The sequence below is a fragment of the Salvelinus fontinalis genome, chromosome 5 (assembly GCF_029448725.1).
Source record: "Salvelinus fontinalis isolate EN_2023a chromosome 5, ASM2944872v1, whole genome shotgun sequence".
Classification (NCBI taxonomy): domain Eukaryota; kingdom Metazoa; phylum Chordata; class Actinopteri; order Salmoniformes; family Salmonidae; genus Salvelinus; species Salvelinus fontinalis.
The window spans coordinates 5687640-5831818 of record NC_074669.1 but is presented as its reverse complement, the minus strand read 5'-3'; the positions used below and the strand labels follow the sequence as shown (position 1 = coordinate 5831818).

Genomic DNA, 144179 nt, shown 5'->3' with positions numbered 1-144179 from the left:
AATGTGAAATATAGTTGAGTAGTGGAGACCAGAGTCTATCAAACCTGGGCTGTCTCTTGCAGAGGTCATCATTGAGCTTTCAAGAGGAAGAAAGTCAACAATCTGGTCAATCCACATTTTAAATGTAAGAGAAGAAGTAGATGGCCACAGTAGGAGAATACATTTCTTATCAAAGTATGTGATGTCATAAAAAATAATGATCTGTCTGGATCACAGTATGTAATGTCATAAACACATGTTCTCTGTCTGAATCACAGTATGTGATGTCATAAAGACATTTCTCTGTCTGGATCACAGTATGTGATGTCATAAACACATGTTCTCTTTCTGGATCACAGTATGTGATGTCATAAACACATGTTCTCTGTCTGGATCACAGTATGTGATGTCATAAACACATGTTCTCTGTCTGGATCACAGTATGTGATGTCATAAACACGTGTTATCTGTCTGGATCACAGTATGTGATGTCATAAACACATGTTCTCTGTCTGGATCACAGTATGTGATGTCATAAACACATGTTCTCTGTCTGGATCACAGTATGTGATGTCATAAAAACTGTATATGTTCTGTTCAGCAGTATGTATAGATTGAAGACAGAGACACTGGGTCATATCAACCTATATATGTTCTGTTCGGCAGTATGTATAGATTGAAGACAGTGACACTGGGTAATATCAAACTGTATATGTTCTGTTCAGCAGTATGTATAGATTGAAGACAGAGACACTGGGTCATATCAAATTGGATATCTAATATATTCAGTTCGGCAGTATGTATAGATTTCCAAAATCTGGTAATCTCTCTACAACTCCAAAATAGATGAATATAGATTCCACTTTCAGAGGTACATCTTTTACAGAGGTACATCTTTTACAATCAGGAGAAATGTAAAAGGACTCATTCTATGGAGTCTCACTGAGGTGCAATATAATGTGTAATAGAATGTGTAATTCGATTATTTCATTTTACAGGAGTAAAGGAGGAGTCCACATTCTCAGAAAGGAGATATAGGATATAGGAGATGTAGTCTTTGATGGACTGTTCTGTAGCAAGAAGGCTCTCAACTTCATTCAGCTGAGCTCTAAACCTCCCCTTGGAAGTCAATGAGGAAATGACCTGTCTAATCTGAAGATATGAAAACAAACTGGATCATGGCACATTGAATTCACTGCAGAGCTCTTGAAAGGATTTCAGTGTAGTTGTGTTCTGATGTAACAGGTCTGAAAAGGTTCTGAACACTAGAGGATGCCAAATATGAAAGTTGGCATCACTCAGGGCTTTTGGCAAGTTTGGGTTGCGTACAATAGGTGAGTGGTACCACTCAGGGCTTTGTGTAAGTCTGGGTTGTGTACAATAGGTGAGTGGAATCACTCAGGGCTTTTGGCAAGTCTGAGTTGTATACTATAGGTGAGTGAGAGCATATCTGGGATTAATTTTTACTTTATTTAATTTATTTAACTAGGCAAGTCAGTTAAGAACAAATTCTGATTTACAATGATGGCCAAACCCGGACGACACTGGACCAATTGTGAGCCGCACTATGGGACTCCCGATCTGGACCGGATGTGATGCAGCCTGGTTGTCAAGTTATTTCCTGTAGTCCTTCCATGCTAGTAGGGTGCTGTAAATCACAAAGGTTTTGGCGATGTTGACCACTTCACTAAAGTTATTCATGAATAGAATTGAGCTTAGGGACAGTGAACCACAGGATTGGGCCTCTGTCTGAATCTACATTGAGTCTTGTCTGTTTGTGATCCATGTTAACATGTTGTGGATTTGGGCAGACCAGTAGTACAATTGAAGGCAGGGAAGGGTAAGACCACCCTTAGATTCAGGTTTCAATAGAGTGGAGAACTTGATCCTAGGGTTTTTATTGCCCCATATACATTTGGTGATGCTTTGGTTGGTTGTTTTGAAAATAGAAACTGGGCGATATCATGGGAGCATCTGAAATAAATAGTTGAATCTAGGGAGGATGTTCATACAGAACATTGATTCTTCCCACTAAGCTGATTGGGAGGGAGATCCAGGTTCAGAGATCATTCTCAATTCGATCAAGAACTGGGAGATCATTTTCCTTGAAAAGGCAATTCAGGCCTGGTGTTACAAAGATCCCAAGGTATTGAAACCTCTGTGTCTTCCATTGGAACGGACAGAATGTTTACATAGAGCTGGTGAGTGTCTTCCATTGGAACAGACAGAATGTCTTCATAGAGCTGGTGAGTGTCTTCCATTGGAACAGACAGAATGTCTTCATAGAGCTGGTGAGTGTCTTCCATTGGAACAGACAGAATGTCTACATAGAGCTGGTGAGTGTCTTCCATTGGAACAGACAGTGTCTACATAGAGCTGGTGAGTGTCTTCCATTGGAACAGACAGAATGTCTACATAGAGCTGGTGAGTGTCTTCCATTGGAACAGACAGAATGTCTTCATAGAGCTGGTGAGTGTCTTCCATTGGAACAGACAGAATGTCTACATAGAGCTGGTGAGTGTCTTCCATTGGAACAGACAGAGTGTCTTCATAGAGCTGGTGAGTGTCTTCCATTGGAACAGACAGTGTCTACATAGAGCTGGTGAGTGTCTTCCATTGGAACAGACAGAATGTCTACATAGAGCTGGTGAGTGTCTTCCATTGGAACGGACAGAATGTCTTCATAGAGCTGGTGAGTGTCTTCCATTGGAACAGACAGAATGTCTACATAGAGCTGGTGAGTGTCTTCCATTGGAACAGACAGAATGTCTACATAGAGCTGGTGAGTGTCTTCCATTGGAACAGACAGAATGTCTTCATAGAGCTGGTGAGTGTCTTCCATTGGAACAGACAGAATGTCTACATAGAGCTGGTGAGTGTCTTCCATTGGAACAGACAGTGTCTTCATAGAGCTGGTGAGTGTCTTCCATTGGAACAGACAGAATGTCTACATAGAGCTGGTGAGTGTCTTCCATTGGAACAGACAGAATGTCTACATAGAGCTGGTGAGTGTCTTCCATTGGAACAGACAGAATGTCTACATAGAGCTGGTGAGTGTCTTCCATTGGAACAGACAGTGTGTACATAGAGCTGGTGAGTGTCTTCCATTGGAACAGACAGAATGTCTACATAGAGCTGGTGAGTGTCTTCCATTGGAACAGACACTGTCTACATAGAGCTGGTGAGTGTCTTCCATTGGAACAGACAGAATGTCTACATAGAGCTGGTGAGTGTCTTCCATTGGAACAGACAGTGTCTACATAGCCTCCTTTTGTGTCTGTACAGGCAGACGAGACCACTGACGTCTCCTGTAAATTACAGATGGTGATAGTGCTGTGCTACATGTTACCAGACAACAGTGTATGAGAGGTTGTTGTAGAGGTGAAGGACAAAACTGGTGTTGGCCTCTCCAACACTATCAAACAAGTCCTAGCACCACTGCATGTCAAGTTGTACAAACCTGTGACAGGGCACCGGTGATGAGTGGTAATGTACCTGGTGTCCAAACGCTAGGATTCCTTTCCCACCGCAAAACTCCAGTGTGCTACAAAGCTATGGCCTGAGGGCAACCAGGAGAAGTTGAACAGGGAGCTGTTCACTGTCTACCTGCATCCCGAGCTGCACACTGGAAAACAACACTTGATTGAAATCAGTCTACGAGAACAATCTGCAGGAGGCCATGTCTGAAAAGGTCTCTCTTCTCAAAATCATCATCTTCACTCCGATGACAATCGGCGAGTCAGAGAGAAACTTTTCTACCTTAAAAGGATAAAAGCCTTCATACGCAACTCCATGGGTCAGAAAAGGTTAAATGCATTGGCCACGCTGTCAATCCAGCATGACTTCATCCTGAGAATGCCCGACTTTGATAAAGTCATTGAGAAGTTTTCCCACAAGAAGGACCGCTGTGCCAACTTCCTGTTCATGTGAGCACGGCATAACAATGGTCCATAAATATGTCTAGTATGCTGCTGCATAAATGATGTAATATATCAGGGAGATGTGAATACTGTAGCTAAGAAAATAATACTAAGTGTATGTTGTGTAGTAAGCAGTTGGTAGCCCATGTGCCTCACCCGAAGAATGTGGTCCGTTTCTCCCTCATGTCTTAGCCTACTGTTCTGACTTGGTGGTGCACATCTAACCTACATAGCATGTTTCTGAGAAATCTCATCTTCCAATATTGTAACAGCTTTCATTGTCTGCTTACCTGCCCCCTTGTAAAAGCTTTCATTGTTTGCTTATGTGCCACTGTTAATTTAGCCTACTGTTCTGACTTGGTGTACAAGGAGAATATTGTAAGAACGGCCCATGTTCTGAATTATGTCGCTGTCCATTTCAAAAGTGCTGAACAAATAGGCAGCATATAGGCTAGATCCGTCTCAGCTCGCTCATGTCTTAATTTCCTCTTAAATGACGTCTTGCCTCTTAACCTCTTATCGTCATATATGCCATAGTTTGTACATCTGCATTGTTATATTGCTTATAAAGGTCCATCTCATTAGTATCTTATTAATGATTTGAGGTAATGTTAGAATGATGCTTTTCTCTGATGCTTTTCTCTGGTGCTTTTCTCCACGAGGAGAGTGATACGTTACAGACCCAACAACATTATATCATAGTATCCCCTCCTCATAACCATGGTTGCCAGTGACAGTCTATTCCAATTCAAATATTTGTGTTCAACAGACAGTTCCGTAATCGACCCATGTAAATCCAGCTCACATTGACAGGGTTATTTTGTTTGGTCAATGTGCTGTCAGTGGGTCTGTATCATTGTCACGCCCTGACCTTAGAGATCCATTTTATGTCTCTATTTTGGTCTGGTCAGGGCGTGAGTTGGTGTGGGCATTCTATGTTTTGGGTTTCTATGATTTTCTATTTCTAGGTTTTGGCCGGGTATGGTTCTCAATCAGGGACAGCTGTCTATCGTTGTCTCTGATTGGGAACCATACTTAGGTACCCTTTTCCCCACCTGTGTTTGTGGGAGGTTAACTTTGTTTGATGGCACTTAGCCTTAAGCTTCACGCTTTGTTTTGTATTGTTTATTGTTTTGTCGCCGTCATTTCGAATAAAAGACAAAATGTACGCTCACCACGCTGCACCTTGGTTCAGTTCATTCAACAGCCGTGACAATCATGTCTGTAAAAGTGGATTGTTTTGTCCTTCCTTTTTAGACCACGTAGGTCTAATAAAGTACTTCAAATGGTAAGCTAACCACTGAGTGTGGGTCTCTCTCTCTCTCTCTCTGTGGTGACTTAAAGAAGAGTAAAGTTAAGTCCTCAACATCTATCTGAATTTATCTGAACTAACATCTATGTGAATTTATCTGAACTAACATCTATGTGAATTTATGTGAACTAACATCTATGTGAATTTATGTGAACTAACATCTATGTGAATTTATGTGAACTAACATCTATGTGAATTTATGTGAACTAACATCTATGTGAATTTATGTGAACTAACATCTATGTGAATTTATGTGAACTAACATCTATGTGAATTTATGTGAACTAACATCTATGTGAATTTATGTGAACTAACATCTATGTGAATTTATGTGAACTAACATCTATGTGAATTTATCTGAACTAACATCTATGTGAATTTATCTGAACTAACATTTATCTGAACTAACATCTATCTGAATTTATCTGAACTAACATCTATGTGAATTTATCTGAACTAACATCTATGTGAATTTATCTGAACTAACATCTATGTGAATTTATCTGAACTAACATCTATGTAAATTTATCTGAACTAACATCTATGTGAATTTATCTGAACTAACATCTATGTGAATTTATCTGAACTAACATCTATCTGAATTTATGTGAACTAACATCTATGTGAATTTATCTGAACTAACATCTATCTGAATTTATCTGAACTAACATCTATGTGAATTTATCTGAACTAACATCTATGTGAATTTCTTTCGCTGTCCGTTTAGAAAGTGCTGAATGAACAGGCCGACCTCATCGCAGCTCGTTTAATTGCACTTGCTTATACTTAGAGCTAAGTGTTAATCATATAAGTGTTGCAAGTGTTAATTATATAAGAACAAACATTGTGAATTTACTGAACATCACTGTAATAATGTTTGTTTATGGTCTAAACTCATGTCGACATTCATTATCATTGAAGGAGAATGTGGTTCTTCTCCAGTTCCACAAATCCACAAGGAGTCAGTAGAAACCAAATGTATTGAATCAAGTCAGCCATAAGCTCCACTCTAAGGACAGCTGGATGTACCCTAGACGTTTGTGGTACCGTTTGTCACCGTTATAGTGCATTTCATGTATTGTTTAGAGTTTTGTAGAGGCTTCGCTGTCAAGCAGCTAATAATAATTGTTGTTTGCCCAACCAAGATTGACATGACAAAATCACCACTGAATATAGTAGACGAAGACATATCATTACATACAGCATAAAACACCATCTAGAAGACATAGACATATCATTACGTACAGTAGAGAACACCATCTAGAAGACATATCATTACATACAGTAGAGAACACCATCTAGAAGACATATCATTACATACAGTATAGAACACCATCTAGAAGACATAGACATATCATTACATACAGTATAGAACACCATCTAGAAGACAGAGACATATCATTACATACAGTATAGAACACCATCTAGAAGACATAGACATATCATTACATACAGCATAAAACACCATCTAGAAGACATAGACATATCATTACATACAGTATAGAACACCATCTAGAAGACAGAGACATATCATTACATACAGTATAGAACACCATCTAGAAGACATAGACATATCATTACATACAGTATAGAACACCATCTAGAAGACATAGACATATCATTACATACAGTATAGAACACCATCTAGAAGACAGACATATCATTACATACAGTATAGAACACCATCTAGAAGACAGAGACATATCATTACATACAGTATAGAACACCATCTAGAAGACATATCATTACATAAGGTATAGAACACCATCTGGAAGACATAGACATATCATTACATACAGTATAGAACACCATCTAGAAGACATAGACATATCATTACATACAGTATAGAACACCATCTAGAGACATATCATTACATACAGTATAGAACACCATCTAGAAGACATAGACATATCATTACATACAGTATAGAACACCATCTAGAGACATATCATTACATACAGTATAGAACACCATCTAGAGACATATCATTACATACAGTATAGAACACCATCTAGAGACATATCATTACATACAGTATAGAACACCATCTAGAAGACACATCATTACATACAGTATAAAACACCATCTAGAAGACAGAGACATATCATTACATACAGTATAGAACACCATCTAGAAGACAGAGACATATCATTACGTACAGTATAGAACACCATCTAGAGACATAGACATATCATTACATACAGTATAGAACACCATCTAGAAGACAGAGACATATCATTACATACAGTATAGAACACCATCTAGAAGACATATCATTACATACAGTATAGAACACCATCTAGAAGACATATCATTACATACAGTATAGAACACCATCTAGAAGACATAGACATATCATTACATACAGTATAGAACACCATCTAGAAGACATAGACATATCATTACATACAGTATAGAACACCATCTAGAAGACACAGACATATCATTACATACAGTATAGAACACCATCTAGAAGACATAGACATATCATTACATACAGTATAGAACACCATCTAGAAGACATAGACATATCATTACATACAGTATAGAACACCATCTAGAAGACATATCATTACATACAGTATATAACACCATCTAGAAGACATAGACATATCATTACATACAGTATAAAACACCATCTAGAAGACATAGACATATCATTACATACAGTATAGAACACCATCTAGAAGACATATCATTACATACAGTATATAACACCATCTAGAAGACATAGACATATCATTACATACATGATATCTATATATCATAGATGACATGTATAAATCCTTACTTTATATTTCCTGTAACACTTTCCATTATAGTAGCCTTATTACTGGTTAGGGTTACTGCTGCTAGTACAGTGGAAGAATGAGGCATCACAGTACTTGTTACACCACTGTACTAACAGGAACAATTACACATCAATAAACACTAATGTAAAGTGTTACATCATTCTCAATGATCAGTCAATACATACAGTATTCATTTCACCTACAGTACATTGTATCCACGTCAAGTCCCCCTCCCCCCATTGTAGCTAATTATCTACAACACATTGTACAGTTTTACAACCACGTATGAGTTATTATGGAGGCTTATAGTTAGTGTCACAGCACATCAGTTTAAGGCATTACAACATTCATTAAAATAATTATAATATGTACTTCATAGAAACTGTTACCCTTTATATATTCTAACCACTCTATTTAATGTATTCCATATTAAAGGTCCTAAACTGGGAACTAAAATATTTGTCTCTATTAACATTGAACACAGTTCTCCCTCTAACCCCTCCCTCTAACCCAGCCCCTCTGGCAGAACCAGGAAGTCCCTCCCCTCAACAAACTCACTTCTGAGGAAACGAAACTGGTCTGAGTCTCTGTGTCGTCTGTCTGTGTGAGAGTGAACAACCGTCCAAATGGCTCAACAGGGAGTTCTGCTGGACCAGGACCAGTTCTGTTGTTCTGTCTGTCTGGATCTACTGAAGGAGCCGGTGGCTATTCCCTGTGGACACAGTTACTGTAGAAGCTGTATTGAGGGCTGCTGGGATCAGGATGTTTTGAAAGGGGTCTATAGCTGTCCTCAGTGCAGAGAGACATTCACTCCAAGGCCCACTCTGAGGAAAAATAACATGTTGGCTGAGGTGGTGGAGAAACTGAAGAAGACAGAACTCCAGGCTGCTCCTCCTCCTGCTCTGTGCTATGCTGGACCTGGAGATGTGGCGTGTGATTTCTGCACTGGGACCAGAAAGCAGAAAGCCCTCAAGTCCTGTCTGGCGTGTCTGGCCTCTTACTGTGAGACTCACCTCCAACCTCACTATGAATCTCCTGCTTTCAAGAAGCACAAGCTGGTCAAAGCCACCGCACAACTACAGGAGAAGATCTGCTCTCATCATGACAAACTGCTGGAGGTTTACTGTCGTACCGATCAGCAGTGTATCTGTCTGCTGTGTGTGATGGATGAACATAAAGGCCATGATACAGTGTCAGCTGCAGCAGAGAGGACTGAGAAACAGGTAAGACCAGAACAACTTGTTGGTGACTGTCTGATAAACAAAGAATTATAGATACAGTAGGAACTAAGACTGTTTGACTATGAGATAATCCAAATTAAATTGATCAACAGCAAAACAAATATGAACACAAACCTAGATTATGTTAACCCAGATTCTCCAAATGTATCACCATTTTCTAAAGTCAAACACTATTATCATTCTGAATGCCATTTAATGACTCCAAAGTTCAGTCTAAACTCATTGATACATTTACACCGACTGTTAAAACTATAATCATTCACATAGCAACATAATAATATAATTTCACACAGATACATTTGAATCCTTACTCTCTATGGGCCCGATGTCACATTACTATACTATTGATCTACTGAACTAATAAAGCTTGATAGCTCATTGAAGAGTGATTCTCCACAGAGACAGCTGGGGATGAGTCAGCAGAAGGTCCAGCAGAGATTCCAGGAGAGAGAGAAGGAGCTGAAGGAGCTCCAACAGGCTGTGGAGTCTATCAAGGTAAGTATTGTTGACCAGAGGAGACACACCATTACACCAAGAGGACATTCCCCATTGGGCCGACACTGAATTTGTAGTCGCAGGCGGGGCTACGTCATCACAAAGCTTTAAGTAACCATGACTGATTCATGTCCCCTATACATTAACATGGAGTTCTCTCTGTCTCTCTCTCAATCCAATTAAATGGCCTTTATTGGCATGGGAAACAGATGTTTACAATGCAAGTGAAATAGATAATGAACAAAAGTGAAATGAACAATCAGAAGATAACAGTAAACCCTACACTAACATAAGTTTCAAAGGAATAGAGACATTTCAATGTTATAATTCAAGTGTAAACAGAGTGAGCTGTGAGCCAGACCGAGTTCTGCAGGTGAAATGGAAATGAATGAGGGAGAGTTAAGTGAGGTAGAAGGTGTGGTGAAGATCTCAGAACCAGAGCCTGGCATCAATGGACATGATAAAGAAGAATCTGGTGCAGTAGAAGTTACGTTTCTGGAGAAAGTGGATCCATACCTTTTAGCAGATCCATTTGTGGTTTCAGGGTGGGTGGGAAAGGAGTTGGGTGCAGTTGAATCAGTGAAGGTAACCTAGGTAACCTGTAGTGGACTTGTGATATTTGTTTGTGTTTCTGCTGACCAGAGGGAGTGGAAGCTCCGTGTCACATAACTTGGGTCAGGATCTGTTTCTTGCTTTGCTCTCAGGATCAGGGCACCATTGAAAGGAGTGATTTCTGGGGTAGTGTTAAGTGTGGAGGTGGAGAAATTGAAGTTGAAGACTCCTGGTGTTTGTGATGCCAGCCGTTTGGTACGACGCAGACCCGGTGGTGAGCGTGGTGAAACAGTGGAGTCACTGTCAGTCCTTTTGAGTTTTGAGTCTTTACCCGACAAAGTCATGTTAGGATATATCAGTTATCCTGTTAGAGTCTTTGTGTTGAATCCACTGAGCTGTTTCAGTTGCAACGTTTATGGTCAAGTTGCAGCAGTTTGTAGGAGGGAGATTCCAAGATGTGGGAAGTGTGCAGGAGGTCATGGGATAGAGGATGTGTAGATAAAGTTGTGTGTGTCAACTGTAGGGGTGTCCATGTTGCTGGGGATCAGAAGTGCCCGGTGAGAGAGAGGCAGGTTGAGGTGGGTATGAGGGAGGGTGAGGTATCCTGAGAGGATCCCTGTGAGTAGTAGATCTGTGCCAGCAGAGAGGGATAGGTCAACGACTGATATATGCTTCAGTAAGGTTAGCTTCTTAGCGTTCATAGCAATGGTTATCAACTGTACCGCAGAAATGGAACCTAAATCACAGAAAATAGATGTTGTGGTGGCAGCTGCAGAGAAGTATTTGGTCACACGAGATTTGACTTCAGAAGAGTTCCAGGGTGTGTTGAGTGGTGGTGTCCCGTCCTCCCAGGCCGTTGGCATGGTGCAGGAGCAGATAGGGTCAAAGTAGTGGAATGGGGTAGTGGGTTTTTAAAGACTGTAGGGTTAGTTAGAAGGGTGTTTTTTAGTATTGTCATAATTTCCCCTTTTCCCATTTTGTATCACAAAGTAAAATAGATTTATATTATAGTCCAGTTGGGGGCGGTAATTCAACATATTGGATGCCAACCGCCAGTAAACTCTAAAGAAGAAGACATGTTATATTAAGGGGAATACCTAGTCAATTGTACAACTGAATGTATTCAATTGAAATGTGTCTTCCCTATTTAACCCATCCCCTCCAAATCAGAGAGGTGCGGAGGGCTGCCTTAATCCACATCCACGGCACCCTGGGAACAATTTCATTCATTAATTAACAAAAGTTAATTGCCTTGCTTAGGAGCAGAATGACAGGTTTTTACCTTGTCAGCTCGGCGACTCGATCCAACAATCGTTCAGTTACTGGCCCAATGCTCTAACCGCTAGGCTATGGCTAGTGTTGTAAAGATGTAAATTCAATTCAAGGGCTTTATATAATATCTTAACATTCTCAAAGCAAGTGAAGTAGATATTAAACTAAAGTGATGAGTTGGTTGTGTGTGGGTGCTGTGGGTCGTGTGGAGGGATACTATACTTTTTCTTTACTTTTGGTTCTTGCGTATTTTCTTTGTTTTTCCAAATGTATTTTCTCATGGTGGAGGGTTTGCTTGTTGGTTTCCGCTCTTTATCGTTTAGAGTTGAGTAGGGGTAGTTTGTTAGGGTGGTGTGATGGCCATCATAGTGTCAGTCGAATGGGGAAGAAACGCTGTCGCTTCGGAATGGCTAACGGTACGTTCTGGAGAATGGTGTGGAGTAAGTTTTTGCTCATGGTCGGCGAACAGGTGGGAGCAGAACATATACACTCTGCATCCAGAATGAACAAGGCGGTGGTTGTGGTAATGAAAAGTCTTGTATCCTGGCTAGTTGCGAGTGGGGTGTAACTGTTCTGATTACGCCTCTTTCTACCCCGTCAACAAGAGTAGTGGTGGCTAATCTGCCTCAGTTTATTACGTACGAACAGATGAACATGGAGTTGGTTTTATTTTCGTAAATTTGCAATTGGTTTTCATGTGCTCTGGCTAGGTGCCAAGCCTTTTGCATTTTGGTACACCAGAAGTACATTCATTTCCAATGGAACCCTGCGTTTTCCTTGCAGCATTGTGTTGTAGAGGAAGTTGCAGTGTGTTCGTTGTGGTGCGTATGTTGGATGTATCGTATGCGTCAAACTGTATGTGTAGATGGCTTGACAGAAATGTTTGTTGCAAATATATACAGCTGCGTACTATTTTGCGCAAAACTCCATCGGAGTGATCAAGGCGTTCAAGGTTAATCAGGGGGAGATTTTGTATGTTTACTAACACAGATAGTTTATTGTGTTTTGAGGGGACATAGAGCATAATGCTAGCGCAGACAAGTGGGACCGGCCGGCAGCGGGGGCTAGGACTAGACTGGACACAATACATTACAGCCTATTAGGACTCGGGGCAGAGCTCTTGTTCCCAACCCCGCCGGTGGTCTGCTTGCGGAACTGCAAGCAGAACAAGTTAGTGATTTTTTTTCTGGTCGGGGAGTCACTGGCTGAGGGCGGCGGGGACTGTACCTGCCTGTCCAGGAGGGGGGACAAGTTCTGGTGGACCTGGAGAGCAGGGTGGCAGCGTTCTGGCTCAAAGCAGCACAGAGGCTACTGTACCGTACGGAGGTGGGCTTAGCGGGAGTGAAGGGGCATCAGTGGCAGGGGGTTGTGGGGGCTGAGAGCATGGCAGGGTATAGGTGGAGGGTGCTCTATAAGCGCCCAGTGCTGGAAAGGTCAGGGGTCATCCAGTGGAGGGTGTTACATGGAGCCCTGGACACCAATAGCTGGTTGGCTCGGGATGACCTGGGAGTTGGGGAGGGGTGTCCGTTTTCTGCAATGACAGACTGTTCATCATGTTTTTTCTGTGTTGCCAGGGTAATGCCATTACTGTTGACGCCTTAGGGTTGAGTTTGAGTTTTACAAAATGATCAACAGTGTGGAGATGTTTCAGGAGGTATGGGGGCTCAGGGGGGCTGTCTGTATGGCTGGAGAGGAGGGGTTGGATGTATGGTTGGAATGTGGTGCTGGATGGTGTATTGTACTGTGGTATGGGGTACTGTATAATGTGGTTGTGTGGAGGTTGTGGTGGCACGCAATATGTTTTAGGAGGGAAGGGTGTTAGTGTAATGAGGATGGCTCATTAAATTAAGACAAGTCAGTCTCTCTCTCTAACTCTCTCTCTCTAACTCTCAACAGCGCTCTGCACAGTCAGCAGTGGAGGACAGTGATCAGATCTTTACTGAGCTGATCCGCTCCATTGAGAGAAGGCGCTCTGAGGTGAAGGAGCTGATCAGAGCCCAAGAGAAGACTCAAGTGAGTCAAGCTGAAGGACTCCTGGAGCAACTGAAGCAGGAGATAGCTGAGCTGAGGAAGAGAAGCACTGAGCTGGAGCAGCTCTCACACACAGAGGATCACATCCATTTCCTCCAGGTAACTAAACTGCCTTGTTACATGTGATATGAAATTAACTTAATGTGAAACTATTCATCTCAATCATTATGTTGCCCTGTCCCTCCCCCTTTCCCTGTCCCTCTCTCTCTCTTTCCCTGTCCCGCCTTCTCTCTCTCTGTCCCTCTCTCTCCGTTTCTTCCCTCTCTGTGTCCCTCTCTGTCTCCATCTGTGTCTCTCCATCTCTGGCTCTCTCCATCTCTGGCTCTCTCTCTCTCTTTATCCCTCTGTTCCTCTCTCTCTCTCTTTCTCTCGATCTCTGTCTCTCTGTCTGTCTCTCTCTGTCCAGAGTTATCAGTCTCTCTCCAGTATCAGTGTATTTTCAGTCTTACCCAGCATCGTTGTCAGTCCTCTTCAGTACTTTGGAGATGTGAGTAAGACTGTGTCTGAACTTAGAGAGAAACTAGAAGACGTCCTTAAAGGAGAATGGACCAAGATCTCCACTACAGGTGTGTTGAAAACAATAAGAACATCAACTTTAGACCATTGAAAGTTTCCTACTAGTCATATACATGTGGAATATGGTATGACGATAACATTCCCTCTCTCTGTCAATGTGTTTGTGTGTCTGTAGTGAATATAGTGGATGTTGTACTGCCTCCAGAGCCCAAGACCAGAGAACAATTGTTACAATGTGAGTGTCTTTATTGTGAAGTAACTAACAGTCTCTTTTTACTGACACTCCTAACAATTCCTCTAGAAATATACAGCAATAGTAGATCTAATCAAAGACTGGGTATCTATCTGACTCTTCATATTTCTCTGATTTGATCTCTGCTGTGCTCTAATCAAACACAGGGTAGATACAGTATCTGAATTAACTTATTGTTCTAACTCTCCTCATTGGTCTCTGCTCTGCTCGTCTCCCAGATTCCTGTCAGCTCACACTGGACCCAAACACAGCACACACTCACATCTCTCTGTTTGAAGGGAACAGAAAGGTGACCTGTACAGGCCAAGTCCAACCATATCCTGATCATCCAGACAGATTCACCAACCATTGTCAGGTTCTGTGTAGAGAGGGTCTGTCTGGACGCTGTTACTGGGAGGTGGAGTGGGGTGGGTCATGGGTTGATACAGCAGTCTCATATAAAGACATCAGCAGAACATGGACAGATAATAGATTTGGAGACAATAACAAGTCCTGGAGTTTACTGTGCTCTAGTGATGGTTATTGTTTCATACACAATGATGTTGAGACTAAAGTATCAGACCCTCAGTCCTCCAGAGTAGGAGTGTACCTGGATCACAAGGCAGGCACTCTGTCCTTCTACAGTGTCTCTGACACAATGACCCTCCTCCACAGAGTCCAGACCACATTCACTCAGCCCCTCTATCCTGGGTTTAATCTCTATAATAGTACTGCTGAGCTGGTAAAACTGTAGTAGGGTCCACATAGATACTAGTCATGCTGGTGTAGTCTATAGCTGAGCTGGTAAAACTGTAGTAGGGTCCACATAGATACTAGTCATGCTGGTGTAGTCTATAGCTGAGCTGGTTAAACTGTAGCAGGGTCCACATAGATACTGGTGATGGTCCCCAGATGTGATGATTCATTCTGCTCTGTTTTATGTACAATGTTTTGATCTTAAGATGTTACGAATTAAAATTCAATGCATTCATATTTTTTATTGATAGTATTGATAGTATTGATAGTAAAGCCCAGTTTGGACTATCAATACTGGTACTGTATATAGAACCTTAGTAAAGCCCAGTATGGACTATCAATACAACGTGACCATTTAGAATGAGACCCAGTTCAATGAGAGGAAGTCTTAACAGAACTGGGGGATGACAGACATGAAGTGGGTGGAGATCTAATATTTTTTGGTGCCCATTACTACAGCATGATATTGTAATAAATCTACACCCTATTCCCTATGTAGAACACTACCTTAGACCTGGTCAGAAGCACCGTAGTGCACTATGTAGGGAATAGGGATGTGTTATGCTCACATATTCCTTTATCTCCACAACTTTATCTGATTCTCTCTCTCGCTCTCCCACTTCCCTTCATGGATTTAAAGGAAATGACTGGTATATGTAAACTCAACATAACTTCCGGCGCCGAGCGAGATGGCTGCCTCGCTTCACGTTCCTTGGAAAATATGCAGTATTTTGTTTTTCTATGTGTTATTTCTTACATTGGTACCCCGGGTGATCTTAGATTTCATTACATACAGCCGGGAGGAACTACTGAATATACGATTAACGTCAACTAACCACCGTTCCTACCAGGAATATGACTTTCCCGAAACGGATCCAGTGTCTTGCCTTCCACCCAATACAATGGACCTGATCGCCGCCGGCGAAGCTACACGACGCCGAAAAAGGGGCAAACGTAGCGGTCTCCTGGTCAGGCTTCGGAGACGAGCACATCGCGCTCCACTCCCTAGCATACTACTCGCCAATGTCCAGTCTCTTGACAATAAGGTCGATGAAATCCGAGCACGGGTAACATTCCAGAGAGACATCAGGGATTGCAACGTGCTCTGCTTCACGGAAACATGGCTAACTCAAAAGACGCTAACGGAGTCGGTGCAGCCAGCTGGTTTCTTCACGCATCGCGCAGACAGAAACAAACATCTTTCTGGTAAGAAGAGGGGCGGGGGGGTATGCCTCATGATTAACGAGACGTGGTGTGACCATCATAACAACACTCAGGAACTCAAGTCATTCTGTTCACCTGATCTAGAACTCCTCACAATCAAATGTAGACCGCATTATCTACCAAGGGAATTCTCTTCGGTCATAATCACAGCCGTATATATTCCCCCCCAAGCAGACACATCGATGGCCCTGAACGAACTCTATCTGACTCTCTGTAAACTGGAAACCACACACCCTGAGGCTGCATTCATCGTAGCTGGGGATTTTAACAAGGCTAATCTAAAAACAAAACTCCCTAAATTCTATCAGCACATCGATTGTCCGACCAGGGCTGGCAGAACTCTGGACCATTGTTATACTAACTTCCGCGACGCATATAAGGCCCTCCCCCGCCCTCCTTTCGGAAAAGCTGACCACGACTCCATTTTGTTGATTCCAGCCTACAAACAGAAATTAAAACTACAAGCTCCCGCGCTCAGGTCTGTTCAACGCTGGTCCGACCAATCTGAATCCACGCTTCAAGACTGCTTCGATCACGCGGATTGGAATATGTTCCGCATTGCGTCCAACAACAACATTGAAGAATATGCTGATTCGGTGAGCGAGTTCATTAGGAAGTGCATTGACGATGTCGTACCCAGAGCAACGATTAAAACATTCCCAAACCAGAAACCGTGGATTAACGGCAGCATTCGCGTGAAACTGAAAGCGCGAACCACTGCTTTTAACCAGGGCAAGGTGACCGGAAACATGACCGAATACACACAGTGTAGCTATTCTCTCCGCAAGGCTATCAAACAGGCTAAGTCCCAGTACAGAGACAAAATTGAATCGCAATTCAACAGCTCAGACACAAGGGGTATGTGGCAGGGTCTACAGTCTATCACGGATTACAAAAAGAAAACCAGCCCCGTCGCGGACCAGGATGTCTTGCTCCCAGACAGGCTAAATACCTTTTTTGCCCGCTTTGAGGATAATACAGTGCCACTGACACGGCCCACTACCAAAACCTGCGGGCTCTCCTTCACTGCAGCCGAGGTGAGTAAAACATTTAAACGTGTTAACCCTCGCAAGGCTGCAGGCCCAGACGGCATTCCCAGCCGCGTCCTCATAGCATGCGCAGACCAGCTGGCTGGTGTGTTTACGGACATATTCAATCAATCCTTAGCCCAGTCTGCTGTTCCCACATGCTTCAAGAGGGCCACCATTGTTCCTGTTCCCAAGAAAGCTAAGGTAACTGAGCTAAACGACTACCGCCCCGTAGCACTCACTTCCGTCATCATGAAGTGCTTTGAGAAGTCTCTCAAGGACCATATCACCTCCACCCTACCGGACACCCTAGACCCACTCCAATTTGCTTACCGACCCAACAGGTCCACAGACGACGCAATCGCAACCACACTGCACACTGCCCTAACCCATCTGGACAAGAGGAATACCTATGTGAGAATGCTGTTCATCGACTACAGCTCAGCATTTAACACCATAGTACCCTCCAAACTCGTCATCAAGCTCGAGACCCTGGGCCTCGACCCCGCCCTGTGCAACTGGGTCCTGGACTTCCTGACGGGCCGCCCCCAGGTGGTGAGGGTAGGTAACAACATCTCCACCCCGCTGATCCTCAACACTGGGGCCCCACAAGGGTGCGTTCTGAGCCCTCTCCTGTACTCCCTGTTCACCCACGACTGCGTGGCCATGCACGCCTCCAACTCAATCATCAAGTTTGCGGACGACACTACAGTGGTAGGCTTGATTACCAACAACGACGAGACGGCCTACAGGGAGGAGGTGAGGGCCTTCGGAGTGTGGTGTCAGGAAAATAACCTCACACTCAACGTCAACAAAACAAAGGAGATGATTGTGGACTTCAGGAAACAGCAGAGGGAGCACCCCCCTATCCACATCGACGGGTCAGTAGTGGAGAAGGTGGAAAGTTTTAAGTTCCTCGGTGTACACATCACGGACAAACTGAATTGGTCCACCCACACAGACAGCGTTGTGAAGAAGGCGCAGCAGCGCCTCTTCAACCTCAGGAGGCTGAAGAAATTCGGCTTGTCACCAAAAGCACTCACAAACTTCTACAGATGCACAATCGAGAGCATCCTGTCGGGCTGTATCACCGCCTGGTACGGCAACTGCTCCGCACACAACCGTAAGGCTCTCCAGAGGGTAGTGAGGTCGGCAGAACGCATCACCCGGGGCAAACTACCTGCCCTCCAGGACACCTACACCACCCGATGTCACAGGAAGGCCATAAAGATCATCAAGGACAACAACCACCCAAGCCACTGCCTGTTCACCCCGCTATCATCCAGAAGGCGAGGTCAGTACAGGTGCATCCAAGCAGGGACCGAGAGACTGAAAAACAGCTTCTATCTCAAGGCCATCAGACTGTTAAACAGCCACCACTAACATTTAGCGGCCGCTGCCAACAACTGACTCAGCTCCATCCACCTTAAAAATGGAAATTATGTAAAAATGTACCACCAGCCACTTTAAACAATGCCACCTAATATAATGTTTACATACCCTTCATTACACATCTCTTATGTATATGTATATACTGTACTCTATATCATCTACTGCATCTTGCCATCTTATGTAATACATGGACCACTAGCCACTTTAAACTATGCCACTTTATGTTTACATACCCTACAGTACTCATCTCATAGGTATATACCGTACTCTATACCATCTACTGCACCTTGCCTATGCCGTCTGTACCATCACTCATTCATATATCTTTATGTACATATTCTTTATCCCTTTACACTTGTGTGTATAAGGTAGTAGTGGAATTGTTAGGTTAGATTACTTGTTGTTATTACTGCATTGTCGGAACTAGAAGCACAAGCATTTCGCTACACTCACATTAACATCTGCTAACCATGTGTATGTGACTAATAAAAATAATAATATAATAATAAAAATTTGAACTCCCTCCACCCCATGTCAACACCAATCCAATGCTTTTACATTTGTGAGGAGTAGTGAAGGAATGCTACACTTCAGGAGGAAGGAGAGATTATTGGGACGCCCCCATGGAGTGATGATAGAGGGATGTGAAAGAGAGAGGTAATGGTTGTACTCCCCCATGGAGTGATGATAGAGGGATGTGAAAGAGGAGAGAGGTAATGGTTGTACTCCCCCATGGAGTGATGATAGAGGGATGTGAAAGAGGAGAGAGGTAATGGTTGTACTCCCCCATGGAGTGATGATAGAGGGATGTGAAAGAGGAGAGAGGTAATGGTTGTACGCCCCCATGGAGTGATGATAGAGGGATGTGAAAGAGGAGAGAGGTAATGGTTGTACTCCCCCATGGAGTGATGATAGAGGGATGTGAAAGAGGAGAGAGGTAATGGTTGTACTCCCCCATGGAGTGATGATAGAGGGATGTGAGAGAGGAGAGAGGTAATGGTTGTACTCCCCCATGGTGTGATGCTAGAGGGATGTGAAAGAGGAGAGAGGTAATGGTTGTACTCCCCCATTGAGTGATGATAGAGGGATGTGAAAGAGGAGAGGTAATGGTTTTACTGGACTTATATATTCTCTCATAACTGACATACTTTTTCACAAACATATTTGCATAACACAAAATAATTCATGTTAGATAATGCTCACTTCCATAAGAGTCATTGGAGTGTTGGATGAGGACCCTGCCTTCAACTGGGATATTTGTTGGATCCGTCACAACAGGTGATGAGGACCTCATCCTCCAGCTGCACAAAGAAAGCCAGGGACTGCAGTGTGCTCAAGTCTCCAGCAGGGGCCAGTAAAACACTATGGACCTGAAAGGGAAAGTGAGGAGAAAAATCAAAGGTGAATTTACATTATTGTTTCCACAGAGACCTGAGCCATATTCACTAGGCACCAAACTAGAAAATGAACTGAAACAGGCAGGGACTAACTGACCTTAAGAAAATAAAAGTGTTTTGCTACAGTGTGCCCTAACGAATACAACCCTGGATTCAAACATCAATAAGCCAAAAACATATTGTATGATCTTATCAGGTAAAGGTGTGTCAAATGGAAGGGCAAGTCACTCGTCCACCTCTGCATCAGGTCAGCTATGTTGATCAGTACTGTCCCAGGGATGCTGGGAGCAGAGATGAACTCCCCTGACCTGGTACCACCGATGGAGTTGTCATTTTAATATCAGTTTAACCCCATTACTGCTATAACACATAAACCATGTTAATAGAATGAAATGGATCCAGGTTCCATTTATTCTACAATAGATTTACTGCCTGTGGAACACTTCTCCAAAGTGGTCTGAAATCAAGATGACTGCAGGTCTCAATCCCAAACTAATGGGGGAAATGGCACCATCTAATAAGATGGTATTTAGAGAAATGGAGAAAAACATGTTGGACAAACTTTACTATTGGGGAGAACACATTCTATTAACATACATACAGAGCATTCAGAAAGTATTCAGACCCCTTCCCTTTTTCCACATTTTGTTATGTTACAGCCTTATTCTAAAATGGTTGAAATAAATAATTTTCCTCATCAATCTACACACAATACCCCATAATGGCAAAGCGAAAACAGGTTTTTACATATTTTTGCGAATGTATGATACTAAAAAACAGAAATACCTTATTTTCAGACTCTGCTATGAGACTCGAAATTGAGCTCAGGTGCATCCTGCTTCCATTGATTCTCCTTGAGATGTTTCTAAAATTTGATTGGAGTCCACCTGTGGTAAATTCAATTGATTGGACATGATTTTGAATGGCACGCACCTGTCTATATAAGGTCCCACAGTTGACAGTGCATGTCAGAGCTTTAGAGGATCTACAGAGAGGATCGGGAGAAACTCCCCAAATACAGGTGTGCCAAGCTTGTAGCGTCATACCCAGGAAGACTCGAGGCTGTAATCGCTGCCAAAGGTGATTCAACAAAGTATTGAGCAATGAGTCTGAATACTTACAGTTGAAGTCAGAAGTTTACATACACCTTAGCCAAATACATTTAAACTCAGTTTATCACAATTCCTGACATTCAATCCTAGTAAAAATTCCCTCGGTTAGGGCCCTTAATATTGAATACATTAAATAGAGTGGATAGAATATATAACAGGTAACAGTTTCTATGAAGTTCATATTATAATTATTTTAATGACCTTCATAATACCTTATAATACACTTATGTGTTATAACACTGATTATAAGTGTCTATAATAATTAATAAGTGGTTGTAATGAGGGGGGACTTGATATTGATACAATGTACTGTAGTTGAAATGAATAATGTATGTATTGACTGATCATTGAAAATGAGGTAATACTTTACATTACAGTGTGGTTATTACTGTTAGGTCTAGGGTCAGGGTTAGAGGTACTACATTCAGCAGTAACCCTAGACATATCTAGGACTAAACATATAAGACGTTTTACAATCAGAGTTCTTTGTATTTCTGAAACCATTATTTCTATTATAGTCATTATATTATATTCTATTTTCTAGTCATTATATTCTAGTCATTATGTTCTATTCTAGTCATTATATTCTATTATATTCTAGTCATTCTATTCTAGTCATTATGTTCTATTCTAGTCATTATATTCTATGATATTCTAGTCATTCTATTCTAGTCATTATTTTCTATTCTAGTCATTCTAGTCATTATATTCTATTATATTCTAGTCATTATATTCCATTCTATTCTAGTCATTCTACTCCATTCTAGTCATTATATTATATTATATTCTAGTCATTATATTATATTATATTCTAGTCATTCTATTCTATTCTATTATTGTCATTCTATTATATTCTAGTCATTCTATTCTATTCTATTATTGTCATTCTGGTATATTCTAGTCATTCTATTATATTCTATTCTAGTCATTATGTTCTATTCTAGTCATTATATTATATTCTAGTTGATATATTATATTCTAGTCATTCTATTCTATTCTATTATTGTCATTCTGTTATATTCTAGTCATTCTATTTTATTATATTCTAGTCATTATGTTCTATTCTAGTCATTCTATCATATTATATTCTAGTCATTCTATTCTATTCTAGTCATTCTATTATATTGTATTATATTCTATGATAATATGTTATATCGATAGGCTCCACTCAGTATAGTGTTAATGATGACTGTTTGTTGTGTACATTGATCGAATGGTTAGGACTATCTCTCTGAATTCACAGTTTAAATCCCAAGAGACCAGGAGACCTAAAGGAAGCCTTCAACACTGCATCCCTTCATCCAGTCAAACAACCTGTCTGTCTGGTTGTTGTTGCTATCACTATTAAAAAGCCTTACAACTCCTTACATCAAGGATTACTTTAAACAATCTTTTTTTGTTTTTACATTTACTTGAACAGTGCAGATGCAATGTTTAAGACTCCACTGAATCCTCTGGTCTTCAAGAACCAAGAGGGTGTCCTGCAGGTAAACGAGACACCACTGAATCCTCTGGTCTTCTAGAACCAAGAGGGTGTCCTGCAGGTAAACCAGACACCACTGAATCCTCTGCAGCTTCTATTGGGGCCAGGAGTTTTCCTGGCTACGTCTCCTGGCAGGAAAGACTTTGTCTCTAGTTATATTATTGCTCACAGAGTGAGTCCATGTAACCTATTATGTGACTTGTTAAGCACATTTTTACTGGCCTACAGAGCATTCTAGAAGTATTCAGCTCCTTTGACTTGTTCCACATGTTGTTACGTTACAGCCTGATTCTAAAATGAATTAAATTGTTTGTTTTACCTTATCAATCAATTGTAATGACAAAGCAAAAACTGTTTTTTAGAAATGTTTGCAAAAATGTAAAATAAAAAAATACTGAAATATCACATTTACATACAGTTGAAGTCGGAGGTTTATATACACTTAGGTTGGAGTCATTAAAACTAGTTTTTCAACCACTCCTCAAATGTCTTTTTAACAAACTATAGTTTTGGCAAGTCGGTTGGGTCATCTACTTTGTGCATGACACAAGTCATTTTTTCAACAATTGTTTACAGACAGATTATTTCACTTATAATTCACTGTATCACAATTCCAGTGGATCAGAAGTTTACATACATTAAGTTGACTGTGCCTTTAAACAGCTTGGAAAATTCCAGGAAATGATGTCGTGGCTTTAGAAGCTTCTGATAGGCTTATTGACAAAGTTTGAGTCAATTGGAGGTGTACCTGTGGATGTTTTTCAAGGCCTACCTTCAAACTCACTGCCTCTTTGGTTGACATCATGGGAAAACAAAAGAAATCAGCCAAGACCTAAGAAAAAAAATTGTAGATCTCCACAAGTCTTGTTCATTCTTGGGAGCAATTTCCAAAAGCCTGAAGGTACCACGTTCATCTGTACAAACAATAGTACGCAAGTATAAACACCATGGGACCACGCAGCCATCATACTGCTCAGGAAGGAGACGCGTTCTGTCTCCTAGAGATGAACGTACTTTGGTGCGAAAAATGCAAATCAATCCCAGAACAACAGCAAAGGACCTTGTGAAGATGCTGGAGGAAACAGGTACAAAAGTATCTATATCCACAGTAAAACAAGTCCTATATCGACACAACCTGAAAGGCCGCTCAGCAAAACTGCCATAAAAAAGCCAGACTACGGTTTGCAACTGCACATGGGGACAAAGATCATAATTTTTGGAGAAATGTCCTCTGGTCTGATGAAACAAAAATAAAACTGTTTGGCCATAATGACCATCTTTATGTTTGGAGGAAAAAGGGTGAGGCTAGCAAGCCGAAGAACACCATCCCAAACGTGAAGCACGGGGTGGCAGTAACATGTTGTGCGGGTGCTTTGCTGCAGGAGGGACTGGTGCACTTCACAAAATAGATCAGCATCACGAGGTAGGAAAAGTATGTGGATATATTGAAGCAACATGTCAAGACATCAGTCAGGAAGTTAAAGCTTGGTCACAAATGGGTCTTCCAATTGGACAATGACCCCAAGCATACTTCCAAAGTTGTGGCAAAATGGCTTAAAAGGACAACAAAGTCAAGGTATTGGAGTGGCCATCACAAAGCCCTGACCTCAATCCTATAGAAAATTTGTGGGCAGAACTGAAAAAGCGTGTGCGAGCAAGGAGGCCTACAAACCTGACTCGGTTACACCAGCTCTGTCAGGAGGAATGGGCCAAAATTCACCCAACTTATTGTGGGAAGCTTGTGGAAGGCTACCCGAAACGTTTGTCCCAAGTTAAACAATTTAAAGGCAATGCTACCAAATACTAATTGAGTGCATGTAAACTTCTGACCCACTGGGAATGTTATGAAAGAAATAAAAGCTGAAATAAATCATTCTCTCTACTATTATTCTGACATTTCACATTCTTCAAATAAAGTGGGCATCCTATCTGACCTAAGACAGGAAATAAACTCATTGTCTCCCTCTAGATGTTGCATGCAGTTCTCTCTCCCACCCTTCCCTCTAACTTCTACCTCACTGGCTCCCTCCCTGCATCCCTCCCTCCCTCTAACCACACCTCTCTGACAGAACCAGGAAGTCCCTCCCCCTCCCACAAACTATTTTCTGAGAAAACAAAACTGATCTGAGTCTCTGTGTCGTCTGTCTGTGTGAGAGTGAACAACCGTCCAAATGGCTCAGCAGGGAGTTCTGCTGGACCAGGACCAGTTCTGTTGTTCTGTCTGTCTGGATCTACTGAAGGAGCCGGTCACTACTGCCTGTGGACACAATTACTGTAGAATCTGTATTGAGGACTGCTGGGATCAGGATGTTCTGAAAGGGGTCTATAGCTGTCCTCTGTGCAGAGAGACCTTCACTCCGAGGCCTAATCTGAGGAAAAATAACATGTTGGCTGAGATGGTGGACAAACTGAAGAAGACAGGACTCCAGGCTGCTCCCCCTCCTGCTCTGTGCTATGCTGGACCTGGACATGTGGTGTGTGATTTCTGCACTGGGACCAGAAAGCAGAAAGCCCTCATGTCCTGTCTGGCGTGTCTGGCCTCTTACTGTGAGACTCACCTCCGACCTCACTATGAATCTCCTGCTTTCAAGAAGCACAAGCTGGTCAAAGCCACCGCACAACTACAGGAGAAGATCTGCTCTCATCATGACAAACTGCTGGAGGTTTACTGTCGTACCGATCAGCAGTGTATCTGTTATCTGTGTACAATGGATGAATATAAAGGCCATGATACAGTGTCAGCTGCAGCAGAGAGGACTGAGAAACAGGTAAGACCAGAACAACTTGTTGGTGACTGTCTGATAAACAAAGAATTAAAGATACAGTAGGAACTAAGACTGTTTGAATATGAGAATTCAAATGAAATGGATCCACAGCAGAACAAATATGAATACTAACCTTGAGTATATAGATATGTTAACCCAGATTCTCCAAATGTATCACCATTTTCTAAAGTCAAACACCATTATCATTCATTATCAAACACCCAATCAACTCCCCTGATTTGTGTTCTATTAAAACTATAATCATTCACATAACAACATAATAATACCATTTCACACAGACACGTTCTCAACATTTGAATCTCTATCTTCTATGTGCCCTATGTCACATTATTATACTATTGAGCTACTGGACAAATAAAGCTTGATAGCTCATTGAAGAGTGATTCTCCACAGAGGCAGCTGAGGATGAGTCAGCAGAAGGTCCAGCAGAAAATCCAGGAGAGAGAGAAGGAGCTGAAGGAGCTCCAACAGGCTGTGGAGTCTTTCAAGGTGAGTATTGTTGACCATAGGGGAGACACCAGTTCACTTCTCTCCTCCAGTCAGAGAGAGAGGGAGAGGGGCCCCTCTCCAATCCCACTGACCCCACTGTTGGGAACAGGCTGTCTGGACCCCTTTCAGAGAATAGACTGCTTAATGTAACCAACGGGATATGAACCCAGGTCTACCGCAGGAGAAACCAACATGTTGACCGTTACATCAAGAGGACATTCCCTATTGGGCCGACACTGATTTTGAAGTAGCAGGCGGGGCTACATCATCACATAACCATGAATAACCATGACTGACTCATGTCCCCTATACATACCTCTCTCAATTCAATTCGAAGGTCTTTATTGGCATGGGAAACATATGTTTACATTGCCGAAGCAGGTGGAATAAATACTAATCAAAAGTGAAATAAACAATCAGAAATGAACAGTAAACATTACTCACAAAATTTTCAGAGGAATAGAGACATTTCAAATGTTATAATTCAAGTGCAAACACAGTGAGCCGTGCACCAGACCGAGTGCTGGAGGTGAAATGGAAATGAATGAGGGAGAGTTAAGTGAGGTAGAAGGTGTGGTGAAGAGTTCAGAACCAGAGCCTGGCATCAATGGACATGATAAAGAAGAATCTGGTGCAGTAGGAGTTACATTGTTGGAGAAAGTAGATCCATACCTTTTGGCAGATCCATTTGTGGTTTCAGGGTGGGTGGGAAAGGAGTTGGGTGCAGTTGAATCAGTGAAGGTAACCTGTAGTGGACTTGTGATATTTGTTTGTGTTTCTTCTGACCAGAGGGAGTGGGCGCTTCGTGTCACACAACTTGATCTCAGGAACAGGGCACCATTGAAAGAAGTATTTCTGGGGTAGAGTTAAGTGTGGAGGTGGAGAAATTGAAGTTGAAGACTCCTGGTGTTTGTGATGCCCGCCGTTTGGTACGACGCAGACCCGGTGGGGAGCGTGGTGAAACAGTGGAGTCACTGTCAGTCCTTTTGAGTTTTGAGTCTTTATCCGACAAAGTCATGTTAGGATATATCAGTTATCCTGTTAGAGTCTTTGTGTTGAATCCACTGAGCTGTTTCAGGTGCAACTTTTATGGTCAAGTTGCAGCAGTTTGTAGGAGGGAGATTCCAAGATGTGGGAAGTGTGCAGGAGGTCATGGGATAGAGGATTGTGTCGTTTTGGTGGATAAAGTTGTGTGTGTCAACTGTAGGGGTGTCCATGTTGCTGGGGATCAGACCTGGGGCCAACGAGTGATATCTGCTTCAGTAAGGTTGGCTTCTTAGCGTTCATAGCAATGGTTATCAACTGTACCACAGAAATGGAACGTAAATCACAGAAAATAGATGTTGTGGTGGCAGCTGCAGAGAAGTATTTGGTCATACGAGATTTGACTTCAGAAAAGTTACAGGGTGTGTTGAGTGGTGGTGTCCCATCCTCCCAGGCCGTTGGCATGGTGCAGGAGCAGATAGGGTCAAAGTAGTGGAATGGGGTAGTGGTTTTTTAACCTGTTTGGGCTGCAAGGGGCAGTATTGAGTAGCCAGATAAAAGGTGCCCATTTCAAACGGCTTCGTACTCAATTCTTGCTCGTACAATATGCATATTATTATTACTATTGGATAGAAAACACTCTCTAGTTTCTAAAACCGTTTGAATTATTTCTCTGAGTGAAACAGAAGTCATTCTGCAGCACACTTCCTGACCAGGAAGTGGAAAGTCTGAAACCGAGGCTCTCTTCTACTTCCTGCCTATAAATGGTCATGAGATCTATTAGTATACATGCACGTCATACACCTTCCTCTGGATGTCAAAAGGCTTTGAGAGAAGAAATTAGTTGATTATCTTGGTCTGAGATGGAACATATCATCTTGGAATGACGTGTCCCCCATTTTCGGTACTCTGAAGAGCGGGACGTGGACAGTGGGATTGCCTTCTCTTTAGCTGCCGTAATAGGCGACTACTTTCTCCGGCTTTAATTTTATTTGATACATGTCACCATATCATCGTAAAGTATGTTTTTTCAATATAGTTTCATCAGATTATTGAAATTTTTTCGGGAGTTTTGCCGTGTTCCGTTCTCTTCCGTTTGTTGACATGGAGAGATTTGCGCCCCTTGGCTAGTGCGCTTGCTAAATGAAGAGGGAAAGTTGCCGTTCTAAATCCAAACAACGACTGTTCTGGACAAAGGACACCTTGTCCAACATTCTGACGGAAGATCACCAAAAGTAAGAAACATTTTATGATGCTATTTCATATATCTATCGTGTATGTGAATTAGTCGTCGGCGCCCAAGTGTTTCTGGCTATTGTGGCTACGCTAATATAACGCTACATTTTGTTTTCGCTGTAAAACACTTAATAAATCGGAAATATTGTCTGGAATCACAAGATGCCCGTCTTTCATTTGCTGTACACTATGTATTTTTCAGAAATGTTTTATGATGAGTAATTAGGTATTTGACGTTGGTGTCTGTAAGTTTTATGGCTGCTTTCGGTGCAATTTCTGATTGTAGCTGCAATGTAAACTATGATTTATACCTGAAATATGCACATTTTTCTAACAAAACATATGCTATACAATAAATATGTTATCAGACTGTCATCTGATGAAGTTGTTTCTTGGTTAGTAGCTATTTATATCTTTATTTGGTCGAATTTGTGATAGCTACTGATGGAGTAAAAAACTGGTGGAGTAAAAAAAGTGGTGTCTTTTGCTAACGTGGTTAGCTAATAGATTTACATATTGTGTCTTCCCTGTAAAAACATTATAAAAATCGGACATGTTGGCTGGATTCACAAGATGTGTACCTTTCATATACCTTTCATATATATTGGACTTGTTAATGTGTGAAAGTTAAATATTTAAAAAATATATATTTTGAATTTCGCGCCCTGCACTTGAGCTGGCTGTTGTCATAAGTGTACCGGCGTCGGGCTGCAGCCATAAGAAGTTTTAATGAGTGTAGGGTTAGCTGGAAGGTAGCTTTTCAGTATTATCATAATTTCCCCTTTTCCCATTTTTTATCACAAAATATCATGGATTTATATAATAGTTCAGTTGGGGGCGATATTTCAACATATTGGATGCCAACCGCCGTTAAACTCCAAAGAAGAAGAAACGTTATATGATGTCTATGTACAGTGTTGTAATGATGTCCCTCTCTCTCGCTCTCTCATTCCATCACTTTCGTGGTAGTTGGTTGTGTGGGTCTCTGTTAGAGGAATTTAATTCCTGTGTTCGTTAACTTCTCTGCGCTACGGATCCCTTTAGCGGGATCATTTTCCTAAACAACCGCTGAATTGCAGGGCGCAAAATATTACAAAAAATATTTATGATCATGCAATCACAAGTGAAATATACCAAAACACAGCTTAGCTTGTTGTTAATCCACCTATCGTGTCAGATTCTGAAAATATGCTTTGCAGCGAAAGCAATCCAAGCTTTTGTGAGTGTATCAATCAATGCTAGAACAGCTAGCCCCAAATTAGCATGGTCACGAAAGCCAGAAAAGCTAAAAAATTAATCGCTTACCTTTGATAATCTTCGGATGTTTGCACTCACGAGACTCCCAGTTACACAATAAATGTTATTTTCGATAAATATTACTTTTATAACAAAAAAACGCCATTTGGGTTGCGCTTTATGTTCAGAAAATTAAAGCCTCGTTCTGTTCGACGAAAATTCCAAAAAGTATCCGTAATGTTCGTAGAAACATGTCAAATGTTTTTTATAATCAATTCTCAGGTTGTTTTTAACAAACATAATCAATAATATTTCAACCGGACCGTAACCTATTCAATAAAAGAGAGAAAGAAAATGGAGAGCTACCCCTCTCGCGCGCAGGAACTAATCAAAGGACACCTGACTAGTTTTGAAAAATCTCGCTCATTTTTCTAAATAAAAGCCGGAAACTATGTCTAAAGCCTGGTCACAGCCCGAGGAAGCCATTGGAAAAGGAATCTGGTTGATACCCCTTTAAATGGAAGAAAGACGGGCACGGAAACACAGATTTAAAAAATAATAATAATAATCACGTCCGGGTTAGATTTCCTCAGGTTTTCGCCTGCAGAATCAGTTTTGTTATACCCACAGACAATATTTTGACAGTTTTGGAAACTTTGGAGTGTTTTCTATCCTAATCTGTAAATTATATGCATATTCTACGATCTGGACCTGATAAATAGTCCGTTTACCTTGGGAACGTTATTAACAAAATAAATAATGATATGACCCCTAGCGTCAAGAAGTTTTAACCTATTCAATTTAAACACTCTGTCCGTTTCTAAGGATTTGTAAGGTTCTTATTTGCATAAAATGGAGAGAGACCAGCCACCAAATGAATCAATAGCGTTTATTCTCGAGAGCTCTGCCGTGTATATACAAAAACATTCCTTTAATACCTTCTCTTAACCTATGCACATACATACACACTATATTTGGATTACCCCCTGAAGTCTCACCACAGTTTATTACCACTCAGCTGACAGTTATAGTCCCCCCGATACGGAAAACCTGGAGGGGCTCTCGCTGTCTTATTTTATCTCCACAGAGTTATAGCTGGGTCGGTTCAAACATAGGTTAAGGAGTATCTTTGCCTTCTTTCGGCACACATATACATTCCTTTCTTCCACAATGGTTATCATTTTTAATTACCCTGTGTTCATGCTACATAACCTCTAATCCTAATGGTTAAGTTTCTGGGTAGAATTATTTAATCATTTATCTTAAACCTTGATAAAATATCTTAACTGTCTCTGGTTATGAATGGGGTGCTGACAGACAATCGTTGATGGATATTTATAGAGCTCTGATCAGGACGACAATTGATTACAGGTGCATAGTTTATGAAACAGCGGCAAGGACTTGTCTTCAGAGGCTGGACAGAATCCAGTATATAGCTTTAAGGATATGTATTGGTGCATTTAAATCAACATCTGTATGTGCCTTACTAGTGGAGGCAGGTGAGATGCCTTTGGATATACGGTGTAATAAATTGTCATTAGCTTATTGGGTTGAAAGGCTGTGAGGTTGAGCATCCCACTGCTACTGTTCTAGATGACTGTTGGGAATATACTAGTAGACAAGGCAGTGGTTTTGGTTGGACAGTTGGAAAGCTTGCTGATGAGAGTGGTTTGAGGGAGTTGGAGGTTGGTCCTTCTGTGGTGATTGGGGATGTTCCTCTATGGTTACTCCCAGATCCTGTTGTTGATCTAACCTTGGTAGAGAAAATGAAAGATTGGTCAGAAGTCAGTGATAAAGGGAAACTGGTTAATTACATTGGAAGAAGTTATGCTTTTTTACTGCTTTTCACAGATGAATCCAAGGACCCAGATAGTGGAGCACAGGAGCAGGCGTTTACGATTACGTTTAAAGAGCTTTGAAACAAGATATAATTGATATTAATGTTCAACTGGGTAGAGGTGAGGTCCAATGTAAGATTAGAGCCTTTTTGATAGATGTGTGGCAGAAGAGATGGGACTCTGAGCACAAGGGACAAGGGACATTTATATTCCCTCCAAAGAAAGGTTGGTGGACCAAGATTCAAAGGTCAGACTAGGAAGGAAGAGGTGGTGTTTACTCGATTGTGTTTAGGACATTGTACATTGAACTGGTCATTCCATCTGGTTGGCAGCATGTGAATGGTTTGTGTCTGGAGGGTATGGTCAATGAAACGGTGGAGCATATGTTGTTATATTGTTGTAGGTATGTTTGAGAGGGAAAGATTGAAGTGTAGGTTCATTGAGGTTGGATGGGGTTGGGGGGGTTGGAAGGGATTTGGGGGATGGGGGAGGGTCTATTAGAAGTTAGTAGGGCACTTTTTTATTTTCTCAGAAGTACTGAGTTAGGTAGGAGGATTTAGAAATGTTGTAAACCGTGATTGAACACACTCCACCACAGTAGGTGCACCTTTTCATGCACCTTTAATCTTAGTTTGCGGACCGCCATTATATCATAGAAGAAGAAGTTGGTTGTTTTGTGGTTGGTGAGGAGGGCTACTATTAGTTTGGTTCTTTATTTTCTCATGGTGGAGGGTTTGTTTATCGGTTAGAGTTGAGGGGGGAGTAGGGTAGCTTGTTTGGGAGGCGTGATGGCCTCAACCGAGTGGAGAAGAAACGCTGTCTCTTCAGGTGCGTTCTGGAGAATGGTGTGGAGAATTTTTGATCATGTTCGGTGAACCGGTGGGAGCGTAACATGTACACTCTGTATCCAGAATGAACAAGGCGGTGGTTGTGGTAATGAAAAAGGTGAGTCTTGTTGCCCGGCTAGTTACCAGTATGATTTTTGTGAGGGGTGTGTTGGTGCCGATTTCGACAAGAGTAGTGGTTGCTAATCTGCCTCCATTTATTACGAACGAACAGATCCGTAAAGAGTTGGTTCGTTTTGGTACATTTGCAAGTGGTTTTCGTGTGTTCCCGGCTAGGTGCCGAGCGTAATCCGTTAAACATGTTATTTGAAGGAAACAGTGTTTCTTAACAAACTTCAAGGTTAAGCAGCAGGAGGGGTGGTACTCAGGGTTTGTTAACACGGAGTTGTCAGTGTTTTGATTTAGGGCATAATGCCAGTGCAGACAAGCGCGACCAGCCGGCAGCAGGGGGCTGGAGCTAGGCTGGACCTTTTCCTGATAAAACCACGTAGCCCAGTTATATAAAATTACCATATGTCCCAGCTGTTTGCCGTAGTTTTGAAGTAATCACGAAAAAACAGGCCTTATTTTAGGTCATGTTTCACCCTGCCAGCTCCTATTAGTTGTATTGAAAAAACAGTCCTTATTTTAGGTCATGTTTCACCCTGCCAGCTCCTATTAGTTGAATTGAAAAAACAGGTCTTATTTTAGGTGATGTTTCACCCTGCCAGTTCCTATTAGTTGAATTGAAAAAACAGGTCTTATTTTAGGTGATGTTTCACCCTGCCAGCTCCTATTAGTTGTATTGAAAAAACAGGTCTTATTTTAGGTCATGTTTCACCCTGCCAGCTCCTATTAGATGTATTGAACACTGTGGCACCAACTCACCTTCTGAAAGTTCTATTCCCAGTCCATTGTTCTGCGTCACAATGTCAGCTTCACTATTGTTATCACTGAGACCAGCCCGCGTTAACCTTGTAGGTTTACCTCAGGTAACTTATTATTAACTAGGTTACAGCCAGTTGGTGAGGAAGCTCACTGTTTACCTAGTTACAAGTTTTAGTGATCTACAGTGCTAGCGATGGTTGTCGCATAGCCATCAAACGTTAAATATTTTCTGGTCATGGTTAACTTCTTATGGCTGCAGCCCGAGGCCGCCCACAATATGACAACAGCCAGCTCAAGTGCAGGGCGCGAAATTCAAAAGATATATTTTTTTTATATTTAACTTTCACACATTAACAAGTCCAATACAGCAAATGAAAGGTACACATCTTGTGAATCCAGCCAACATGTCCGATTTTTAGTTTTACAGCGAAAACAGCACGTATATTCATGTTAGCTCACCACCAAATACAAAAAAGGACAGACATTTTTCACAGCACAGGTAGCATGCACAAAGCCAACCTAACTAACGAAGAACCAACCAAACTAACCAAGAAACAACTTCATCAGATGACAGTCTTATAACATGTTATTCAATAAATCTATGTTTTGTTCGAAAAATGTGCATATTTCAGGTATAAATCATAGTTTACATTGCAGCTACAATCAGAAATTGCACCGAAAGCAGCCAGAATAATTACAGACACCAACGTCAAATACCTAATTACTCATCATAAAACATTTCTGAAAAATACATGGTGTACAGCAAATGAAAGACAGGCATCTTGTGATTCCAGCCAATATTTTCCGATTTATTAAGTGTTTTACAGCGAAAACACAATATAGCGTTATATTAGCTTACCACAATAGCCAGAAACACAACCATTTCCCAGCAGCAAAAGTTAGCGATCGTAACAAACCAGTAAAAGATATATAATTTTTGACTAACCTTGATATTCTTCATCAGATGACAGTCCTATAACATCAGGTTATACATACACTTATGTTTTGTTCGAAAATGTGCATATTTAGAGCTGAAATCAATGGTTATACATTGTGCTAACTTAGCTACTTTTTCCCACAACGTCCAGATTTTTTTCTGACACACATATTCTGACCAAATAGCTATTCATAAACATAACTAAAAAATACATGTTGTATAGGAAATGATAGATCCACTAGTTCTTAATGCAATCGCAGTGTTAGAATTCTAAAAAATAACTTCATTACGACATCCAGCTTCGGTATAGCTAGAGTACCCAAAAGTTGGGCGCCGACGACTAGTTCACATGTACGACAGATATATGAAATAGCATCATAAAATGTTTCTTACTTTTGCTGATCTTTCATCAGAATGTTGGACAAGGGGTCCTTTGTTCGTGAACAATCGTTGTTTGGATTTAGAACGGCCACTTTTCCTCTTGAATTAGTAAGCACACTAGCCAAGTGGCGCGAATCTCTCCATCGTCAACAAAGTCAGAGAACAGAACACGGCAAAACTCCCGAAAAAAATTCAATAATCTGATTAACCTCTAACGCCTACCAAATCCGGATCCGGGAGCACCCCCATCACAAAAGCTGACTAGCATAGCCTAGCCTAAAGCCACAGGGATATCATATAATAAAATGTTCATGAAATCACAAGTCCAAGACACCAAATGAAAGATACACATCTTGTGAATAAAGCCATCATTTCTGATTTTTAAAATGTTTTACAGGGAAGACAAAATATGTAAATCTATTAGCTAACCACGTTAGCAAAAGACACCACTCCCATACTCCACCATTTTCTTACTGCATCAGTAGCTATCACAAATTCGACCAAATAAAGATATAAATAGCCACTAACCAAGAAACAACCTCATCAGATGACAGTCTGATAACATATGTATTGTATAGCATAGGTTTTGTTAGAAAAATGTGCATATTTCAGGTATAAATCATAGTTTACAATTGCAGCCCCCATCACAACTCTCACTAAATGACTAGAATAACTACAAAGACCATCGTGTATTAGCTAATTACTCATCATAAAACATTTCTTAAAAATACACAGCGTACAGCAATTGAAAGACACAGATCTTGTGAATCAAGACAATATTTCAGATTTTCTAAGTGTTTTACAGCGAAAACACAATATATCGTTATATTAGCTTACCACAATAGCAAACCAGACAACAGCATTGATTCCAGCCAAACATAGCGATAACGTTTTCACCACCAAAATAAATTAATTTTTCACTAACCTTCTCAGAATTCTTCAGATGACAGTCCTGTAACATCATATTACACAATCCATATAGGTTTTGTTCGAAAATGTGCATATTTAGCAGCACAAATCGTGGTTATACAATGTGATCAGTGGCAACAGGTCATGCATTCTGGCCGGCGCCATCTTGGAAAGGCACCTAATCTAATCAATAAATAATCGTAAACTTGCATTAGTTATTAATGTAACCGCTGAGTTAGATTTTTAAAATTAACGTTACTAGACATACAGTGTGCGTTACAGCCAGACTAGTGCCGCAATAATGGCGAACAAATCCGTTTACATTTTTCCACATAAATACGGAATAACATCATAAATAGCTCTTACTTTTGGACGAGCTTCCATCAGAATCTTGGCCAAGTGGTCCTTTGTCCAAAAGAATCGTTGCTTGGTTGTAAAACGTTGTCTTCAACTTCGGAATTAGCAGCTAACAATAGCTATGTGGCCACAACATGCCCAAATCCTCAAAACGCAATACTAAGGAAATTCCGAAAATAGCAATATACTCGCATAAACTGATATAACTTGGTTTAAAATAACTTCGTTATGATGTTTCTAACACCTATATCGAATTAAATTACAGACGGATATATCTAAGGTCGATAACTGAGCGTTTCAAAATGCCATCCTGAGGTCTTGCTTTGCGTAATGACGAACGTCGAAAAGAGAGCTCCCCTCGTTCCTTGGCCTTTTATAAACTCTGAGAACTACGTAGAAACTCCATTCCACTTCTCATTGGTTACTGACATCCAGGTGAAGGCGGGTGCAGTTCATGTCGACCCATAGGATACATACAGAGCTTTAAACTGATCTGAGAACAGAGCCTCGTTTTCAGACCTTCGCAGTTCCTGTCATGGATTTCGCTGCAGAAAGAGTTCTGTTTCACCCACAGACATAATTCAAACGGTTTTAGAAACTAGAGAGTGTTTTCTATCCAATAGTAATAATATGCATATTTTACGAGCAAGAATTGAGTACGAGGCAGTTTAATTTGGATACGAATTTGTGCTATGTCGAAATGGCACCCCCCTAGTGGCAAGAAGTTTTAAACTATATTGAAAAAACATACTTTACGATGATATGGTCACATGTATCAAATAAAATCAAAGCCGGAGATAGTAGTTGCCTTCAACGGCAGCTAAACAGAAGGCAAATCCAGGTACCTCCTCGCGCTCTCCAGAAAACAGGAAATGGGGGACACGTCATACAAAGAGCTTGTATTCCACTTCAGATCAAGATAAACACTCAATTTCTTCTCTCACCGCCTCTTGACATCCAGGGGAAGGTCTATGAAGTGCATGTATACTAATACGTATCATGCCCATTTATAGGCAGGAAGTAGAACAGAGCCTCGATTTCAGACTTTCCACTTCCTGGTCAGGAAGTTTGTGCCAAATGAGTTCTGTTTGACTCACAGATATAATTCAAACGGTTTTAGAAACTAGAGAGTGTTTTCTATCCAATAGTAATAATAATATGCATATTGTACGAGCAAGAATTGAGTACGAGGCCGTTTGAAATGGGCACCTTTTATCTGGCTACTCAATACTGCCCCTGCAGCCCAAACAGGTTAACCATATTTTTGGTCAGAAAAAGATTTAAAACCTTAACAAAACGCATGTCCCTGTCATTTTTAAAGATGTGGCCGATTTAAAAAGACAGAATACATTTTTTACAATTAAGAATAACCGTTTTTGGACTGCTGGGTAATTTGATAAGAGTCGAAATCTGTTCGTAGGAATCAAACTGAATGAATGCTGCGCAGGTTCACTGAGTTGTAAATCAAATGGATAGGTGGAGCTCATTGGATGCGGCTCTCATCTCATAAAAGACACGCCTTCGCCCACTTACCCTCGTTTTATGCCCTTGGGGGAATCCCCGTCACCATCTTGCTAGCTAATTTGTCCAATTTAGCAAGCTAGCTTGCTGTTGCTAGCTGATTTGTCCTGGGATATAAACATTGAGTTGTTATTTTACCTGAAATGCACAAGGTCCTCTACTCCGACAATAATCCACACATAAAACGGTCAACCGAATTGTTTCTAGTCATCTCTCCTCCTTCCAGGCTTTTTCATCTTTGAATTTATATGGTGATTGGCATCTACACTTTAATAGTATTACCACGACAACCGGCAACATAGATCGTCTTTCAATCACCCACGTGGGTATAACCAATGAAGAGATGGCACGTAGGTCCCTGCTTCTATAAACCAATGAGGACATGGAAGAGGCAGGACTTGCGCGCGATCTGCGTCAGAAATAGGGTTGACTTCTATTTTAGCCCTTGGCAACGCAGACTCTCATTGGCCGTGCGAGCAGTGTAGTCAGGGTATAAATAAACCCCTCAGCTCTGGTTTTTAGTCGAGTTTGCCAGTGTACAGTTATGTTCACTCCGGGGCCTGAAACTCTCCATAATTCAATTTTCGATGATTGTACATCCATTAAGAAAAGTCAGCCAAAACTTATAAACAACATCAATGGAGAAATCAACATACAAGTGTAAGTAAAAATTAATGCAGATAAGTTAGAAATTGTGCTACTAACGCACACGACGGCACAAGCAGGTCTCGTAAAATGTAAATATTGTAATGACCCTGGGTTTATAAGCGCGGAATCGATTCTGCCGGTTGAGCACACTTTTTCTGCAAAGTCGATAGCACGTTGGACGTCAGGCTAGAAGGTCGAGGGTTCGAGACCTGCTTCCTGCTGTTTCATTACAATATGTTTTTTTTTGGAAATTGTAGAAATAAAACATGTTCCTTCTTCAGAAGTAGCTAGGCAGGCTAACGTAAGTTAGTTAATTAATTTGATAGCTATCATACAGTAGGCGTAAATTAATAATGATATAGTTAATATAAGTAGACATGCAAACATAATTGACTGTAGTGCATATAAAGCACCCACAAGCTACCGGTGGCTGAAAACACAATCATCGCAGGATGAACGAGTGATGAATTTCCGGGCAAGGGCGGTCCATTTAAAAATCATCCCTTGCTCCCTGCCCTGCAAGTGTATACTCGTCAAACGTCATGGTAATATGGAACGCCGTTTGGGTCTTTACGTGTCAAAACGATACACGTCGAATAACACTATTTGACGCATCAAATATGCTTCTTGACCAATCAGGACCTGAATATGACTCCCGTCACATCAGATGTGTCCACCTAATTTGAGGTGCTGAGGGGATAGGGTGTGTCTTTTAAGTGTTTGCACTGCAGCCATTGATTTGTAGCTCTGACGCAGTTGCTACCTCAGATTATGAGCCTATCAAGTGTTGTGAATGAGGTATGCAGTACCCACAGAAGACCACAGGGAGGAGCAAGAGAGCTATAAACACATACAGTTTTACTCTTTAAATACCCTGAACCTAACAATCAATCAAATGTATTTATAAAGTCCTTTTTACATCAGCAGATGTCACAAAGTTCTATACAGAAACTCTAACCCTACGTATTACCTATTTTAGCCTGAACCCTACTTCTAGGGTAGGGTAGCCTAGAACACGTTTAGAAACTATTTTAGTGATAGTATTATGTTAGTTAATACCATTATAGTACTAAATAGCATTTTGTTATTTTAAGAAAATCAAAACCTATGTAAGCGTTTTGCTGTTTTTTGGTGGGGGGGGGGGGGGGTAATTGTATTTATTATTGCAAGGCAGAACACTTGATAAACATTTGTTTTATTTTTTAAATGTGGTTTTAACTGAGTGACCTAGTAAACTCTATGTGAAAGTCCAGCAATTGGTGTGGGACAGGTGGGGCAGGTTTGAGACTGATATAATTAATACGAAAAATACACTTTTTTTCTCAGCTGCCTCACCAATGTCTTTACGTGAATAAAACACTTTTAATTGCTAAATATTTCCAATAGATGGTAGCATAAGGCCACAAAATATCAGTTATAGGCTACAAACAGCAATATGATTGACATAAAATAGCATACAACCAAAGACTATGTCCCATGATTTTCTAAAGTGGTCACTCATTACTTTACATTTAGCTATATATCTCGTATTAGTCCAGTGTTGCTTTTGTGAGATCAACAAATGATTAACTAGATGACCGCTGACGGAACAAGCTTTTGCGGGGCTTGTTAAGTTGGCTACTTGTGAGAGAAGGCTCGATACTGGTTGATGAATTTGACAATGAGTGTACTAGGAAAATATGTTGTTGTCGTCCCGAGGTGACTGAATTAATGTTCAGGCTTATTGATAATCGTTTTAGTAATGAAGTATAACTTCAAAACATGAGCATAAAACAGGTCATATTAAACATGAATCATCATTATACTACTTCACAGTAATCTGTTAAATGGTTTTTCAGTTCTTCCTCTTGCGTTAGCAGTGTGGAAAGGGACAGAACAAAGCACAGGCAGGAGTTTTCCTGTGAGGGGAGAACTAAACTCATCTTCTGACATTTCATTCATGGTCTTATGCTGCCATCTATTGTAATTATTTAGCAACTGCAGTAGTACTGAATAAAGTTTATATCCTTACAGTAGTAATTACTCAGAATTTAACAAGGCAAGTAAGTTAAGAACAAATTCTTATTTTCAATGACAGCCTAGGAACAGTGGGTTAACTGCCTTGTTCAGGGGCAGAAAGATAGATTTGTACCTTGTCAGCTGGGGGATTCAAACTTGCAACCTTTCGGTTAACTAGTCCAACGCTCTACTAGGCTACCCTGCCGCCCCAAAGGGACATGTCTGTCTATTTCTCCAATTAGCTCTAATAGATGTATTTATTTTAATGGTTTGAAGTTCTACACCATTTTAATCAGGATAACCTATTATTTCTAATGATGTAAGTTTGGGCAGCGTACAATGCTGTTAACAACTGCTGGTAATTAAAACGTCAATAAAAAACATCATGGAACTCTGAGGTCATCCCATTGTTTCCTAGAGGGGAAATAAAGAAATGTCTGTGCCACTAAATATCTCGCAGTGGGTAGATTTTTTTCAAGTCGGACACCATTTTAATCAGGATAATCTACTTTTTGAAATGTAAGGCTGGGCAGTGTACTCCGTTGTCATCAAACGCCCCAAAATACTTTTTGCCCTTGGAACTCTGAGCTCCCCCCATTGTTTTCCTATGAAGAACCATGCTGGTATATTTCCCCAAATATCACAATGTGTATATTTAGATGTATTAATGTCAGACACCACTTTAATCAGGATAATCTCCTCTTTCTAATGACATAAGGTTGGACAGCGTCCTCTGCTGTCATCGATCGCTAGACCAGAAATAGTCAGAAGTTGCTGTTTTTTTCCTACTTCCTGGTAATGCAGACATAAACACACTTGGCACCATCGAGGTGCGGATGTTTACTTTCTACACCAGTAAAAAAAAAAAATCAGTTTGGTCCTAAGGACAGGTTTTACTGGGAAAATAAAAAGGCAGTGGAGAAAGCTGTGGTGAGGAGGGTTGCAGCTGGGCTACATGAGCAGAGGCAGGTTGCCGTAGTAACAGAGACTCCAGTGGGTAAAGGCTTGGAAGGCTCATCACAGGAAATATTCCCTGTCATTGGGGAGGAGGCCCTGATCAGGGATGAAGTGCAGGGGGCAGACAGGGGAGAAGGAGGATGGTAATTGTGCCAATGGAGGAAGAGTGAGGTGACCGCGGGAGCGGAGGAGGAGGCCTCGTTTTCAGACGGCTCATTGGATCCAGAGCTGACAGCCAGTCAGGCGGAGGGCACAGTATATACGGTGAGAGAACTTTCTAGGTTACTTATGGAGACTAAAGGGGAAAAGAAGGTTCTGCTGGAGTCTTATTTTATTGATACTGGAAGGTTTGTAAGGTCAGTACAACACACCATGAAGAATGAGGGGTTAAGTGGCCTCTCACCCAGGAAGCGGTATAGGCTGAGAAAATGGGTCCTGGGTTCTTAAGGACAAGTCTTCAGAATCTACTTAAATGGATAGGTTTCTTCTGGCACGGCGGCTTTATGGGCTTCTCTACTGGTTTCTGTTTGTGGTGTTTTCCCTCCCACCTCTTATTGAGTTGAGAGGTTAGACTTCCTTAACATGAACGGCGGCAAAGACTGGGGGAATATGTAAAACATTTAAATGTGATTTATTGGCAAGAGACACACAGTGATGTGATTAATGAAGTGTATTGGGGGTCTGGTGGAAGGGGGTGCAGGTGCTGAGCCATGGCCAAATATTAGTGCAGGGGTAGCAAAAGAGGTGTGTAAGGGTAAGTTGTTAGTGGTTAGAGCCAAAATCAATGACCTTGTCTTTGCGTTCATCAATGTGTCTGCACCTAGTACAGGGCTGGAGAGGGGGATCCTGTTGGGGGGGACGAGGTGCTTGTGTTGGGGGGGGGACAAGGTGCTTGTGTTGGGGGGGGGGGCGAGGTGCTTGTGTTGGGGGGGGGGACGAGGTGCTTGTGTTGGGGGGGACGAGGTGCTTGTGTTTGGGGGGGACGAGGTGCTTGTGTTGGGGGGGGTGAGGTGCTTGTGTTGGGGGGGGACGAGGTGCTTCTGTTGGGGGGGGCGAGGTGCTTGTGTTGGGGGGGGACGAGGTGCTTGTGTTGGGGGGGGGACGAGGTGCTTTTGTTGGGGGGGGGGGACGAGGTGCTTGTGTTGGGGGGGGGACGAGGTGCTTGTGTTGGGGGGGGAGACGAGGTGCTTGTGTTGGGGGGGACGAGGTGCTTGTGTTGGGGGAGATGAGGTGCTTGTGTTGGGGGGGATAGGAACTGCACCATTGACTTTACTAAAGACAGGAATAGTGAGAAACCACATTTGGGCTCAGCAGGGGTGTTGAATGATGTTCTGAATCAGTTCCATCTAGTGGACACATGGAAAATGAAGTATCCCACCTCAAAGCAGTATACATGGGTGAAGGTGATTGGGGGAAGGGTGAGTACAGCTCTCCTGGATCGTATCTATACATTCAACAATCATCAGCAGGATATTAAGGACCTCCATTCTCCCAGTTTTCAGACCATCATATTGCCATGGCTCAGTTCTCTCTTTCACCAGGGTCCAGACAGGTGTCCTGTTGGTAATTACATGTAAAGATCTTTCAATATGACATTTTTTTTCTCAAGCTTCCAAGGTGGGGACAGCAGAAGGGAGAGTTTGAGTCTCTCAGTCAGTGGTGGGATGTAGGGAAGGCCAAGAGCTAGATTTTCCATGTTGAGAGAGATAGATGCTCCCAGCTCTTTTGGGTTGAAAAAACCCAAAAGTAAGAGAAGTCAGTCTCTCTTGCTCTTTCTCTCTCTCTCTCGCTCTCTCTCTCTTTGTCTCTCTCTGTCTCTCTCTCTCTCTCTTAACAGCGCTCTGCACAGGCAGCAGTGGAGGACAGTGATCAGATCTTTACTGAGCTGATCTGCTCCATTGAGAGAAGGCGCTCTGAGGTGAAGGAGCTGATCAGAGCCCAAGAGAAGGCTCAAGTTAATCAAGCTGAAGGACTCCTGGAGCAACTGAAGCAGGAGATAGCTGAGCTGAGGAAGAGAAGCACTGAGCTGGAGCAGCTCTCACACACAAAGGATCACATCACTTTCCTCCAGGTAACTAAACTGCCTTGTTACATGTGATATGAAATTATCTTAATGTGAAACTATTCATCTCAATCATTATGTTGTCCTGTCTGTCTCCCTCTCTCTGTCTCTGTCCCTTTGTCTCTCTGTCCCTTTGTCTCTCTGTCCCTTTGTCTCTCTGTCCCTTTGTCTCTCTGTCCCTTTGTCTCTCTGTCTCTGTCCCTCTGTCTCTGTCCCTCTGTCTCTGTCCCTCTGTCTCTGTCCCTCTGTCTCTGTCCCTCTGTCTCTGTCCCTCTATCTCTGTCTGTCTGCCTGTCTGTCTCTTTGTATTTGTCTCTCTCTCTCTGTCTGTCTGTCTCTCTCACTCCCTCTCTCTCTCTCGGTATCTCTCTCTCTCTGTCTGTCTGTCTCTCTCACTCCCTCTCTCTCTCTCGGTATCTCTCTCTCTCTCGCTCTCTCTCTCTCCAGAGTTATCAGTCTCTCTCCAGTATCAGTGTATTTTCAGACTTTCCCAGCATCATTGTCCGTCCTCTTCAGTACTTTGGAGATGTGAGTAAGACTGTGTCTGAACTGAGAGAGAAACTAGAAGACTTCCTTAAAGGAGAATGGACCAAGATCTCCACTACAGGTGTGTTGAAAATAATAAGAACATCAACTTAAGACCATTGAAAGTTCCCTACTAGTCATATACATGTGGAATATGGTATGATGATAACATTCCCTCTCTCTGTCAATGTGTTTGTGTGTCTGTAGTGAATATAGTGGAGGTTGTACTGCCTCCAGAGCCCAAGACCAGAGAACAGTTGTTACAATGTGAGTCTCTTTATTGTGAAGTAACTAACAGTCTCTTTTTACTGACACTCCTAACAATCCCTCTCGAAATATATAGCAATAGTAGATCTAATCAAAGACTGGGTATCTATCTGACTCCTCATATTTCTCTGATTTGATCTCTGCTGTGCTCTAATCAAACACAGGGTAGATACAGTATCTGACTTAACTTATTGTTCCAACTCCCCTCATTGGTCTCTGCTCTGCTCTTCTCCCAGATTCCTGTCAGCTCACACTGGACCCAAACACAGCACACACACACCTCTCTCTGTCTGAAGGGAACAGAAAGGTGACCTATTCATGCAAAGTCCAACCATATCCTGATCATCCAGACAGATTCACCAACAACAACCAGGTTCTGTGTAGAGAGGGTCTGTCTGGATGCTGTTACTGGGAGGTGGAGTGGAGTGGAAGGGGTGTTATTACAGCAGTCTCATATAAAGACGTCAGCAGAATAGGGAAAGGTGGTGTATTTGGAGACAATAACAAGTCCTGGAGTTTACAGTGCTATAGTGGTAGTTATTATTTCAGACACAATAATGTTGAGACTAAAGTATCAGGCCCTCAGTCCTCCAGAGTAGGAGTGTACCTGGATCACAAGGCAGGTACTCTGTCCTTCTACAGTGTCTCTGACACAATGACACTTCTCCACAGAGTCCAGACCACATTCACTCAGTCCCTCTATCCTGGGTTTTATGTCTATGGTACTGCTGAGCTGGTTAAACTGTAGTAAGGTCCACATACATACTAGTCATGCTGGTGTAGTCTATAGCTGAGCTGGTTAAACTGTAGTAGGGTCCACATAGATACTAGTCATGCTGGCGTCGTCTATAGCTGAGCTGGTTAAACTGTAGTAGGGTCCACATAGGTACTAGTCATGCTGGTGTAGTCTATAGCTGAGCTGGTTAAACTGTAGTAGGGTCCACATAGATACTAGTCATGCTGGTGTAGTCTATAGCTGAGCTGGTTAAACTGTAGTAGGGCCCACATAGATACTAGTCATGCTGGTGTAGTCTATAGCTGAGCTGGTTAAACTGTAGTAGTGTCCACATAGATACTAGTCATGCTGGTGGTGATGGTCCCCAGATATTATGGTCTGTTTTTCTGTACAATAATTTGTCTGACTCTATAGTTGAATTAAAATGTAATATACTTATTTTTATCAAATACAATGTTTTAATCTTGTGCATTTCCATGAATCATGATGTGTGGTGTTGATGTACACTGCTCAAAAAAATAAAGGGAACACTTAAACAACACAATGTAACTCCAAGTAAATCACACTTTTGTGAAATCAAACTGTCCACTTAGGAATCAACACTGATTGACAATAAATTGCACATGCTGTTTTGCAAATGGAATAGACAAAAGGTGGAAATTATAGGCAATTAGCAACTACCACTAGAGTGAGAGCACTGCCAGCATTCAAAAGTGACCAAAACATCAGCCAGGAAGCATAGGAACTGAGAAGTCGTCTGTGGTCACCACCTGCAGAATCACTCCTTTTTTGGGGGTGTCTTGCTAATTGCCTATAATTTCCACCTTTTGTCTATTCCATTTGCACAACAGCATGTGACATTTATTGTCAATCGGTGTTGCTTCCTAAGTGGACAGTTTGATTTCACAGAAGTGTGATTGACTTGGAGTTACATTGTGTTGTTTAAGTGTTCCCTTTATTTTTTTGAGCAGTGTATATTGGTTGGCATCCAGAACCATTGACATGTTTTCTCAATTGCTTCTGTCTCTGTTATTCTCCTCAGTGGCATTGAACAGGTAGTATCACTAACTAACTAACTAAACTATATGGAACGGACACAGATTAATCCTAGTCCTGAACTAAAAAGCATGTTCAATGTAGATGTCCGGGAAACCGGCCCTAAATTTGGCATCTTTCATCCTCCCCATACTGCTCAGTCCAGCAACATTAAACCTGTCCAGCAGGTGTTGATATTGACCAGACAATAAAACCAGCAGATATCTTGACTTGCCTTCAGTATATCAGTAATGTTCAGAATAGTACTTTAATATCATTGGAGATTGATGGTCTTTTTAATCCACTATCCAGAGTCAGGAACAGATGAAGTTAGGTCTGCTACTGTTCAGTGATTAAATATGATTTATGGTGATGGGAAATAAAAAATCCAACACTAAACTTCATCTAGTAATAGTTTTCCTTTGTTATTTATTCCAAGGTGTGTCTTTAACTTGTAAATGGATTGTATGGAGGTGAGCTAGTGGTGTGGCTGATAGAATTGAATGAAAAGGGAGGAGGGGAGGAAGAGGGGAGGAGTGAAGGGCTGTTAAAGAAACCAGATGAGGAAGAGAAAGATGTTCAGGGTAATTACTGATTCTGTTCCAAATGGTTCCCTATTCCCTATGTAGTGCACTACAGTGCTTCTGACCAGGTCTAAAGTAGTGTTCTAGATAGGGAATAGGGTGTAGATTTTTACAATATCATGCTTTAGTGTTTGGAACACAGAAATTGTAGATCTCCACTCTCCCACTTCATGTCTGTCATCCCCCAGTTCTGTTAAGACTTCCTCTCATTGAACTGGGCCTCATTCTAAATGGTCACGTTGTATTGATAGTTCATACTGGACTTTACTATGGTTCTACATACAGTATCTGTATTGATAGTCCATACTGGACTTTACTATGGACTTTACTACTTTACTACTATGACTTTACTGCATATAGTATCTGTACTGATAGTCCATACTGGGCTTTACTATGGTTCTGCATACATTACCTGTATTGATAGTCCATACTGGGCTTTACTATGGTTCTACATACAGTATCTGTATTGATAGTCCATACTGGACTTTACTATGGTTCTACATACAGTATCTGTATTGATAGTCCATAGTGGACTTTAGTATGGTTCTACATACAATACCTGTATTGATAGTCCATACTGGGCTTTACTGTGGTTCTACTTACAGTATCTGTATTGACAGTCAATACTGGGCTTTACTATGGTTCTACATACAGTATCTGTATTGATAGTCCATACTGGGCTTTACTATGGTTCTATGTAAAGTACCTGTATTGCTAGTCCATACTGGACTTTACTATGGTTCTACATACAGTATCTGTATTGATAGTCCATACTGGGCTTTACTATGGTTCTACATACAGTATCTGTATTGATAGTCCATACTGGGCTTTACTATGGTTCTACATACAGTACCTATATTGATAGTCCATACTGGACTTAAACTTTATCTGATTCTCTCTCTCTCCCACTGCCCTTCATGGATTTAAAGGATATGACTGGTATATGTAAACTCCCTCTACCCCATGTCAACACCAATCCAATGCTTTTACCTTTGTGAGGAGTAGTGAAGGAATGCTACACTTCAGGAGGAAGGAGAGATAGTTGACCTTCATCAGTAGTTGATGTCGGGTTTCATCTGTCAAAAGGTTCATCACACCTGGTGACTTAGGACTTATAAAGGTCGTTACTGTGGGGTCACCGTGATCTGATTACTGTGGGGTCACCGTGATCTGATTACTGTGGGGTCACCGTGATCTGATTTACTGTGGGGTCACCGTGATCTGATTTACTGTGGGGTCACCGTGATCTGATTTACTGTGGGGTCACCGTGATCTGATTTACTGTGGGGTCACCGTGATCTGATTTACTGTGGGGTCACCGTGATCTGATTTACTGTGGGGTCACCGTGATCTGATTTACTGTGGGGTCACCGTGATCTGATTTACTGTGGGGTCACCGTGATCTGATTTACTGTGGGGTCACCGTGATCTGATTTACTGTGGGGTCACCGTGATCTGATTTACTGTGAGGTCACCGTGATCTGATTTACTGTGGGGTCACCGTGATCTGATTTACTGTGGGGTCACCGTGATCTGATTTACTGTGGGGTCACCGTGATCTGATTTACTGTGGGGTCACCGTGATCTGATTTACTGTGGGGTCACCGTGATCTGATTTACTGTGAGGTCACCGTGATCTGATTTACTGTGGGGTCACCGTGATCTGATTTACTGTGGGGTCACCGTGATCTGATTTACTGTGGGGTCACCGTGATCTGATTTACTGTGGGGTCACCGTGATCTGATTTACTGTGGGGTCACCGTGATCTGATTTACTGTTGTGTGTGTCTGTCTGTCTGTCCTTCAGTCTGTGTTCTAACTGTTGGAGCCAGGAACGCAAGCATTTCACTACACCCACAATAACATCTGCTAAATGTGTGTATGTGACCAATAACATTTGATTCTGTGTTTGTCTGCATGTCCGTCCATTTGGTTAATTAGCTGATGTTCTTGTCAGGACTCACTTATCAAAAATGTAGATTTAATCTGTACAGCAGAAGTATTGTGGAAGATCCACATTATAGCTCGATTTAACTTTAAAGGCAATGTTCCCGAGTTCTTGGAGACTGCACGTTAAATGTTACATATGTTGTAAATTACCTTTACATTTTAATGCAGTTCTTCCATCATACTTCTGCCATATAGATTAAATCCAGCCCTTGGTTTGGGTGAAGACAACATGGTCACATGTAAACGTTTTGACATCCCTTCCACAAAATATATATTGAATACTCAGATACTGCTCAACAGAGACAATAAGAGTCAACCCTTATATATGGTGACTGTATATTGATTTTGTAGTTTGTCCCTTTAGGGCACCTGTAATGCCCCCCTGCTTATGTACATTGGAATCCGTGGAATGTTTTGTCCTGTGATGAAACAATGGTTAGTTTCTACTCCCGTCTCCTTAGTTACTGTCCTTCTATTAGTTGTAGAGGTCAAACAGCTGTTATACAACACTGACCCGTTGTGGTTCCACAATGTGAATCAATGATCAATAACCACTAGTCATTATGTATGTTATCATGTATCATACATGTCATCTAGATGTTTATACTTTACACACATTTAATTACTGTAGTTCTCTACATCCTTATATAGTAGACAGACCAGTTTAACATCTATACTTTTAACAAACAGTTAAGTGATTCATCATTAAACTCAGTTGGATTAAGTCAGGTGTTTTTAAATAAGAAGAGAATTATATGAAAAGTATTGTGAATATTGCATTGTGAAAGGCAGTGACTTTATATGGAAGGTATTTCTGGATTAAACACTGATTAGGTTTGGTGAGTCAATTGAAAATGTGCTTAATAACCTGTTATGGCTGCACGCTGAATATTGAAAAAACTGGAAAATGTGTGCACATTTTCAAACGGCCTCCTAAGAAACTTTTTATTTTCCAATATGCATATATTTACTACTGTTGGATAGATAACAGTCTGTAGTTTCTAAAAAGGTTTGAATTGTTTCTCTAAGTCGAACAGAAATATTTTTACAGCCATTTTCCCAGCCGAATTGAGTTTCCCAAAATGCGATGTGTCTCTTTAAGACCTTCTCTATAAAAGGCCATTTGACTTGGGACCATAGGGACACGTCAGAGGCGTACGTCAGACTGTAATGCGGAAGTGAGAATTGAAAGGAGTCGAATATCTCGTCCCTGGACTGAATAACAGAACTTCTTGTGAGACCTGCGCAGTTAAAATAAAAATCCGGGCGCGAAGGATAATTTGATCTCGGCTTCTGGAACAAGGTAGATAACGTTGAATATGATGCCTGACTACGATATTATTTGCTACATGTCACAAAATCATCCTAAAGTATGTTTTTTCAATATACTTTAATTATATTATTGCAATTTATTCTGGACTTTAGATGTGAAACGACGGAATAATTTTTTGAAGAAACGCTTTCTGGCGCAGCAATGCTACCGTGCTAGCTAACCAAAGAGGGAAATCATTCGTTCTGGAACCCAACTAAAGACTCTACTGGACATTGGACCCCGTTACAACATTCTGATGGAGTACCAAGAAAGATAAGACCCAATTTGGGATGCTTTTTCATATATATGTCGAACTGTTGAATGCTAACTCTGCTAACTATGCTAGGCTAGCGCTTGACTAGAATCAATGCTGCCTTATGCTAGCTTATGATGTTAGCTAATATAACGATATATTGTGTTTTCGCTGTAAAACACTTCAAAAATCGGAAATGTTGTCTGTATTCACAAGATATCTGTCTTTCATTAGTTATCCACCATATGTTTTTCTGAAATGTTTTATGAGGTGTAATTAGTAGCCGACGTTGGTGTATGTATTTTCTCTGGCTACTCCCGGCTGGATTCAGACTGTAGCTATGTATTAGCATTTTTGGGTAGCATCAATGTAAAACAGATTTATAGCTAAAATATGCACTTTTTATGAACAAAACATAGATTTATTGTGTAACATGTTATATGACTGTCATCTGAGGTCGTTTTTTCTGGGCTCTTTAGGTTGGTTTTAGTTTATTTCGGTTGGTTGTGCATGCTACTTCAATCATAATTCATACTTCATAATCATAATTCATACGTGTCTGTCCACTTTTGTATTTGGTGGTGAGCTAACATAAATATATGTGGTGTTTTCTCTGTAAAACATTTAAAAAATCGGACATGTTGGCTGGATTGACAAGATGTTTATCTTTCAAATGCTGTATTGGACTTGTTAATGTGTAAAAGTTAAATATTTTAAAAAAATAGATTTTGAATTTCGCGCTCTGCAGGGGTGTCATTTTCGGTCCGAGGTCGGGCTTGCACCCCAAACAGGTTTTAAAGTACTAACAAAAGAACAAATCATTTTGGTGATCTGTGTTGAGTTTTCTACTAAGAGTTGGGACATTTGACCACAGGAGAACTGCTGAGCTGATTAGCTCCATTGAGAGAAGGAGCTCTGAGGTGAAGGAGCTGATCAGAGCCCAAGAGAAGGCTCAAGTGAGTCAAGCTGAAGGACTCCTGGAGCAACTGAAGCAGAAGATAGCTGAGCTGAGGAAGAGAAGCACTGAGCTGGAGCAGCTCTCACACACAGAGGATCACATCACTTTCCTCTAGGTGACATAATTTGGTCTATCAGCAGAAGAACATGTCTCTCAAAGCGTCATGACTGGCCTTTCTCTCCATGCTAGTGGAATGTGTTTGAGCTTTCTCTCCCTACAGGGTGTAAAGTCTCTCTATGACCCTCCTGAGCCTGTGTCCTCTCCCATCCTGTCATCTCACACCTCTCCTTTAGACAGCATGATGTTCTCTCCTCCTGAGCCTGTGTCCTCTCCCATCCTGTCATCTCACACCTCTCCTTTAGACAGCATGATGTTCTCTCCTCCTGAGCCTGTGTCCTCTCCCATCCTGTCATCTCACACCTCTCCTTTAGACAGCATGATGTTCTCTCCTCCTGAGCCTGTGTCCTCTCCCATCCTGCCTGCCAACTCACACCTCTCCTTTAGACAGCATGATGTTCTCTCCTCCTGAGCCTGTGTCCTCTCCCATCCTGCCTGCCATCTCACACCTCTCCTTTAGACAGCATGATGTTCTCTCCTCCTGAGCCTGTGTCCTCTCCCATCCTGTCATCTCACACCTCTCCTTTAGACAGCATGATGTTCTCTCCTCCTGAGCCTGTGTCCTCTCCCATCCTGTCATCTCACACCTCTCCTTTAGACAGCATGATGTTCTCTCCTCCTGAGCCTGTGTCCTCTCCCATCCTGTCATCTCACACCTCTCCTTTAGTCAGCGTGATGTTTTCTCCTCCTGAACTGAAAGATCAACTGGACAACATGAATGATGTCTACAAATGGTAGGGAGTGAACACATGATCTCAAGATATGTTTTTTATCCTCTATTAAAATATGTGGTATATTTCTCATGGAATGTAATCAACTTATTTGAGGTGTATTGCTGAGCAGTTGTCTATTTGTGCTCATTGTGTTTTAGTCTGAAAACCCCCTAACACGTTCTTCTCTTAATATTCATTTACATTGGATTTTAAACAGTGACAGAATTCCACATGTCTCCTGAGCTGAAGACCAAAGAAGAGTTGTATCTCTGTAAGAGATATTCAAGCACCCTCTCAAAGACAACATACATGTTCTTTCTTTTACTTGTGTTTTTATCTCCATCTGTCAGACGTCCTCCAGCTGACGTTGGATCTGAACACAGCTGATCCAGAACTCAGCCTGTCTGAGGGAAACAGGACGGTGACAGGCACTGATAAAGCTCAGCCCTCTCCTGACCAGAGAGATGTTCCTACTGGAGACAGGTGCTGTGTAGAGACGGCCTGTCTGGAGTCTGCTACTGGGAGGTAGAGTGGAGCAGTGGATGGATTGAAATAGCAGTGTCATATAAAGGGATCAGCAGGAAAGGAAAGGCCCCAGAGTGTACATTTCTAGGTACCAGTCAATCCTGGACTTAGGAGTGCTATCCCCCCATTGTAGGTTTTGGCACAATGATAATAAACCAGAAATATCTGTCCCCTGCTCCTCCAGAGTAGGAGTGTACCTGGACCACAAGGCAGGTACTCTGTCCTTCTACAGTGTCTCTGACACAAGACCAGAGAGCTGTGTAAGGACATCAGGGATAAAATTGTAGACCTGCACAAGGCTGGGGTGGGCTACAGGACAATAGGCAAGCAGCTTGGTGAGAAGGCAACAAATGTTGGTGCAATTATTAAAAAATGGAAGAAGTTCAAGATGACGGTCAATCACCCTCGGTCTGGGGCTCCATGCAAGATCTCACCTCGTGGGGCATCAATGATCATGAGGAAGGTGAGGGATCAGCCCAGAACTACACGGCAGGACCTGGTCAATGACCTTAAGAGAGCTGGGACCACAGTCTCAAAGAAAACCATTAGTAACACACTACGCCGTCATGGATTAAAATCCTGCAGCGCACGCAAGGTCCCCCTGCTCAAGCCAGCGCATGTTCAGGCCCGTCTGAAGTTTGCCAATGACCATCTGGATGATCCAGAGGAGGAATGGGAGAAGGTCATGTGGTCTGATGAGACAAATTTAGCTTTTTTGGTCTAAACTCCACTCGCCGTGTTTGGAGGAAGAAGAAGGATGAGTACAACCCCAAGAACATCATCCCAACCGTGAAGCATGGAGGTGGAAACATCATTCTTTGGGGATGCTTTTCTGCCTAGGGGACAGGCTGACTGCACCGTATTGAGGGGAGGATGTATGGGGCCATGTATCGCAAGATCTTGGCCAACAACCACCTTCCCTCAGTAAGAGCATTGAAGATGGGTCGTGGCTGCGTCTTCCAGCATGACAACGACCCGAAACACACAGCCAGGGCAACTAAGGAGCATCTCAAGGTCCTGGAGTGGCCTAGCCAGTCTCCAGACCTGAACCCAATAGAAAATCTTTGGAGGGAGCTGAAAGTCCGTATTGCCCAGCGACAGCCCCGAAACCTGAAGGATCTGGAGAAGGTCTGTATGGAGGAGTGGGCCAAAATCCCTGCTGCAGTGTGTGCAAACCTGGTCAAGAACTACAGGAAACGTATGATCTCTGTAATTGCAAACAAAGGTTTCTGTACCAAATATTAAGTTCTGCTATTCTGATGTATCAAATACTTATGTCATGCAATAAAATGCAAATTAATTACTTAAAAATCATACAATGTGATTTTCTGGATTTTTGTTTTTAAAAATTACAGACCTCTACATGCTTTGTAAGTAGGAAAACCTATAAAATCGTCAGTGTGTCAAATACTTGTTCTCCCCACTGTAGGTGTATTATAAGGCATTATAAAGGTCATTCAAATAATGATACATATTTACTTCATAGGAACTGTTAACTGTACTTTATATATTCTAAAAACTCACATTTTACGATTCATTATTTCATTTGTTCCATGTTAAGGGCTCTAACCTTGGAACAAAACTATTTGTCTCCCTCTTGCTGTTGCATGCAGTTCCTCTCTCTCTTCCTCCATTCCTCTTACCCCTCCCTCCCTCCTTCTAACCCCACCCCTCTGGCAGAACCAGGAAATCCCTCCCCTCCCACAAACTCACTTCTGAGGAAACGAAACTGATCTGAGTCTCTGTCTCATCTGTCTGTGTGAGAGTGAACAACCGTCCAAATGGCTCAGCAGGCAGTTCTGCTGGACCAGGACCAGTTCTGTTGTTCTGTCTGTCTGGATCTACTGAAGGAGCCGGTGGCTATTCCCTGTGGACACAGTTACTGTAGAATCTGTATTGAGGACTGCTGGGATCAGGATGTTCTGAACGGGGTCTATAGCTGTCCTCTGTGCAGAGAGACCTTCACTCCAAGGCCTAATTTGAGGAAAAATAACATGTTGGCTGAGCTGGTGGAGAAACTGAAGACAGGACTCCAGGCTGCTCCCCCTCCTGCTCTGTGCTATGCTGGACCTGGAGATGTGGCGTGTGATTTCTGCGCTGGGACCAGAAAGCCGAAAGCCCTCATGTCCTGTCTGGCGTGTCTGGCCTCTGACTGTGAGACTCACCTCCAACCTCACTATGAATTTCTTGCTTACAAGAAGCACAAGCTGGTCAAAGCCACCACACAACTACAGGAGAAGATCTGCTCTCATCATGACAAACTGCTGGAGGTTTTCTGTCGTACCGATCAGCAATGTATCTGTTATCTGTGTACAATGGATGAACATAAAGGCCATGATACAGTGTCAGCTGCAGCAGAGAGGACTGAGAAACAGGTAAGACCAGAACAACTTGTTGGTGACTGTCTGATAAACAAAGAATTAAAGATACAGTAGGAACTAAGGCTGTTTGAATATGAGATCATCATCCTCAGCAGAACAAATATGAACACAACCTTGAGTTTGTAGATATGTTAACCCAGATTCACCATTTTCTAAACACTTCTGAATGCCCTTTAATGAGTCCAAAGTTCAGTCTCTTGATGTCAACCAATATTATGATTCATTATCAAACACCCAATCAGCTCCCTGATTTGTGTACTGTTAAAACTATAATCATTCACATGGCAACATAATAATGTAATTTCACACAGATACATTTGAATCCTTCCTCTCTATGGGCCCTATGTCACATTACTATACTATATATCTACTAGACTACTACAGCTTTATAGCTCATTGAAGAGTGATTCTCCACAGAGGCAGCTGGGGAGGAGTCAGCAGAAGGTCCAGCAGAGATTCCAGGAGAGAGAGAAGGAGCTGAAGGAGCTCCAACAGGCTGTGGAGTCTTTCAAGGTGAGTATTGTTGACCAGCGGAGACACACCATTTCACTTCTCTCCTCCAGTCAGTGAGAAAGAGGTAGAGGGGCCCTTATCCAATCCCACTTACCCACTCTTAGGAACAGGCTGTCTGGATCTCTCTCTCTCTCTCTCTCTCTTCGGAGTGCATGCTGGGAGTGAGTCCTCAAGCAGGAGTGTTTGTGAGAGCGAATGGAAATTCTTTTCACTCTATTGGGTTTTGGTATGTATATATATATATAGTGATTAGTTTAGTTGTTTTTAGGGTATATTGGTTAACTATCATTAAGCACGTATAATGGTGGTGGGATCGTTTGAGGTTGTTTGTGGGTTTTTTCGCGAGGGCACAACCAGCGGGTGGGGCTGGTTTCTAATGGCCACTCGCGGATGTGTAGAGTTTGAAAAACTTAGTAGGAGGCATGGCGTGAAGATTCTAGCCGAGACCGGGTGTTCAGTAGAAGAATGTAGTCTTGCTGTCGGTGCTATCATTGGGTATGATAGCATAAAATCAGCCTCAAGGATGAATAGCGCCGTAGTGATCTTCTTAGATTCTATTGAAAAGGTGAATAAAATAGTTGAGACGGGTGTTGTGTTACGGGAGACACAGACGCAGGTGTTTCCGCTTATGAATCCGGCGAAAAAAGTGATACTTTCTAACGTGCCACCTTTTGTTAGAGATGAAGTGTTGCAGCGAGAGTTAGCGCGTCATGGTCAAATCGTATCTACAATAAAGAAGGTTCTTTTTGGATGCAAATCTCCGTTGCTGAAACATGTCGTGTCTCATAGGAGGCAAGTGCACATGATATTAAAAAAGGACGTAGATGAACTGAATTTAGCGTTCAGTTTTAAGATTGATGGATTTGATTACGTATTTTACGCTTCGACTGAATCAATGAAATGTTTTGGTTGTGGAAGAGAGGGGCATTTGGTGCGCAGTTGTCCCGAGAATGAGCGCGCTGAGACCGGTAGTAGTTATAGTGCTGGTGCAAATAACGCACCACCGCGAAGGGATGAAAATGCTAAGGGTGCAGGGGAAGGGAGAAGGTGGGCAGATGTGGTTGGAAAAGTAGGAGAAGAAGGCGTTGTGGATAAGGTGGAAATTGTGGTAGATCAGAAAAAAGAGGGAGGGGAAACAGGTGGTGAGATTGCGACTGCAGTCGCTGAGGTGGTGCTGGAGAATGAAATTGGAGGGCAAGAGGAGGTCGAAATTATGGAAAAAGAAGCAGATGTGTTCAAAATACCGAGGAGTAAAAGGAAGAATGTAAGGGGGGGTGAAGGGTCTAGTTCTAAGAGAAAGGTAGAGAGTGATAAATCAGTTGAAGATGAACAAGTGGTAGAGATGGGGGATTTTTCTTCTGGGGAGGACAGCGAGAGTGAGTCATCTGACGCGTCACAACAGTATAGCGAGATAAATGGGGTGGAAGGGAGATATGGAATTGAGAAGATACGTCAATTTCTGAAGGTGACAAAAGGGAAGAAATATATGCAGGATTACAATGTCAATGATTTTTTCCCTGAAAGTGAATTGTTTATTGAATCAGCAAAGTTTCTGATGTCAAAAATTACAGGAGGAGGGTTGAAAAGCCCTGAAATTGCTAGACTCAAGAAAGTGGTCACGAGAGTGATAAGTGATGTAAATTCGAAAGAAAATGAAAGAGTTTAGTTTCAGTTTTAACTCTGTAAAGAGATGGGGTGGCTGTATCATCTTCTGTATTTTTATTTCATCCATGAGCAGTTTTAAGATTTCTTCTTTAAACGTAAATGGGGGAAGAGATGGTAAAAAAAGAGCCATGGTGTATGAGTTAATTAGTGGAAAGGGAAGTGACATAACTTTTCTACAAGAAACGCATAGTAATTTGGAAAATGAAGTTATGTGGCAACAGGAGTGGGGGGGGACAGTGGTGTGTAGTCATAAAAACTCAAAAAGTGGGGGTGTGGCTATCTTGTTCTCAAAAGGGTTTTTGCCTTTGTCTTATGAGGTTGAGGAGATAGTTGAGGGGAGGTTATTAAAAGTCAGAGCAAGGTATGAAAACATCACTATGTGTCTGATAAATGTATATGCCCCAGTGGTGACAGTTGAGAGGGTATGTTTTTTAGAGAGATTATCAAATACCATTGAGAAATGTAATAAAGAGGATTATTTATTTATTGCTGGGGATTTCAACTGCACAGTCAGCGATTTAGATAGAAATCACCAAGAACCTCATATAGCCTCAAGGACTTTTTTAAAACGCCTCATTGTAACACATGAATTGTGTGATATTTGGCGGAGTCAGAATGGAGGCACAAGGCAGTATACATGGGCGCATGTGAGAGAGAACACCATCTCTATGGCCAGGTTAGATAGGTTTTATTGTTTTGAGCATCAATCTCAGGTTTGTAAATCAAGTGTGATAACCCCAGTGGGATTTTCTGATCATTGTTTAATAACAGAGGTGGTGTTCATTAATGATGTAAAACCCAAAAGTGCATATTGGCATTTTAATATAACTTTATTGAGTGATGCTCACTTCAGGAAATGTTTTTGTTTTTTCTGGGAGAGGTGGAGGTCTAAAAAGGCTAGTTTTGTATCAATTCAACAGTGGTGGGATATAGGGAAAATCCAGATTCAACAATTCTGTAATCAATACACAAGGAATGTCACCAAGGATATCACCAGATCAATGAAAGCCTTAGAGTTTGAAATAGTGGAACTCATGACGTTGGTTGAGACCACAGGAGATCGAGGCCATACTCAGGCCCTCAAGAGGAGAAAAGCTGCATTGGCAGACCTGCTGGGTATCAGAGCACAGGGGGCATTGGTGAGAAGTAAGTTTCAGGGAATATCTGAAATGGATGCCTCATCCAAGTTTTTCTTTGGTTTAGAGAAAAAGAATGGACAAAGAAAAATTATTCATTGTCTCAAATCAGCTGTTGGACAAGAGGCTCACTAGCCCGAGTGAAATTAGAAAGAGGGCAGGAGAGTTCTATGCTGAGCTCTATAAGTGTGAGTACAAAGAGGATAAAACAGTGACACAACAGTTCTTTGATGGGCTCCCAAAGGTGGCTGCAGAAGCGCAGGTTGAGCTGGAGCAACCATTGTCTTTGCAGGAGTTATACACTGCATTAAAAGGCATGGAAAATGGAAGGGCACCAGGCATTGATGGGCTTCCCGTTGACTTTTTTAAGTCTTTTTGGGCTATGTTGGGAGAGGATTGGCTGGCAGTGGTTAATGATAGTTTAACCGGAGGGTTACTACCAATGAGCTGCAGAAGGGCTGTCCTCACCCTACTGCCCAAAAAGGGTGACCCAAGGGAGGTGAAGAACTGGAGGCCGGTGGCTTTATTGTGCACTGATTATAAGATATTGTCAAAGGCTTTGTCCAACAGGCTGAGGGAGGTGATGGGGCAAATCATACATACGGACCAGTCCTACTGTGTTCCTGGCAGGCAGATAGGGGATAACATTTCTCTGATTCGTGATTTTTTGGACGTCTCTAAGGCTATTGGGTTGGATGCTGGTCTAATTTCAATTGATCAGGAAAAGGCATTTGACCGAGTTGAACATAAATATTTATGGCACACGCTTGAGGCGTTTGGGTTCAGCTCGGGTTTTATTGCCATGATAAAGGTGATATATGGTGACATTGAAAGTGTATTGAAAGTTAACGGTGGTTTGAGTGCTCCTTTTAAAGTGTGTAGAGGTATTAGGCAGGGATGTTCGTTGTCAGGGATGTTGTATGCCATTGCTATAGAGCCACTACTAAATAGCATTAGAAGTCGCATTGAAGGGGTGTACCTTTCAGAGGATATTCCTCCTATTCGTCTCTCAGCCTATGCTGATGATGTAGTTGTCTTAGTGAAAAATCAAGCGGAGGTGGATAGTTTGAGTATAATGGTTGATCGTTTTAGGGGAATATCCTCGGCAAAGGTAAATTGGGAAAAGAGTTGTGCTTTACAGATTGGAAAATGGGATGGTGGGATCATGGCTTTACCAGGGGGGCTAGAATGGTGTAAGGCAGGTTTTAAGTATCTTGGAGTGTACCTAGGAGATGAGTGGACTATGGAAAAAAATTGGAGTGGGGTGGTTGAAATGGTGGAAGGGAGGATGAGGAGATGGCGGTGGTTATTATCTCGTATGTCATATAGGGGGCGCACTATTATAGTTAATAATGTGATTGCTTCTGCATTGTGGCATCGGTTGTCAGTTTTAGAACCACCATCTGGCCTTCTGGCTAAGATACAGGCAATTATTGTGGATTTCTTTTGGGATAAATATCATTGGGTTCCACAAAGTGTTTTATATTTATCAAAAGAGGAGGGGGGACAAGGTCTTGTACATCTTGCTAGTAGAGCTGCTGCTTTCCGGTTTCAGTTTATTCAAAGGCTGCTTTATGGACCGGAAAAGGTGGTGTGGAGAGGGGTGGCAGGTCTTGTATTACAGAGGGTTGGAGGATTAGGATTAAAGAAGGCTTTTTTTCTGGTTGATAGTAGACAGATTTCTAGGGAGGGAGTACCTCCGTTTTACAGAGGTCTTCTCAGAGTGTGGAGCATAATGAAGGTGTCCAGACGAACTTCAGCGGAGTCAGTGCATTGGCTGTTGGAGGAACCTCTGGTGTTTGGGGCAAGACTGGATTGTACAACTGCAGCTGTTCCACATTTCTCTAAGATTTTGGTGAAGGGAAAGATAATCACCTTAAGACAGTTAATGGAAATGGCTGGGCCCGCCTTAATGGAGGGAAGACGGTTGGCTGAACATTTGGGGGTGAGGTCGGAAAGGATTGTCGAACAAATGCTGGGAAGCTGCAGGAAGGCTCTGTCAGAGGAAGAGTGGGGAATGCTTAATAGCCACGAGAAGAAGGTAAAAGATGAAGACGTCTCATTTCCAAGACTAGGGATTACACCAAATATCCCAGAGTCAGAGAGAAAGGGTTTATTGTTGGATTTGAGAGGGTTGGAGGAGGTGGGTTTGGATGAGGTGAATGGGAAGGACTTGTATAGGGGGTGTGTCAAGGTGATAAATAAAGATAAATTGAAAGATAGAAAAGACACTCCATGGAGGGTAAAATTGGGAATTGATGACAAGGTAAAGCCAGCATGGAGAGCACTGTACAAACCACCGTTACAAAAGGGTACTGGTGATATGCAATGGAGGGTTTTACATGTCATTATTGCAGTTAATGCTTTTGTATCTATCATTAACTCAGATGTTAGAGATGGATGTCTTTTTTGTAATATAAGAGAAACCATTTTTCATTGTTTTATGGAGTGTGAGAGGATAAAACCTCTATTGGAAATACTGGAATCGTTGTTTAGAGCTGTAGGTGAGATTTTCAATAACAATGTTTTTATTTTGGGGTTTCAATATAGTAAGCAACAGAAAAGAAAATGTCAACTGTTAAATTTTATTTTGGGACAAGCTAAGATGTCAATTTTTTTGAGTAGGAAACATAAGATAGACACGGGATATGAGAAGGATATAAGATGTGTTTTTAAAGGATTAGTGAAAGCAAGAATAAAAGTGGATTTTGAGTTCTTCTCAGCTGTAAAAGATCTCCCTGTGTTTGAGGAGAAGTGGACATATGAAGGAGCGCTTTGTTTTGTAGAGGAGGGGAAATTATTTTTTGTTGAGGAAATAAGTTGAATGTATATGTTCTTTTGTATTTATATTTATTTTGTGTAGGAATTACTTTTATTGTTTCATTTCTGAAAAGGCAGTGTGTCATTATTGATGTTAACAATTGAGTAGAAAATAAAGGTTTTATAAAAACTCTCTCTCTCTCTCTCTCTCTCTCTCTCTCTCTCTCTCTCTCTCTCTCTCTCCTCTCTCTCCTCTCTCTCTCTCTCTCTCTCTCTCTCTCTCTCTCTCTCTCTCTCTCTCTCTCTCTCTCTCTCTCTCTCTCTCTCTCTCTCTCTCTCTCTCTCTCTCTCTCTCTCTCCTCTCTCTCTCTCTCTCTCTCTCTCTCTCTCTCTCTCTCTCCTCTCTCTCTCTCTCTCTCTCTCTCTCTCTCTCTCTCTCAAAAAAAAATTCAAGGGGCTTTATTGGCATGGGAAACATGTGTTAACATTGCCAAAGCAGGTGAGGTAGATATTATACAAAAGGGAAATAAACAATACAAATTAAGCTTAAGCTGCATCCCTGTCTCACCCCACGACCCTGTGTGAAGAAATGTGTGTGTTTTTTGCCAATTTTAACCGCACACTTGTTGTTTGTGTACATGGATTTTATAATGTCGTATGTTTTACCCCCAACACCACTTTCCATCAATTTGTATAGCAGACCCTCATGCCAAATTGAGTCGAAGGCTTTTTTTGAAATCAACAAAGCATGAGAAGACTTTGCCTTTGTTTTGGTTTGTTTGGTTGTCAATTAGGGTGTGTAGGGTGAATACATGGTCTGTTGTACGGTAATTTGGTAAAAAGCCAATTTGACATTTGCTCAGTACATTGTTTTCATTGAGGAAATGTACGAGTCTGCTGTTAATGATAATGCAGAGGATTTTCCCAAGGTTACTGTTGACGCATATTCCACGGTAGTTATTGGGGTCAAATTTGTCGCCACTTTTGTGGATTGGGGTGATCAGTCCTTGGTTCCAAATATTGGGGAAGATGCCAGAGCTAAGGACAATGTTAAAGAGTTTTAGTATAGCCAATTGGAATTTGTTGTCTGTATATTTGATCATTTCATTAAGGATACCATCAACACCACAGGCCTTTTTGGGTTGGAGGGTTTTTATTTTGTCCTGTAACTCATTCAAGGTAATTGGAGAATCCAGTGGGTTCTGGTAGTCTTTAATAGTTGATTCTAGGATTTGTATTTGATCATGTATATGTTTTTGCTCTTTATTCTTTGTTATAGAGCCAAAAAGATTGGAGAAGTGGTTTACCCACCCATTACCCATATCTCCATTTTGGATAGATAATTCTTCGTGTTGTTGTTGTTTGTTTAGTGTTTTCCAATTTTCCCAGAATTGGTTAGAGTCTATGGAGTCTTCAATTACATTGAGCTGATTTCTGACGTGCTGTTCCTTCTTTTTCCGTAGTGTATTTCTGTATTGTTTTAGTGATTCACCATAGTGAAGGCGTAGACTCAGGTTTTCCGGGTCTCTATGTTTTTGGTTGGACAGGTTTCTCAATTTATTTCTTAGATTTTTGCATTCTTTATCAAACCATTTGTCATTGTTGTTCATTTTCTTCGGTTTTCTATTTGAGATTTTTAGATTTGATTGGGAAGCTGAGAGGTCAAATATACTGTTAAGATTTCCTACTGCCAAGTTTACACCTTCACTATTCTCTCTCTCTCTCTCAATTCAAGTTTCAAAGGAATAGAGACATTTCAAATGTTAAAATTCAAGTGCAAACAGAGTGAGCCGTGAGCCAGACCGAGTTCTGGAGGTGAAATGGAAATGAATAAGGGAGAGTTAAGTGAGGTAGAAGGTGTGGAGAAGAGTTCAGAGCCTGGCATCAATGGACATGATAAAGAAGAATCTGATGCAGGAGGAGTTACATTTTTGGAGAAAGTGGATCCATACCTTTTGGCAGATCCATTAGTGGTTTCAGGGTGGGTGGGAAAGGAGTTGGGTGCAGTTGAATCAGTGAAGGTAACCTAGGTAACCTGTAGTGGACTTGTGATATTTGTTTGTGTTTCTTCTGACCAGAGGGAGTGGGCGCTCCGTGTCACGCAACTTGGGTCAAGATCTGTTTCTTGCTTTGCTCTCAGGAACAGGACACCATTGAAAGGAGTGTTTTTGGGGGTAGAGTTAAGTGTGGAGGTGGAGCAATTGAAGTTGAAGACTCCTGGTGTTTGTGATGCCTGCTGTTTGGTGTGACGCAGACCGGGTGGTGAGTGTGGTGAAACAGAGGAGTCACTGTCAGTCCTTTTGAGTTTTGAGTCTTTACCCGACAAAGTCATGTTAGGATGTATCAGTTATCCTGTTAGAGTCTTTGTGTTGAATCCACTGAGCTGTTTCAGGTGCAACGTTTATGGTCAAGTTGCAGCAGTTTGTAGGAGGGAGATTCCAAGATGTGGGAAGTGTGCAGGAGGTCATGGGATAGAGGATTGTGTAGTTTCAGTGGATAAAGTTGTGTGTCAACTGTAGGGGTGTCCATGTTGCTGGGGATCAGAAGTGTCCGGTGAGAGAGAGGCAGGTTGAGGTGGATAGAGTCAGAGTAGTGCAGAAGATGTCGTATGCTGAGGCAGTGAAGAAAGTAGAGGAGGATGGGTCAAGGGTGATGGATCCTGAGATGATCCCTGTGAGTAGTAGATCTGTGCAGCACAGAGGGATAGGCCAACGAGTGATATATGCTTCAGTAAGGTTGGCTTCTTAGCGTTCATAGCAATGGTTATCAACTGTACCACAGAAATGGAACCTAAATCACAGAAAATAGATGTTGTGGTGGCAGCTGCAGAGAAGTATTTGGTCATATGAGATTTGACTTCAGAAGAGTTACAGGGTGTGTTGAATGGTGGTGTCCCATCCTCCCAGGTCGTTGGCATGGTGCAGGAGCAGATAGGGTCAAAGTAGTGGAATGGGGTAGTGGGTTTTCAATGAGTGTAAGGTTAGTTGGAAGGGTTTTATTTAGTATTATCATAATTTCCCCTTTTCCCATTTTGTATCACAAAGTGAATAGATTTATATTATAGTCCAGTTGGGGGCGGTAATGCAACATATTGGATTCCAACCACCGTTAAACTCCAAAGAAGAAGAAACATAATATTATGGTTTGTACAGTGTTGTAATGATGTCTCTCTCTCTCTCTCATTCCATCACTTCCGTGGTAGTTGGTTGTGTGGGTCTCTGGTTATGAATGGGGTGCTGACAGCCAATCGTTGATGGATATTTATAGAGCTCTGATCAGGACGACAATTGATTAGGGGTGTATAGTTTATGTGTCACGTCCGTCATAACGAAGAGACCAAGGCGCAGCGTGATTATAATCCTTTTAATAAAGAAGAATACTGAACAAACTATACAAAATAACAAAACGAACGTGACCGCTATATGACACGAGTGCAGACATGCAACATCACATAGACAATAACCCACAAAACCAAAATGGAAAATGGCAACCTAAATAGGATCCCCAATCAGAGGCAACAATAAACAGCTGTCTCTGATTGGGAACCAATTCAGTCCACCATAGACCTACATTTACCTAGACAATGCCAAAACCCCATATATATATATATATACAAAAAACCCTAGACAAGACAAAAATACCCATACCACCCTCGTCACACCCTGACCTAACCAAAATAATAAAGAAAACAAAGATAACTAAGGTCAGGGCGTGACATTATGGAACAGCAGCAAAGACTTGTCTTCAGAAGCTGGACAGAATCCAGTATTTAGCTTTAAGGATATGTATTGGTGCATTTAAATCAACATCTGTATGTGCCTTACTAGTGGAGGCAGGTGAGATGCCTTTGGATATACGGCGTAATAAATTGTCATTAGCTTATTGGGTTGAAAGGCTGTGAGGTTGAGCATCCCACTGCTACTGTTCTAGATGACTGTTGGGAATATACTAGTAGACAAGGCTGTGGTTTTGGTTGGACAGTTGGAAAGCTTGCTGATGAGAGTGGTTTGAGGGAGTTGGAGGTTGGCCCTTCTGTGGTGATTGGGGATGTTCCTCCATGGTTACTCCCAGATCATGTTGTACATCTAACCTTGGTAGAGAAAAGAAAAGATTGGTCAGAAGTCAGTGATAAAGAGAATCTGGTTGACAATTACATTGGTAGAAGTTTTTATGCTTTTTTACTGTTTTTCACAGATGGATCCAAGGACCCAGATAGTGGAGCACAGGAGCAGGCGTTTGCCTTCCTGAATTTGATGTGCAGATATGTAGAAGACGAACAGATGAACTGTCAGTATACTCAGTTGAACTGTTGGTGATAATAGTTGTCCTCCAGTAGGTGGAGGACGTACAACCTGTTAGAATTATAGTATGCTCAGATTCTCTGTCTGTATTGAATAGTTTATCATCTGGTAAATCTAATAGGAGTGACCTACTATTGGAGGCATTAATGTTATTATGGAGAATTGAGAGAATGGGTGTAGTAGTGAGATTCTGCTGGGTCCCAGCACATTCAGGTGTGGAAGGGAATGAAATTGTTGACCAGTTAGCTAAAAGAGCTTTAAAACAAGATATAATTGATATTAATGTTCCACTGGGTAGAGGTGAGGCCAAATGTGAGATTAGAGCCATTTTGATAGATGTGTGGCAGAAGAGATGGGACTCTGAGCACAAGGACCAGCATTTATATGCCCTCCAAAGAAAGGTTGGTGGACCAAGATTCAAAGGTCAGACTAGGAAGGAAGAGGTGGTGTTTACTCGATTGTGTTTAGGACATTGTACATTGAACTGGTCATTACATCTGGTTGGCAGCATGTGAATGGTTTGTGTCTGGAGGGTATTTGTTGATGAAACGGTGGAGCATGTGTTATATTGTTGTAAGGATTGTGGCGAAATCCTGCACGGAGCCTTCACCGTGCGCTGCCACTTTAAGAGCGCATGAGCAGTAGGAAGGAGAATATAAAAAGAGCTCGTTTAGCTCTTTGGTGGGAGGAGCTCTTTTGTGGCGCGACAGTTTTGGTTGTGTGTGTTATGCTGCAGAGTTTGTTTGTATGTGGTTGTACAGTGTTTGGAACAATCCTCGGTGTGATCGCTCGACGACGTGGTTGTTCTCATGTGGGACCGCGACGGTTATGGATCAAAGGGATTAGTAACAACATTGTTGCGAAGCTTTCATCTACAAGCCAACACACCATCGGACCGTCAGATCGTACACCTGCAACCTCAAGACCACAGCTAAGCCCTCTCTTGTTCCCTTTCTCTCTTTCTCTTCCCGCTATGGTCCAGTGCTTTACACTGCAACAGACTCTCTTTTCCTAAATGTATTGACGTTTCATTGGAGCTGGACTAGTGTGTATATGAACACCACACATTCATACCCTCTGCACTCCTTCACAACAGAGAATACAAACTCTTGCAAATCCTCTGTGTGATGACTGGGTTAATTTGTTATTGTATGAAGTTGCTGTTTATTTGCTCTGCTATTATTATTATATGAGGTATGCTTGTTGGGGTTACCAAGAATTGTGGAAGGACTGTACTGTGATGTGGGATCTATAGGGTGTGTATTCTTTTTTCTCTCTGCTGGCTATCTGGTCAACAGGCTACACTCTAGGCAGTCTCTTCTGTTGATGTGTGTGGGTCTGGTAGTGGTACTCTCGCTGTTCTATTATTTCTTTCTTTCGGCAGGGTTAATACCTGCCTGGCGCCTGAAGAACAAAATCTTCTTTACCTTTCTCTAATTAATACCGCTACAGGATGTTGAAGAGAGGGAAATATTGAAGTGTAGGGTCATTGAGGTTGAACGGGGTTGGGGGGGTGGAAGGGATTTTGGGGATGTGGGAGGGTCTATTAGAAGTTAGTAGGGCTCTTTTTATTTTCCAGAAGTACTAGGTTAGGTAGGAGGATTTAGAAATATTTAGAAATGTTTATAAATTTAGAAATGTGCACATTTAATGTTGGTTTGCGAACCGCCATTATGCCATAGAATAAGAAGTTGGTCATGTGAGGGTTTTTGTGGTTCCTGAGGAGGGTTGCTGTTCTTTTTTTCGTATTTTCCTATTTATTTTCTCATGGTGGAGGGTTTATTTATTGGTTTCCACTGTTTATCGGTTAGAGTTGAGGGGGGAGTAGGGTAGTTTGTTTGGGCGGCGTGATGGCATCAACCGAGTGGAGAAGAAACGCTGTCTCTTCGAGTCCGTTCTGGAGAATGGTGTGGAGGAGTTTTTGATCATTGTGGGAGAACAGGTGGGAGCAGAACATATACACTCTGTATCCAGAATGAACAAGGTGAGTCTTGTTGCCCGGCTAGTTACCAGTATGATTTTTGTGAGGGGTGTGTTGGTGAAGATTTCGACAAGAGTAGTGGTGTCAAATCTGCCTCCGTTTATTACGAACGAACAGATCCGTAAAGAGTTGGTTCGTTTTGGTAAATTTGCAAGGGGTTTTCATTTCGTGTGCTCTCGGATAGGTGTCTCTTTTCGTAGGAAAGTGTTTGTTTCTTAACTAAATTCAAGGTTAAACAGGGTTTGTTAGCACAGATAGTGTGGGGATTTTGGGCAGACAAGCGCTACCGTTTTTTGTTATTTTATTATATTTATTATTGCAAGGCAGAACACTTCATAAACAAGACTCATTTGTTTTATTTTTTAAATGTGGTTTAATCTGGGTGACCTAGTAACCGCTATGTGAAAGTCCAGCAATTGGCGTGGGACAGGTTTGAGACTGATCTCAGAAATTAATAATAAAAATACACTTTATTTCTCAGCTGCATCACCAATGTCTTTACATGAATTAATAACTTTTAATTGCAAAATATTTCCAATAGATGGCAGCATAAGACCACAAAGCATCAGTTATAGGCTATAAGCAGCAATATGATTCACATAAAATAGCATGCAACCAAACACTATATGTCCCATGATTTTCTAAAATGTTCACTCATTAGTTTACAGTTAGCTATATATCTCGTACTAGTCCTGTGTTGCTTTTGGGAGAACAAAACAATATTAACTATAGCAGGTATTGAACCCCAGTCAAATAATCACTAGTCAGATGTGTTAACCTCAACCCTAGTAAACATGCATTATGACATCATGTTAATATGTCATAATGGGAGTAAACAGCCCCTGAATAGAAAAGATGATGCATCTTCCAGCCCGACAATAAATGACATCATGCAACCCTCACGGTTAGTAGATTTACCTCAACATGCCCCTCTCTTGTGGGAGAAGGCAGAGTGGTCGCTGCCGCTGACGGAACAAGCTTTTGGCGGGGCTTGTTGAGTTGGTTACTTGTACTTGACCTAAACTAATCTTAACTGTCTTATGCTGCCATCTATTGGAATTATTTAGCAACTGCAGCAGTACTGAATAAAGTGTATATACTTACTAAATTAGTAATTACTCAGAATTACAAAATATAAAATGTTCTAGTTCATTTTATCACTAACAACCATTAAAATAACAATTTATAGCATAATGACACTGACATGAACCAAAAACGCCAAACATTTAGTTAATTATATACAAAGTAACACCCTCTTAACATATAAACACAGACACTGGACACAGACACTGAAAATGAGCTTTTTTAATATATATCTGGTTGCTCTCAAATGAGCCTTTGTGTTTACATGTGAGTCATTTAGCAGACACTCGTATCCAGAGCCACTAGGGTTAAGAGCCTAAATCTGCCTAAAAAAAGGTGATTTACAGATTTTTCACCTAGTCGGCTCGGGGATTCGACTAGGTGAACCTGTTACTGTTACTACCCAACACTCTTAACCACTAGGCTACCTGCTGCCCTTTCACAGAGGCCTAGTTTATTTTCCGTGAGTCATTTAGCAGACACTCTTATCCAGAGCCACTAGGGTTAAGTGACCAAAAAGGCGAATTACAGATTTTTCACCTAGTCGGCTCGGAGATTCGACTAGGTGAACCTGTTTCTGTTACTGCCTAACGCTCTTAACCGCTAGATTACAAACTACTAAATGTTAAACATAAAAGTCAAATGGTAGTAGATAAATGGTAAGCTGGTTAAATAAAAGACTGCTGTTATAACTTTCAGACTGCTGTTGTTTTGGGGAAATAGGGACATGTCTGTCTATTTCTCCAATTATCTCTAATAGATCTATTTATTTTAATGGTTTGAAGTTCTACACCATTTTAATCAGGATAACCTATTATTTCTAATGATGTAAGTTTGAGCAGCGTACAATGCTGTTACCAATTGCTGGTAGTTGAAATATATATATTTTTTGTGGTAAAATAAAAAGCTAGACATTTTTTGGTGCCATTTAGGGAAAATGGAATTGGGTTTGTGGCTGGATCAGCAGCTCCTCATCAACCGGCCGGAGAGACTCAATACAGCAGGGGTCTATGATTTCTATACTGCAGTACTGAGGGCCTGGCAGCTGCTGAGACCCACACGAGAGGGGGGTGTGGTGCCTGGGTCGTGGGTATGGGAGGAGACCATCTTCCACAACCCACTGATCACTCAGGTTTGGTGGACCTGGAGAGCAGGGTGGCAGCGTTCTGACTCAAAGCAGCACAGAGGCTACTGTACCGTACGGAGGTGGGCCTAGTGGGAGTGAAGGGGCATCAGTGGCAGGGGGTTGTGGGGTCTGAGAGCATGGCAGGGTATAGGTGGAGGGTGCTCTATAAGCTCCCAGTACTGGAAAGGTCAGGGGTCGTCCAGTGGAGGGTATTACATGGAGCCCTGGACACCAATAGCTGGTTGGCTCAGGATGACCTGGGAGTTGGGGAGGGGTGTCCGTTTTCTGCAATGACAGACTGTTCATCATGTTTTGTCTGTGTTGCCAGGGCAATGCCGTTACTGTTGACGCCTTAGGGTTGAGTTTGAGTTTTACAAAATGATCAACAGTGTGGAGATGTTTCAGGAGGTATGGGGGCTCAGGGGGCTGTCTGTACAGCTGGAGAGGAGGGGTTGGATGTACGGTTGGAATGTGATGCTGGATGGTGTATTGTACTGTGGTGTTGGGAACTGTATAATGTGATTGTGTGGAGGTTGTGGGGGCACGCAATGTGTTTTAGGAGGGGGGGGTGTTAGTGTAATGAGGATGGCTCATTAACCTCTCTAGGGTACGTGAGACGGTAGCGTCCCACCTCTTCAACAGCCAGTGAAACTGCAGGGCGCCATAACCAAACGATTATGTTAGGTGAGTGCCTATTCACAGAATAACACAGCCATCAATTTACAGGAATACTCATAATAAACATTGCTAAAAGATACAACTGTTATGCATGGAATTTTAGATGCACCTCTCCTTAATGCAAACGCTGTGTCAGATTTTAAAAAAGCTTTACGGAAAAAGCAAACCATGCAATAATCTGAGTCGTCGCTCAGAGCCCAATCAAGACACAAATATATCCGTCATATTGTGCAGTCAACAGAAGTCAGAAATAACATTATAAACATTCACTTACCTTTGATGATCTTCATCAGAATGCACTGCCAGGAATCCCAGTTCCACAATAAATGTTTGTTTTGTTCGATAATGTCCATCATTTATCTCCAAATTCCTCCTTGTTGTTCTAGCGTTCATTACACTTTCCAAACTCACGACGCGCGGGCAAGTCCAGCAGAAAGTACGGACGAAAAGTTAAAAAAGTTATAATACAGTCCGTAAAAACATGACAAACGAAGTATTGAATCAATCTTTAGGATGTTTTTAACATAATTATTCAATAAGGTAAGTGAAAGGTAAGTGAATGTTCCAACCGGAGAATTCCTTTGTCTTCAGTAGTGCGATGGAACAGAGCACGCTCTCACGTGAACGCGCATGGTCAGAGCATGTTCAGCTCATAATAGACTTTACTCAATCCCCTCTCATTCGCCCCCACTTCACAGTAGAAGCATCAGACAAGGTTCTTAAGACTGTTGACATCTAATGGAAGCCTTAGGAAGTGCAACATTATCAATATCCCACTGTATCATCAATAGGAGCTGAGTTGAAAATCGACCAACCTCAGATTTCCCACATCCTAGTTGGATTTTTTCTCAGGTTTTTGCCTGACATATGAGTTATGTTATACTCACAGACATCATTCAAACAGTTTTAGAAATTTCGGAGTGTTTTCTCTCTGTCTCTCTCTCACACTCACTCTCAACATCTCTCCTCTCTTTCTCTCTCTCTCTTAACAGCGCTCTGCACAGTCAGCAGTGGAGGATAGTGATCAGATCTTTACTGAGCTGATCCGCACCATTGAGAGAAGGAGCTCTGAGGTGAAGGAGCTGATCAGAGCCCAAGAGAAGGCTCAAGTGAGTCAAGCTGAAGGACTCCTGGAGCAACTGGAGAAGGAGATAGCTGAGCTGAGGAAGAGAAGCACTGAGCTGGAGCAGCTCTCACACACAGAGGATCACATCCATTTCCTCCAGGTAACTAAACTGCCTTGCTACATGTGATATGAAATTAGAACTCTCAATCATTTGGTTCTGTTCTCTCTTTGTCTCTCTCTCTCTCTGTCTCTCTCTCTCTCTCTCCAGAGTTATCAGTCTCTCTCCAGTATCAGTGTATCTTCAGACTTACCCAGCATCGTTGTCCATCCTCTTCAGTACTTTGGAGATGTGAGTAAGACTGTGTCTGAACTGAGAGAGAAACTAGAAGACTTCCTTAAAGGAGAATGGACCAAGATCTCCACTACAGGTATGTTGAAAATAATAACATCTACTTTAGACCATTGAAAGTTCCCTACTAGTCATATACATGTGGAATATGGTATGATGATAACATTCCCTCTCTCTGTCAATGTGTCTGTGTGTCTGTAGTGAATATAGTGGATGTTGTACTGCCTCCAGAGCCCAAGACCAGAGAACAGTTGTTACAATGTGAGTCTCTTTATTGTGAAGTAACTAACAGTCTCTTTTTACTGACACTCCTAACAATCCCTCTCGAAATATATAGCAATAGTAGATTGAATCAAAGACTGGGTATCTATCTGACTCCTCATATTTCTCTGATTTGATCTCTGCTCTAATCAAAGACAGGGTAGATACAGTATCTGACTTAACTTATTGTTCTAACTCCAATCATTGGTCTCTGCTCTGCTCTTCTCCCAGATTCCTGTCAGCTCACACTGGACTCAAACACAGTGAACACACTCCTCTCTCTGTCTGAAGGGAACAGAAAGGTGACCTATACAAGCCAAGACCAAACATATCCTGACCATCAAGACAGATTCACAAACCACTGTCAGGTTCTATGTAGAGAGGGTCTGTCTGGACGCTGTTACTGGGAGGTGGAGTGGAGTGGGGAGTATGTTTTTACAGCAGTTTCATATAAAGACATCAGCAGAACAGGGACATGTAATAGATTTGGACACAATGACAAGTCCTGGAGTTTACAGTGCTATAGTGGTGGTTATTGTGTCAGACACAATAATGTTGTGACTAAAGTATCAGGCCCTCAGTCCTCCAGAGTAGGAGTGTACCTGGATCACAAGGCAGGTACTCTGTCCTTCTACAGTGTCTCTGAGACAATGACCCTCCTCCACAGAGTCCAGACCACATTCACTCAACCCCTCTATCCTGGGTTTTGTTTCTCTGGTACTGCTGAGCTGGTTAAACTGTAGTAGGGTTCACATAGATACTAGTCATGCTGGTGTAGTCTATAGCTGAGCTGGTTAAACTGTAGTAGGGTCCACATAGATACTAGTCATGCTGGTGTAGTCTATAGCTGAGCTGGTTAAACTGTAGTAGGGTCCACATAGATACTAGTCATGCTGGTGTAGTCTATAGCTGAGCTGGTTAAACTGTAGTAGGGTTCACATAGATACTAGTCATGCTGGTGTAGTCTATAGCTGAGCTGGTTAAACTGTAGTAGGGTCCGCATAGATACTAGTCATGCTGGTGTAGTCTATAGCTGAGCTGGTTAAACTGTAGTAGGGTCCACATAGATACTAGTCATGCTGGTGTAGTCTATAGCTGAGCTGGTTAAACTGTAGTAGGGTCCACATAGATACTAGTCATGCTGGTGTAGTCTATAGCTGAGCTGGTTAAACTGTAGTAGGGTCCACATAGATACTAGTCATGCTGGTGTAGTCTATAGCTGAGCTGGTTAAACTGTAGTAGGGTTCACATAGATACTAGTCATGCTGGTGTAGTCTATAGCTGAGCTGGTTAAACTGTAGTAGGGTCCACATAGATACTAGTCATGCTGGTGTAGTCTATAGCTGAGCTGGTTAAACTGTAGTAGGGTCCACATAGATACTAGTCATGCTGGTGTAGTCTATAGCTGAGCTGGTTAAACTGTAGTAGGGTCCACATAGATACTAGTCATGCTGGTGTAGTCTATAGCTGAGCTGGTTAAACTGTAGTAGGGTCCACACAGATACTAGTCATGCTGGTGTAGTCTATAGCTGAGCTGGTTAAACTGTAGTAGGGTCCACATAGATACTAGTCATGCTGGTGTAGTCTATAGCTGAGCTGGTTAAACTGTAGTAGGGTCCACATAGATACTAGTCATGCTGGTGTCGTCTATACCTGAGCTGGTTAAACTGTAGTAGGGTCCACATAGATACTAGTCATGCTGGTGTAGTCTATAGCTGAGCTGGTTAAACTGTAGTAGGGTCCACATAGATACTAGTCATGCTGGTGTAGTCTATAGCTGAGCTGGTTAAACTGTAGTAGGGTCCACATAGATACTAGTCATGCTGGTGTAGTCTATAGCTGAGTTGTTTTAATCTTGTACATTTCCATGAATCATGATGTATGGTGTTGATGTATATTGGTTGGCTTTCAGAACCATTGATATGTTTTCTCAATTGGTTCTCTGTCTCTATGTAATTCTCCTCATTGGCATTGAACAGGTAGTATCACTTACTAACTAACTAAACTATATGGGACGGACACAGATTAATCCTAGTCCTGGACTAAAAAGCATGTTCAATATAGATGTCCAGGAAACCGGCCCTAAATTTGGCATCTTTCATTCTCCCATACTGCTCAGTCAAGCAACATTAAACCTGTCCAGCAGGTGGTGGAAATTGTAGATCTCCACTCTCCCACTTCATGTCTGTCATCCCCCAGTTCTGTTAAGACTTCCTCTCATTGAACTGGGCCTCATTCTAAATGGTCACTTTGTATTGATAGTCCATACTGGACTTTACTATGGTTCTACATACAGTATCTGTATTGATAGTCCATACTGGACTTTACTATGGACTTTACTACTTTACTACTATGACTTTACTGCATATAGTATCTGTACTGATAGTCCATACTGGGCTTTACTATGGTTCTGCATACAGTATCTGTATTGATAGTCCATACTGGGCTTTACTATGGTTCTACATACAGTACCTGTATTGATAGTCCATACTGGGCTTTACTATGGTTCTACATACAGTACCTGTATTGATAGTCCATACTGGGCTTTACTATGGTTCTACATACAGTATCTGTATTGATAGTCCATACTGGGCTTTACTATGGTTCTACATACAGTACCTGTATTGATAGTCCATACAGGTCTTTACTATGGTTCTACATACAGTATCTGTATTGATAGTCCATACTGGTCTTTACTATGGTTCTACATACAGTATCTGTATTGATAGTCCATACTGGGCTTTACTATGGTTCTACATACAGTATCTGTATTGATAGTCCATACTGGGCTTTACTGTGGTTCTACATACAGTATCTGTATTGATAGTCCATACTGGGCTTTACTATGGTTCTACATACAGTATCTGTATTGATAGTCCATACTGGACTTTACTATGGTTCTACATACAGTATCTGTACCTGGAGGGTTTCTGGTCACATATTCCTTTATCTCCACAGGATTATATGATTCTCTCTCTCTCTAAACTGTATAGAAAGCAGACAACCTCAATATGGTTTAATTCCTGTAGTTATCAGAACACATTGGGTGTGTCCCAATTATTTCTCCAAGTGTGAACTTGTCCACTTCCCTTCATGGATTTATAAGGAAATGACTGGTATTTGTAAACTCCCTCTACCCCATGTCAACACCAATCCAATGCTTTTACATTTGTGAGGAGTAGTGAAGGAATGCTACACTTCAGGAGGAAGGAGAGATTATTGGGACGCCCCCATGGAGTGATGATAGAGGGATGTGAAAGAGGAGAGAGGTAATGGTTGTACGCCCCCATGGAGTGATGATAGAGGGATGTGAAAGAGGAGAGAGGTAATGGTTGTACTCCTCCATGGAGTGATGATAGAGGGATGTGAAAGAGGAGAGAGGTAATGGTTGTACTCCCCCATGGAGTGATGATAGAGGGATGTGAAAGAGGAGAGAGGTAATGGTTGTACTCCCCCATGGAGTGATGATAGAGGGATGTGTAAGAGGAGAGAGGTAATGGTTGTACTCCCCCATGGAGTGATGATAGAGGGATGTGAAAGAGGAGAGAGGTAATGGTTGTACTGGAGTTATTTATTCCCTCATTACTGACTTATTCTTTTTCTTTTAACATAACTGAAGTTTAGAAAATAATTATATTCAAATAATTATTATTGTATTATAGTAAACCTGTATTAAAATGTACAGTTCATTCAATAGCTAAACATGGGAAATGCTCACTTCCTCCCATAAGAGTCATTGAAGCTGGATGAGAAATGACCCTACCTTCACCGGGGATATTTGTTGGACCCATCACAACAGGTGAAGAGGGCCTCGTTGTTCAGCTGCACAAAGAAAGCCAGGGACTGCAGTGTGCTCCAGTCTCCAGCAGGGGGCAGTTAAACCCTATGGACCTGAAAGGGAACGAGATGCAAAAATCAAAAGCGAATTTAAGTTTATTTCCACAGATACATGAGTCGTATTCACTAGGCAACAAACTAAAGAAAGTTAACTGAAACAGGGCGGGACTAACTGGACTTAAAATAAAAGTATGCTTCTGTTGCAAAAGCTGTTGCTACAAGCGTGCCCTAATGAACTTTACCCTGGATTGAAATACTACATATAAACGCAACATGTAAACTGTTGGTCCCATGTTTCATGTTTCATGTTTCAGCTGAAATGAAAGATCCCAAAATGTTTGCATACGTACAAAAAGCTTATTTCTCTCAAATTGTGTGAACAAATTTGTTTACATCCCTGTTAGTAAACATTTCTCCCTTGCTAAAATAATCCATGCACCTTACAGGTGTGGCATATCAAGAAGCTGATTAAACAGAATGATCACTACACAGGTGCACCTTGTCCTGGGAACAATAAAAGGCCTAGTGGTTAGAGCGTTGGACTAGTATCCAAAAGGTTGCAAGATTGAATCCCCAAAGTGACAAGGTAAACATCTGTCGTTCTGCCCCTGAACAAGGCAGTTAACCCACTGTTCCTAGGCCGTCATTGAAAATAAGAATTTGTTCTTAACTGACTTGCCTAGTTAAATAAAGGTTAAATAAAATTTCAAAAAATTAAAACACAATGCCACAGATGTCTCAAGTTTTAAGGGAGTGTGCAATTGGCATGCTGACTGCAGGAATGTCCACCAGAGCTGTTCCCAGAGATTTTAAGGTAATTTCTCTACCATAATCTGCCTTCAATGTTGTTTTAGAGAATTTGGCAGTACGTCCAATCGGCCTCACATCCGCAGACACATGTAACCACCCAGCCCAGGACCTCCACATCCGGCTTCTTCACCTGCAGGATCATCTGAGACCAGCCACCCGGACAGCTGATGAAATTGAGGATTATTGTGGGGGAAAAACACAATCTGATTGACTCGGCCTGGCTCCTCAGTGGGTGGGCTTATAGCCTCCCAGGCCCACCCATGGCTGTACTCCTGCCCAGGCATGTGAAATCCATAGATTAGGGCCAAATTTATTTATTTAAATGGACTAATTTCCTTATATGAACTGTAACTCAGTAAAATCGTTGAAATTGTTCCATGTTGCGTTTATGTTTTTGGTCAGTATATTTGAAGTCTAATAAATACTTTGAGCATTTCCTTTAGTCTTCCAGGTGGGTTGGGTTTGTTTGTACTTTTAGGACTTTTCTTTTGGTTCCATTACAACAAACTCAATCAAGCCCTGCTTATTAAGTTTTCAACATTATTTTAAATAGTATTTGAACGCAGGTCTGTTTCTAAATGCAAAAAGCCTGTAACATCTTGTATGTTCTTATCAAATCAAATTGTATTAGTCACATGCGCCGAACACAACAGGACCTTACAGTGAAATGCTTAATTACGAGACCCTAACCAACAATGCAGTTAAAAAAATACTAATTAGAAGTAAAGTGAAATAAATAAAGACCAGCAGTAAAATAACAACAGCGAGACTATATACAGGGGTTACCGGTACAGAGTCAATGTGGAGGCTATATACAGGGGTTACCGGTACAGAGTCAATGTGGAGGCTATATACAGGGTATTACGGTACAGAGTCAATGTGGAGGCTATATACATGGGGTACCGGTACAGAGTCAATGTGGAGACTATATACAGGGGTTACCGGTACAGAGTCAATGTGGAGACTATATACAGGGTATTACGGTACAGAGTCAATGTGGAGGCTATATACATGGGGTACCGGTACAGAGTCAATGTGGAGACTATATACAGGGGTTACCGGTACAGAGTCAATGTGGAGACTATATACAGGTGGGTACCAGTACAGAGTCAATGTGGAGGCTATATACAGGGGTTACCGGTACAGAGTCAATGTGGAGACTATATACAGGGGTTACCGGTACAGAGTCAGTGTGGAGGCTATATACAGGGTGTTACGGTACAGAGTCAATGTGGAGACTATATACAGGGGTTACCGGTACAGAGTCAATGTGGAGGCTATATACAGGTGGGTACCGGTACAGAGTCAATGTGGAGGCTATATACAGGGTGTTACGGTACAGAGTCAATGTGGAGGCTATATACAGGTGGGTACCAGTACAGAGTCAATGTGGAGACTACATACAGGGGTTACCGGTACAGAGTCAATGTGGAGACTATATACAGGTGTTACCGGTACAGAGTCAATGTGGAGGCTATATACAGGTGGGTACCAGTACAGAGTCAATGTGGAGACTATATACAGGGGTTACCGGTACAGAGTCAATGTGGAGACTATATACAGGGGTTACCGGTACAGAGTCAGTGTGGAGGCTATATACAGGGTGTTACGGTACAGAGTCAATGTGGAGACTATATACAGGGGTTACCGGTACAGAGTCAATGTGGAGGCTATATACAGGTGGGTACCGGTACAGAGTCAATGTGGAGGCTATATACAGGTGGGTACCAGTACAGAGTCAATGTGGAGACTACATACAGGGGTTACCGGTACAGAGTCAATGTGGAGACTATATACAGGTGGGTACCAGTACAGAGTCAATGTGGAGGCTATATACAGGGGTTACCGGTACAGAGTCAATGTGGAGGCTATATACAGGGTGTTACGGTACAGAGTCAATGTGGAGGCTATATACAGGTGGGTACCAGTACAGAGTCAATGTGGAGGCTATATACAGGGTGTTACGGTACAGAGTCAATGTGGAGGCTATATACAGGTGGGTACCAGTACAGAGTCAATGTGGAGACTATATAAAGGTGGGTACCAGTACAGAGTCAATGTGGAGGCTATATACAGGTGGGTACCAGTACAGAGTCAATGTGGAGACTATATACAGGGGGTACCAGTACAGAGTCAATGTGGAGACTATATACAGGTGGGTACCAGTACAGAGTCAATGTGGAGGCTATATACAGGTGGGTACCAGTACAGAGTCAATGTGGAGGCTATATACAGGGGTTACCGGTACAGAGTCAATGTGGAGACTATATACAGGGGGTACCGGTACAGAGTCAATGTGGAGACTATATACAGGTGGGTACCAGTACAGAGTCAATGTGGAGGCTATATACAGGGTGTTACGGTACAGAGTCAATGTGGAGACTATATACAGGTGGGTACCAGTACAGAGTCAATGTGGAGACTATATACAGGTGTTACCGGTACAGAGTCAATGTGGAGGCTATATACAGGTGGGTACCAGTACAGAGTCAATGTGGAGGCTATATACAGGGGTTACCGGTACAGAGTCAATGTGGAGGCTATATACAGGGTGTTACGGTACAGAGTCAATGTGGAGGCTATATACAGGGTGTTACGGTACAGAGTCAATGTGGAGGCTATATACAGGTGGGTACCAGTACAGAGTCAATGTGGAGGCTATATACAGGGGTTACCGGTACAGAGTCAATGTGGAGGCTATATACAGGGTGTTACGGTACAGAGTCAATGTGGAGGCTATATACAGGTGGGTACCAGTACAGAGTCAATGTGGAGGCTATATACAGGGTGTTACGGTACAGAGTCAATGTGGAGGCTATATACAGGTGGGTACCAGTACAGAGTCAATGTGGAGGCTATATATAGGGTGTTATGGTACAGAGTCAATGTGGAGGCTATATACAGGGTGTTACCGGTACAGAGTCAATGTGGAGACTATATACATGGTGGTACCGGTACAGAGTCAATGTGGAGGCTATATACAGGGGTTACCGATACAGAGTCAATGTGGAGAATATAGACAGGGTGGTACCGGTACAGAGTCAATGTGGAGACTTTATACAGGGGGTACCGGTACAGAGTCAATGTGCGGGGGCACCGGTTAGTCGAGGTAATTGAGGTAATATGTACAGGTAGGTAGATTTAAAGAGACTATGCATAAATAATAACAGAGTAGCAGCGGCGTAAAAGAGAGGGGGGGGGTCAATGCTAATAGTCTGGGTAGCCATTTGACTAGATGTTCAGGAGTCTTATGGCTTGGGGGTAGAAGAGCATTGTACCATCTGTGCATGGAGTAAAGGTGGTCTAGAGTTTCAGAAAAGGGATTTAAGTTTCCCTGCATTAAAATCCCTGGCCACTAGGAGCACTGCTTCTGGATGAGCATTATCTTGTTTGCTTATGGAGGTATACAGCTCATTGAGTGCGGTTTTAGTGCCAGCATCTGTGGTGGTATGTAGACAGCTCGAAAAATACAGATGAAAACTCTCTAGGTAGATAGTGTGGTCTACAGCTTCAGGTAAAGGTGAAGGTGTTTCAAATGGAAGGGCAGGTCTCACCGCTGAGAGGAAAACATCACTGGTCCACCTCTGCATCAGGTCAGCTATGTTGATCAGTACTGTCCCAGGGATGCTGGGAGCAGAGATGAACTCCCCTGACCTGGTACCACCGATGGAGTTGTCATTTTAATATCAGTTTAACCCCATTACTGCTATAACACATAAACCATGTTAATAGAATGAAATGGATCCAGGTTCCATTTATTCTACAATAGATTTACTGCCTGTGGAACACTTCTCCAAAGTGGTCTGAAATCAAGATGACTGCAGGTCTCAATCCCAAACTAATGGGGGAAATGGCACCATCTAATAAGATGGTATTTAGAGAAATGGAGAAAAACATGTTGGACAAACTTTACTATTGGGGAGAACACATTCTATTAACATACATACAGAGCATTCAGAAAGTATTCAGACCCCTTCCCTTTTTCCACATTTTGTTATGTTACAGCCTTATATCCATTCTAAAATAGATTAAATAAATAATTTCCCTCATCAATCTACACACATTATCCCATAATGACAAAGCAAAAACCAGTTTTTAGAATTTTTTGCAATGTATGAAAATAAAAAACAGATACCTTATTTTCAGACCCTTTCCTATGAGACTCGAAATTTAGCTCCGATGCATCCTGTCTACATTGATCATCCTCGAGATGTTTCTACAACTTGATTGGAGTCCACCTGTGGTAAATTCAATTGATTGGACATGATTTGAAAAGGCACACACCCTCGCTATATTTCTGCACTTTTGCACACCAGTATTTCTATTTGCACATAATCATCTGCTCATCTACCACTCCAGTGTTAATTTGCTAAATTGTAATTACTTCGCTACTATGGCCTATTTATTGCCTTACCGCCATTTGCACACACTGTATATAGACTTTCTTTTTTCTATTGTGTTATTTGACTGTACGCTTGTTTATTCCATGTGTAACTCTGTGTTGTTGTGTCGCACTGCTTTGCTTTATCTTGGCCAGGTCGCAGTTGTAAATGAGAACTTGTTCTCAACTAGCTTACCTGGTTAAATAAAGGTGAAATAAATAAAAAATAAAAATATATATAAGGTCCCACAGCTGACAGTGCATGTCAGAACATGAGAGGATCTGCAGAGAGGAATGGGAGAAACTCCCAAATACAGGTGTGCCAAGCTTGTAGCGTCATACCCAGGAAGCCTCGAGGTTGTAATCACTGCCGAAGGTGATGCAACAAAGTACTGAGTAAAGAGTCTGAATACTTATGTAAATGTGATAGTTCAGTATTTTTACATTTTTTATTTTTGCCAACATTTCAAAAACCTGTTTTTGCATTGAGCATGGAGTTGTACGTTTTTTTTTAACACTGATAGCAACAACAACCACCGCTGAGAAGTTGGCTGCATCTACAGACGGACGGACGGACGGACGGACGGACAGACGGACAGACGGACAGGCGGACAGGCGGACAGACAGGTTGTTTACTATGACTGGATGAAGCCATGTGTTGAAGGCTTCCTTTAGGTCTCCTGGGATTTAAACTCTGAATACAGAGAGATAGTATTACCTCGTTCTCAATGATCAGTCATACAGTATTCATTTCAACTACAGTACATTGTATCAATATTTTTATTACATTTTTATTTAACCTTTATTTAACTAAGTCAGTTAAGAACACATTTTCATTTACAATGACAGCCTAGGAACAGTGGGTTAACTGCCTTGTTCAGGGGCAGAACGACAGATTTATACCTTGCATAAATCGGGGATTCAATCTAGCAACCAACGCTCTAACCACTAGGCTCCCTGCCGCCCCAATATCAAGTCCCCCCTCATTACAACCACTTATGAATAATTATAGACACTCATAATCAGTGTTATAACACATAAGTGTATTATAAGGCATTATTAAGGTCATTAAAAAAATTATAATATGTACTTCATAGAAACTTTTACTCTTTATATATTCCAACAACTCACATGTGTTAGATTTATTCCTTATTAAAGGCCCTAACCTAGGAACTAAAATCTTCTCGATCCGTCTTGATGTTGCATGCAGTTCTCTCCCTCCCTCCCTCCCTCCCTACCTCCCTGCCTGCACCACTCCCTCCCTCTAACCCCACCTCTCTGGCAGAAGCAGGAAGACCATCCCACACCCCAAAACTATTTTATAAGAAGAGGAAACTGATCAGAGTCTCTGTGTCATCTGTCTCTGTGAGAGTGAACAACAGTCCAAATGGCTCAGCAGGGAGTTCTGCTGGACCAGGACCAGTTCTGTTGTTCTGTCTGTCTGGACCTACTGAAGGAACCAGTCACCAGCCCCTGTGGACACAGTTACTGTAGGAGCTGTATTGAGGGCTGCTGGGATCAGGATGTTCTGAAAGGGGTCTATAGCTGTCCTCAGTGCAGAGAGACCTTCACTCCAAGGCCTAATCTGAGGAAAAATAACATGTTGGCTGAGGTGGTGGAGAAACTGAAGAAGACAGGACTCCAGGCTGCTCCCCCTCCTGCTCTGTGCTATGCTGGACCTGGAGATGTGGCGTGTGATGTCTGCACTGAGACCAGAAAGCAGAAAGCCCTCATGTCCTGTCTGGTGTGTCTGGCCTCTTACTGTGAGACTCACCTCCAACCTCACTATGAATCTCCTGCTTTCAAGAAGCACAAGTTGGTCAAAGCCACCACACAACTACAGGAGAAGATCTGCTCTCATCATGACAAGCTGCTGGAGGTTTTCTGTCGTACCGATCAGCAGTGTATCTGTTATCTGTGTACAATGGATGAACATAAAGGCCATGATACAGTGTCAGCTGCAGCAGAGAGGACTGAGAAACAGGTAAAACCAGAACAACTTGTTGGTGACTGTCTGATAAACAAATAATTAAGAGACAGTAGGAACTAAGACTGTTTGAATATGAGATCATTCAAATTAAATTGACACACGGCAGAATAAATTTGAACACAGACCTTGAGTATATAGATATGTTAACCCAGATTCTCCAAATGTATCACCATTTTCTAAAGTCAAACACCATTGTTATTCGTTATCAAACACCCAATAAGGTCCCTGATTTGGGTACTGTTAAAACGATAATCATTCACATAACATAATAATATAATTTCACACAGACATTTCCTCAAAATGTTTATCCCTATCTTCTATGGGCCCTATGTCATATTACTATACTATTGATCTACTGGACAAATAAAGCTTGATAGCTCATTGAAGAGTGATTCTCCACAGAGGCAGCTGGGGATGAGTCAGCAGAAGGTCCAGCAGAGATTCCAGGAGAGAGAGAAGGAGCTGAAGGAGCTCCAACAGGCTGTGGAGTCTTTCAAGGTGAGTCTTGTTGACCAGAGGAGACACCATTTCACTTTTCTCCTCCAGTCAGAGAGAGAGAGAGAGGGGCCCCTCTCCAATCCCACTGACCCCACTGTTGGGAACCCTTTTCAGAGAATAGACTTCTTAATGTAACCAACGGGATATGAACACAGGTCTACCGTGGGAGAAACCAACATCTTGACCGTTCCTGATTTTGAAGTCACAGGCGGGGCTACCTCATCACATAACCATGAAAAATCATGACTATCTCATGTCCCCTATACACACCTCTCTTAATTCAATTCAATTCAATTCAAATGGCTTTATGTGCATGGGAAACATATGTTTACATTGCCAAAGCAAGTTAAATAAATACTAAACAAAAGTGAAATAAACAATCAGAAATGAACAGTAAACATTACACTCACAAAAGTTTCAAAGGAATAGAGACATTTCAAATGTTATAATTCAAGTGCAAACAGAGTGAGTCCTGCGCCAGACCAAGTTCTGGAGGTGAAATGGAAATGAATGAGGGAGAGTTAAGTGAGGTAGAAGGTTTGGAGAAGAGTTCAGAGCCTGGCATCAATGGACATTATAAAGAAGAATCTAGTGCAGTAGAAGTTACGTTTCTGGAGAAAGTGGATCCATACCTTTTGGCAGATCCATTTGTGGTTTCAGGGTGGGTGGGAAAGGAGTTGGCTGCAGTTGAATCAGTGAAGGTAACCTGTAGTGGACTTGTGATATTTGTTTGTGTTTCTTCTGACCAGAGGTAGTGGGAGCTCCGTGTCATGCAACTTGGGTCAAGATCTGTTTCTTGCTTTGCTCTCAGGAACAGGGCACCATTGAAAGAAGTGATTTCTGGGGTAGTGTTAAGTGTGGAGGTGGAGCAATTGAAGTTGAAGACTCCTGGTGTTTGTGATGCCAGCCGTTTGGTGTGACGCAGATCCGGTGGTGAGCGTGGTGAAAAAGAGGAGTCACTGTCAGTCCATTTGAGTTTTGAGTCTTTACCCGACAAAGTCATGTTAGGATATATCAGTTATCCTGTTAGAGTCTTTGTGTTGAATCCACTGAGCTGTTTCAGGTGCAACGTTTATGGTCAAGTTGCAGCAGTTTGTAGGAGGGAGATTCCAAGATGTGGGAAGTGTGCAGGAGGTCATGGGATAGAGGATTGTGTAGTTTCAGTGGATAAAGTTGTGTGTCAACTGTAGGGGTGTCCATGTTGCTGGGGATCAGAAGTGCCCGGTGAGAGAGAGGCAGGTTACATTAAAGTTCAGTTTTGGGAGGTAATGCAACATATTGGATTCCAACCTCCGTTAAACTCCAAAGAAGAAGAAACGTTATATTATGTCTATGTACAGTGTTGTAATGATGTCTCTCTCTCATTCCATCACTTTCGTGGTAGTTGGTTGTGTGGGTCTCTGATTATGAATGGGGTGCTGACAGACATTTACATTTACATTTAAGTCATTTAGCAGACGCTCTTATCCAGAGCGACTTACAATTCTTATTTTTTATTTTTATTTTATTTAGTTAACTAGGCAAGTCAGTTAAGAACAAATTCTTATTTTTTTTTCAATGACGGCCTAGGAACAGTGGGTTAACTGCCTGTTCAGGGGCAGAACGACAGATTTGTACCTTGTCAGCTCGGGGATTTGAACTTCAACCTTTTTTGGTTACTAGTCCAACGCTCTAACCACTAGGCTACCCTGCCGCCCACAGACAATCGTTGATGGATATTTATAGAGCTCTGATCAGGACGACAATTGATTACAGGTGTATAGTTTATGGAACAGCGGCAAAGACTTGTCTTCAGAAGCTGGACAGAATCCAGTGTATAGCATTAATGATATGTATTGGTGCATTTAAATCAACATCTACTACCCACCACTGCGACCTGTACGCTCTCATTGGCTGGCCCTCGCTTCATACTCGTCGACAAACCCACTGGCTCCAGGTCATCGACAAGTCTCTGCTAGGTAAATCCCTGCCTTATCTCAGCTCACTGGTCACCATAGCAGCACCCATCCGTAGCACGCACTCCAGCAGGTATATCTCACTGGTCACCCCCAAAGCCAATTCCTCCTTTGGCCGCCTTTCCTTCCAGTTCTCTGCTGCCAATGACTGGAACAAAATGCAAAAATCACTGAAGCTGGAGACTCATATCTCCCTCACTCGCTTTAAGCACCAGCTGTCAGAGCAGCTCACAGATTACTGCACCTGTACATAGCCCATCTGTAAACAGCCCATCCAACTACCTCATCCCCTTACTGTATTTATTTAACTTCCTCCTTTGCACCCCAGTATCTCTACTTGCACATTCATCATCTGCACATCTACCATTCCAGTGTTTAATTGCTATATTGTAATTACTTCGCCACCATGGCCTATTTATTGCCTTACATACATTCAATAAATCCTACATATGTACCACACAAAATGCACTGCAACTGCAACGCAATGCTGCAAGGTAAATACAGAATTTCATTGTAAGTGAATGCAATTCTGGTATATCATACTGAAATAGATGGTTGGCACATACCCGTCAAATATTAAATATTTTCTGGTCATGGTTAACCATATTTTTTGCCATAAAAATATTTAAAACCTAAACAAAACGCATGTTTCTAGCCTCTTTTTCAAGATGTGGCCAATTTAAACAGCCAGAATACATGTTTTAAACTAAGAAATAACCTTATTTCAATTGTTTTATTACAGCGTAATGTTTCTAAATGGCTGTTGGGTAATTTGATATGGGTCAAAATCTATTCGTTAGTAGGCATCAAATAGAGAGAATGCTGCGCATGTTCACTGAGTTGTAAACCAAATGGATAGTTGGAGCTCATTGATTTGTAACTCTGATGCAGTTGCTACCTCAGATTATGAGCCTATCAAGTGTCGTTAATGAGGTATGTAGTACCCACAGACGACCACAGGGAGGAGCAAGAGAGCTATAAACCCAAACGGTATTTCTCTTTAAATACCCTGAACCTAACAATCAATCACAAGTATAAAGCCCTTTTTACATCAGCAGATATCAAAGTGCTATACAGAAACTCTAACCCTACGTATAACCTATTTTAGCTTTAACCCTAATTCTAGGGTAGGGTAGCCTAGAACTATTTTAATAATAATATTATGTTAGTAAATACCATTATGGTACTAAATATATGTTTTATTACAATAAATGCTATGTAAGCATTTGCCTTTTATTTTTTATTTTATTATAGTTATTATTGCAAGGCAGAACTGGGTTAACCTAGTAACCAGCAATTGTTGTGGGATAGGTGGGGCAGGAACGAAGGACAACGAAGCATCAGTTATAGGCTACAAGCAGCAATATGATTGACATAAAATATCAGATTTTCTAAAATGGTCACTCATTACTTTACAGTTAGCTATATATCTGGTATTAGGCCTGCGTTGCTTTTAGGAGAACCAACAAATACTAACTATTGCAGGTATTGAACCCCGGCCCCCTTGACTAGGGTGAGTCGAGGAAATTTCTGGTTGCGACAACCAATCATATCGCCGTCTGCAACCAAGAAGTAACCAAGAATTGCCCTCGCCAACCAATCCGAGACGCCAGTGCAACCAAGAAGTAACCAAGAATTGCCCTCGCCAACCAATCCGAGACGCCAGTGCAACCAAGAAGTAACCAAGAATTGCCCTCGCCAACCAATCCGAGACGCCAGTGCAACCAAGAAGTAACCAAGAATTGCCCTCGCCAACCAATCCGAGACGCCAGTGCAGCCAAGAAGTAACCAAGAATTGCCCTCGCCAACCAATCCGAGACGCCAGTGCAACCAAGAAGTAACCAAGAATTGCCCTCGCCAACCAATCCGAGACGCCAGTGCAACCAAGAAGTAACCAAAAATTGACCAATGAGGATAGAGCTATGGCGGGACCTTTAAACTCTAGTCAAGAGGACCATGGAAAAATGTATTTCCTTTTAGGTCATTTTGTTCGAGTTTTCTTTCTTTTTTGAGGTAACGTTAGCTATGAGATATGGCGGGACCTTTAAAAGCTAGAAAGAGGACCATGGAAAATATATTTCCTCAGGTAATTTTGTTGACAAATTATCTTTCATCATATAAATATAAAATGCTCCAGTTCATTTTATCACTTACAACCATAAAATAACAATTTATAGCATAACAAACAATGAAGCATAAGCAGCCTGAGGAGCAGCCTTTTAATTTTTGTATGTATAATTTATTTCACCTTTATTTAACCAGGTAGGCCAGTTGAGAACAAGTTCTCATTTACAACTGCGACCTGGACAAGATAAAGCAAAGCAGTGCGACAAAAACAACAACACAGAGTTACACATAAACAAACATACAGTCAATAACACAAAAGAAAAGAAAAATAGAAAAATCAATGTACAGTGTGTGCAAATCTAGAAGAGTAGGGAGGTAGGGAATAAATAGGCCCTAGAGGTGAAAATAATTACATTTTAGCATTAATACTGGAGTGATAGATGTGCAGGTGATGATGTGCAAGTAGACATACTGGGGTGCAAAAGAGCAAGAGGGCAAGTAATAATATGGGCATGAGGTAATCAGGTGTGCTATTTACAGGTACAGTGATCAGTAAACTGTTCAGACAGCTGATGCTTAAAGTTAGAGAGGGAGATATAAGACTCCAGCTTCAGAGATTTTTGCAATTCGTTCCAGTCATTGGCAGCAGAGAACTGGAAGGAAAGGCGGCCAAAGGAAGTGTTGGCTTTGGGGATGACCAGTGCAATATATCTGCTGGAGCGTGTGCTACGGGTGGGTGTTGCTATAGTGACCAGTGAGCTGAGATAAGGTGGGGTTTTACCTAGCAAAGACCTATAGATGACCTGGAGCCAGTGGGTTTGGCGACGGATATGAAGCGAGGGCCAGCCAACGAGAGCATACAGGTCGCAATGGTGCGTAGGATATGGGGCTTTGGTGACAAAACGGATGGCACTGTGATAGACTACATCCAGTTTGCTGAGTAGAGTGTTGGGGGCTATTTTGTAAATTACATCGCCGAAGTCAAGGATCGGTAGGATAGTCAATTTTACTAGGGTAAGTTTGGTCCGGTAGGACAGTCTTACGAGGGTATGTTTGGCGGCATGCGTGAAGGAGGTTTGTTGCGAAATAGGAAGCCGATTCTAGATTTAACTTTGGTTTGGAGTTGCTTAATGTGAGTCTGGAAGGAGAGTTTACAGTATAACCAGACACCTAGGTATTTGTAGTTGTCCACATATTTTAGGTCAGAACCGTGTAGTGATGCTAGTCGGGCGGGCGGGTGCGGGCAGCAATCGGTTAAAGAGCATGCACTTAGTTTTACTAGCATTTAAAAGCAGTTGGAGGCCACAGACGGAGAGTTGTATGGCATTGAAGCTTGTTTGGAGGTTTGTTAGCACAGTGTCCAAAGAAGGGCCATATTTATACAGAATGTTGTCGTCTGCGTAGAGGTGGATCAGAGGATCACCAGCAGCAAGAACGACATCATTGATATATACAGAGAAAAGAGTCGGCCCGAGAATTGAACCCTGTGGCACCCCCATAGAGACTGCCAGAGGTCCGGACAACAGGCCCTCCGATTTGACACACTGAACTCTATCTGAGAAGTAGATGGTGAACCAGGCGAGGCAGTCATTTGAGAAGCCAAGGCTATTGAGTCTGCCGATAAGAATGTGGTGATTGACAGAGTCGAAAGCCTTGACCAGGTCGATGAATACAGCTGCACAGTATTGTCTCTCATTGATGGCGGTTACGATATCGTTTAGGACCTTGAGCGTGGCTGAGGTGCACCCATGACCAGCACAGAAACCAGATTGCGTAGTGGAGAAGGTACGGTGGGATTCGAAATGGTCGGTGATCTGTTTATTAACTTGTCTTTCGAAGACTTTAGAAAGCCTGAGGGGCCTCATAGATGACCTCTGTGTTGGTTAGGGATGAGCAAGATCTATGGGCTGGAGAGCGTCATGGGGGAGGTCCAGGAGGCTCTGCCTGACCCAGTGAGGAGGGGGCTGGAGCAACCTGAGGAAGGGCAACCACCGTTTCCACCACTGCAAGTGACAGCAGAGACTGGGGACGGGCAGGAGAGTCCAGAGAACTTACTGACTTTTAACACTCTGAGCCTGGGAGCGTTTTCAGAGGTGGGGGGTAAGGTGCTGTACACCCTCAGTGTCAAGGTTAAACACATCAGGAGCTTAGCGGGAGTGAAGGGGCATCAGTGGCAGGGGGTTGTGGGGGCTGAGAGCATGGCAGGGTATAGGTGGAGGGTGCTCTATAAGCTCCCAGTGCTGGAAAGGTCAGGGGTCATCCAGTGGAGGGTATTACATGGAGCCCTGGACACCAATAGCTGGTTGGCTCGGGATGACCTGGGAGTTGGGGAGGGGTGTCCGTTTTCTGCAATGACAGACTGTTCATCATGTTTTGTCTGTGTTGCCAGGGTAATGCCATTACTGTTGACGCCTTAGGGTTGAGTTTGAGTTTCACAAAATGATCAACGGTGTGGAGATGTTTCAGGAGGTATGGGGGCTCAGGGGGGCTGTCTGTACGGCTGGAGAGGAGGGGTTGGATGTACGGTTGGAATGTGGTGCTGGATGGTGTATTGTACTGTGGTGTTGGGTGCTGTATAATGTGGTTGTGTGGAGGTTGTGATGGCACGCAATGTGTTTTTAGGAGGGAGGGGTGTTAGTGTAACGAGCCATCCTCATTACACTAAGACAAGTCAGTCTCTCTCTCAAATCAATTCAATTCAAGTGGCTTTATTGGCATTGGAAACATATGTTAACATTGCCAAAGCAAGTGAGGTAGATAATACACAAAAGTGAAATTAACAATAAAAATTAATAGTAAACATTACACTCACAGAAGTTCCAAAAGAATAAAGACATTACAAATGTCACATTATGTATATATACAGTGTTGTAACGATGTACAAATGGTTAAGGGAAAATAAATAAGCATAAATATGGGTTGTATTTACAAAAGTGTGTTTGTTCTTCACTGGTTGACCTTTTCTTGTGGCAACAGGTCACAAATCTTGCTGCTGTGATGTCACACTGTGGTATTTCACCCAGTAGATATGGGAGTTTATCAAAATCGGGTTTGTTTTCAAATTCTTTGTGGATCTGTGTAATCTGAGGGAAATATGTGTCTCTGATATGGTCATACATTGGGCAGGAGGTTAGGAAGTGCAGCTCAGTTTCCACCTAATTTTGTGGGCAGTGTGCATATAGCCTGTCTTCTCTGGAGAGCCATGTCTGCCTACGGCGGCCTTTCTCAATAGCAAGGCTATGCTCACTGAGTCTGTACATAGTCAAAGCTTTCCTTAAGTTTGGGTCAGTCACAGTGGTCAGGTATTCTGTCACTGTGTACTCTCTGTTAAGGGCCAAATAGCATTCTAGTTTGCTCTGTTTTTTTGTTAATTCTTTCCAATGTGTCAAGTAATTATTTTTTTGTTTTCTCATGATTTGGTTGGGTCTAACTGTGTTGCTGTCCTGGGGCTCTGTGGAGTGTGTTTGTGAACAGAGCCCCAGGATCAGCTTGCTTAGGGGACACTTCTCCAGGTTCATCTCTCTGTAGGTGATGGCTTTGTTATGGAAGGTTTGGGAATCGTTTCCTTTTAGGTGGTTGTAGAATTTAACGGCTCTTTTTCTGGATTTTGATAATCAGCGGGTATTGGCCTAATTCTGCTCTGCATGCATTATTTGGTGTTCTACATTGTACACGGAGGATATTTTTGCAGAATTCTGCATGCAGAGTCTCAATTTGGTGTTTGTCCCATTTTGTGAATTCTTGGTTGGTGAGCAGACCCCAGACCTCGCAACCGTAAAGGTCAATGGGTTCTATAACTGATTCAAGTATTTTTAGCCAGATCCTAATTGGGATGTTGAGTTTTATGTTCCTTTTTATGGCATAGAATGCCCTTCTTGTCTTGTTTCTCAGATCGTTCACAGCTTTGTGGAAGTTACCTGTGGTGCTGATGTTTAGGCCGAGGTATGTATAGTTTTTTTGTGTGCTCTAGGGCAACAGTGTCTAGATGGAATTTGTATTTGTGGTCCTGGTGACTGGACCTTTTTTGGAACACCATTATTTTGGTCTTACTGAGATTTACTGTCAGGGTCCTGGTCTGACAGAATCTGTGCAGAATATCTGGGTGCTGCTGTAGCAGGCCCTCCTTGGTTGGGGACAGAAGCACCAGATCATCAGTAGACATTTGACTTCAGTTTCTAGTAGGGTGAGGCCGGGTGCTGCAGACTGTTCTAGTGCCCGCACCAATTCGTTAATATATATGTTGAAGAGGGTGGGGCTTAAGCTGCATCCCTGTCTCGCCCCACGGCCCTGTGGGAAGAAATGTGTGTGTTTTTTGCCTATTTTAACCGCACACTTGTTGTTTGTGTACATGGATTTTATAATGTCGTATGTTTTTCCCCCAACACCACTTTCCATCAATTTGTATAGCAGACCCTCATGCCAAATTGAGTCCAAGGCTTTTTTGAAATCAACACAGCATGAGAAGACTTTGCCTTTGTTTTGGTTTGTTTGTTTGTCAATTCGGTTGTGCAGGGTGAATACGTGGTCTGTTGTACGCTAATTTGGTAAAAGCCAATTTGACATTCGCTCAGTACATTGTTTTCACTGAGGAAATGTACGAGTCTGCTGTTAATGATAATGCAGAGGATTTTCCCAAGGTTGCTGTTGACATATATCCCACGGTAGTTATTGGGGTCAAATTTGTCTCCACTTTTGTGGATTGGGGTGATCAGTCCTTGGTTCCAAATATTGGGGAAGATGCCAGAGCTAAGGATGATGTTAAAGAGTTTTAGTTTAGCCAATTGGAATTTCTTGTGTGTATATTTGATCATTTCATTGAGGATACCATCAACACCACAGGCCTTTTGGGGTCTTTCTCTCTCTCTCTCTTACCCCCCTCCCTCTCTCCCCCCCCCCCCTCTCTCGCTCTCGCTCTCGCTCTCTCTCACGCTCTCGCTCTCTCTCGCTCTCTCTCGCTCTCTCCAAGAGAAGGCTCAAGTGAGTCAAGCTGAAGGACTCCTGGATCAACTGAAGCAGGAGATAGCTGAGCTGAGGAAGAGAAGCACTGAGCTGGAGCAGCTCTCACACACAGAGGATCACATCCATTTCCTCCAGGTAACTAAACTGCCTTGTTACATGTGATATGAAATTAACTTAATGTGAAACTATTCATCTCAATCATTATGTTGTCCTGTCTGTCTCTCTGTGTCTCTGTCTCTCTTTGTCTGTCTCTCTCTCTGTCTGTCTTGGTCTCTGTCTCTGTGTCTCTCTTTCTGTCTCTGTCTGGCTGTGTCTGTCTTTCACTTTGTCTCTTTCTGTCTCTCTCTTTCTGTCTCTGTCTGTCTGTGTCTCTCTGTCTCTCTCTCCCTGTGTGTGTCTCTCTCTGTCCCTCTCTCTCTGCCCCTATCTCTCTGTTTCTCTCACTGTCTCTCTCTCTCTCTGTGTCTCTGTCTCTCTTTGTCTGTCTCTCTCTCTGTCTGTCTTGGTCTCTGTCTCTGTGTCTCTCTTTCTGTCTCTGTCTGGCTGTGTCTGTCTTTCACTTTGTCTCTTTCTGTCTCACCCTTTCTGTCTCTGTCTGTCTGTGTCTCTCTGTCTCTCTCTCCCTGTGTGTGTCTCTCTCTGTCCCTCTCTCTCTGCCCCTATCTCTCTGTCTCTCTCACTCTGTCTCTCTCTCTCTCTGTGTCTCTCTCTCCAGAGTTATCAGTCTCTCTCCAGTATCAGTGTATCTTCAGACTTAGCCAGCATCGTTGTCCGTCCTCCTCAGTACTTTGGATATGTGAGTAAGACTGTGTCTGAACTTAGAGAGAAACTAGAAGACTTCCTTAAAGGAGAATGGACCAAGATTTCCACTACAGGTATGTTGAAAATAATAAGAACATATACATGTGGAATATGGTATGATGATAACATTCCCTCTCTCTGTCAATGTGTTTGTGTGTCTGTAGTGAATATAGTGGAGGTTGTACTGCCTCCAGAGCCCAAGACCAGAGAAGAGTTGTTACAATGTGAGCCTCTTTATTGTGAAGTAACTAACAGTCTCTTTTTACTGACACTCCTAACAATCCCTCTCGAAATATATAGCAATAGTAGATCTAATCAAAGACTGGGTATCTATCTGACTCCTCATATTTCTCTGATTTGATCTCTGCTGTGCTTTAACCTTTCTCCCCCCGGGGTTCCGCTAGCGGAACACCCACAACATTCCGCTGCCTTCGCAGAGCGCGAAATTAAAAAAAAATGTTTTTTAAATATTTAACTTCCACACATTAACAAGTCCAATACAGCAAATGAAAGATAAACATCTTGTGAATCCAGCCAACATGTCCGATTTTTAAAATGTTTTACAGCGAAAACACAATATATATTTATGTTAGCTCACCACAATAGCCAAACACACAACGCTATTTATCTACCGCATAGGTAGCTTTCAAAAAACTGACAAAATATAGATATAATTAGTCACTAACCAAGAAACAACTTCATCAGATGACAGTCTTATAACATGTTACACAATCCATTTATGTTTTGTTCGAAAAATGTACATATTTGAGGTGTAACGGCAGTCTAAGTCGTCCTCCTCATCGGACGAGGAGAGGCGAGAAGGATCGGAGGACCAATGTACAGCGTGGTAAGTTTCCATGATTTAATAACATGAAAACAATATACAATTACAAAATAACAAAACAAACTAACCGTCACAGTCCCGTGTGGCACAAACACTGACACAGGAAACAACCACCCACAATCCCCAACACAAAACAAGCCACCTATATATGATTCTCAATCAGGGACAACGATTGACAGCTGCCTCTGATTGAGAACCATATTAGGCTGAACACAGAAACAGACAAACTAGACACACAACATAGAATGCCCACCCAGCTCACGTCCTGACCAACACTAAAACAAGCACAACACATAAGAACTCTGGTCAGGACGTGACATGAGGTATAAATCATAGTTTTACATTGCAACTACAATCACAAATAGCACCGAAGCAGCCAGACTAATTACAGAGAGCAACGTGAAATACCTAAGTACTCATCATAAAACATTTATGAAAAATACATGGTGTACAGCAAATGAAAGATAAACATCTTGTGAATCCAGCCAATATTTCCGATTTTTTAAGTGTTTTACAGCGAAAACACAATATAGCATTATATTAGCTTACCACAATAGCCAAACACGCAACCGCATTTATCAGCAGCAAACGGTAGCGATCGCAAAAAAACAGCAAAAGATATCAAATTAATCACTAACCTTGACCAACTTCATCAGATGACAGTCCTATAACATCAGGTTATACAATACACTTATATTTTGTTCGAAAATGTGCATATTTTGAGCTGCAAACCGTGGTTATACATAGTTATACATAGCATCGATTCACCAGAATCTCCGGAGATATTTTGGACAGTCACCTAATCTAATCAAAGAACTCATCATAAACTTTACTAAAAAATACATGTTGGACAGCAAATGAAAGATACACTTGTTCTTAATGCAATCGCCGTGTTAGATTTTTAAAAATAACTTCACCATAACAAACAGCTTACGTTATAGCGAGACAGCGCCCGCAAAAAGGAAGGAAAATAGGACTAAACATTTTCCACGGAAATATGAAATAACATCATAAATGGTTCTTACTTTTGCTGAGCTTCCATCAGAATCTTGTACAAGGAGTCCTTTGTCCAGAATAAATCGTTGTTTGGTTTTAGAATGTCCTCTTCTCCTGTCGAATTAGCAACCTTAGCTAGCCAAGTGGCGCGAAGATGTCCATCTTCACCTAACGCAGAGAACGGAAAACTCCAAAACTCCCGATAAACGTTGAATAATCTGATAAAACTATATTGAAAAAACATACTTTACGATGATATTGTCACATGTATCAAATAAAATCAAAGCCGGAGATATTAGCCGTCTACACCGAACGCTTTTCAGAAGCCAATGCTGATGTCCTTCCCGCGCCTTGGTAGACAAAGGAAATTGTGGTCACGTCATTCCAAGAGCTCTTGTTCGACCTCAGATCAAGCTAGTCACCCCATTCCACCTCCCACTTTCTATCGACATCTAGTGGAAGGCGTATGAAGTGCATGTATATCCATAGATTTCAAGCAATTGAATAGGAAGGCCCTGGAACAGAGCCTCGATTTCAGATTTTTCACTTCCTATCAGGAAGTTTGCTGCAAAATGAGTTCTGTTTTACTCACAGATATAATTCAAACGGTTTTAGAAACTTGAGAGTGTTTTCTATCCAATAGTAATAATAATATGCATATTTTACGATCTAGAATAGAGTACGAGGCCGTTTAAATTGGGCACGATTTTTTCCCAAAGTGAAAATAGCGCCCCCTACACGCTAACAGGTTAATCAAAGACAGGGTAGATACAGTATCTGACTTAACTTATTGTTCTAACTCCCTTCATTGGTCTCTGCTCTGCTCTTCTCCCAGATTCCTGTCAGCTCACACTGGACCCAAACACAGCATGCACACACCTCTCTCTGTCTGAAGGGAACAGAAAGGTGACCACTACACGCCAAGTCCTACCATATCCTGATCATCCAGACAGATTCACCAACCAGTGCCAGGTTCTGTGTAGAGAGGGTCTGTCTGGAGGCTGTTACTGGGAGGTGGAGTGGAGTGGGGTGTATGTTATTACAACGGTCTCATATAAAGACATCAGCAGAACAGAGAGAGATAATATATTTGGATTCAATAACAAGTCCTGGAGTTTACAGTGCTATAATGGTTGTTATTGGTTCAGACACAATAATGTTAAGACTAAAGTATCAGGCCCTCAGTCCTCCAGAGTAGGAGTGTACCTGGATCACAAGGCAGGTACTCTGTCCTTCTACAGTGTCTCTGACACAATGACCCTCCTCCACAGAGTCCAGACCACATTCACTCAGCCCCTTTATGCTGGGTTTAATCTCATTGGTACTGCTGAGCTGGTTAAACTGTAGTAGGGTCCACATAGATACTAGTCATGCTGGTGTAGTCTATAGCTGAGCTGGTTAAACTGTAGTAGGGTCCACATAGATACTAGTCATGCTGGTGTAGTCTATAGCTGAGCTGGTTAAACTGTAGTAGGGTCCACATAGATACTATTCATGCTGGTGTAGTCTATAGCTGAGCTGGTTAAACTGTAGTAGGGTCCACATAGATACTAGTCATGCTGGTGTAGTCTATAGCTGAGCTGGTTAAACTGTAGTAGGGTCCACATAGATACTAGTCATGCTGGTGTAGTCTATAGCTGAGCTGGTTAAACTGTAGTAGGGTCCACATTGATACTAGTCATGCTGGTGTAGTCTACAGCTGAGCTGGTTAAACTGTAATAGGGTCCACATAGATACTACTCATGCTGGTGGTGATGGTCCCCAGATGTGATGATTCATTCTGCTCTGTTTTATGTACAATGATTTAACTGATTTGATCTACAGATGTTCTGAATTAAAATTCAACCCTTTCATTTTGATTTGTACGTGTATACTTTCACTTTGATTGATTTGAATTTTAAGAGATTTAAGGTGCTCATATATAATAAAATAAAAAATTCCTCTTGTATATTTCCATGAATCATGATGTATGGTGTTGATGTATATTAGTTCTCATTCAGAACCATTGATATGTTTTCTCAGTTGGTTCTCTGTCTCTATGTAATTCACTTCAGTATCATTGAACAGTTTATAGGCTCGGCCCTAATTGATGTGTTCTCTGTCAGCTGGAGCTGCATGGAAAATGGTCCAGGAACAAAAGGACAATTCAGGACTAGTCATCCCACTACAAGCTGGTATCACTTACTTTCTACTAAACTATATGGTCTGGTTTCCCAGACACAGATTAAAACTAGTCCTAGAATAAAAAGTATGTTCAATGTAGATGTCCGGGAAACCGGCCCGAAATTTGGAATCTTTCATCCTCCCATACTGCTCAGTCCAGCAACATTAAACCTGTCCAGCAGGTAGTGCTATTGACCAGACAATAAAACCAGCAGATATCTTGACTTGCCACTCAGTATATCAGTAATGTTCAGAATAGTACTTTAATATCATTGGAGATTGATTGTCTTTTTGATCCACTATCCAGAGTCAGGAACAGATGAAGTTAGGTCTGCTACTGTTCAGTGATTAAAAATGACTTATGGTGATGGGAAATAAAAAATGCAACACTTCACTTCATCTAGTAATAGTTTTCCTTTGTTATTTATTCCAAGGTGAGCTAGTGGTGTGGCTGATAGAATGGAATGAAAAGGGAAGATGGGAGGGGAAATGGTAAAAATGTACTTAACAAGTCACTAAATAAGTTACATGGACTCACTCTGTAAACAATAATATAACTTGAGACAAAGTCTTTCCTGCCAGGAGACGTAGCCAGGAAATCGCCTGGCCCTAATAGAAGCTGCAGAGGATTCAGTGGTGTCTTGTTTACCTGCAGGCCACCCTCTTGGTTCTAGAAGACCAGAGGATTCAGTGGTGTCTTGTTTACCTGCAGGACACCCTCTTGGTTCTCGAAGACCAGAGGATTCAGTGGTGTCTTGTTTACCTGCAGGACACCCTCTTGGTTCTGGAAGACCAGAGGATTCAGTGCTGTCTTGTTTACCTGCAGGACACCCTCTTGGTTCTAGAAGACCAGAGAATTCAGTGGTGTCTTGTTTACCTGCAGGACACCCTCTTGGTTCTAGAAGACCAGAGGATTCAGTGGTGTCTTGTTTACCTGCAGGACACCCTCTTGGTTCTAGAAGACCAGAGGATTCAGTGCTGTCTTGTTTACCTGCAGGCCACCCTCTTGGTTCTAGAAGACCAGAGGATTCAGTGCTGTCTTGTTTACACCACTGAATCCTCTGGTCTTCCAGAACCAAGAGGGTGGCCTGCAGTGATTGTGTATTTGTAACATTCTGACACTATGTTGCAATAGTGCTTTGATGAAGAAGCTCCAAAGCTCTTTAACATTTATTATTGTTGAACGGAATAAGCTGTTATCCTGAACTTTCTTTAACAACTGGACAATTCCACAGTAGCAGAGTGACACTGAGACTCAGATTTACACTATAAAATGTCAAATAGAATGAGGGTTTGTGCTCTTTGTGACGTCATTATGTTACCAAACGTTGCATCTGCATTGTTCTTCAAGTCAATGTGTTTAATTATTTCGTTTTTTATTAAAAGTAGTCGTTGTGCATAGAGTTGTACTTTTTTAAACACTGATAGCAACAACAACCACCACAGAGAAGTTGGCTGCATCTACAGATAGACAGACAGACAGACAGACAGGTTATTTACTATGACTGGATGTGTTGAAGGCTTCCTTTAGGTCTCCTGGTCTCTTGGGATTTAAACTGTGAATACAGAGAGATAGTCCTAACCATTCAATCAATGTACACAACAAACAGTCATCATTAACACTATACTGAGTGGAGACTATGGATATAATATATTATCTTATAATAGCATATAATATAAAGACTAGAATAGAATAAGGGTTTGACATGAAAGCACAGCCAGATGTTTTGACTTGACAGTGTGTCTCTATACCTGTCAGTCTCTGAAGACACCCAGCCATGGTTAGGATTATTAGAGAAGCTTTTCCTGCTGAAAGACAGTTTCATTTCATCTGGTTTCTGAAGTAATGTATTGAATATGTTCATAACCCCATCCACCTATAAGATGTGGGGGATTTGTATGACTAAGAAGAGATACAAAGAACTCTGATTGTAAAACGTCTTCTCTGTTTAGTCCTAGATATGTCTAGGGTTACTGCTGAATGTAGTACCTCTAACCCTGACCCTAGACCTAACAGTAATAACCACACTGTAATGTAAAGTATTACCTCATTCTCAATGATCAGTCAATACATACAGTATTCATTTCAACTACAGTACATTGTATCAATATCAAGTCCCCCCTCATTACAACCACTTATTAATTATTATAGACACTTATAATCAGTGTTATAACACATAAGTGTATTATAAGGCATTATAAAGGTCATTAAAATAATTATAATATGTACTTCATAGAAACTGTTACACTTAATATATTCTAACAACTCACATTAGTTAGATTTATTCCAAATTAAGGGTCCTAACCTAGTAACTGAAATCTTTGTCTCCCTCTAGACGTGCAGTTCTCTCTCTCTCTCACGCCCTTCCCTCTAACTTCTACCTCACTGGCTCCCTCCCTGCTCCCCTCCTTCCCTCCTTCCCTCCCTCCCTCTAGCCCCACCTCTCTGGCAGAACCAGGAAGTACCTCCCCCTCCACACAAACTATTTTCTGAGAAAACGAAACTGATCTGAGTCTCTGTGTCGTCTGTCTGTGTGAGAGTGAACAACCGTCCAAATGGCTCAGCAGGGAGTTCTGCTGGAACAGGACCAGTTCTGTTGTTCTGTCTGTCTGGATCTACTGAAGGAGCCGGTCACTACTGCCTGCGGACACAATTACTGTAGGAGCTGTATTGAGGGCTGCTGGGATCAGGATGTTTTGAAAGGGGTCTATAGCTGTCCTCAGTGCAGAGAGACCTTCACTCCAAGGCCTAATCTGAGGAAAAATAACATGTTGGCTGAGATGGTGGAGAAAATGAAGAAGACAGGTCTCCAGGCTGCTCCCCCTCCTGCTCTGTGCTATGCTGGACCTGGAGATGTGGCGTGTGATTTCTGCACTGGGACCAGAAAGCAGAAAGCCTTCATGTCCTGTCTGGTGTGTCTGGCCTCTTACTGTGAGACTCACCTCCAATCGCACTATGAATCTCCTGCTTTCAAGAAGCACAAGCTGGTCAAAGCCACCGCACAACTACAGGAGAAGATCTGCTCTCATCATGACAAACTTCTGGAGGTTTACTGTCGTACAGATCAGCAGTGTATCTGTTATCTGTGTACAATGGATGAACATAAAGGCCATGATACAGTGTCAGCTGCAGCAGAGAGGACTGAGAAACAGGTAAGACCAGAACAACTTGTTGGTGACTGTCTGATAAACAAAGAATTAAAGATAAAGTAGGAACTAAGACTGATTGAATATGAGATCATTCAAATGAAATCTATCCACAGCAGAACAAATATGAACACAAACCTTGATTATGTTAACCCAGATTCTCCAAATGTATCACCATTTTCTAAAGTCAAACACTATTATCATTCTGAATGCCATTTAATGAGTCCAAAGTTCAGTCTCAATCCCTTGATACATTTACACCGACTGTTAAAACTATAATCATTCACATAGCAACATAGAAAATATAATATTGGAAAGGGACTTCCTCAATATATTAGACCTTCCTCTCTATGTCACATTACTATACTATTGATCTACTGGACTACTACAGCTTGATAGCTCATTGAAGAGTGATTCTCCACAGAGACAGCTGGGGATGAGTCAGCAGAAGGTCCAGCAGAGATTCCAGGAGAGAGAGAAGGAGCTGAAGGAGCTCCAACAGGCTGTGGAGTCTCTCAAGGTAAGTATTGTTGACCAGAGGAGACACACCATTACACCAAGAGGACATTCCCTATTGGGCCGACACTGAATTTGTAGTCGCAGGCGGGGCTACCTCATCATATAGCCTTGAGTAACCATGACTGATTCATGTCCCCTATACATTAACATGGAGTTCTCTCTGTCTCTCTCTCAATCCAATTAAATGGGCTTTATTGGCATGGGAAACAAATGTTTACAATGCAAGTGAAATAGATAATAAACAAAAGTGAAATGAACAATCAGAAGTTAACAGTAAACATTACACTCACAATAGTTTCTAAAGAATAGAGACATTTCAATGTTATAATTCAAGTGCAAACAGAGTGAGCCGTGCGCCAGACCGAGTTCTGGAGGTGAAATGGAAATGAATGAGGGAGAGTTAAGTGAGGTAGAAGGTGTGGTGAAGAGCTCAGAACCAGAGCCTGGCATCAATGGACATGATAAAGAAGAATCTGGTGCAGTAGGAGTTACATTTTTGGAGAAAGTGGATCCATACCTTTTGGCAGATCCATTTGTGGTTTCAGGGTGGGTGGTGTTCGTGTTCGATTTTTAAAATGTTTTACAGCGAAAACACATCATATATTTATGTTAGCTCACCACCAAATCCAATACACACAGACATTTTTCCCAGCCAAAGATAGCTTTCACAAAACCCAGAAATAGAGATAAAATGAATCACTAACCTTTGAACATCTTCATCAGATGACACTCATATGACATCATGTTACACAATACATTTATGTTCTGTTCGATAATGTGCATATTTATATCCACAAATCTCGGTTTACATTGGCGCCATGTTCAGAAATGCCTCCAAAATATCCGGAGTAATTACAGAGAGCCACGTCATATAACAGAAATACTCATCATAAACTTTGATGAAAGATACATGTTTTACATATAATTAAAGATACACTGGTTCTTAATGCAACCGCTGTCAGATTTAAAAAAAACTTTTGTAAAAAGCACAGCATGCAATAATCTGAGAAGGCGCTCAAATATAAATAAAATTTCTCCGCCATGTTGGAGTCAACAGAAATACGAAATTATATCATAAATATTCCCTTACCTTTGATTATCTTCATCAGAATGCAATGCCAGGAATCCTATTTCCACAATAAATCGTTTTTTTTTTGTTCGATAGTGTCCATTACTTATGTAAAATTAGCAACTTTAGCTAGCATGTGTAGTACACGTGTCCAAACACTGGCGCAAGGGAAGGCAAACGTCGGACGAAAACTTCAAAAAGTTATATTACAAGTCGAATAAACTGGTCAAACTTAGTTGAGAATCAATCTTCAGGATGTTGTTATCATATATATCCAATAACGTCCCAACCGGAGCATTTCTTCATGTCTGTAAAAGTAATGGCACACATGCACATTCCATGACTAGCGTGCGTGACCAGCAACTAGCAATCTGCCAGACCAGTGACTGAAACACCTCCCATCCGGTCCCACATCACACTAGAGGCTTCATTCCACGTTTTACTGACTGTTGACAGATAGTGGAAGGCGTAGGAAGTGCAAACAGATCCATAAATTACAGGGATTTGAATAGGCGATGACTTTCACATTGACCCTTTTCAGAATTTTCACTTCCCGTTTGGAAGTTTGCCTGCCATATGAGTTACGTTATACTCACAGACATAATTCAAACAGTTTTAGAAACTTCAGAGTGTTTTCTATCCAATAGTAATAATAATATGCATATATTATCATCTGGGACAGAGTAGGAGGCTGTTCAATTTGGGCACCAATTCATCCAAAAGTGAAAATGCTGCCCCCTATCCCTAAAAAGTTTAATGGGTTAGACACATTAGGAGCTTAGTGGGAGTGAAGGGGCATCCGTGGCAGGGGGTTGTGGGGGCTGAGAGCATGGCAGGGTATAGGTGGAGGGTGCTCTATATGCGCCCAGTGCTGGAAAGGTCAGGGGTCACCCAGTGGAGGGTATTACATGGAGCCCTGGCCACCAATAGCTGGTTGGCTCGGGTTGACCTGGGAGTTGAGGAGGGTTGTCTGTTTTCTGAAATGACAGACTGTTCATCATGTTTTATCTGTGTTGCCAGGGTAATGCCGTTACTGTTGACGCCTTAGGGTTGAGTTTGAGTTTTACAAAATGATCAACAGTGTGGAGATGTTTCAGGAAGTATGGGGGCTCAGGGGGGCTGTCTGTATGGCTGGAGAGGAGGGGTTTGATGTACGGTTGGAATGTGGTGCTGGATGGTGTATTATACTGTGGTGTTGGGTACTGTATAATGTGATTGTGTGGAGGTTGTGGTGGCACGCAATGTGTTTTTAGGAAGGGGGGGGGGGTGTTAGTGTAATGGGGATGGCTCCAAGATGGCGTAGCATTGGGGATGTCTGTTTTGATTGTCTTGTCCCGTCCCTTGTATAAAAAGTTTATCTTTGTATATATTTCGTATATATTTGTATTATTTTTTAAATCTCATTTTCCATCTACGGACTGAACATACTCTCCTGCAACCCGCCTTTCCCGATGTGGTATGGATCTGCTATTTTTACACTTTTGAACCGGAACCCCCATCAGAAGACAGCCAGATAGCTAGCTACTAGCTAGTAGTCAGTTAGCCACAGCTAGCGGTCATCAGCAGGGCATATCGGACTGCTTTACTTTACCACATTTCCGGAATCCTACCGCAAGCTCTGAACCTTTACTCTGGATCATCGCAGCTAGCTAGCTGCTATCCGAGTGGCTACTCCTGTCTAACGTCTCTGTCCTGAAGCAAGCACCAGTTAGCCTGGAACTAGCCTCAAGCTAGGCCCTTCTCCCGGCTAGCCTAAGAATTCCATCAGATAATTCCTGGGCTTTAATACTTCTTTTGACATTTGGCCTGGACCCTTTGCCGCCGATACGGAGTCCCGCCGATCCATCACGACTGGTCTGCCGACGTAACCGTCCGAGGGGTTTTCAACAGACGCTCCAATTGCGACGTCCCCCTGAGGCCCATCTGCTAGCCTGCTGCTATCCCCGGCCTGCTAGCTGTCTGAATTGCCGTGCCTCTAGCACACCTAGCTACTCACTGGACCCTATGATCACTCGGCTACACATGCCTCTCCCTAATGTCAATATGCCTTGTCTATTGCTGTTTTTATTTCACTGTAGAGCCTTCAGCCCTGCTCAATATGCCTTAGCTAGCCCTCATGTTCCACCCCCCACACATGCGGTGACCGTACCTGGCTTAAATGGTGCCTCTTGAGACAAAACCTCTCTAATCATCACTCAATGCCTAGGCTTACCTCCACAGTACTCACATCCTACCATACCTTTGTCTGTACATTATGCCTTGAATCTATACTTCCGCGCCCAGAAACCTGCTCCTTTTACTCTCTGTTCCGAACGCACTAGATGACCAGTTATTTTAGACTTTATCCTACTCCTCCTTTGTTCCTTTGGTGATGTCGTGTCTTTGACTATGCCAGATTGATTGCTATGACATGCTATTCTATAAAATAATTTCTCCGTAATTAATATTACCTGATTGAACTAATCATGTAAATATTGATTAACTAGAGAGGGACACCACGAAAGAATATTTATAGAGCTGTTATCTTTCGAATAAACTCTTAAAGATTTTGTAATATTTTACTAAATAACAGTCACATTAATCGTCATTTTATTCAGTCTCATCTGAAAGTTGTAAGTCCTTGATTATCTGCAAGAATCCTGGCTAACAAGTTGAATCAGCAATACAAAATTGGGTTTAATTATTTATTTACTAAATACCTAACTAATCACACAGAAACACATATACACAATTAAATCATAACTTGATCACAAATTACGTCATACAGAAAAACGTCCCTAGCGGGCAGAATCGATATGACAGCTTGTTACACAAAGGAAAGGGGGGGAGTCCTAGTGAAAGCGCGGGAGACTTGAGCATAGGCGAGCTGTGCTATCGTAAATCTTATCTTATGCATTCTAAATTACCGCCATTTGAAGAGGAAAATGCAATGAATATTTACTCTGAGCTGCGCTTCAGTAGGTTGGTGGTAGATGGAAGAACGTATCGCCAACCAGAGTCCTCTGTCCTTTGGAGAATGTCTCTGGTTGTCACGGGATACTTTGTAGTAACGTTGTGTGTGGAAGACGGGATACTTGGATTGTCCTTCCTAACCTGCGTTTGTAGCAGCTGTTGCCAACTCAACGGCTAGGAGATATCACTTCTGTAGTGAACACGAGTTTAAAGTTCATACCATTCACAGTCAAAGTCCATGCTGATGTTGGCCTAGTTCTGTAGTTATTATCTGAACCATTCTGACCCTGGATCGTCATCCTAGAGTACCCGGAACAGGAAGTTATATTCTTGTCTCTGGCTTTATATAGTGGAGGGAGAGGGGTGTGTCTGAAAAGTCTATTACCCAGGTCTCTTCACAGGGGCGGACCACTGTGAGCAGAGAAACTTATGAAAGCACAGATCTCTCATTTGGAAGCTAAAATTACATTTCATCTCTTCACAAATAATGTCATATTCAAACATTTGAATTAAACAACAATTCCATGTGAATCCGATATCTCTGACATTTAGACTTTGCACAGTAGAGTTTATGTCATTCAATCCTTGATGAGAATGTGTCAGAGGGCAACCGAACTGACATAATATACCTTAAGTACCACCGCATATGTTCAGTTGGTCGAATTACGAGAATATAGTTCATTTCCCCCAACTTCTGATGTTACCCAGAATCTCTATGTTAACCCATGGGTTTCCTTATGTCACATCAGTTATAGTGGGGGAGAGAGAAAAAGGGGGAAAGAGGTATTTATGACTGTCGTATACCTACCCCCAACCCAACGTCATGACAGTGATGTAGAGGTTAACCCAGGCCCTGCAGCCCCCAGCAGCACTCCCGTTCCCCAGGCGCTCTCATTTGTTGACTTCTGTAACTGTAAAAGCATTGGTTTCATGCATGTTAACATTAGAAGCCTCCTACCTAAGTTTGTTTTATTCACTGCTTTAGCACACTCCGCCAACCCAGATGTCCTAGCCATGTCTGAATCCTGGCCTAGGAAGGCCACCAAAAATCCTCTACTATACTATAACTATAGCAATTTCTGACAAGATAGAACTGCGGAGTTCTGTCATCCTATCCAGGTCTGTGCCCAAACAATTTGAGCATCTACTTTTAAAAATCCACCTTTCCAGAAACAAGTCTCTCACCGTTGTCGCTTGTTATAGACCCCGCTCTGCCCCCAGTTGTGCCCTGCACACCATATCTGAATTGATCGCCCCACATCTATCTTCAGAGTTCGTACTGTTAGGTGACCTAAACTGGGACATGCTTAACACCCTGGCCTTCCTACAATTTAAGCTAGATGCCCTCAATCTCACACAAATCATCAAGGAACCTACCAGGTACAACCCTAAATCCGTAACCATGGGCACCCTCTTAGATATCATCCTGACCAACTTGCCCTCTAAATACATCTCTGCCATCTTCAACCAGAATCTCAGCAATCACTGCCTCATTGCCTGCGTGCGTACTGGGTCTGCGGTCAAACAAACACCCCTCATCACTGTCAAACGCTCCCTAAAACACTTCAGCGAGCAGGCCTTTCTAATCGACCTGGCTCGGGTATCCTGGAAGGATATTGACCTCATTCCGTCAGTAGAGGATGCCTGGTTGCTCTTCAAAAGTGCTTTCCTCTCCATCTTAAATAAGCATGCCACATTTAGAAAATGTAGAACTAAGAACAGATACAGCCCTTGGTTCACCCCAGACGTAACTGCCCTTGACCAGCACAAAAACATCCTGTGGAGTTCTGCATTAGCATCGAATAGCCCCCGCGATATGCAACTTTTCAGGGAAGTCAGGAACCAATATACTCAGTCAGTTAGGAAAGCTAAGGGTAGCTTTTTCAAACAGAAATTTCCTTCCTGTAGCACTGATTCCAAAAAGTTTTGGGACACTTTAAAGTCCATGGAGAATAAGAGCACTTACTTCCAGCTGCCCACTGCACTGAGGAGAGGAAACACTGTCACCACCGATAAATCCATGATAATCGATAATTTCAATAAGCATTTTTTCCACGGCTAGCCATGCTTTCCACCTGGCTACCCCGACCCTGGCCAACATCTCAGCAGCCCCTGCAGCAACTTATCCACTTATCCATCTGGATACCTACAAATCAGCTGGGCTAGACAATCTGGACCCTCTCTTTCTAAAATTATCCACCAAAATTGTTGCAACCCCTATTACTAGCCTATTCAACCTGTCTTTCATATTGTCTGAGATCCCCATAGATTGGAAAGCTGCCGCAGTCATCCCCCTCTCCAAAGGGGGAGACACTCTAGACCCAAAATGTTATAGACCTATATACATCCTGCCCTGCCTTTCTAAAATCTTCGAAAGCCAAGTTAATAAACAGATCACCGACCATTTCGAATTCCACCGTACCTTCTCTACTACGCAATCTGGTTTCCGAGCTGGTCATGGGTGCACCTCAGCCACGCTCAAGGTCCTAAACAATATCATAACCGCCATCGATAAAAGACAGTACTATGCAGCCGTCTTCATTGACCTGGCCAAGGCTTTCGACTCTGTCAATCACCGCATTCTTATCGGCAGACTCAATAGCCTTGGCTTCTCAAATGACTGCCTCGCCTGGTTCACCAACTACTTCTCCGATAGAGTTCAGCGTGTCAATTCGGAGGGCCTGTTGTCCAGATGTCTGGCGGCCACAGGGTTCAATTCTCAGGGTGACTCTTTTCTCTGTATACATCAATTATGTCGCTCATGCTGCTGGTGATTCTCTGATCAACCTCTACGTAGACAACACCATTCTGTATACATCTGGCCCTTCTTTGGACACTGTGTTAATAACCTGTCTAGCCCCGGGGTTCCGCTAGCGGAACTCCTCCCACATTCCACTGAAAAGGCAGAGCGCGAAATTCAAAAAATATTTAACTTTCACACATTAACAAGTCCAATAGAGCAAATGAAAGATAAACATCTTGTGAATCCAGTCAACATGTCCGATTTTTTAAATGTTTTACAGCGAAAACACCACGTATATTTATGTTAGCTCACCACCAAATACAAAAAAGCACAGACATTTTTCACAGCACAGGTAGCATGCACAAAACCAACCAAACTAACCAAGAACCAACCAAACTATCCAAGAAACAACTTCATCAGATGACAGTCTTATAACATGTTACACAATAAATCTATGTTTTGTTCGAAAAATTTGCATATTTGAGGTATAAATCAGTTTACATTGCAGCTACCATCACAGCTACCATCTAAAATAGCACCGAAGCAGCCAGAGTAATTATAGAGACCAACGTGAAATACATAAATACTCATCATAAAACATTTCTGAAAAATACATGGTGTACAGCAAATTAAAGACAAACATCTTGTGAATCCAGCCAATATTTCAGATTTTTTAAGTGTTTTACAGCGAAAACACAATATAGCATTATATTAGCTTACTACAATAGCCAACCACACAACCGCATTCATTCATCAAGGCACGTTAGCGATAGCAATAGGCACGTTAGCGATAGCGAATAAACCAGCAAAAGATATTAATTTTTCACTAACCTTCATCAGATGACAGTCCTATAACATCATATTACACAATACATATATTGTTTGTTCGAAAATGTGCATATTTAGAGCTGAAATCCGTGGTTACACATTCTGAAAACTTTGCATTTTTTCCCAGAATGTCCGGATATTTTTCTGACACTCACCTATTCTGACCAAATAACTATTCATAAACTTTACAAAAAAAATACATGTTGTATAGGAAATGATAGATACATTAGTTCTTAATGCAATCGCCATGTTAGAATTCTAAAAATAATTTCATTACGACATCCAGCTTACGTTATTGCGAGAGAGTGCCCAAAATCTGGGCGCTAACTAAAAGTAAACATGTTCGACAGATATATGAAATAACATCATAAAATGAGTCCTACTTTTGATGATCTTCCATCAGAATGTTGTACAAGGGGTCCTTTGTCCAGAACAATCGTTGTTTGGTTTTAGAATGGCATTTTTCCCTCTCGAATGAGCAAGCAAAACTAGCCAAGTGGCGCTAAGCTCTCCTTCGTCACCAAACGCAAAGAACGCAACACGCCTAAACTCCTGAAAAAATTTCAATAATCTAATAAAACTATATTGAAAAAACATACTTTAAAATGATATTATCACATTTATCAAATCAAAGCCGGAGATATAAGACGTCTATAACGACTGCTTTTCAGAAGCCAATACTGGTGACCTTTATGCGTTTCCTGAACAAAGGAATTCTGGGGTCATGTCATTCCAAGCTGTCTCTTTTGACCATAGAAAGAGCTTGAGACCCCATTTCACCTCTCACAGCCTATTAACATCTAGTGGAAGGCGTATGAAGTGCATGTATAGTCATAAATCTCAAGCAAAATGATAGGAAGGGCCTGGAACAGAGCCTCGATTTGAGATTTTTCACTTTCTGACAGGAAGTTTGCTGCAAAATTAGTTCTGTTTAACTCACAGATATAATTCAAACGGTTTTAGAAACTTGAGAGTGTTTTCTATCCAATAGTAATAATAATATGCATATTGTACGAGCAAGAATAGAGTACGAGGCCGTTTAAATTGGGCACGATTTTTTCCCAAAGTGAAAATAGCGCCCTCTATCCTCAACAGGTTAACTAACCTCCAGACGAGCATCAACGGCACACAATACTCCTTACGTGGCCTCCAACTGCTCTTAAATGCTAGTAAAACTAAGTGAATGCTCTTCAACCGATTGCTGCCCGCACCATTCCGCCCGACTAGCATCACTACTCTGGACGGCTCTGACCTAGAATATGTGGACAACTACAAATACCTAGGTGTCTGGCTAGACTGTAAACTCTCCTTCCAGACTCACATTAAGCATCTCCAATCCAAAATTACATCTAGAATCGGCTTCCTATTTCGCAACAAAGCCTCCTTCACTCATGCCGCCAAACTTACCCTCGTAAAACTGACTATCCTACCGATCCTTGACTTCGGCGATGTCATTTACAAAATAGCCTCCAACACTCTAATCAGCAAACTGGATGCAGTCTATCACAGTGCCATCCATTTAATAACCAAAGTCCCATATACTACCCACCACTGTGACCTGTATGCTCTCGTTGGCTGACTCTCAGTACATATCCGTCGCCAAACCCACTGGCTCCAGGTAATTTATAAGTCTTTGCTAGGTAAATCCCTGCCTTATCTCAGTTCACTGGTCACCATAGCAGCACCCACCCGTAGCACGCGCTCCAGCAGGTATATTGGACTGGTCATCCCCAAAGCCAACACATCCTTTGGCCGCCTTTTCTTCCAGTTCTCTGCTGCCAATGACTGGAACGAATTGCAAAAATCTCTGAAGCTGGAGTCTTATATCTCCCTTTCTAACTATAAGCATCAGCTGTCTGAGCAGCTTACCGATCACTGGACCTGTACACAGCCAATCAGTAAATAGCACACCCGACTACCTCATCCCCATATTATTACTTACCTTTCGCACCCCAGTATGTCTACTTGCACGTCATCACCTGCACATCTATCACTCCAGTGTTAATGCTAAATTGTAATTATTTTCGCCTCTATGGCCTATTTATTCCCTACCTCCCTACTCTTCTACATTTGCACACACTGTACATAGATTTTTCTATTTTTCTTTTCTTTTGTTTTATTGACTGTACGTTTGTTTATGTGTAACTCTGTGTTGTTGTTTTTGTCACACTGCTTACTTTATCTTGGCCAGGTCGCAGTTGTAAATGAGAACTTGGCTTGTTCTCAACTGGCCTATCCGGTTAAATAAAGGTGAAATAAAAAATAGTAATAAAAAAGACAAGTCAGTCTCTCTCTCTCTCTCTCTCTCTCTCTCTCTCTCTCTCTCTCTCTCTCTCTCTCTCTCTCTCTCTCTCTCTCTCTCTCTCTCTCTCTCTCTCTCTCTCTCTCTAAACAGCGCTCTGCACAGGCAGCAGTGGAGGACAGTGATCAGATCTTTACTGAGCTGATCCGCTCCATTGAGAGAAGGCGCTCTGAGGTGAAGGAGCTGATCAGAGCCCGAGAGAAGACTCAAGTGAGTCAAGCTGAAGGACTCCTGGAGCAACTGAAGCAGGAGATAGCTGAGCTGAGGAAGAGAAGCACTGAGCTGGAGCAGCTCTCACACACAGAGGATCACATCCATTTCCTCCAGGTAACTAAACTGCCTTGCTGCATGTGATATGAAATTAAAACGGTCAATTATTTGGTTCTGTTCTCTCTCTCTCGCTCTCTCTCTCTCCAGAGATATCAGTCTCTCTCCAGTATCAGTGTATCTTCAGACTTACCCAGCATTGTTGTCCGTCCTCTTCAGTACTTTGAAGATGTGAGTAAGACTGTGTCTGAGCTGAGAGAGAAACTAGAAGACTTCCTTAAAGGAGAATGGACCAAGATCTCCACCACAGGTGTGTTGAAGATAATAACAACATCAACTTTAGACCATTGAAAGTTCCCTACTAGTCATATACATGTGGAATGTGGTATGATGATAACATTCCCTCTCTCTGTCAATGTGTTTGTGTGTCTGTAGTGAATATAGTGGATGTTGTACTGCCTCCAGAGCCCAAGACCAGAGAACAGTTGTTACAATGTGAGTCTCTTTATTGTGAAGTAACTAACAGTCTTTTTTTACTGACACTCCTAACAATCCCTCTAGAAATATATAGCAATAGTAGATCTAATCAAAGACTGGGTATCTATCTGACTCCTCATATTTCTCTGATTTGATCTCTGCTGTGCTCTAATCAAAGACAGGGTAGATACTGTATCTGACTTAACTTATTGTTCTCCCCTCATTGGTCCCCTCATTGGTCTCAACTCCCCTTATTGGTTTCTGCTCTGCTCTTCTCCCAGATTCCTGTCAGTTCACACTGGACCCAAACACAACACACACATGCCTCTCTCTGTCTGAAGGGAACAGAAAGGTGACTTATACAAACCAAGTCCAACCATATCCTGATCATCCAGACAGATTCACCAACCACTACCAGGTTCTATGTAGAGAGGGTCTGTCTGGACGCTGTTACTGGGAGGTGGAGTGGAGTGGAAGGGGTGTTATTACTGCAGTCTCATATAAAGACATCAGCAGAACAGTGAGAGGTAATATATTTGGAGACAATGACAAGTCCTGGAGTTTACAGTGCTTTAGTGATGATTATTGTTTCATACACAATAATGTTGAGACTAAAGTATCAGGCCCTCAGTCCTCCAGAGTAGGAGTGTACCTGGATCACAAGGCAGGTACTCTGTCCTTCTACAGTGTCTCTGACACAATGACCCTCCTCCACAGAGTCCAGACCACATTCACTCAGTCCCTCTATCCTGGGTTTTATGTCTATGGTACTGCTGAGCTGGTTAAACTGTAGTAAGGTCCACATAGATACTAGTCATGCTGGTGTAATCTATAGCTGAGCTGGTTAAACTGTAGTAGGGTCCACATAGATACTAGTCATGCTGGTGTAGTCTATAGCTGAGCTGGTTAAACTGTAGTAGGGTCCACATAGATACTAGTCATGCTGGTGTAGTCTATAGCTGAGCTGGTTAAACTGTAGTAGGGTCCACATAGATACTAGTCATGCTGGTGTGGTCTATAGCTGAGCTGGTTAAACTGTAGTAGGGTCCACATAGATACTAGTCATGCTGGTGTAGTCTATAGCTGAGCTGGTTAAACTGTAGTAGGGTCCACATAGATACTAGTCATGCTGGTGTGGTCTATAGCTGAGCTGGTTAAACTGTAGTAGGGTCCACATAGATACTAGTCATGCTGGTGTGGTCTATAGCTGAGCTGGTTAAACTGTAGCAGGGTCCACATAGATACTAGTCATGCTGGTGTAGTCTATAGCTGAGCTGGTTAAACTGTAGTAGGGTCCACATAGATACTAGTCATGCAGGTGTAGTCTATAGCTGAGCTGGTTTAACTGTAGTAGGGTCCATATAGATACTAGTCATGCTGGTGGTGATGGTCCCCAGATGTGATGATTCATTCTGTTCTGTTTTATGTACAATGATTTAACTGATTTGATCTTCAGATGTTCTGAATTAAAATTCAATACTTTCACTTTGATTGATTTGAATTTTAAGAGATTTAAGGTGCTTATATATAATAAAATAAAAAATGAATCTTGTATATTTCCATGAATCATGATGTATGGTGTTGATGTACATTGGTTGGCATTCAGAACCATTGATATGTTTTCTCAATTGTTTCTCTGTAATTTTCCTCAGTGGCATGAAACAGGTAGTATTTCTTACTTGCTAACTTAACTATATGGGCCGGTTTCCAGGACACACATTATGCCTAGTCCTAGACTAAACAGCAAGTTCATTAGAGATTATAAGTGGAGATACCTGATAAACAGGTGGTGATATTGACCAAACAATTAAACCAGCAGATATCTTGACTTGCCACTCAGTATATCAGTAATGTTCAGAATAGTATTTTAATATCATTGGAAATTGATGGTCTTTTTAATCCACTATCCAGAGTCAGGAACAGATGAAGTTAGGTCTCCTACTGTTCAGTGATTAAATATGATTTATGGTGATGGGAAATAAAAAATACAACACTAAACTTCATCTTGTAATTGTTTTCCTTTGTTATTTATTCCAAGGTGTGTCTTTAACTTCTAAATGGATTGTGTGGAGGTGAGCTAGTGGTGTGGCTGATAGAATAGAATGAAAAGGGAGGCTGGGAGGGGAAAGGGGCAGATATATCAGACAGATGAGGGAGATAATTTCTTTTATACAGGAGTTAGTGTCTCTGTTCCAAATAGCTCCCTGTTCCCTGCGTAGTGCACTAGGCTTCTTTAGACCAGATCTAAAGTAGTGTTCTAGATGTTAGATTGTTTCTCCCTGTCATTACATGACGACAATATGGTAATGACTTTAGTGGTTTCCTGCTCTTTGTTGTTATTGTTATTTTTTTATGTGTGTTGTCAGGTTGTTCCTCTGTGTTCCTAATTGAAAATCCATTAACAATGAATCACTAACTAATGATATTCCAGTTGTTTAGACAACTTCATGTCTGACATCCCCCAGTTCTGTTCAGACTCATTGAACTGGGTCACATTCTAAGTGGTGAGGTTGCTAGATTGAATCATTAAGCTGACAAGGTAAAAATCTGTCGTTCTTCCCCTGAACAAGGCAGTTAACCCACTGTTCCTAGGCCGTCAGTGTAAATAAGAATTTGTTCTTAACTGACTTGCCTAGCTAAATAAAGGTAAAAAAACATTATTAATGTACATGCTACTTCACAATATCATATTGGAACTATGCTGTAAAAACAACGAACCAAAATATATTTTTAGACGTACAACTGAATAGGTTCTACTGAAATGTGTCTTTCGCATTTAACCCAACACCTCTGAATCAGAGAGGTGCAGAGGGCTGCCTTAATCTACGTCCACGGCGCCCGTGACCCAGAGTGGTTGAACTCTGGATATGGGTCACAGTGAGGACAATCACCTTGTACCTTGACCTGAACACTGATAGCAGCAACAACCACAGCAGAGAAGTTGGCTGTGTCTACAACTGTCACAATAGATAGACAGACAGGTTGTTTACTATGACTGGATGAAGGTATGCAGTGTTGAAGGCTTCCTTTAGGTCTCCTGGTCTCGGGATTTAAACTGTAAATACAGAGAGATAGTCCTAACCATTCAATCAATGTACACAACAAACAGTCATCATTAACACTATACTGAGTGGAGACTATGGATATAATATATTATCATAGAATATAATACAATATAATATGATGACTAGAATAGAATAAGGGTTTTGACATGAAATCACAGCCAGATGTTTTGACTTGACAGTGTGTCTCTATACCTCTCAGTCTCTCAAGACACCCAGCCATGGTTAGGATTATTAGAGAAGCTTTTCTGACTGAAAGACAGTTTCATTTCATCTGGTTTCAGAAGTAATGTATTGTATATGTTCATAACTCCATCTACCTATAAGATGTGGGGGGATCTGTATGACTAAGAAGAGATACAAAGAACTCTGATTGTAAAACGTCTTCTCTGTTTAGTCCTAGATATGTCTAGGGTTACTGCTGAATGTAGTACCTCTAACCCTGACCCTAGACCTAACAGTAATAACCACACTGTAATGTAAAGTATTACCTCATTCTCAATGATCAGTCAATACATACAGTATTCATTTCAACTACAGTACATTGTATCAATATCAAGTCCCCCCCCCCCCCCATTACAACCACTTATTAATTATTATAGACACTTATAATCAGTGTTATAACACATAAGTGTATTATAAGGCATTATAAAGGTCATTAAAATAATTATAATATGTACTTCATAGAAACTGTTACACTTAAAATATTCTAACAACTCACATTTGTTGGATTTATTCCATATTAAGGGCCCTAACCTAGGAACTAAACTCTTTGTCTCCTTCTTGACGTTGCATGCAGTTCTCTCTCCCTCCCTTCCTCTAACTTCTCAGTCCCGCCCTCTAACCCCACCCCTCTGGCAGAACCAGGAAGTCCCTCCCCCTCCCACAAACTATGTTCTGAGAAAATAAAACTAATCTGAGTCTGTCGTCTGTCTGTGTGAGAGTGAACAACCGTCCAAATGGCTCAGCAGGGAGTTCTGCTGGACCAGGACCAGTTCTGTTGTTCTGTCTGTCTGGATCTACTGAAGGAGCCGGTCACTACTGCCTGTGGACACAATTACTGTAGAATCTGTATTGAGGGCTGCTGGGATCAGGATGTTCTGAAAGGGGTCTATAGCTGTCCTCAGTGCAGACAGACCTTCACTCCAAGGCCCACTCTGAGGAAAAATAACATGTTGGCTGAGCTGGTGGAGAAACTGAAGAAGACAGGACTCCAGGCTGCTCCCCCTCATGCTCTGTGCTATGCTGGACCTGGAGATGTGGCGTGTGATTTCTGCACTGGGACCAGAAAGCAGAAATCCCTCATGTCCTGTCTGGCGTGTCTGGCCTCTTACTGTGAGACTCACCTCCGACCTCACTATGAATCTCCTGCTTTCAAGAAGCACAAGTTGGTCAAAGCCACCGGACAACTACAGAAGAAGATCTGCTCTCATCATGACAAACTGCTGGAGGTTTACTGTCGTACCGATCAGCAGTGTATCTGTTATCTGTGTACAATGGATGAACATAAAGGCCATGATACAGTGTCAGCTGCAGCAGAGAGGACTGAGAAACAGGTAAGACCAGAACAACTTGTTGGTGACTGTCTGATAAACAAAGAATTAATGATACAGAAGGAAGTAAGACTGTTTGAATATGAGATCATTCAAATGAAATCGATCCTCAGTTGAACAAAAATGAACACAACCTTGAGTATATAGATATGTTAACCCAGATTCTCCAAATGTATCACCAGTTTCTAAAGTCAAAAAGTATTATCATTCTGAATGCCTTTTTTTGAGTCCAAAGTTCAGTACCTTGATATATGTAGGCCTACCATTAAAAACTATAATCATTCACACAGCAACATAATATCATATCGGAAAGGGACTTCCTCAATATTTTAGACCTTCCTTTCTATGTCACATTACTATACTATTGATCTACTGGACTAATAAAGCTTGATAGCTCATTGAAGAGTGATTCTCCACAGAGGCAGCTGGTGATGAGTCAGCAGAAGATCCAGCAGAGATTCCAGGAGAGAGAGAAGGAGCTGAAGGAGCTCCAACAGGCTGTGGAGTCTTTCAAGGTGAGTATTGTTGACCAGAGGAGACACACCAGTTCACTTCTCTCCTCCAGTCAGAAAGAGAGAGGAGAGGGGCCCCTCTTCAATCCCACTGACCCCACTATGTCTGGACCCCTTTCAGACAATAGACTGCTTAATGTAACCGACGGGATATGAACCTAGGTCTACTGCGGGAGAACCCAACGTCTTGACTGTTACACCAAGAGGACATATTGGGCTGAGGGCAGACACTGTTTTTGAAGTCGCAGGCGGGGCTACCTCATCACATAACCTTGAGTAACCATGACCGACTCATGTCCCCTATACATTAACATGGAGCTCTCTCTCTCAATTCAAATCAATTCAAAGGGCTTTCTTTCCATGGGAAACATATGTTTACATTGCCAAAGCAAGATAAATAGATAATAAATAAAAGTGAAATAAACAATCATGAACAGTAAACATTACACTAAAAATGTTTCAAAGGAATAGAGATATTGGAGGAGGTAAAATGGAAATGAATGAGGGAGAGTTAAGTGAGGTAGAAGGTGTGGAGAAGAGCTCAGAACCAGAGCCTGGCATCAATGGACATGATAAAGAAGAATCTGGTGCAGTAGGAGTTACATTTTTGGAGAAAGTGGATCCATACCTTTTGGCAGATCCATTTGTGATCCATTTGTGGTTTCAGGGTGGGTGGGAAAGGAGTTGGGTGCAGTTGAATCAGTGAAGGTAACCTGTAGTGGAGTTGGGATATTTGTTTGTTTCTTCTGACCAGAGGGAGCGGGTGCTACGTGTCACGCAACTTGGGTCAAGATCTGTTTCTTGCTTTGCTCTCAGGAACAGGACACCATTGAAAGGAGTGATTTCTGGGTGATTTCTGGGGTAGTGTTAAGTGTGGAGGTGGAGCAATTGAAGTTGAAGTTGAAGATTCCAGGTGTTTGTGATGCCCGCGGTTTGGTGTGACGCAGACCCGGTGGTGATCGTGGTGAAACAGTTGAGTCACTGTCAGTCCTTTTGAGTTTTGAGTCGACAAAGTCATGTTAGGATATATCAGTTATCCTGTTAGAGTCTTTGTGTTGAATCCACTGAGCTGTTTCAGGTGCAACGTTTATGGTCAAGTTGCAGCAGTTTGTAGGAGGGAGATTCCAAGATGTGGGAAGTGTGCAGGAGGTCATGGGATAGAGGTTTGTGTAGTTTCGGTGGATAAAGTTGTGTGTCAACTGTAGGGGTGTCCATGTTGCTGGGGATCAGAAGTGTCTGGTGAGAGAGAGGCAGGTTGAGGTGGCTAGAGAGTAGTGCAGAAGGTGTTATATGCTGAGGCAGTGAAGAAAGTAGAGGAGGATGGGTCAAGGGTGAGGGATCCTGAGAGGATCCCTGTGAGTAGTAGATCTGTGCCAGCAGAGGGATAGGCCAACGAGTGATATATGCTTCAGTAAGGTTAGCTTCTTAGCGTTCATAGCAATGGTTATCAACTGTACCGCAGAAATGGAACCTAAATCACAGACAATAGATGTTGTGGTGGCAGCTGCAGAGAAGTATTTGGTCATACGAGATTTGACTTCAGAAGAGTTCCAGGGTGTGTTGAGTGGTGGTGTCCCGTCCTCCCAGGTCGTTGGCATGGTGCAGGAGCAGATAGGGTCAAAGTAGTGGAATGGGGTAGTGGGTTTTTAATGAGTGTAGGGTTAGTTGGAAGGATTTTTTCTGGTATTATTATTATTATTATTATTTATTAAATGTTCATTTTGTATCACAAAGTAAAATAGATTTATATTATAGTGCAGTTGGGGGCGTAAATTCAACATATTGGATGCCAACAGCCGTTAAGCTTCAAAGAAGAAGAAACCTTATATTATGTCTATGTACAGTGTTGTAATGATGTCTCTCTCTCTCTCATTCCATCACTTTCATGGTAGTTGGTTGTGTGGGTCTCTGGTTATGAATGGGGTGCTGACAGACAATTGTTGATGGATATTTATAGAGCTCTGATCAGGGCGACAATTGATTACGGGTGTATAGTTTATGGAACAGCAGCAAAGACTTGTCTTCAGAAGCCGGACAGAATCCACTATATAGCTTTAAGGATATGTATTAGTGCATTTAAATCAACATCTGTATGTGTCTTACTAGTGGAGGCAGGTGAAATGCCTTTGGATATACAGCGTAATAAATTGTAATTAGCTTATTGGGTTAAAAGGCTGTGAGGTTGAGCATCCCACTGCTACTGTTCTAGATGACTGTTGGGAATATACTAGTAGACAAGGAAGTGGTTTCGGTTGGACAGTTGGAAAGCTTGCTGATGAGAGTGGTTTGAGGGAGTTGGAGGTTGGCCCTTCTGTGGTGATAAGGGATGTTCCTCCATGGTTACTCCCAGATCCTGTTGTTGATCTAACCTTGGTAGAGAAAAGGAAAGATTGGTCAGAAGTCAGTGATAAAGGGAAACTGGTTGACAATTACATTGGTAGAAGTTGTTGTGATTTTTTACCACTTTTTACAGACGCATCCAAGGACCCAGATAGTGGAGCACAGGAGCAGGCGTCTACGTTCCTGAATTTGATGTGCAGATATGTAGAAGACAAACAGATGAACTGTCAGTATACTCAGTTGAACTGTTGGTGATAATAGTTGCCCTCCAGTGGGTTGAGGACGTACAACCTGTTAGAATTATAGTATGCTCAGATTCTCTGTCTGTATTGAATAGTTTATCATCTGGTAAATCTAATAGGAGTGACCTACTATTGGAGGTATTAATGTTATTATGGAGAATTGAGGGAATGGGTGATAAGGAAGAGGTGGTGTTTACTCGATTGTGTTTAGGACATTGTACATTGAACTGGTCATTCCATCTGGTTGGCAGTGTCACGCGGGACTAGGTGGGTGAAGGAATCAGACGCAGAGAGTTCTACTGGGGTAAAGTGCTTTTTACTTATGCACACAAAAATGAGAAGCCCAAACATACAGGGTGCAGACAACAACGTGACAACCCAAAAACACAGGGTGCCAAGTAAAATAGAAAATAAATCCACCTCTACCTAAAACGCACACACGTAACATAAAGACAATCCCGCACAAAACAAGGGCGGGTCCACCTACTAAAAATAGGGAAGCTCATTAAACCAAACAACAGAAACACAGGTGAAACTAATTAGACAAAACAAACAGACAAACGAAAAAGGGATCGGTGGCGGCTAGTAGGACGGTGACGACAACCGCCGAGCACCGCCCGAACAGGCAGGGGAGCCAACTTCGGCGGAAGTCGTGACAGGCAGCATGTGAATGGTTTGTGTCTGGAGGGTATGGTGAATGAAACGGTGGAGCATGTGTTGTTATATTGTTGTAAGTATGTTGAAGAGAGGGACAGATTGAAGTTTAGGGTCATTGAGGTTGGACGGGGTTGGGGGGGTTTGGAATGGATTTTGGGGATGGGGGAGGGTCTATTAGATGTTAGTAGGGCTATTTTTTTTTCTTCTCAGAAGTACTGAGTGAGGTCAGAGGATTTAGAAATGTTGTAAACCGTGATTGAACACACTCCAGCACAGTAGGTGGCGCCATGCCAGAATGAACAAGGCGGTGGTTGTGGTAATGAAAAAGGTGAGTCTTGTTGCCCGGCTAGTTACCAGTATGATTTTTGTGAGGGGTGTGTTGGTGCCGATTTCGACAAGAGTAGTGGTGTCAAATCTGCCTCCGTTTATTAAGAATGAACAGATCCGTAAAGAGTTGGTTCGTTTTGGTAAATGTGCAAGTGGTTTTTGTTTTGTGTACTGTCAGCTAGGTGTCTCTTTTCGTAGGCAAGTGTTTGTTTACAAAATTTAAGGTTAAACAGGGGGAGGGGTGGTACACAGGGTTTGTTAGCACAGATAGTGTGGGGATTTAGGGCAGACAAGCGCTATCAGCCAGCAGCGGGGGCTAGGACTAGGCTGGACATTTTTAACAACATTTTCTGATAAAACTAGTTCATTGCATTCGCCAAGGAGCCCAGTAATATAATATTATCATATGTCCCAGCTGTTTGCCGTAGTTTTGAAGTAATTGCAAAAAGACAGGCCTTATTTTAGGTGATGTTTCACCCTGCCAGCTCCTATTAGTTGAATTGAAAAACAGGTCTTATTTTAGGTGATGTTTCACACTGCCAGCTCCTATTAGTTGAATTGAAAAACAGGTCTTATTTTAGGTGATGTTTCACACTGCCAGCTCCTATTAGTTGAATTGAAAAACAGGTCTTATTTTAGGTGATGTTTCACCCTGCCAGCTCCTATTAGTTGTATTGAAAAACAGGTCTTATTTTAGGTGATGTTTCACCCTGCCAGCTCCTATTAGTTGTATTGAAAAAAACAGGTCTTATTTTAGGTGATGTTTCACCCTGCCAGCTCCTATTAGTTGTATTGAAAAAACAGGTCTTATTTTAGGTCATGTTTCACCCTGCAAAACAAACATTTATTGTGGACCTGGAGTTTCTGCTAAGCCTTCTGATCGAAACCAACAAAGGTAATGAAATATTTATAATATATTTTGTTGTTTATAGTGACGCTATCTGTGCAGCTGTGACATGCTAATTTGAGCGCCGTCTCAGATTATAGCGTGCAGTTATTTTTCCTTAAAGTTTTTTTTTAAATCTGACATTGCGGTTGCATTAAGGAGAGGTATATCTATAACTCAATGTGTATAACTTGTATTATCATCTACATTTATGATGAGTATTCATGTTGAAACGACGGGCTATGCAAAGTCACTTGACGTTTTTCCATTTAGTGATTCATGTAGCCTCAATGTAAACTCAGATTTTTTTATATAAATATGAATTGAATCAAACAAAACACGCATGTTTTGTGTAACATGAAGTCCTATGAGTGTCATCTGATGAAAATAATCGAAGGTTAGTGAATCATCTTATCTCTATTCTGGTTTTTGTGATGCTATCATTAGCTGGGAAAAATGATATGATTATTTTAAGTTTTGTGGTGACCTAACATAATCGTTTGTAGTGCTTTCGCTGAAAAGCCTATTTGAAATCGGACAGTTTGGTGCGATTAACAACATGATTACCTTTAAAATGATATAAGACACATGTATGTTTGAGGAATTTTAATTATGAGATTTATGGTTTTTGAATTTGGCGCCCTGCACTTGGACTGGCTGTTGTCATATTGATCCCGATTTAGGGCTTGCAGCCATAAAAGGATTAAGAGTCTAAATCTGCCTAAAAAAAGGCGATTTAAAGATTGTTCAGCTAGTGAGTCATTTAGCAGAGGCAGGTTGCTGTAGTAACGGAGACTCCAGTGGGTAAGGGCTTGGTGGGCTCATCCCAGGAAATATTGCCTGTCATTGGGGAAGAGGCACTGATCAGGGAGGAAGTGCCAGGGGACAGACTGGGGAGGAGGAGGACGGTATTGTGCCAATGGAGGATGAAGGGGGGGGTCTGCGGAAGCGGAGGAGGAGGCCTTGTTTTCAAACGGCTCATTGGATCCAGAGCTGACAGCCAGTCAGGCGGAGGGCCCAGATACAGCCACCGAGGGGTGGTTAGGAAGAACTGGGAAGGAGTGTCACAAGTGGTGGTGCCGAGGATGACAAAGTGGAAGTGGCTCCTCTCCCAAGTGTCACACAGAGGGAGGGTGATGATCATCAACAACTTGGCAGCATCCTCCCTATGGCAGAAATTGGCCATTCTCAACCCCCCGGTGGTCTGCTTGTGGAACTGCAGAGCAACTTAGTGAATTCTTTTCTGGTCGGGGCGTCACTGGCTGAGGGCGGCGGTGCTGTACCTGCTTGTCCAGGAGGGGGACAAGGCCTGGTGGACCTGGAGAGCAGGGTGGCAGCATTCTGACTCAAAGCAGCAGAGAGGCTTCTGTACCTACTGTCTCTCTCTCTTTTTCTCTCTCTCTCTCTTTTTTCAACTGTCTGTTTCTCATTCTCTTTTTCTTCTGTTTTCCTCTCTCTCTCTCTCTCCCTCTCTCTCTCTCTCTCTCTCTCTAACTCTCTAACTCTCTACAGCGCTCTGCACAGTCAGCAATGGAGGACAGTGATCAGATCTTTACTGAGCTGATCCGCTCCATTGAGAGAAGGCGCTCTGAGGTGAAGGAGCTGATCAGAGCCCAAGAGAAGACTCAAGTGAGTCAAGCTGAAGGACTCCTGGAGCAACTGAAGCAGGAGATAGCTGAGCTGAGGAAGAGAAGCACTGAGCTGGAGCAGCTCTCACACACAGAGGATCACATCCATTTCCTCCAGGTAACTAAACTGCCTTGTTTAGTGATATGAAATTAACTTAATGTGAAACTATTCATCGCAATCATTATGTTGTCCTGTCTGTCTCTCTCCATCTCTCTGTCTCTCTCTGTCTCTCTCTGTCTCTCTCTCTCTCTCTCTCTGTCTCTGTCTCTGTCTCTGTCTCTGTCTCTGTCTCTGTCTCTCTCTCTCTCTCTCTGTCTCTCTCTCTGTCTCTCTCTGTCTCTCTCTGTCTCTCTCTGTCTCTGTCTCTCTCTCTCTCTGTCTCTCTCTCTCTGTCTCTCTCTCTGTCTCTCTCTCCCGCTCGCTCTCTCTCTCTCCCGCTCTGTCTCTCTCTCTCTCTCCCACTCTGTCTCTCTCTCTCTCTCCCACTCTGTCTCTCTCCCTCACGCTCTCTGTCTCTCTCCCTCACGCTCTCTGTCTCTCTCCCTCACGCTCTCGGTCTCTCTGTACCTCTCTCTCTCCAGAGTTATCAGTCTCTCTCCAGTATCAGTGTATCTTCAGACTTACCCAGCATCGTTGTCCGTCCTCTTCAGTACTTTGGAGATGTGAGTAAGACTGTGTCTGAACTGAGAGAGAAACTAGAAGACTTCCTTAAAGGAGAATGGACCAAGATCTCCACTACAGGTGTGTTGAAAATAATAAGAACATCAACTTTAGACCATTGAAAGTTCCCTACTAGTCATATACATGTGGAATATGGTATGATGATAACATTCCCTCTCTCTGTCAATGTGTTTGTGTGTCTGTAGTGAATATAGTGGATGTTGTACTGCCTCCAGAGCCCAAGACCAGAGAACAGTTGTTACAATGTGAGTCTCTTTATTGTGAAGTAACTAACAGTCTCTTTTTACTGACACTCCTAACAATCCCTCTAGAAATATATAGCAATAGTAGATCTAATCAAAGACTGGGTATCTATTTGACTCCTCATATTTCTCTGATTTGATCTCTGCTGTGCTCTAATCAAAGACAGGGTAGATACAGTATCTGACTTAACTTATTGTTCCAACTCCCCTCATTGGTCTCTGCTCTGCTCTTCTCCCAGATTCCTGTCAGCTCACACTGGACCCAAACACAGCACACACACACCTCTCTCTGTCTAAAGGGAACAAAAAGGTGAAATGCACAAGTCGAGTCCAACCATATCCTGATCATCCAGACAGATTCACCAACTACGAGCAGGTTCTGTGTAGAGAGGGTCTGTCTGGATGCTGTTACTGGGAGGTGAAGTGGAGTGGGGAGGATGTTGATACAGCAGTCTCATATAAAGACATCAGCAGAACAGGGACAGATGGTGCATTTGGATACAATAACAAGTCCTGGAGTTTACAGTGTTATCGTGGTGGTTATTGGTTCAGACACAATAATGTTGAGACTAAAGTATCAGGCCCTCAGTCCTCCAGAGTAGGAGTGTACCTGGATCACAAGGCAGGTACTCTGTCCTTCTACAGTGTCTCTGACACAATGACCCTCCTCCACAGAGTCCAGACCACATTCACTCAGTCCCTCTATCCTGGGTTTTGGCTCTGTTATAGTACTGCTAAGCTGGTTAAACTGTAGTAGGGTCCACATAGATACTAGTCATGCTGGTGTAGTCTATAGCTGAGCTGGTTAAACTGTAGTAGGTTCCACATAGATACTAGTCATTCTGGTGTAGTCTATAGCTGAGCTGGTTAAACTGTAGTAGGGTCCACATAGATACTAGTCATGCTGGTGTAGTCTATAGCTGAGCTGGTTAAACTGTAGTAGGGTCCACATAGATACTAGTCATGCTGGTGTAGTCTATAGCTGAGCTGGTTACACTGTAGTAGGGTCCACATAGATACTAGTCATGCTGGTGTAGTCTATAGCTGAGCTGGTTACACTGCAAAAATTGAAATCTAAGTAAGATTAAATATCTTAAATCTAGGCAATATCTGCTTGTTTTTTGTCTGACAAGATATTTCTTCTTACCAGGCAGTTTTTATGTTAGAGCATTTCACTTGTTTTAAGCTTGTCCATAATTATCTTAATAAGATAATGTAACTTGTTACTGAGATTGTATTACTGGTTCTGAGTAACTTAATGCTCGGAACTAGAATTACCAGAATTAAAAAGCTGTTTGATCAACACTGACAAGTACAAAACTGCTTTGTCTTCACATATTAAGAAAGTATAATGACCAAATGGAATTCACTGTTTTATTGTCAATCTTACACACAGGACAGTAATCATGTAGACAAAATACAGTACAGAACAAAGACAGTACACTTTTCATATTCGGGGTACACACTATGAGACATTTGAACTGTTGTACAATTATATTACATCCCCAAGATGGTATTTGACTTGTACATAAGTTTGGCTCTTGTTGCTAATTGTGTAATGAGAGGTCAAATCAACCAGCTTTTCAGCATCCACTAACTCAGTGGCCTGTGCAAGGTGTGGGACCTCCACTAACTCAGTGGCCTGTGCAAGGTGTGGGACCTCAACTTGATAAGCCATGACGTTTCTAACAAAGCGTATAGTTTGAAATGGTTAATATTCCAAACAATAAAGCCTAGAATCAACAAGAAATATGTTTTTGACAAGTCCAAATTCTGGCATATTACCATTCAGTACTTTGGCAAAGATCATAGATTTCTGAGATACATATTTATTACAATTTCTTACAAGCCATTTGACTGATACAGCATGGTTTACTTCATTGAAACCAAGGAAGTCCCTCAATTTTCCACATAAATATTGTAGATCTTTAACCTCTGATTCAGGCCCCATCTCCTTTTCATTTGAAACAAATGACTGCATTGAACTGTCAACATTTTGGCAGCTTACATATTTGGTTCTGATTGATCAAAGACTTGCAAATATTTTTTAAATGGAGCTTGGAAGCCCGTTGTTTAAAGAAACAATGTTTAGACTCAAACCACATACACATACGTCTAACCATTGGACCCAATGACTTTATCTGTGATGACAAATGTATCACATAATGCTGTTTAGGTGTAACGTTGAGGTCTGGAAAAAGCTCCTTCCAATGCTTCAAATGATTTTCAATGAGTAACTTTAACCTAGACACAGTCACAATGGAAAGAACAGGTGCAAATAATATCTGTACAATCTCTATTAGCTCAATTATCAGTTGTATATATGCATTGAATTCCTAACTCTCCAAAACAAATGGCAATATCCTTAGCAGGACAAGCAGATGCCTGTTTAAGTTTCCATTATTGACGTTAATGTACTAACAGACATTGGGGGATGTCTGATCTCTAATGTCTAGAGGGCAATAAGGGAAACAAAGAAGAGACGAATTCACTGAGTCCAGATCAATATGTCCTGACGCAACAAGATGATTCAAAACACATGTGATTTCCAATGGGGCTACGCCCTCCAGAATTACATGCATAACATCTTGCAGAGTTTGTTGTATGATATCAAAGGCTGGGAATTCAACTAACTTGCTCCTTCTATTGATCCCATAGGTTGTTCTCAGGCAGTTGTGAAGCAAGTCCATCTTTACCTTTTCTCTTTCATCACATTGTCTGATATGCTTCTCCAAGGTCCTTTTAGCATATGTGTCTGCATGTCCTCAAAAGAACACACAGTGTCTGCACTTCCTGTAGGCAAAGCCCACACCCTCTGAACCCTGCTAGTTCATGTTGTGTCAGGGTGTCTCCACAGAGAGAGACCATGTCACCATATATCATTTTCTCTCCGTTAATAGTTAGCATTTTAACCCCACTGTACAATGCATCCATATCTTCATAGATTCTATTCAATATTCCATCTCCACCAGATTGACGGAGGTCTGCTGATCTAGCCACGGCAGGTAGCCTGATAGCAGCCAGTTTAGACCTGCATTTTGAATGTATATTTCCTAGGGTGTAGTACACCATTAACAAGTTGTTTTTTAATGCAAAGGATCCTAGTGGATTCCAGATGTCTATTTGATCCGTGTACAGAACAATCTGCTTTCAGTTTCTCTGAAAATAAGGGATGTGACTTTAGAAGAGCGCCGTCAACAATGTCATGAAAACAACAATGCAGATAGTCCGGGTTGATTTCCTGTTCAGGAGTCTTATGGCTTGGGGGTAAAAACTGTTCAGAAGCCTTTTGGTCCTAGACTTGGTGCTCCGGTACCGCTTGCCATGCAGTAGTAGAGAGAACAGTCTGGCTGGGGTCTTTGACAATTTTTAGGGCCTTCCTCTGACACCGCCTGGTGTAGAGGTCCTGCTGGCAGGAAGCTTGGCCCCAGTGATGTACTGGGCTGTTCGCACTACCATCTGTAGTGCCTTGCAGTCAGATGCCGAGCAGTTGCCATACCAGGCAGTGGCGCAACCAGTCAGGATGCTCTCGATGGTGCAGCTGTAGAACCTTTTGAGGATCTGAGGACCCATGCCAAATGTTTTTTTGTTTCCTGAGGGGGAATAGGAAAGACTCAATCATGGACACTCTTACTGACAGTTGTGGCTGCTTTGTGTGATGTATTGTTGTCTCTACCTTCTTGCCCTTTGTGCTGTTGTTTGTGCCCAGTAATGCTTGTACCATGTTTTGTGCTGCTACCATGTTGTTTTGCTGCTATGTTGTTGTTATGTTGCTACCATGCTGTGTTGTAATGTGTTGCTGCCTTGCTATGTCGTTGTCTAAGGTCTCTCTTTATGTAGTGTTGTCTCTCTTGTTGTGATGTGTGTTTTGTCCTATATTTATAATGTATTTATTTATTTATTTAAATCCCAGGCCCCTGTCCCAGCAAGAAGCATTTTACCTTTTGGAAGGCCGTCCTTGTAAATAAGAATTTGTTCTTAATAACTGACTTGCCTAGTTAAATTAAGGTTAAATAAAATGAATTGCACATACAAAAGTGGGACATTGTTATTTCCTCCAGACTACTACCGTATTAAAGTGTAATTTTATGTTATTCCCTCCAGACTACTACCGTATTAATGTGTAATTTTATGTTATTCCCTCCAGACTACTACCGTATTTTCTTTCAAATGTTTTTGTACCACCCTATTGTTCCCATTACTGTGTTTAAATGTCCATCATTTTAATGTACGAGAAACAGCTTGACCTGGCAACCATTGCTGTCACGCCCTGGCCTTATTATTCTTTGTTTTCTTGATTATTTTAGTTAGGTCAGGGTGTGACATGGGTAATGTTTATGTTTTGTTGGTTTTTGATGTTTATTTGGTAAAGGGGTTATGGGGTGTAAAATATGGTTTTGTGTTTAGTGTAGATGTCTAGCGTTGTCTATGTTGGTGAGTGATCTAGAAGAGTCTATGGTTACCTGAATGAGTTCCCAATTAGAGACAGCTGATGTCGGTTGTCTCTGATTGGGAGCCTTATTTAGGGTGGCCATAGGCTCTCATTAATTGTGGGTAATTGTCTATGTCAGAACGTTTGTAGCATGTCTGTCTATGCACAACGTTTGTAGCTTCACGGTCGTTTTGTTATTTTGTATAGTTTGTATTAAGTGTTCGTCTTTCATTTAAATAAATTCATTATGACTGCATACCTTGACGCGTATTGGTCCGACCCATGCTTCTCCTCTTCAGACGAAGAGGAGGAGAACGATCGTGACAGAATTACCCACCATAGGACCAAGCGGCATGGAAGGCGGCAACAGGACATACCTACACAGGATCTCTGGAGTTGGGAGGAGGAATTGGAAGAAGATCCATGGGCACAACCTGGAGAATATCGCCTCCCTCGTGAAGAGCTGGAGGCAGCGAAAGCCGAGAGGAGGCGATATGAGGAGGCAGCACGGAGACAAGGCTGGAGACCCGTGAGTACACCCCAAAAATTTCTTGGGGGGGGCCTTAAAGGGAGGGTGGCGAAGTCAGGTAGGAAACCTGCGCCTACTCCCTGTACTTACCGTGGAGAGCGGGAGTACGGGCAGACACCGTGTTACGCAGTAGAGCGCACGGTGTCTCCTGTACGCGTGCATAGCCCGGTTCGGTACATTGCAGCTCCACGTATCGGCCGGGCTAGACTGAGCGTTGAGCCATATGTCATGAAGCCGGCCCAACGCATCTGGTCACCAGTGCGTCTCCTCGGGCCGGCGTACATGGCACCAGCCTTACGCATGGTGTCCCCGGTTCGCCTACATAGGCCGGTGCGGGTTATTCCACCTCCCCGCACTGGTCAGGCGACGGGGAGCATAGAACCAGGTAAGGTTGGGCAGGCTCGGCGTTTAAGGGAGCCAGTACGCCTGCACGGTCCGGTATTTCCGGCGCCACCTCCCCGCCCCAATCCAGTACCACCAGTGCCTCCTCCACGCACTAGCTATATGGTGCGTGTCTCCAGCCCTTTACCACCAGTGTCTAAACCACGCACCAAGCCTCCTGTGTGTCCCCAGAGTCCTGTGCGTCCTGTTGCTGCTCCCCGCACTAGCCCTGAGATGCGTGTCCCCAGCCCGGTGCCACCAGTCCCGGCACCACGCACCAGGCCTACAGTGCGCCTCAGCCGGCAGGAGTCTGCCGTCTGCACAGCGTTGACTGAACTGCTCGTCTCCCCAGCGCCATCTGAGCCATCCGTCTCCCAAAGCGCCATCTGAGCCATCCGTCTCCCCAGCGCCATCTGAGCCATCCGTCTGCAATGAGCCTGCAAAGCCGCCCGTCTGCCATGAGCCTGCAAAGCCGCCCGTCTGCCATGAGCCCACTGAGCCGTCCGCCAGACAGGAGCCGCTAGAGCCGCCAGCCAGACAGGAGCCGCTAGAGCCGTCCGTCAGACAGGATCCGCCAGAGCCGCCAACCAGACAGGATCTGCCAGAGCCGCCAACCAGACAGGATCTGCCAGAGCCGCCAATCAGACAGGAGCAGCCAGATCAGTCAGCCAGCCATGAGCAGCCAGATCCGTCAGCTAGCCATGAGCAGCCAGATCCGTCAGCTAGCCATGAGCAGCCAGATCCGTCAGCTAGCCATGAGCAGCCAGATCCGTCAGCTAGCCATGAGCAGCCAGATCCGTCAGCCAGCCATGAGCAGCCAGATCCGTCAGCCAGCCATGAGCAGCCAGATCCGTCAGCCAGCCATGAGCAGCCAGATCCGTCAGCCAGCCATGAGCAGCCAGATCCGTCAGCCAGCCATGAGCAGCCAGATCCGTCAGCCAGCCATGAGCAGCCAGATCAGTTAGCCAGCCATGAGCAGCCAGATCTGTCAGCCAGCCATGGGCTGTCCCTCAGTCCGGAGCTGCAGTCCCTCAGTCCGGAGCTGCAGTCCCTCAGTCCGGAGCTGCCATTCCTCAGTCCGGAGCTGCCCCTTACCCTGGAGCTGCCCCTTCCCCTGGTGCTGCCCCTTACCCTGGTGCTGCCCCTTACCCTGGTGCTGCCCCTTACCCTGGTACTGTCCCTGACCCTAGTACTGCCCCTGATCCTGGTACTGCCCCTGACCCTGGTACTGCCTCTTACCCTGGAACTGCCCCTGAATGCAATGGGGTTAATGTGGAGGGGGGTCGTTTGGAGGAGGCCTAGGAGGTGGTTAGGTACTGTGGTGACGTGGGGACTACGACCAGAGCCGGAGCCGCCACCGTGGAGGGGAGCACACCCAGACCCTCCCCTAGACTGTGTATGGTGCGCCCGGAGTTCGCGCCTCAAGGGGGGGGTTATGTCACGCCCTGGCCTTATTATTCTTTGTTTTCTTGATTATTTTAGTTAGGTCAGGGTGTGACATGGGTAATGTTTATGTTTTGTTGGTTTTTGATGTTTATTTGGTAAAGGGGTTATGGGGTGTAAAATATGGTTTTGTGTTTAGTGTAGATGTCTAGCGTTGTCTATGTTGGTGAGTGATCTAGAAGAGTCTATGGTTACCTGAATGAGTTCCCAATTAGAGACAGCTGATGTCGGTTGTCTCTGATTGGGAGCCTTATTTAGGGTGGCCATAGGCTCTCATTAATTGTGGGTAATTGTCTATGTCAGAACGTTTGTAGCATGTCTGTCTATGCACAACGTTTGTAGCTTCACGGTCGTTTTGTTATTTTGTATAGTTTGTATTAAGTGTTCGTCTTTCATTTAAATAAATTCATTATGACTGCATACCTTGACGCGTATTGGTCCGACCCATGCTTCTCCTCTTCAGACGAAGAGGAGGAGAACGATCGTGACAATTGCAGTCTGACATGTTGAGGTAAGTGGTATTGAAAAGTCTGACATAGAATATATATACTCTAACCTGTGATCTGTGGATGAGGAGATATCTAGAGAGAAACTGTTAGTTTGGCTATTCAGTAACCTATTGTAGAATAATGGAACCTGGATCCATTTCATTCTATTAACATGGTTGATGTGTGTTATAGCAGTAATGGGGTTAACTTATATTAAAATGACAACTCCAAATCAAATTTTATCAGTCACATGCACTGAATACGACAGGTGTAGAAAGGTCAGGGGAGTTCATCTCTGCTCCCTGGGACAGTACTGATCAACATAGCTGACCTGATGCAGAGGTGGACCAGTGATGTTTTCCTCTCAGTGGTGAGACCTGCCCTTCCATTTGATACACCTTTACATGATAAGATCATACAAGACGTTACAGGCTTATTGCATGTGGAAACAGACCTGCGTTCAAATACTATTTAAAATAATGTTGAAAACTTAATACGCAGTGGTTGATTGGGTTTGTTGGAATGGAAGCAATAGAAAAGTCCTAAAAGTACAAACAAACCCCGTCCACCTGGAGGACTAAAGGAAATGCTCAAAGTATTTATTAGACTTCAAATTGTATTTGAATCCAGGGTCGTATTCATTAGGGAAGACTTTAGCAAAACATTTAGCAACAGTAAACAAAAACAGAATAATGAAATTATTTTCTTAAGTTCATTAGTCACCTCCTTATTTCAGTTAGTTTTCTTCAGTTTGGTGCCTAGTGAATACGACAGGTCTCTGTGGAAACATCAATGTAAATTTACCTTTGATTTTGACCCCACAGTAATCAGATCACGGTGACCCCACAGTAATCAGATCAGGGTGACCCCACAGTAATCAGATCACGGTGACCCCACAGTAATCAGATCATGGTGACCCCACAGTAATCAGATCACGGTGAACCCACAGTAATCAGATCACGGTGACCCCACAGTAACGACCTTTATAAATCCTAAGTCACCAGGTGTGATGAACCTTTTGACAGATGAAACCCGACATCAACTACTGATGAAGGTCAACTATCTCTCCTTCCTCCTGAAGTGTAGCATTCCTTCACTACTCCTCACAAAGGTAAAAGCATTGGATTGGTGTTGACATGGGGTAGAGGGAGTTTACATATACCAGTCATATCCTTTAAATCCCATGAAGGGAAGTGGACAAGTTCACACTTAGAGAGAAAGGAGATAAATGGGACACACCCCATGTGTTCTGATAACTACAGGAATGAAACCATATTGTGGTTGTCTGCTTTCTATACGGTTGAGAGCGAGAGACAGAGAGAGAGACAGGGAGAGAGACAGGGAGAGAGACAGAGAACATCAGGTAAAGTTGTGGAGATGAGGGAATATATGATCAGAACCTCTCCAGTCTGGTTAACCACAGTTAGGTCCAGTATGGACTATCAATACAAGTGACCATTTAGAATGTGACCCAGTTCAATGGGTCTGAACAGAACTGGGGTATGTCAGACATGAAGTTGTCTAAACACAACTGGAATATCATTAGTTTGTGATTGATTGTTAATGGATTTTCAATTAGGAACACAGAGGAACAACCTGACAACACACATAACAAAATAACAATAACAACAAAGAGCAGGAAACCACTAAAGTCATTACCATATTGTCGTCATGTAATGACAGGGAGAAACAATCTAACATCTAGAACACTACTTTAGATCTGGTCTAAAGAAGCCTAGTGCACTACGCAGGGAATAGGGAGCTATTTGGAACAGAGACACCAACTCCTGTATGAAAATCTTTCTCTCCCTCATCTGTCTGATATATCTGCCCATTTCCCCTCCCATCCTCCCTTTTCATTCTATTCTATCAGACACACCACTAGCTCACCTACACACAATCCATTTAGAAGTTAAAGACACACCTTGGAATAAATAACAAAGGAAAACTAGATGAAGTTTAGTGTTGTATTTTTTATTTCCCATCATAAGTCATTTTTAATCACTGAACAGTAGCAGACCTAACTTCATCTGTTCCTGACTCTGGATAGTGGATTAAAAAGACCATCAATTTCCAATGATATTAAAGTACTATTCTGAACATTACTGATATACTGAAGGCAAGTCAAGATATCTGTTGGTTTTATTATTTGGTCAATATCAACACCTGCTGGACAGGTTTAATGTTGCTGGACTGAGCAGTATGGGAGGATGCAAGTTGCCAAATTTAGAGCCTGTTTACTGGACATCTTCATTGAACATACTTTTTATTCTAGGACTAGGATTAATCTATGTCTGGGAAACCAGACCATATAGTTTAGTAGAAAGTAAGTGATACCAGGTTGTAGTGGGCTGACTAGTCCTGAATTGTCATTTTGTTCCTGGACCATTTTCCATGCAGCTACAGGTGACAGAAAACACATCAATTAGGGCCGAGCCTACAAGCTGTTCAATGATACTGAAGTGAATTACATAGAGACAGAGAACCAACTGAGAAAACATATCAATGGTTCTGAATGACAACCAATATACATCAACACCATACATCATGATTCATGGAAACGTACAAGATTAAAACACTGTATTTTATCAAATATGAATACCTTAAATCTCTTAAAATTCAAATCAGTCAGAAAATAAGGATTGTACAAGAAAACAGAGCAGAATAAATCACTGCATCTGGGGACCATCACCAGCAGCATGACTAGTATCTATGTGGACCCTACTACAGTTTAACCAGCTCAGCTATAGACTACACCAGCATGACTAGTATCTATGTGGACCCTACTACAGTTTAACCAGCTCAGCTATAGACTACACCAGCATGACTAGTATCTATGTGGACCCTACTACAGTTTAACCAGCTCAGCTATAGACTACGCCAGCATGACTAGTATCTATGTGGACCCTACTACAGTTTAACCAGCTCAGCTATAGACTGCACCAGCATGACTAGTATCTATGTGGACCCTACTACAGTTTAACCAGCTCAACAGTACCATAGACATAAAACCCAGGATAGAGGGACTGAGTGAATGTGGTCAGGCCTCTGTGGAGGAGGGTCATTGTGTCAGAGACACTGTAGAAGGACAGAGTCCCTGCTTTGTGATCCAGGTACACTCCTACTCTGGAGGACTGAGGGCCTGATACTTTAGTCTCAACATTATTGTGTCTGAACCAATAACAACCATTATAGCACTGTAAACTCCAGGACTTGTTATTGTATCCAAATATATTATCTGTCTCTGTTCTGCTGATGTCTTTATATGAGACTGCTGTAACAGCATTACCACTCCACTTCACCTCCCAGTAACAGCGTCCAGATAGACCCTCTCTACACAGAACCTGCAACATGTTGGTGAATCTGTCTGGATGGTCAGGATATGGTTGGACTTGGCCTGTACAGGTCACCTTTCTGTTCCCTTCAGACAGAGAGAGGTGTGTGTTTGCTGTGTTTCGGTCCAGTGTGAGCTGACAGGAATCTGGGAGAAGAGCAGAGCAGAGACCAATGAGGGGAGTTTGAACAATAAGTTAAGTCAGATACTGTATCTACCCTGTCTTTGATTAGAGCACAGCAGAGATCAAATCAGAGAAATATGAGGAGTCAGATAGATACCCAGTCTTTGATTAGATCTACTATTGATATATATTTCTAGAGGTATTGTTAGGAGTGTAAAAAGAGACTGTTAGTTACTTCACAATAAAGAGACTCACATTGTAAGAACTGTTCTCTGGTCTTGGGCTCTGGAGGCAGTACAACATCCACTATATTCACTACAGATACACAAACACATTGACAGAGAGAGATAATGTTATCATCATACCATATTCCACATGTATATGACTAGTAGGGAACTTTCAATGGTCTAAAGTTGATGTTCTTATTATTTTCAACACACCTGTAGTGGAGATCTTGGTCCATTCTCCTTTAAGGAAGTCTTCTAGTTTCTCTCTAAGTTCAGACACAGTCTTACTCACATCTCCAAAGTACTGAAGAGGACGGACAACGATGCTGGGTAAGTCTGAAGATACACTGATACTGGAGAGAGACTGATAACTCTGGAGAGAGAGGGACAGAACAGAGAGTGAGACGGACAAAGGGAGAGAGGGATTGAGAGAGACGGACAGAGGGAAGGAGGTAGAGAGAGCGAGAGGGAGGGAGGGAGGGAGTGACAAACAGAGGAAGGGAGAGAGCTCAGTGCTTCTCTTCCTCAGCTCAGCTATCTCCTGCTTCAGTTGCTCCAGGAGTCCTTCAGCTTGACTCACTTGAGCCTTCTCTTGGGCTCTGATCAGCTCCTTCACCTCAGAGCTCCTTCTCTCAATGGAGCAGATCAGCTCAGTAAAGATCTGATCACTGTCCTCCACTGCTGCCTGTGCAGAGCGCTGTTGAGAGAGAGAGAGAGAGAGAGAGAGAGAGAGAGAGAGAGAGAGAGAGAGAGAGAGAGAGAGAGAGAGAGAGAGAGAGAGAGAGAGAGAGAGAGAGAGAGAGAGAGAGAGAGAGAGAGAGAGAGAGAGAGAGAGAGAGAGAGAGAGAGAGAGAGAGAGAGAGAGAGAGAGAGAGAGAGAGAGAGAGAGAGAGAGAGAGAGAGAGAGAGAGAGAGAGAGAGAGAGAGAGAGAGAGAGAGAGAGAGAGAGAGAGAGAGAGAGAGAGAGAGAGAGAGAGGAGAGAGAGAGAGAGAGAGAGAGAGAGAGAGAGAGAGAGAGAGAGAGAGAGAGAGAGAGAGAGAGAGAGAGAGAGAGAGACTGACTTGCCATCCTCATTACACTAACACCCTCCCTCCTAAGAACACATTGCGTGCCACCACAACCTCCACACAATCACATTATACAGCACCCAACACCACAGTACAATACACCATCCAGCACCACATTCCAACCGTACATCCAACCCCTCCTCTCCAGCCGTACAGACAGCCCCCCTGAGCCCCCATACCTCCTGAAACATCTCCACCCAAAGGCCTCAACAGAACAGTACAAACAGAAATTTGCATCCTGTAGCACAAACTCCAAAATGTTCTGGGACACTGTAAAGTCCATTGAGAATAAGAGCACCTCCTCCCAGCTGCCCACTGCACTTTGGCTAGGAAACACTGTCACCACCGATAAATCCACGATAATTGAGAATTTCAATAAGCATTTCTCTACGGCTGGACATGCTTTCCACCTGGCTACCCCTACCCCGGTCAACAGCCCTGCACCCCACACAGACACCCTGCACCCCCCACAATTCCTCAAACATACAAGTATCTTATACCATTTTAAAGGTAATCTTGTTGTTAATCCCACCACAGTGTCCGATTTCAAAAAGGCTTTACAGCGAAAGCACCACAAACGATTATATTAGGTCACCTCCAAGTCACAGAAAAACACAGCCATTTTTCCAGCCAAAGACAGGAGTCACAAAAAGCAGAAATAGAGATAAAATCCCTAACCTTTGATGATCTTCATCAGATGACACTCATAGGACTTCATGTTACACAATACATGTATGTTTTGTTCGGTAAAGTTCATATTTATATAAAAAAATCTCAGTTTACATTGGCGCGTTATGTTCAGTAGTTCAAAACATCCGGTGATTTTGCAGAGAGCCACATCAATTTCCAGAAATACTCATTATAAACGTTAATCAAAGATACAAGTGTTATACATGGAATTTTAGATCCACTTCTCCTTAATGCAACCGCTGTGTCAGATTTCAAAAAAGCTTTACGGAAAAAGCAAACCATGCAATAATCTGAGTACGGCGCTCAGAGCCCAAACCAGCCAAAAAGATATCCGCCATATTGTGCAGTCAACAGAAGTCAGAAATAACATTATAAATATTCACTTACCTTTGATGATCTTCATCAGAATGCACTGCCAGGAATCGCAGTTCCACAATAAATGTTTGTTTTTTTCGATAATGTCCATCATTTATGTCCAAATAGCTACTTTTGTTAGCGCATTTTGTAAACAAATTCAAAGTCACGAAGCGCGTTCACTGGGAGCAGACAAAATGTCAAAAAGTTCCGTTACAGTCCGTAGAAACATGTCAAACGATGTATAGAATCAATCTTTAGGATGTTTTTAACATAAATATTCCAACCGGAGAATTCCTTTGTCTTCAGAAAAGCAAATGGAACAGAGCTCGCTCTCACGTGAACGAGCGTCACGAGCTCAAAGCATTCTGCCAGACCTCTGACCCATTCCCCTCTCATTCGGCCCCACTTCACAGTAGACGCATCAAACAAGGTTCTATAGACTGTTGACGTCTAGTGGAAGCCTTAGGAAGTGCAACATGACCCATATCCCACTGTATCTTCAAAAGGGAATGAGTTGAAAAACGACCAACCTCAGATTTCCGACTTCCTGGTTGGATTTTTTCTCAGGTTTTTAACTGCCATATGAGTTCTGTTATAAACGTTGCAACTGAAACAGCTCAGTGGATTCAACACAAAGACTCTAACAGGATAACTGATATATCCTAACATGACTTTGTCGGGTAAAGACTCAAAACTCCCCTGTTTCGCCACGCTCACCACCGGGTCTGCGTCGCACCAAATGGCGGGCATCACAAACACCAGGAGTCTTCAACTTCAATTGCTCCACCTCCACACTTAACACTACCCCAGAAATCACTATTTTCAATGGTGTTCTGTTCCTAATAGCAAAGAAAAATCAGATCTTGACCAAGTTGCGTGACACGGAGCTCCCACTCCCTCTGGTCAGAAGAAACACAAACAAATATTACAAGTCCACTACAGGTTACCTAGGTTACCTTCACTGATTCAACTGCACCCAACTCCTTTCCCACCCATCCTGAAACCACTAATGGATCTGCCAAAAGGTATGGATCCACTTTCTCCAAAAATGTAACTCCTACTGCACCAGATTCTTCTTTATCATGTCCATTGATGCCAGGTTCTGGTTCTGAGCTCTCACCACACCTTCTACCTCACTTAACTCTCCCTCATTCATTTCCATTTCACCTCCAGAACTCGGTCTGGCGCACGGCTCACTCTGTTTGCTCTTGAATTGTAACATTTGAAATGTCTATTTTACTTTAAAACGTTTGTGAGCGGAAAGTTTACTGTTAATTTCTGATGGTTTATTTCACTTTTGTTTAGTATTTATTCCAACTGCTTTGGCAATGTAAACATATGTTTCCCATGCCAATAAAGACCTTCGAATTGAATTGAGAGAGAGAGAGAGAGAACTCCATGTTAATGTATAGGGGACATGAATCAGTCATGGTTACTCAAGGCTATGTGATGACGTAGCCCCGCCTGCGACTACAAATTCAGTGTCGGCCCAATAGGGAATGTCCTCTTGGTGTAATGGTGTGTCTCCTCTGGTCAACAAGACTCACCTTGAAAGACTCCACAGCCTGTTGGAGCTCCTTCAGCTCCTTCTCTCTCTCCTGGAATCTCTGCTGGACCTTCTGCTGACTCATCCCCAGCTGCCTCTGTGGAGAATCACTCTTCAATGAGCTATCAAGCTTTACTAGTCCAGTAGATCAATAGTATAGTAATGTGAAATAAATGTGAAGATAAATACACAACGCAGAGGATGAGAGGACTAAAAACTAGAGAACTGATAGTTAATAGGGAATTGTAAATAGGAGTTGGGTTTCAGTTCAACATCTGTTAGGATCTGTGGAATGTCAGTCATGAACTCAGAGCTACGTGTGCCACGTTTTCATTGGTCTGTACATTGAGTCTGGAGTGGGATACTTGTCCTGCAGCAAGGACTTCTCATTGGCCAACCCCAGGCTAGGGGGGCTATAAGTGGCATCCTGTCCTTTGTTCTGTGGTGAAAAACTGAAGGACAGGGAAGACTGAATGTCTACTTTTCAGCACCTAGGATTTGTCATGCTCAAATAAATATATTTTCTCTTCCTGATTTGCTTTGGGGTCTGTGTTATTGAAGAGTAACATCAGTTGTTAAAAATAATTATAAAAATGTTGTGGAAGTATCTGTGTGAAAATATATAATTAAGTTGTTAAGTGAATGATTATGGTTTTAACAGTGCACAAATCAGGAAGCTGATAGGGTGTTTGATATCTAATGATAATGGTGATTGATAATGAATGATAATGGTGTTTGACTTTAGAAAATGGTAATACATTTGGAGAATCTGGGATAACATATCTATATACTCAAGGTTGTGTTCATATTTGTTCTGCCGTGGATCAATTTCATTTGAATGATCTCATATTCAAATTCAAAGTCTTAGTTCCTACTGTATCTTTAATTCTTTGTTTATCAGACAATCACCAACAAGTTGTTCTGGTCTTACCTGTTTCTCAGTCCTCTCTGCTGCAGCTGACACTGTATCATGGCCTTTATGTTCATCCATTGTACATAGATAACAGATACACTGCTGATCGGTACGACAGTAAACCTCCAGCAGTTTGTCATGATGAGAGCAGATCTTCTCCTGTAGTTGTGCGGTGGCTTTGACCAGCTTGTGCTTCTTGAAAGCAGGAGATTCATAGTGAGGTTTGAGGTGAGTCTCACAGTAAGAGGCTAGACATGCCAGACAGGACATGAGGGCTTTCTGCTTTCTGGTCCCAGTGCAGAAATCACACGCCACATCTCCAGGTCCAGCATAGCACAGAGCAGGAGGGGGAGCAGCCTGGAGTCCTGTCTTCTTCAGTTTCTCCACCACCTCAGCCAACATGTTATTTTTCCTCAGATTAGGCCTTGGAGTAAAGGTCTCTCTGCACTGAGGACAGCTATAGACCCCTTTCAAAACATCCTGATCCCAGCAGCCCTCAATACAGCTTCTACAGTAACTGTGTCCACAGGGAATGGTAACCGGCTCCTTCAGTAGATCCAGACAGACAGAACAACAGAACTGGTCCTGGTCCAGCAGAACTCCCTGCTGAGCCATTTGGACGGTTGTTCACTCTCACACAGACAGACGACACTGAGACTCAGATCAGTTTATTTTCATCAGAAGAGAGTTTGTGGGAGGGGGATGGACTTCCTGGTTCTGCCAGATGGGTGGGATTAGAGGGAGGGAACGAAGAAAGGAGGGAGAGAACTGCATGCAACATCGAGGAGACAGAGATTTTATTTCCTAGGTTACGACCCTTAATTTGGGCTACATTAAATAGAGTGGTTAGAATATATAAAGGGTAACAGTTTCTATGAAGTACATAATATATATATTTTAATGACCTTTATAATGCCTGATAATACACTTATGTGTTTTAACACTGATTGTAAGTGTCTATAATAATTAATAAGTGGTTGTAATGGGGTGGGGTGGACTTGATATTGATACAATGTACTGTAGTTGAAATGAATACTGTATGTATTGACTGATCATTGAGAATGAGGTAATACTTTACATTACAGTGTGGTTATTACTGTTAGGTCTAGGGTCAGGGTTAGAGGTACTACATTCAGCAGTAACCTTAGACATATCTAGGACTAAACAGAGAAGACGTTTTACAATCAGAGTTCTTTGTTTCTCTTCTTAGTCATCAGATCCCCCCACATCTTATAGGTGGTGTAACGGTCCTGACCTGTTTTATGTTGTTTTTGTATGTGTTTAGGTCAGGGCATGTGTTTTGGGTGGGCAGTCTATGTTATCTGTTTCTATGTTGGTTTTGGGTTGCCTGGTATGGCTCTTAATTAGAGGCAGGTGTTTTGCGTTTTCCTCTAATTAAGAGTCATATTTAGGTAGGGCGTTCTCACTGTTTGTTTGCGGGTGATTGTCTTCCGTGTTTGTGTTATGTTTGCACCATATGGAACTGTATACGGTTTGTTCGGTTTATGTAGTCTGTTTCCTATTCGTGCGTTCTTCTTGTTTCATGTAAGTTCGTCGTCTAGGTCTGTCTTCACCGTTTTGTTGTTTTGTTAGTTTATTCAAGTTCGTGTTTTTTCGTTAATAAATATGTGTTCAAACTTCGCTGCGCCTTGGTTCAATCAATACTCCTCCTCTTCTTATGAAGAGAGAGAGGAACGCCGTTACAGGTGGACGGGGTTATGAACATATCAAATACATTACTTCTGAAACCAGATGAAATGAAACTGTCTTTCAGCAGGAAAAGCTTCTCTAATAATCCTAACCATGGCTGGGTGTCTTCAGAGACTGAGAGGTATAGAGACACACTGTCAAGGTGACAGGTATCCTCGTGGTTTAGAGACTGAGAGGTACAGAGACACACTGTCAAAGTGACAGGAATCCTAGTGGTTTAGAGACTGAGAGGTACAGAGACACACTGTCAAGGTGACAGGAATCCTAGTGGTTTAGAGACTGAGAGGTAGAGAGACACACTGTCAAAGTGACAGGAATCCTAGTGGTTTAGAGACTGAGAGGAATAGAGACACACTGTCAAGGTGACAGGTATCCTAGTGGTTTAGAGACTGAGAGGTACAGAGACACACTGTCAAAGTGACAGGAATCCTAGTGGTTTAGAGACTGAGAGGTACAGAGACACACTGTCAAGGTGACAGGAATCCTAGTGGTTTAGAGACTGAGAGGTAGAGAGACACACTGTCAAAGTGACAGGAATCCTAGTGGTTTAGAGACAGAGGTATAGAGACCCACTGTCAAGGTGGCAGGTATCCTAGTGGTTTAGAGACTGAGAGGTATAGAGACCCACTGTCAAGGTGACAGGTATCCTAGTGGTTTAGAGACTGAGAGGTATAGAGACCCACTGTCAAGGTGACAGGTATCCTAGTGGTTTAAAGACTGAGAGGTATAGAGACACACTGTCAAGGTGGCAGGTAGCCTAGTGGTTTAGAGCTTAGGGCCAGTAACTGAAAGGTCGCTGGTTTGAATCGCTGAGCCGACTAGGTGAAACATCTGTAAATGTACCCTTGAACAAGACACTTAACCATAATTGCTCCTGCTAGTTGCTCTGGATAAGAGCTTCTGCTAAATGACTAAAAAGTCAAAATATCTGGCTGTGCTTTCATGTCAAAACCCTTATTCTATTCTATTCTAGTCATTGTATTGTATTTTAAGATAAAATATTATACCCATTGTGTCACGTTCCTGACCGGTTTTCTGTTATTTTGTATGTGTTTGACGGTCAGGGCGTGAGTTTGGGTGGGTAGTCTATGTTATATGTTTCTATGTTTGTATAAGGGTGACCTGATATGGCTCTCAATTAGAGGCAGGTGGTTTTCATTTCCTCTGATTGAGAATCATATTAAGGTAGGCGTGTTCACACTGTTTGTTTGTGGGTGATTGTCTTCCGTGTCTGTGTCTGCGCACCACACGGGACTGTAGCGTTTGTTCGTTCGTTTGTTATAGTCTGTACCTGTTCCTACGTTCTTCGTGTTATATGTAAGTTCTTATGGTTTAGGTCAGTCTACGTTCGTTTTTGTTATTTTGTAATCCTTCCAAGTGTTTGTTTTCGTATTTCGTCGTTTTCTTTAATAAATCATTATGTATTCACAACCCGCTGCATTTTGGTCCTCCGATCCTTCTCTCCTCTCCTCGTCCGAGGAGGAGGAAGATCTAGACACCCAGATCTAGACACCCGTTACAGAATCACCCACCAACCTAGGACCAAGCGACGGGGGAGAGCACAACAGCGAAACCAGGACTCATGGACATGGGAGGAAATATTGGCTGGAAAAGGACCCTGGGCTCAGACAGGAGAGAATCGCCGCTCTCGGGAAGAGAGGGAGGCAGCTAAAGCCCAGGAGCGGTGGTATGAGGAGGCAGCAAGGAGACGTGGCTGGAAGCCTGTGAGTAAACCCCAAAAATTTCTTGGGGGGGGCTAGAAGGGAGAGTGGCGAAGTCAGGTAGGAGACCTGAGCCCACTCCCTGTACTTACCGTGGAGAGCGAGAGTACGGGCAGACACCATGTTACGCAGTAGAGCGCATGGTGTCTCCTGTACGTGTGCACAGCCCGGTGCGGTACATACCAGCTCCTCGTATTGGCCGGGCTAGATTGAGTATTGAGCCGGATGTCATGAAGCCGGCCCTACATATCTGGCCACCAGTACGTCTCCTCGGGCCGGCTTACATGGCACCAGCCTTACGCATGGTGTCCCCGGTTCGCCTACATAGCCCGGTGCGGGTTATTCCACCTCCCCGCACTGGTCGGGCGACGGGGAGCATACAACCAGGTAAGGTTGGGCAGGCTCAGTGCTCAAGGGAGCCAGTACGCCTGCACGGTCCGGTATTTCCGGCGCCACCTCCCCGCTCCAGGCCAGTACCACCAGTGCCTACACCACGCAACAGGTTTCCAGTGCGTCTCCAGAGCCCTGTACGCACTGTTCATTCTCCTCGCACTCGCCCTGAGGTGCGTGCCCTCAGCCCGGTACCTCCAGTTCCGGTACCACACACCAGGCCTATAGTGCGCATCGAGAGTCCAGTGTGCCCTGTTGTTGTTCCCCGCACTAGCCTGAAGGTGCGTGTCATTAGCCCGGTACCTCCAGTTTCGGCACCACGCACCAGGCTTCCAGGGTGTCTCCAGAGCCCTGTACGCACTGTTCCTTCTCCCCGTACTCGCCCTGATGTGCGTGCCCTCAGCCCGGTACCACCAGTGCCGGTACCACGCACCAGGCCTATAGTACGCCTTGAGAGTCCAGTGTGCCCTGTTGTTGTTCCCCGCACTAGCCTGAAGGTGCGTGCCCTCAGCCCGGTACCTCCAGTTCCGGTACCACGCACCAGGCCTACAGTGCGTCTTAGCCGGCCAGAGTCTGCCGTCTGCCCAACGGCGCCTGAACTGTCCGTCTGCCCAACGCCGTCTGAACTGTCCGTTTGCCAAGCGCCGCATGAACTGCCCGTCTGTATTGAGCCTTCAAAGCCGCCCGTCGGTACTGAGCCTACAGAGCCGTCCGCCAGACAGGAGCCGCTAGAGCCTTCCGCCCGACAGGAGCCGCTAGAGCCTTCCGCCCGACAGGAGCCGCCAGAGCCTTCCGCCAGACAGGAGCAGCCAAAGCCTTCCGCCAGACAGGATCAGCCAGAGCCTTCCGCCAGACAGGATCAGCCAGAGCCTTCCGCCAGACAGGATCAGCCAGAGCCGTCATCCAGCCATGACCAGCCAGAGCCGTCAGCGAGCCATGAACAGCCAGAGCCGTCAGCCAGCCATGAGCGTCCAGAGCCATCAGCCAGCCATGAGCGTCCAGAGCCGTCAGACAGCCATGAGCGTCCAGAGCCGTCAGCCAGCCATGAGCGTCCAGAGCCGTCAGCCAGCCATGAGCGTCCAGAGCCGTCAGCCAGCCATGAGCGTCCAGAGCCGTCAGCCAGCCATGAGCGTCCAGAGCCGTCAGCTAGTCATGAGCTGTCCCTCAGCCCAGAGCGGCTATTTATCCAGAACTGCCCCTCAGTCCAGAGCTGTCTCTCTGTCCGGAGCTGCCCTTCAGTCCGGAGTTGCCCCTCTATCCTGAGCTACCTCTCTATCCTGAGCTACCTCTCTGTCCTGAGCTATCCCTCTGTCCTGAGCTATCCCTCTGTCCTGAGCTATCCCTCTGTCCTGAGCTACCTCTCTGTCCTGAGCTACCTCGTCCCGGAGCTGTCCTTTATCTTGGTGTTGCCCCTTAACCTAAGTGGGTGTATAATGAGGGTGGTCATTCTAAGGGGGAGACGTAAGCTGGGATTGACTATGGTGGGGTGGGGACCACCACCACCGTGGTCAGATGCCCACCCAGACCCTCCCCTAGACTTTTGGTGGTGCGTTCGGAGTACGCACCTTGAGGGGGGGGTTTATGTCACGTTCCTGACCGGTTTTCTGTTATTTTGTATGTGTTTGACGGTCAGGGCGTGAGTTTGGGTGGGTAGTCTATGTTATATGTTTCTATGTTTGTATAAGGGTGACCTGATATGGCTCTCAATTAGAGGCAGGTGGTTTTCATTTCCTCTGATTGAGAGTCATATTAAGGTAGGCGTGTTCACACTGTTTGTTTGTGGGTGATTGTCTTCCGTGTCTGTGTCTGCGCACCACACGGGACTGTAGCGTTTGTTCGTTCGTTTATTATAGTCTGTACCTGTTCCTACGTTCTTCGTGTTATATGTAAGTTCTTATGGTTTAGGTCAGTCTACGTTCGTTTTTGTTATTTTGTAATCCTTCCAAGTGTTTGTTTTCGTATTTCGTCGTTTTCTTTAATAAATCATTATGTATTCACAACCCGCTGCATTTTGGTCCTCCGATCCTTCT

The 144179-nt window shown here is 42.5% G+C and overlaps 7 protein-coding genes across 12 annotated transcripts; 6 read left to right on the top strand and 1 right to left on the bottom strand.

Annotated features, from left to right (window-relative positions):
• The first annotated feature begins 8562 nt into the window (after positions 1-8562).
• On the top strand, positions 8563-15335 carry LOC129854965 (tripartite motif-containing protein 16-like). 2 transcript variants are annotated; one of them, XM_055922176.1, is made up of 6 exons: positions 8563-9226; positions 9644-9739; positions 13460-13693; positions 14070-14160; positions 14286-14345; positions 14582-15335. In XM_055922176.1, exons 1-6 carry the CDS (start codon positions 8630-8632, stop codon positions 15094-15096), a joined length of 1593 nt encoding a protein of 530 aa, XP_055778151.1. In that variant the 5' UTR covers positions 8563-8629; the 3' UTR covers positions 15097-15335. The 2 variants fall into 2 exon arrangements, with proteins under 2 accessions (XP_055778151.1, XP_055778150.1); XM_055922175.1 differs by having other exon boundaries at positions 14001-14160.
• Positions 15336-24845: 9510 nt separating this feature from the next.
• On the top strand, positions 24846-44829 carry LOC129854964 (tripartite motif-containing protein 16-like). The gene is made up of 6 exons (XM_055922174.1): positions 24846-25502; positions 25914-26009; positions 42561-42794; positions 43233-43392; positions 43518-43577; positions 43814-44829. The coding sequence occupies exons 1-6, from the start codon at positions 24906-24908 to the stop codon at positions 44323-44325; spliced, it is 1659 nt and encodes a 552-aa protein (XP_055778149.1). The 5' UTR covers positions 24846-24905; the 3' UTR covers positions 44326-44829.
• An 8664-nt stretch (positions 44830-53493) lies between these two features.
• Positions 53494-76092, top strand: LOC129854961 (tripartite motif-containing protein 16-like). Of its 3 annotated transcripts, XM_055922173.1 has the most exons (7): positions 53498-54135; positions 54559-54654; positions 70377-70610; positions 70719-70878; positions 71001-71060; positions 71292-71362; positions 75752-76092. In XM_055922173.1, the coding sequence occupies exons 1-7, from the start codon at positions 53542-53544 to the stop codon at positions 75851-75853; spliced, it is 1317 nt and encodes a 438-aa protein (XP_055778148.1). In that variant the 5' UTR covers positions 53498-53541; the 3' UTR covers positions 75854-76092. The 3 variants fall into 3 exon arrangements, with proteins under 3 accessions (XP_055778147.1, XP_055778146.1, XP_055778148.1); XM_055922172.1 differs by lacking the exon at positions 75752-76092 and having other exon boundaries at positions 53494-54135; positions 70788-70878; positions 71292-73072; XM_055922171.1 differs by lacking the exon at positions 75752-76092 and having other exon boundaries at positions 53497-54135; positions 71292-73067.
• Positions 76093-81459: 5367 nt separating this feature from the next.
• LOC129854832 (tripartite motif-containing protein 16-like) lies at positions 81460-95932 on the top strand. Its single transcript, XM_055921971.1, has 9 exons — positions 81460-82072; positions 82481-82707; positions 83502-83509; positions 88486-88846; positions 89065-89123; positions 91565-91692; positions 92273-92432; positions 92523-92582; positions 95034-95932. The coding sequence occupies exons 1-9, from the start codon at positions 81476-81478 to the stop codon at positions 95543-95545; spliced, it is 2112 nt and encodes a 703-aa protein (XP_055777946.1). The 5' UTR covers positions 81460-81475; the 3' UTR covers positions 95546-95932.
• A 2916-nt stretch (positions 95933-98848) lies between these two features.
• Positions 98849-112663, top strand: LOC129854960 (tripartite motif-containing protein 16-like). 2 transcript variants are annotated; one of them, XM_055922170.1, is made up of 6 exons: positions 98849-99514; positions 99933-100028; positions 110015-110248; positions 110408-110498; positions 110624-110683; positions 110947-112663. In XM_055922170.1, the coding sequence occupies exons 1-6, from the start codon at positions 98918-98920 to the stop codon at positions 111456-111458; spliced, it is 1590 nt and encodes a 529-aa protein (XP_055778145.1). In that variant the 5' UTR covers positions 98849-98917; the 3' UTR covers positions 111459-112663. The 2 variants fall into 2 exon arrangements, with proteins under 2 accessions (XP_055778145.1, XP_055778144.1); XM_055922169.1 differs by having other exon boundaries at positions 110339-110498.
• Positions 112664-114637: 1974 nt separating this feature from the next.
• LOC129854959 (tripartite motif-containing protein 16-like) lies at positions 114638-126933 on the top strand. 2 transcript variants are annotated; one of them, XM_055922168.1, is made up of 7 exons: positions 114638-115283; positions 115700-115795; positions 121757-121990; positions 122455-122614; positions 122740-122799; positions 123036-123106; positions 125455-126933. In XM_055922168.1, the coding sequence occupies exons 1-7, from the start codon at positions 114687-114689 to the stop codon at positions 125473-125475; spliced, it is 1239 nt and encodes a 412-aa protein (XP_055778143.1). In that variant the 5' UTR covers positions 114638-114686; the 3' UTR covers positions 125476-126933. The 2 variants fall into 2 exon arrangements, with proteins under 2 accessions (XP_055778143.1, XP_055778142.1); XM_055922167.1 differs by lacking the exon at positions 125455-126933 and having other exon boundaries at positions 123036-124101.
• Positions 126934-132027: 5094 nt separating this feature from the next.
• LOC129854958 (E3 ubiquitin/ISG15 ligase TRIM25-like) lies at positions 132028-139006 on the bottom strand. Its single transcript, XM_055922166.1, has 5 exons — positions 138347-139006; positions 137417-137512; positions 133968-134451; positions 133783-133842; positions 132028-133550 (listed from the first exon to the last, which is right to left on the bottom strand). The coding sequence occupies exons 1-5, from the start codon at positions 138941-138943 to the stop codon at positions 133042-133044; spliced, it is 1746 nt and encodes a 581-aa protein (XP_055778141.1). The 5' UTR covers positions 138944-139006; the 3' UTR covers positions 132028-133041.
• Between the last annotated feature and the right edge of the window lie 5173 nt (positions 139007-144179).

Coding starts and splice junctions, on each gene's coding strand:
- LOC129854964 (XM_055922174.1), top strand. CDS start 24,906: ATGGCTCAGCAGGGAGTTCTGCTGGACCAGGACCAGTTCTGTTGTTCT. Junction 26,010..42,560: donor AGGCTGTGGAGTCTTTCAAG/GTGAGTATTGTT, acceptor CTCTCTTAACAG/CGCTCTGCACAGGCAGCAGT. Junction 43,578..43,813: donor CAGAGAACAGTTGTTACAAT/GTGAGTCTCTTT, acceptor CTCTTCTCCCAG/ATTCCTGTCAGCTCACACTG.
- LOC129854959 (XM_055922167.1), top strand. CDS start 114,687: ATGGCTCAGCAGGGAGTTCTGCTGGACCAGGACCAGTTCTGTTGTTCT. Junction 115,796..121,756: donor AGGCTGTGGAGTCTTTCAAG/GTGAGTATTGTT, acceptor AACTCTCTACAG/CGCTCTGCACAGTCAGCAAT. Junction 121,991..122,454: donor ATCACATCCATTTCCTCCAG/GTAACTAAACTG, acceptor CTCTCTCTCCAG/AGTTATCAGTCTCTCTCCAG.
- LOC129854965 (XM_055922175.1), top strand. CDS start 8,630: ATGGCTCAACAGGGAGTTCTGCTGGACCAGGACCAGTTCTGTTGTTCT. Junction 9,227..9,643: donor CAGAGAGGACTGAGAAACAG/GTAAGACCAGAA, acceptor GATTCTCCACAG/AGACAGCTGGGGATGAGTCA. Junction 13,694..14,000: donor ATCACATCCATTTCCTCCAG/GTAACTAAACTG, acceptor CTCTCTGTCCAG/AGTTATCAGTCTCTCTCCAG.
- LOC129854958 (XM_055922166.1), bottom strand. CDS start 138,943: ATGGCTCAGCAGGGAGTTCTGCTGGACCAGGACCAGTTCTGTTGTTCT. Junction 133,843..133,967: donor GACCAAGATCTCCACTACAG/GTGTGTTGAAAA, acceptor GTGTATCTGTAG/TGAATATAGTGGATGTTGTA. Junction 133,551..133,782: donor CAGAGAACAGTTCTTACAAT/GTGAGTCTCTTT, acceptor CTCTTCTCCCAG/ATTCCTGTCAGCTCACACTG.
- LOC129854961 (XM_055922171.1), top strand. CDS start 53,542: ATGGCTCAGCAGGCAGTTCTGCTGGACCAGGACCAGTTCTGTTGTTCT. Junction 54,136..54,558: donor CAGAGAGGACTGAGAAACAG/GTAAGACCAGAA, acceptor GATTCTCCACAG/AGGCAGCTGGGGAGGAGTCA. Junction 70,611..70,718: donor ATCACATCCATTTCCTCCAG/GTAACTAAACTG, acceptor CTCTCTCTCCAG/AGTTATCAGTCTCTCTCCAG.
- LOC129854960 (XM_055922169.1), top strand. CDS start 98,918: ATGGCTCAGCAGGGAGTTCTGCTGGAACAGGACCAGTTCTGTTGTTCT. Junction 100,029..110,014: donor AGGCTGTGGAGTCTCTCAAG/GTAAGTATTGTT, acceptor CTCTCTAAACAG/CGCTCTGCACAGGCAGCAGT. Junction 110,499..110,623: donor GACCAAGATCTCCACCACAG/GTGTGTTGAAGA, acceptor GTGTGTCTGTAG/TGAATATAGTGGATGTTGTA.
- LOC129854832 (XM_055921971.1), top strand. CDS start 81,476: ATGGCTCAGCAGGGAGTTCTGCTGGACCAGGACCAGTTCTGTTGTTCT. Junction 91,693..92,272: donor ATCACATCCATTTCCTCCAG/GTAACTAAACTG, acceptor CTCTCTCTCCAG/AGTTATCAGTCTCTCTCCAG. Junction 92,433..92,522: donor GACCAAGATTTCCACTACAG/GTATGTTGAAAA, acceptor GTGTGTCTGTAG/TGAATATAGTGGAGGTTGTA.